Source organism: Eucyclogobius newberryi, unplaced genomic scaffold (genome assembly GCF_026437365.1).
Source record: "Eucyclogobius newberryi isolate DKJ021-1_F unplaced genomic scaffold, fEucNew1.0.hap1 SCAF_2, whole genome shotgun sequence".
Taxonomy (NCBI): domain Eukaryota; kingdom Metazoa; phylum Chordata; class Actinopteri; order Gobiiformes; family Gobiidae; genus Eucyclogobius; species Eucyclogobius newberryi.
The window spans coordinates 41057683-41172266 of record NW_027315834.1 but is presented as its reverse complement, the minus strand read 5'-3'; the positions used below and the strand labels follow the sequence as shown (position 1 = coordinate 41172266).

At 40.1% G+C, this 114584-nt stretch overlaps 11 protein-coding genes and 1 long non-coding RNA gene across 19 annotated transcripts; 7 read left to right on the top strand and 5 right to left on the bottom strand.

Annotated features, from left to right (window-relative positions):
- Nucleotides 1–3202: 3202 nt before the first annotated feature.
- Nucleotides 3203–7453, top strand: loxa (lysyl oxidase a). The gene is made up of 7 exons (XM_072455393.1): nt 3203–3975; nt 4200–4308; nt 4672–4809; nt 6226–6382; nt 6787–6882; nt 7005–7120; nt 7201–7453. Exons 1-7 carry the CDS (start codon nt 3372–3374, stop codon nt 7205–7207), a joined length of 1227 nt encoding a protein of 408 aa, XP_072311494.1. The 5' UTR covers nt 3203–3371; the 3' UTR covers nt 7208–7453.
- A 583-nt stretch (nt 7454–8036) lies between these two features.
- snx24 (sorting nexin 24) lies at nt 8037–11111 on the top strand. Of its 2 annotated transcripts, XM_072455391.1 has the most exons (8): nt 8037–8200; nt 9149–9232; nt 9690–9794; nt 9976–10070; nt 10139–10168; nt 10235–10299; nt 10379–10445; nt 11008–11111. In XM_072455391.1, exons 1-8 carry the CDS (start codon nt 8132–8134, stop codon nt 11090–11092), a joined length of 600 nt encoding a protein of 199 aa, XP_072311492.1. In that variant the 5' UTR covers nt 8037–8131; the 3' UTR covers nt 11093–11111. The 2 variants fall into 2 exon arrangements, with proteins under 2 accessions (XP_072311492.1, XP_072311493.1); XM_072455392.1 differs by lacking the exon at nt 11008–11111 and having other exon boundaries at nt 10379–10575.
- Nucleotides 11112–12108: 997 nt separating this feature from the next.
- Nucleotides 12109–16735, bottom strand: ggcx (gamma-glutamyl carboxylase). The gene is made up of 15 exons (XM_072455390.1): nt 16522–16735; nt 16078–16281; nt 15838–15996; nt 15137–15302; nt 14988–15066; nt 14805–14911; nt 14569–14732; nt 14207–14499; nt 13731–13862; nt 13464–13615; nt 13211–13380; nt 12943–13073; nt 12725–12872; nt 12454–12652; nt 12109–12356 (listed from the first exon to the last, which is right to left on the bottom strand). The coding sequence occupies exons 1-15, from the start codon at nt 16544–16546 to the stop codon at nt 12200–12202; spliced, it is 2286 nt and encodes a 761-aa protein (XP_072311491.1). The 5' UTR covers nt 16547–16735; the 3' UTR covers nt 12109–12199.
- A 482-nt stretch (nt 16736–17217) lies between these two features.
- On the top strand, nt 17218–22036 carry gmcl1 (germ cell-less, spermatogenesis associated). Of its 2 annotated transcripts, none has more exons than XM_072455388.1 (15): nt 17218–17468; nt 17794–17986; nt 18069–18192; nt 18824–18920; nt 19001–19098; nt 19173–19285; nt 19371–19436; nt 19591–19675; nt 19754–19844; nt 19922–20062; nt 20149–20218; nt 20300–20375; nt 20535–20680; nt 20831–20918; nt 20995–22036. In XM_072455388.1, exons 2-15 carry the CDS (start codon nt 17805–17807, stop codon nt 21133–21135), a joined length of 1518 nt encoding a protein of 505 aa, XP_072311489.1. In that variant the 5' UTR covers nt 17218–17468; nt 17794–17804; the 3' UTR covers nt 21136–22036. The 2 variants fall into 2 exon arrangements, with proteins under 2 accessions (XP_072311489.1, XP_072311488.1); XM_072455387.1 differs by having other exon boundaries at nt 17218–17550.
- A 50-nt stretch (nt 22037–22086) lies between these two features.
- On the bottom strand, nt 22087–23622 carry fam136a (family with sequence similarity 136 member A). Its single transcript, XM_072455389.1, has 3 exons — nt 23392–23622; nt 23178–23318; nt 22087–22647 (listed from the first exon to the last, which is right to left on the bottom strand). Exons 1-3 carry the CDS (start codon nt 23476–23478, stop codon nt 22459–22461), a joined length of 417 nt encoding a protein of 138 aa, XP_072311490.1. The 5' UTR covers nt 23479–23622; the 3' UTR covers nt 22087–22458.
- Nucleotides 23623–24546: 924 nt separating this feature from the next.
- pcyox1 (prenylcysteine oxidase 1) lies at nt 24547–28074 on the top strand. Its single transcript, XM_072455386.1, has 6 exons — nt 24547–24804; nt 25096–25302; nt 25387–25561; nt 26062–26273; nt 26348–26500; nt 26722–28074. The coding sequence occupies exons 1-6, from the start codon at nt 24693–24695 to the stop codon at nt 27390–27392; spliced, it is 1530 nt and encodes a 509-aa protein (XP_072311487.1). The 5' UTR covers nt 24547–24692; the 3' UTR covers nt 27393–28074.
- Nucleotides 28075–29407: 1333 nt separating this feature from the next.
- On the top strand, nt 29408–32976 carry LOC140368381 (uncharacterized). Its single transcript, XR_011928158.1, has 11 exons — nt 29408–29536; nt 29977–30030; nt 30264–30314; nt 30523–30558; nt 30634–30654; nt 30727–30762; nt 30837–30875; nt 30983–31015; nt 31541–31582; nt 31669–31704; nt 32892–32976. It is a non-coding gene; the product is annotated as an uncharacterized lncRNA (long non-coding RNA).
- Nucleotides 32977–33284: 308 nt separating this feature from the next.
- slc20a1b (solute carrier family 20 member 1b) lies at nt 33285–41107 on the bottom strand. 2 transcript variants are annotated; one of them, XR_011928157.1, is made up of 12 exons: nt 40962–41107; nt 39528–40168; nt 39277–39417; nt 39000–39085; nt 38825–38921; nt 37396–37515; nt 36515–36793; nt 35780–36389; nt 35518–35703; nt 35362–35446; nt 34545–35180; nt 33285–33918 (listed from the first exon to the last, which is right to left on the bottom strand). XR_011928157.1 is itself a non-coding variant. In XM_072455375.1 (11 exons), exons 2-11 carry the CDS (start codon nt 39880–39882, stop codon nt 35019–35021), a joined length of 2121 nt encoding a protein of 706 aa, XP_072311476.1. In that variant the 5' UTR covers nt 39883–40168; nt 40962–41107; the 3' UTR covers nt 34541–35018. The 2 variants fall into 2 exon arrangements, 1 of the variants encoding a protein (XP_072311476.1); XM_072455375.1 differs by lacking the exon at nt 33285–33918 and having other exon boundaries at nt 34541–35180.
- Nucleotides 41108–47029: 5922 nt separating this feature from the next.
- Nucleotides 47030–51009, top strand: stard7 (StAR related lipid transfer domain containing 7). Its single transcript, XM_072455374.1, has 9 exons — nt 47030–47130; nt 47386–47923; nt 48009–48169; nt 48518–48567; nt 48721–48831; nt 48926–49008; nt 49100–49199; nt 49289–49373; nt 49458–51009. Exons 2-9 carry the CDS (start codon nt 47472–47474, stop codon nt 49619–49621), a joined length of 1206 nt encoding a protein of 401 aa, XP_072311475.1. The 5' UTR covers nt 47030–47130; nt 47386–47471; the 3' UTR covers nt 49622–51009.
- Nucleotides 51010–54919: 3910 nt separating this feature from the next.
- drg1 (developmentally regulated GTP binding protein 1) lies at nt 54920–61012 on the bottom strand. Its single transcript, XM_072455372.1, has 9 exons — nt 60843–61012; nt 59204–59327; nt 58178–58353; nt 58028–58097; nt 57767–57936; nt 57322–57452; nt 56237–56404; nt 56027–56149; nt 54920–55234 (listed from the first exon to the last, which is right to left on the bottom strand). The coding sequence occupies exons 1-9, from the start codon at nt 60879–60881 to the stop codon at nt 55135–55137; spliced, it is 1101 nt and encodes a 366-aa protein (XP_072311473.1). The 5' UTR covers nt 60882–61012; the 3' UTR covers nt 54920–55134.
- A 637-nt stretch (nt 61013–61649) lies between these two features.
- Nucleotides 61650–89189, bottom strand: kcnn2 (potassium calcium-activated channel subfamily N member 2). 5 transcript variants are annotated; one of them, XM_072455379.1, is made up of 8 exons: nt 88140–89186; nt 87409–87501; nt 71558–71976; nt 70294–70435; nt 69346–69456; nt 69151–69278; nt 64754–64823; nt 61650–62646 (listed from the first exon to the last, which is right to left on the bottom strand). In XM_072455379.1, the coding sequence occupies exons 1-8, from the start codon at nt 89184–89186 to the stop codon at nt 62371–62373; spliced, it is 2286 nt and encodes a 761-aa protein (XP_072311480.1). In that variant the 3' UTR covers nt 61650–62370. The 5 variants fall into 5 exon arrangements, with proteins under 5 accessions (XP_072311480.1, XP_072311479.1, XP_072311481.1 ...); XM_072455378.1 differs by having other exon boundaries at nt 87409–87504; nt 88140–89182; XM_072455380.1 differs by lacking the exon at nt 87409–87501 and having other exon boundaries at nt 88140–89189.
- Nucleotides 89190–104108: 14919 nt separating this feature from the next.
- slc2a11l (solute carrier family 2 member 11, like) lies at nt 104109–113112 on the top strand. Its single transcript, XM_072453933.1, has 11 exons — nt 104109–104141; nt 104239–104399; nt 104489–104613; nt 104768–104897; nt 105766–105914; nt 106660–106847; nt 108161–108271; nt 108467–108568; nt 112439–112514; nt 112675–112802; nt 112871–113112. The coding sequence occupies exons 1-11, from the start codon at nt 104124–104126 to the stop codon at nt 113075–113077; spliced, it is 1395 nt and encodes a 464-aa protein (XP_072310034.1). The 5' UTR covers nt 104109–104123; the 3' UTR covers nt 113078–113112.
- The last annotated feature ends 1472 nt before the right edge of the window (nt 113113–114584 follow it).

Below are 114584 nucleotides of genomic sequence, written 5' to 3'. Positions count from 1 at the left end.
ACACACAAAACATTCACTCTCACATTCATTCTCTAGGGGCAATTTACTGTTGCCAATTGACCTAACACATGCTTGTGTTTTGATGGTGGGAGAAAGCCGGAGAACCCGGAGAGAACCCATGGTCAGACAAATGTGAAATGTCTGTAAAAAACAAAACAAAAAACTTTCTTTTTTTAAAATCAGGTCTATTCGTAGCAATTTTTACAATAAACAATATACTCAGTTTTAAATTTTGCATAACTTCAAAATAACATTTGCGATGTTCTCTACATTTCGATATATTGCCCGTCCCTCTTTCAAACCCATAACTCACCTGCTCCTTTTGAAGCCTTTGGAATGAGGGAATGATGAGTTCCCTTTGCCCGAACGGTTTTGATCTCAGTGTGTGGCCCTGGCTGTGGCGACGTCATCCTGCAGAGAGGAAGGCACAGTAATTATATGCAAATGCAGCAGAAGATGATTTATAGGGTGAAATCCGATCTGTTATACAACTGTGCACGTGCTACTTTTCCAATCAGACGCCACTAAAACGAGGACGGAATATCAATCACTTTTAAGAAATATACATAGTCGTCTGCTCTGCTCAGGCTGTTCTCTCTTTTGTGAACGCGATGCCGCCACCTCGTCTAGAGTTTAGTGGTAAACCAGATGTTGAGTCAGTGATGCTACTGATCTAGACTCACGGTCCATTTTGCCTCGTGCCTAAGCTTCTATGCTATGTTTAACTATGTCCCATTCAACTGCCAAAGTGTATGGAAAACAAGTGAAATCCAGCAACGTGGACCAAACAATTTGGCTAATTCCTTGCAGATGTATCTGTCAGTTCTGTGGGGGAGAACGTGCTGTCCTCAATGGCTCTGTGTATGAATTACGAGTAAAAAAAAACAACTGCAGTGGCCCAGTACAGCTGGTTCTGACTGTCCGTTTGGGGGAAGAAAACACGTGCACATACTTCTGGCTCTGGGAGGAACCGTCGGTATGCAGAACCACAAGGAACTTTCATTTGTCATCTTGAGTGTCCCGTGCCTACTACTCTTCAAAGGGAAATCTGAAGTAAACTCAAACATTATATGAATGAAACAAAACACAGGTATTCCAGATAGGTTTGCCGATAAAGGAACAACATTCTGATGAGAGGACAGTTTGCAAACTAACTCCTTTATCAATCAATCAATCAATCAATCATTAAACTGTCTTTTTATAGCACGGAAATTAGAAAGCGAGTAAGTAAAGTTAAAAAAGTAAGTAAAGTAATTTAAAAGATGGGCTTTGACTTGTGTGTAGAACCTGGCCTAATCTCGTCAGATCTTTGAGCAGGGACGAGCCTGGACAGTACTTGGATGGGAGATTGGAACATGATGTTGTGTCCTTGGGCAACACACTTCACCCACCTTGTCTCCAGTGTCTATGTATGCTGGTGTACGAATAAGTGTGAATGCGGATGCCAATGAGCCCAAACTGCTTTAACATGCACTGTTCCAACCAAATAAACTACTACTACTGATGATAATACTACTAATGATACTTAAACGTGACAGGTTAGACTACACATTTGACCAAGTTGTAGAGAACATGATTATGTTTCAGATTTTACGGGGTGCATGTTTTGATTTGATGGAGGAAACTCACTCGGACACGGGAGAAACTCTACACAGAAAGCAAGGCCCGGGAGTCAAACCTGCAACCTTCCTGCTGTGAGGCAAGAAAAAGTGCAAGCCACTCTGCCACTATCTGTTACCAAGCAACCAAATTGTTGCCTGGTGACGAAACTGGGCCAAACAATAAATTACACAATAGTTATGATTATTTTGTATAGTTGTTTAAACTGTATAAAATGTATCAGTCGTTTGTAATTTGTTCCAAAATAATTGATTGAATGTTGCTTATTGATGACAACACAGGAGTTTTGAACACAGCACAACTTCAGTCATTTTCCACTTTTATTTAAAAAAAAATCTTCACAAACTGCAACTACACTGATGTAAAACTATGATAAATAGTTACCAAAAGGGCTAGTCCACCAAACAAAGTTATAATTAGAAAAACATGAAAATCTGTCATGAATTTCCTACTTAACATTGTTTTTGTGCTATTGCGTTACACATGCACAAATTCACAGGGGTCATGTCATAAAGAACTTGGTTTCATAAATCACAATGTGAGTTTTTGGGAGTATTTGAGGTGAAGAGTTTGATGAGAGCAGTTGTTTAAGTTTTGTAATAGAATTATACTTAAGGCATAAGCAAAAGAAAAAGTTTAAAAGATGACGACAAAACAAATATAATAATTAAACTATGTAGAGTCAAAGCCTGGATGGCTGAAAGGCTTTGAGAGGAGCTGGAACAGCACCAAGCTGTAAATGTTAGATTATCTAAAGCCTGTATCTGCTACTTCACACAAACTATTGATGCAGAGCAGCTGTGCCCTGGTGATGCAGCTAGATGTGAATGTGCAATACCTCATTATCGTTTTTCCCGGATTAGAAACATTTATATGAAATGTTATGATTTTATTAACTGTAAGAACGTCCCGTGGCTGAATGGTGGTCATCATGTGGTCAGTGTGTGCAGGCTATAGGGCAAATCTCCTGCTTTCAAGAGAAAACTAAAAGGTTTCGATGGACTTTCCCAAGCAGTGCCATAAACTGACTCTTTTGAAACTTGACATCCGACGCAGGGAGCCACATGTCAACAGATGCACAATAGAGATCTAAGACCACAGGTCGACTAGAATAGACAAATTATGACCTACATAATGTCTCCACGTTGTCAGTCAAGCTTCATTTTTGAGGTGGAGATTGTAAAGTTTAGGTTTTCCAAACAAAATAAAATAAAAAGATATGGCAAAGGGTTTAGGGGTTTGGTTTGGAGTTCATCTTGCAGGCAGCAGTATATCATTTATCACAGCACACTATGAATAGCTAACAAAAAAGAAAAAAAGATTTGGTTTCATAAGATTAAATCAGAGCTTTCATAACATAACTTCTTCTGTATTTCATTAACACAAATTTCACAGATACTGAGGGCAAATAAAGAAAAACAAAAACGAAAAACGAAACAAAAATGAAAAAAGGATGTTAGCCCTGAAAATCATGTTTTTGAAAACAGTTAGCCCCCAAATGTGAAATTAGGCCACTAGGAGAGCATCACGTAACTGCAGTTATGAGACTCCTCCACGCGCACACTCCTCCTCCTCCTTCATCTTCATCACTTCAGTGAAGTTGTGGGGCACAGATTTGATTCACTTTGGTCATTGGACTCCATTTACATGGGATGTGGGACCTTTAGGCCAAGTACATACTATCTACATGTGTATTAGTTACTACTATTACTAATTACTAGGCCAATCAGTTGTGCCAACTTTTTCTCGTGATGGCATTGCGCATCTTTGGCGCTCCACTTTGTGCATATGCGTGCGTCTGTTTGTTTGTGTCCCTTCTGCACGGTGCTCAATCCCAAACAGACGCATCTGCTGCGCGACAAAGCGCACAGAGTGCGCCTCTGAGACAGACCCTGCAGTGGTCCCACAATGGAAAACTTTTTAGCATACTGAGCCAAGGATCTGAGTATCATCCCGGGAGGAGGAGAGGCGCAGCACAACGCCGAGTGGATTCACAAACTGTCACGATCCTCCGAGACGAGGCGAGTGAGCAGCCTCATCCCCCTCATCCCCCTCAGCAGCAGCAGCAGCGCTCCAGACCGGGCCCCGGGCTCCCGGTCCAGAGGCTCCTCAGAGGACACACGCGCCCAGCTGAGCGCGCAGACACGCGCAGGAACAGCACGAACAATGGCACAGATGACAAGCCCGCCGTGGCTCCCCGTTCACCGCCAAGAGATGACATGATGGTCGGCGATGACCCCAATGATCCACGAAAGTCCACCGACTACGACAACCCGTATTACAACCACTATGATGCTTATGAACAGCCCAGGAGGAGGTCCAGGCCCGGGTACGGCACCAGGTACCACCAGTACGGTAAGAGTCCGCTGTGTGTTTGGGAGGTTATTTACTAAAACTATAGGTAAGTCTAAGCATTAAGGTGTTTTATAGGCTATATATGAGAAACCCCTCATGTGTCTGAACTGAATGATTGGTTGATTGAGTGATTGATTGATTGATTGGTTGGTTGCTTGAAAAAGCTAAGACAAAATGCTCATTTACACTATGTGTATAACATACCACATACAATGTATCTGTAGGTCTCCCGGACCTGGTTCCTGACCCATATTACATGCAAGCTTCCGTCTATGTTCAGAGAGTGCCCATGTACAGCCTGCGGTGTGCAGCTGAGGAAAACTGTCTGTCCAGGTAAACTTCTTCTGTGCAAAACTATGACAGAGCCAGTATTCTGAGTCATGACCTCCACCTCCTGAAGCAGTGTCAGCTGAAGAACAAGTCGATTCAGTGAAATTAACCAAATCCTTCCATGAGAGGAGAGGGAGTGCAGTGGAGGATGTGTGTAAGGTTTAATCATAGTTTGCCCAAGCAGTGAAAGCCTTACTGGTAAACACATTATTGTGAGCTTACCCAAACAAGCAGAGCCTAAATTGCTTTTTCCACCCAGTATTTAAAAGCAGACAGCCTCAGTCAGACAGAGTTGGGGGGGCAGAGGAGGAAAACAATATGGAAAGTCACTCAATCCATCTCATGTGGTTCTCTTGTCGACCGCAGCTCAGCTTACAGGTCAGACGTTCGAGACTACGACACGCGGATGCTGCTGAGATTCCCACAGAGGGTCAAGAACCAGGGCACGGCCGATTTTCTTCCCAGCCGACCGCGCTACTCTTGGGAGTGGCACAGCTGTCACCAGTGAGTAACAAGTCATCTTTTTCTAGACCCAAAGTGACTTCATTTAATACAAACACATCAACACTGTTTATGAGCCCGACAGAGTCTCTTTATTTAAAAAAAAAACGTAGCCAAAAACAGGAAAAGAAAAGCCCCCATTTGTAACTTATTTGTTGTGATATTTAAAATTTTCATTATATACATCATTATATCCAGGCTACTTTTGTGGATGAAAAAACTAGTCAATATCTCTATGATCGGACCAACAAGACCACAACTGCACAGTACAGAAAAGTACTAATAAACCGTGTATTTTTATTTGTAAAAATGCAGATTAAACCCATGATTCACTTCCAAATCTTCAGCTAACACTAACACCTTTCCTCCTCTGTTGTTGTCCAATTTTAATCCTTATATTAGAAATAAAAGTGGACTAATGCAAATTTTGGTCGATTAAAATACCATCAAAGAATTAAAATGACAAAACAACTTCAGACATACAGTCCTGAACAGCTCATCCTCAAACTACTCAAATACACTTAAAGGCTTTTCAGAAGTGACTATGACACGTTTTGGAGGTCGGTTTTAGGAGATATTAGACCAGAACATTTGTATTAAATTAATACTCTTTTAATAGAAAATTCAAACCGTATTTTAAATTGGTCCCTAAAATAGATATGGCTCACTGTGGTGAGAATCCCTCCATCCCCAGAGTAAACAACTGTTACCTCATAAGATATTATCTTTGCTGTTTCACTTTTCCTCCCTCAACCTCAGGTTTAGCTCCCTCTGCTGAGCCTCAAGTAACTGTTGTGCCACATGTATCCTGTTAGTCATGCTGTAGAGACTAAACATATTGTTTTAGAGGGCTTTTCTACATAAATCTAACCAAGAATGTCTATAAATCAATCAGAAGTGATGAAAAAGAACTTGGCATAACCTCAGCTATGGAGTAATTGACAGAAATCAGACATTATGTGAACTTACTCTGTGGTGGGGCTCTGAGCCAAAGAAAACACGGCTGCTATTTGTCCCACATTGAGTCGAGGGTTAGGGGCATTTTTTTGTATTATTATTACCCACTGAATCTGTGGTCCTCTATCTCAGCCCAAAGTTATGTTGTGAAAGAAGTGGGCGCTTCTCTCCTCATGGGCACATCTGGTCAAAGGACAAAGAGATAGGACTGACGCAGTGTTTTGAAAGTAAACTTATTTTTTGTGAATCATAAAATAAATGTTGTACCTAAGATAAGATAAGATGTTTCAAAGTAGGACCTCATGTTCAACGGCCATAAAATGATGCTGTGAAGTTTTCTGTTAGGCATTTACAGAACATTGATAAATAGTCTTGGTTCACCAGGTTATTTCAACTGTAATCATGAACTTCTCACCCTCAAATGAAACTATTCAAACTGACCTCGACTGAATCTTTTGACAGACATTACCACAGCATGGATGAGTTTAGTCACTATGAGCTGATGGATGCCAGCACTCATCATTCAGTGGCAGAAGGTCATAAAGTCAGCTTCTGTCTGGAGGACACTTCCTGTGACTATGGATACTACAGACGCTACGCCTGCACCTCCAACAGGCAGGTCTGTGCAAACGTGATCTAAACAACAATAAACTAAATTAAAAAGTAAATTTCCCATACATTTTGTTCAGACTATAGTGGCACAAATATGTTTTGGGAAGAATTGGGAAGAATAAATGTCACTTACCTATATTTCATGCATAACAATATTTGTTTGAACAGTAGACTAGGCTATAGTTACTGTTTTATTGTTAGGACAGTAGAAAGACAAACAACTTACTTTTGTTTTGCCAATGTATGTATAGTTCTTTTTTCTTTTCTTTTTAGCCTATGGGAGGAATTTTAGACTATTGAGGGCCACCATAGTTTCCTCTACTAATGTGAAACACTGAATTTTACGTTACATCATTTTAGATCAAATTATAAATAAAGGTTGTATTGTCTTCGTCTCGTTTGTTGTTGTAGGGTCTGAGCCCTGGATGTTATGACACTTACAATGCAGACATTGACTGCCAGTGGATTGACATCACAGATGTGAAACCTGGAAACTACATCCTCAAGGTTCGTAGCCAGAGAACAAAAAGCCAGCTTTGATTTGCTTTGGAAAAAATTCTTTGGCAAAATTCGGGAACATTTTAATACTGTTTTTGAATATGTCTGGTAAACCTTGTTTTCTTCAACAGGTCAGTGTGAACCCTCAGTATTTAGTCCCAGAAATGGACTACAGCAACAACGTTGTGCGCTGTGATGTCCGCTACACTGGAAATCACGCCTCTGCATCAGGCTGTCACATGTCCACGTATGTATGCAGGTCATCAGACACTTTTCAGAGGCACGCACTGGGTTTAGTACTCACCTTTTTTATTGTATCTCTCTTAGGTATTAGGAGACAGTCCTGGAGAAGAACATGGTAACAAAATGCTTTATGTTTAAATAAATGAATTACAACAGACAAAGTTGCTGTTCTTGGAAGTTTGTTCTAATATGTAAAATCTATTGCCTTTTTGCATTCACTGCTTTATCAATACACTCATGTAAAAGAACTGTACATTGTGAAAAGCCTATATTTCCAGAGATTATTAAAACATAAATGGTTTAAACTGACTTGAATAAAACCTACTTGAACTTGTAATGTGTTTTGTTTGTTGTTTTGTAAAATTACTAATACCGGAGAAAAAAAAGCTCAAATAAAAGTATCAAAGTAACTAACATTTAAGAATAAAAAAAGTAAAAGTATTTTACCCAAATTTTGAGTTCTATTAAATTTATTATCCTTTCAATCCAGTTAAAAATTGTGTTCAGTAGAATGTATTTACTTACAGGCACAATACTTAACTGTTTAGCATCAAATAAAGTAAATAAAGACGTTCACAATAACTGAAAATGTAATACAAGTTACTGTGAGCAGACCCTCCTCCTGCATGTTTCCATGGAAATGTTGTTCCTTTAGCTATAATATTTCACAGTATGGAAGAAAATGTCCATCCATCTCAATGAATAATGTAGTAAAAGTAAATAAACAAATTAAAAGGAAAGCTAGAATGTCCTTTTTTTGTTACTTTCCCCCACTGATAAACAGAACTTCATCTTGCATTATCTTTAGGCGCTTACAGTGATGAACGTGATGAGTCCTCCGCGCCGCTGGGGGCGCTACTGCCCGGCACTGTCAGCGGGCGCAGCTCCCGTTAAACTGACTGATTGTGATCTCACCGCAGAAACCACAGGCAAACAAACGCGAGCACGCCTCTGTCATGAAAATAAAACACCAAGTCAAATAATAATCCGCTATTCCCTCCATTGTTCGACCAACATGCCTCCTGTGTTGGTGTCGATTCCGTCGTTCCGGGCAGAAAATAACTCATTGGAAAGAGGATTCACGGTGAGTAAGCCGCTGCTTTCAGTGAAAACAAACACGTTTGTACTGAAGCTACTCGCTTTAATTAGAATCTAATCTTTTGTAAGGATCGATGTATAGTGTTTTCCATTCTGTCTCGTTGTTCTGTAACATAATGAGATTTAAGGTCAGCACAAGATCAAATCACTGTCTCTATGAATCTTGTTGATTTTGGACTAGGGCTGCTACTCCTATGTCTAATCATAGATAAACTTACCTCATCAAATTCCTTTGTTACTCCTTTCTAATGAGTAATGTTGTATTAGGCCTACGGGGGCATCACATCTTTGTAATTGGGACTAGATTTGCCAATTCTGTTTTAATAGTTGCATTTTGTTCAAAGTGCACATTATTAAACCTGCTCAGGAGCTTTAACATGTGAGAAAGGAAGAATCCCATCCATTTCAGAACATGTTTGTAGAGGTCTATACTACAGAGTTAGCAACTTTTATGTAGAATATGACAGAATATGTTGCTTGCAAAATATATTAATAATTGCAATCTTCGCAAGTGGCCAATTGTGACTTTGAGTCTTGGAATTAGGATTTTTATTCAATTACGATATAACTTGAAGCCATAAGACATACCTTTCATTCAATGTTATTCATATTATCTTTAATAATAAGTAATATCCTGTTGTCAAAATGTGGATCAGTGCATCATGAGCTCTTGAACATCTGAGGTCTATAATTACATTTTATTTATTTTTTTTACTTTTCTGTATTTGTTTCATTTTTTGTGCTGCTATCATTTAAAAACATGTTTCCTCTTTTGCATAACCTGTTACATGACGTTAATGAATGTCACTTTGACTGAAAGAGAATAGATAAATGTAGGAAGTGAAAGCCTGTGCGCAAAAACTGGATGTTTCCTCTTAAGTTGCTGACAAAGCGACAGCTCAGCAGATTGTGAAAGGATGATTTTGTGTTTCAGGTCTTTAAAATAGAAGTATTAATAAATGGAAGACAGCACACAGTTGAGAAGCGCTACAGTGAATTCCACACTTTGCACAAGTTGGTGAGTGTTGCAGTGTTTCCACTTTTTTACTTGACTATTTGAGAGTGAAACATTTCATCTATTATAGGTCTACAAAGATTAATGGACTAATCGTAAGTCATGACTAGTCGACTGCAATTATCTTTTATATTATTTTGGAATCCTAATTATCCTGGACCGAATCCTGATATATACAAACTCTAAAACACATATCAAAAGACGTTTTTAATAACACAGAATGTGGCATTATTAAATCCAAATGTCAAAAAAGTAGTGTCTGATTTTTATCAATAATACACTTTTTTGATAGATATTCTCCATCTAGAAGCCTTCAATCACCATATGCAGCCTTTATTCTGTTGATAACATTTAAAAAAAAATGTGTACAATAGAAATAATGGCTTTACTAGCCAATTACTAAAATAATCATTAGTTGCATCACTGTTTTGAAGTTGACTAATGTTGTTCTCACCTACAGTTGAAGAAAACCATAAAACCCCCCGACATCCCATCTAAACACGTCAGAAACTGGGTTCCTAAAGTCCTGGAGCAGAGGAGGCACGGCTTGGAGCTCTACTTACAGGTATTGTTTTTATTTGTATTACTGTATTTGTATGATAATGTAGTAAATCCTTTCCTCTTTATGAGTATGTTGAAGTTAGATGTTTACATTGAAAAAAGGATCAGTCTCTTTGATCTCTTTGGGATCTGCCCTTATGCTCATATGGCCACTTGGTAATTTGCATTGTGTCTGTTTTCTACAGACCATAATTATAGAAAATGAGATTCTTCCAAAGATATTCTTGGATTTCCTAAATATCCGACATTTTCCCTCCGTTCCAAAAACGGAAAGTTGTGGGTAAGTTGAAACTACAAATTCAAAGTGAAAGAAAACAATTTGTTTTTACTGTCTTTATTTTCTTTTAGGTCGTTTGATACAGAATCTGAGGGATCGAGGTAAATATCTTTCTGTGTGTTCGAGTGTGTGTTTTATTCTCTTTTAAACTGGTCTTTTGTTCACAGTAAACTCTCACATCAGCCAGTCATGTTGTTTGTGAGGGACCCGTACCTGCTTCCTTCCACGCATGGTTTGTCTAAACCCTTATAATAGCTTCACAATTTGATCAGTTTATTGTACACATAATTACTAAATATTATTTTTTTCAGATATATATTCAAACGTTGTGATTGAAGGTGTGATACATGGCATCTTTTACCCAGATCTTCAGCCGAGGTAAAACGACAACCACAAGCACTGAAAGACAACACTTGTCTGCACCTATCACCCTTGAGTTCAAAATAACCAGACTCTTGGATGTAATGTTTTTGTTAACTGAAACTGTTAGAAAAATATAAACCTCAAAGTTCTTTAAAAGCAAGTACGGTATGTGTAGATATGAAGATTCAGACTCCTTCAGCTGTACAAGCTTCACCTCAGGCCTACACGGTCATTGAAATGACTAGGCTTCTAAAAATATATTTTAAGCATTATCATGATTGGATTAGTAAATGGACCAAGTCCAGGTCTACAGGTGTGTAAAAAGGGAAGTCTTTGGCCCTTCACTTGAGGCAGGTTAATTAATGACACTTAATGAATATTTGCCCTTTTGAAACTCAGATCTTCCCTCAGTCAGTTTGGTTTGGACCTGGGCCTGAAATGAACACAAATTACATTTTCAGATATTTACGTGTCATTCACACACACAATGTATAAATAGGCAACATATTATTTATTTTGAAAACAAAGCAATGCTTTGTTGGACATTTTTCTGATCTCTACAAACATTGCTTAGTAGAGGCTGGAGGAGACAGACGTTGTTTGTCCATTGCATAGGCAGAGCCGCTGGACTCTGTCCTGTAAACAGAGGCGTTTACCTTTGAAACACCAGCACTTCTGTTTGTTTCTGAGCAGCCAAACATTAAGGACTGAACCTGAAATGGACTAAACATATTGTGACGTAACTCTAAAAGCTACTGTTACTGAGAGGATAAAGCTGTTACTATTTCAATTATGCAATTTTTTTTTTAGAATTATCTTTGACATTTGATGAAGACATAAGTTTGTTAATGAAGTGTGATAGAATAGTGATAACGAAGTGAACAAATATCAGGCGACATGATGAAGACTTAAGGTGCTATATAGTGCTCTCCAATACAAAATGTATTTACTTTGTGTTTTGTCTTTTTTTTTCAATATAAAGCTGCCCTTGAATTTATTATTGTAATTCTGTAATTCTTTGATATATTTTGACTTGTCACTTTCACTGTGCATGAAAAGACTGAAAATGGAACATAACTTTAAGGCCTGTAACACTAAACTGAACAGAATTGTGCCACTTTTTATTTCACATAAACACTATGACCTTGTCTGATGGGTGAGGGATGTCACGGGGACACTATTGTTTATGGAAGTTAAAAGAACCATTTATACTGTGCAATAAATGAAAGTTCAAGTGCTAATTTCTTAAACGTACTAAAACTAGCTGATTCAGATCACAAACGATGATCTTGACCTGTGTTACTGAATCTTGTAGATCAGATTTTTGTGCAAGAATGACACAACTTGATTTAACACTATTACTCTTGTGCTAGAGGTAAAAGTGCCATAATGTCAACTCGTGTGTACTGGAAAAGTGCAAAATGGGTGACATACTAAAAATGTCATTAAATTGTATATTCAAAACTTATTGTGTCATTTATTGAATTTACTCATCTTTATTCACATTGTTTTAGTTCTATTGAACATACACCTTTAAAAAATACTGCAAATAATTAGATTCAAGCATTCAGCATGTTTAAATTGCAATAATCCACTAATTTAAAATGTTTTTGCAGCCGAAATGCTAAAACCTCAATGAAATTCTCAATATAAAAGTCAAGTAAAAAAAATACAAATGTCATACAAAAAATGTTCTTTTGAAGTCTCTGATCAGTAACAGTCCAGCAGTTGTAGAACTTGATATGTGAGGCAGCTCCTGTACAACAGTTTTAGAGTTCACTATGACCAACTTCATCTTTTAGAGCTTCATCCTGGTTGTCATTTTGGGGCCCCTTCATGTTGGCGTAGGCCACTTCTCTTGTGAGTTGTTCGACTGGAGGAAGACCCACCGCCAGGTTTCGCATTGCAATTGCAGTCATCAAAAACCTGAATTAAATAATTGTAATGGATTTACATTAGTTTGTTGTACTGTGCAGTACCCAGAGTATAAAAACTGTATTTAAAACAGACAAAAGGTACAAACCCTCTACGAATTGTGTAGTATTTTTTGGTCACAAATCTGTCAAATCGCTCTCGTACACCCGCCTCTCTTCGCTTCTTCACTTCATTCATTCGCCGCTGCCTCTTCAGAAACAATCGCACGACTGGATCTGTGGCATTTACCTCTGACCCTTCATCGAGCGCGAGGAGAGGCTGCAGCTCCGGGGGAAGTGGTTCAGTTTCTGTGGAGAGACATGTTTGTTTGTATCGTATGATATTGCAAAAATGAAGTCAGCAATAATGTTAATCTGAACCTTTCCCATTGCGAACTCGCTCCTGGATGTCCAGCAGCTTGGTGAAGTTCTCCTGCAGTGCAGCTTCTGTGGTGTTGACGTAAATGTACATATAACACGAGGGGCCGTCAGAAACTGTGTACACCTTATGGTAGGCTCCTGCGGGCACCTGTGCACAGAAACAATGTTAAATCTGCACAAAAGAGTACAACGCAGCCTCATGTAAAGAAGGGCAATACTTGTCTCTGCTCCCCAGTTTTTAGAGTGTAGTTCTTCTTCTCCTCGACAATCTCGACATTTACTTGACCCTGCAAGACCTGGATGCTGGTGTTTCCAAGATCTTCACTCACAAAGTTTTCTAAGTTAAGACCTACACACAAATCATGGAGTATTCACCAAATGATATGAGAACAATACCAAAACAACTGAGAAGAACAGTCAAATATAGAGATGTGAATAAAAGGTCTAAAATGCAATGGAACATATAAAAAGGTAAACATTTTAAACCTGGAAAATCAGCTATAAAGACAATCTCAGTTTGATTATCCAAAGTCCCCTCGATCTCCTGAAATTTGGTCCTCCAAGGTGAAAGGTCGACAAGAAGAGGCATTAGCCATGGGTTCGGACGGAAAGGCGACCAGTCTGCTTTCACTATATCCACGCGGGGGTCAAAGATCCTTCAATAACATATTGATTATTATTATTATTATGTATTCAAATGTACAACTTAAATACTACGTTTCAGTTTGAGGTGTATTACCTTTGTTGAAAGCGATCATTAATAGATACCCAGATGTCAAAATAAATTTCGGCATCAGTGATGTTATAGCGTGGAAGCAGTTGACTTAGGCAGGTAGAATACTGCTTTAACATGTCTCCATGATCTTTCCAACGCCGACTTTGAGTGAAAACCTACATGTCACACACGTGATCATTTATTACCGTACATTCATCATAAAGAAGACAACTTTTTGTTTATCTTTGTGCAATTTAATTATGTTTACTGCTCAGTTGTTCTTTGACTTACCCCCGGGTTCAAATATCCAATTTCTCCAGTTTTTCCATCTTTGTAGGTGATCTTTACATGTTGATGGGTCCGAGAATGAACCATCATGTCCCAGGAGTAGCCATACAAGCCATTTGTCCAGTTATTATAACCCTAAACACAGATCAGCAGTCATTAATATTGTATATACTACTGTGATTTCTTCAGTCTTTCATTTTGTCACTGAAGTAAAAGTCCAGTTGCTTTTCATTAAACATTTGTTGTCCATCGGCCAGTGACCATATTGACTTAGATTAAGCAACTAAATAATGCATTTGGTCTCAGCACTTCTAATTCACATTTAATTAACCAGGGAAAATCCCACTGAGATGTAGCGTCTCTTTTACAGGGGAGAAAAGTCTATTGTATATGTTTTTTTGGTAGGGGAAACCACAGCGCCGCCTCATAGTAAAACTACCAATAAAGTGTTACTATTTCAATGGTCTGTGGTGGTTTACCTGTGTTATGAAGTGAGAATATGGCATAAAAAGTTGCTCCATAATGTAAACAATGGTGAAAAAAGCCCCCAGCTTGTGTCTCAGTTTGAAGGGTTTTTTGACAGGTGAAGTCTCCTGACGCTCAGTGCCGCGCTGCTCTTCACCGTACACACAAGAAGCACTGGATTTAATGTCCAGTGAGGTGAGTGGCAGGACAGGCTTGAGAAACTCTGGGAAACATGTAAACAATCTCCTCGGCCAATCAGTGTAGCAGAAAAGAGGACTAGTGGCCAACATTGTGTAGGGAAACATTCCTGTAAGAATAATACCAACTTAGATGAATTGTCTACCGTTCAATAAATATGAATAATCCCCAAACCTACCAATACTGAAAAGCTGAGAGTTCATACAGTGGAAATATGAGACAAAGACAACCGCATAAGGTCTTGTAACATCAAAGAAAAGTAGGTAGCCAGCCGTCAAATCCAAAATAAGGCCGCCTCCATGCACCACAACCAGGTTCACCAACTCGACTGGAAGAATAAGTCTAAGGAACAGAAACAGCAGGATTAGACACACAAATGGCAAAAGTGACACAAAGTACAACAGTGATCCACACTTAAAAGGGTCAAAAAGCCAATGGTGAGCCAGATATGACATGGAGTATCCTTCCACCCAGTCAGCATCCAACTTCTTGATTCCAGCAATGAAATAGACGATGAAAATCTTTAACGGAAAACAAATTGCAGTTAGAATAGTTTTGTACAGAATACATGCTGAAAGTCGAGTACCAATAACTAACCTGGCTCCTGAGCACAGTGTAGTTCCACAGTGGCACGTGAGCATTTCTTATTTGAGGTTTCCTTAGTCCATCGATAGACCTGACACCATATCGTAGTGAGAATTAAACATTGGTACACATTTTTTTTAAATGAATTATCAGTACATTACCAGTAGCGATTGCCATCCATGAGAGTGAGCTGAAATCCAATCAGGCCATAAAGGTAGGAGTGATTGTTCCAAGTAGTTTTGTCCAGAAAGAAGATGTACCAGTACGTAGATAAAAACATAAGGCAGGACAGGCGGTAAAAACAACCAAGCATTATCCCCACTGCCCCTGTAACAAGCAAAATATATATTTAAAGAAAACAAGGAATAGGCATGATACTGATTTCGACATTTCCAGCACTAAATAAAAGTACTTTCTTTATGTTTCTATGTGGTCTTATACTAGTTATGATAAAGCTCAAGCTCATTCTAACACTGTTCAGGAAAGCTCACATTTGGTCTTGTTTTTGTTTAGATACTTGCTCAAATGAGTATCTAGTTTCTATACTGATCTTAGTAATTCCTACATTCCTGTTTACTTGTTCCTGTATACTTGATCAAGATTTTGTGGATCCAGATGCTCCTCAACTGCCCGGGGAAGATATATTCCTATAAACATTGTTTAATCAGTTTGCATTGTCGCCCTTCGAGGCGATGTGTTCGATTGTGCAATATAAACCTAAATATCTCAGCATCACCCTCAAAAGGGACAAATATTCAAAAAAATCTAAATAAAATACAATGTTGCACTATCGTTATGCAAAAGAAAAGCTGCATTTCAGAATTCAAGGGGAAAAATACATAATAACAATGTTTAAACCCACCAACAAACATGACCAAGTATGCAAAGTACATCCAGTCCAGAGGAAGCGGGTGCAGAAAATTAAAGAGTGGGAAGCGGCACACAGGAGCTCCATCCAGGTACTTCCAATCCAGGTGGCTGAGGCCGCGCTCTTGGGTGATGTCAATGGCCATGAGCAAACCTGACAAATATCAACTTAAAACAGTCACTTACAGTCCAGAGAAAGAACAGTTATGGGATGAACGTGAGAAGGAGCACTGACCAAACAAGAACCGGAAGATGCCCAGTGATGCAGGATCCATGGGGCGGTTCAGGAGGGTCACTAAACTCTGCCAGGAGCGCAAATCCTCTGTTGTGAAGCCAAAGATTTGCTTCATTCTGTTTTGGCACGGTGGTTTTTCATTCTCTGAAGCTCCACTGTCTAGTTTTGCAGCTGGTTTTCCTTCATTACTGCCAATAAGAGCACCTAGAGGAGGAGGGAGTCGGCACAGACACACAGTCACAAAACAATCAAAAGGTGTTATGATGTTACGATGCAGTGCTTCGTGATATAGGCTATTTTGTGCACACCTCCTTAAAATGTCGTAAAACCAGTGTGCAACAACTTATTTCTGAATGAATCTGTTTGGTTTGACTCTGCCCTGTAATTACACAGGCTTAACCACATCTAAAGCCGAACACATTGCTTACAACAAACCACGCTTACCCGCCACCGCCTCTTGCGTCTCCATGTTACAAATGATCAACAATTACTTGTTTTTTTGCGTGGCTACATGGGGTTTGTGAACTCCGTCCTCTTTTTGCAGGGTTCAGGGAGACGAGTTCGGCCTGTCACAGCAGTGAAAAGGACAGAGTTACGTGTCACAGTCCACGCACAGCAGCAGAGCAGCGCAGCAGAGGCGGAGGAGCCTGGAATGTTGTGAAAGTGGCTCATTGGCTGGATTTGCGAGAGGATACGCCCCCAATCTTGAACGTCACTTCCGGTAAGGTGATTCTATAAAATAAATAAAATAAATAAAATAAATAAAATAAATAAAATAAATAAAATAAATAAAATAAATAAAATAAATAAAATAAATAAAATAAATAATATAAATAAAATAAATACAACACAACACAAAGTTTAAATAATGGAAAAAGTCTAAAGAATAAAGTCTGGTGGTATGTAACACTTGGATACCAACCGCCATAAAACATCGAAGAAGAAGAAGAAGAAGAAGAAGAAGAAGAAGAAGAAGAAGAAGAAGAAGAAGAAGAAGAAGAAGAAGAAGAAGAAGAAGAAACTCACTTGTGTAGTTCCTCTGACTTAAAGGGACTGGGCCATGATATGCCTTTTATTTAGTTGATTAATGACTGCATTTTTAAATATGTATGTAATAATTCCCATGGATGTTTCCCTTGTATGGCGACAGGGGGCAGTAGTGGTCAGATGAACTACACTTACTAACCAGGCAAAGGAGAACAGACCTATCCCTGTTTGACATCAGCCTGATATTTGTGATATTATTGATATTTGTGACACATTTATCCCCCGCATCTGCTGCAAACTGCGCCCGTAACTGCTCAACATGTAATCTGGACCAAAACAACCTGGGACACGTTTCACTTTACGGAGATCTGAAGCTGTTCTGCCCGGTTTTGTTGATAAGCGAGGTTAGCTTTATGTTTAGCTCCTCTTGAACACGTCAAAGCTGAAATTTTCTTTTCGACACCTGTTTTTTAACTCAAATCAGAGGTAGGTTTGTTAAACATTGGACTAAATGTGATTTTGTGCAATAAACTGCCCGTGTTTTACAGTGGGAGACAGGATGAGCTTTTACATCCATTTATCAATTCATTTTTATACATGAAGTTTTAATGAAGTAGGGCATACAAACATAACTTGTATCATCTCATTTCAGCCAGAGCGTTTAAAGGTTGTGTAAAAGCTATTGATCCTCTGGTTGTTCATTAATGCAGACTGTCCTTTGTTGTTTAGGACGAGCAAAGATGGGGAGTTTGGGGAGCAAGTTCCAGTCTCCTTCTTCTCCAGGAGCAGAAGAGGTTCTGGAGGGCATCAGCAGCAGCATCCACAAACACAGCTGTGACTGCAAGAAGAGGAAACGCAATGCTCAGTGCGACTGTGAAAGTGAGCAAGATGATGAGGATGCTGTGTTAGATACACCTCGCAGGTCTGTCCTCAAAAGATGTAGCATTTACTTAAATTTGGCTTTTATTCCTAGTGTATAATTTACCTTGTGCTTTTTGTTACAGAAAGAAACTGAAAAGCACGTCCCGATACATTTATCAAACTCTATTTCTAAATGGGGAAAACAGCGACATTCGTATCTGTGCTTTAGGACAAGAGTGGAACCTTCACAAAGTCTACCTTTGTCAGGTAAGGCCAAATACTGTAACCATTATGTGGCTGGCACGCTGCTGTAAATAGAGATATATCGGTCGATATTTGCTCTTTAAAGCATATTAGCTATCAACCTTAAATCTTCAGCATAAGCTGATATTTGATAAATACTACTCCCTCATGTAAATGTAAGCTTATTTTTATCCTATAGCAGATTTAAATAGTCTTTCTTTTTGACTTTATACAAGGTTTTAATCATTGTTCATTGTTTTGTGTTGCATCAAATCATCAAAGCAAGTTTCTATGTTTGTGAATTATGTTCATTGGAAACGGCAATAAACCTATTCTGATTGTGATTCTGATTCATCCGGTGGTAGTAAAATAGGGTTGTGGATGTCTAAAAAACAATGTATTGTGCAGAGCAGGGAAAAGTAAAGACAGTACAGGCTTTCAAATGTTCAAAGTGCCGACTTTGCTGCAGATTTTTGCCTTTGGGAATATTTAACATATTTTGCTTCTCTTTTTACCCAAATAGCTGTTTTATCTTGTAAAGAAGCACCAATTTCTCCAGCTGTTTTGGACTAAATTTGAAATAGATATTCTGCAGCGGCCCCATCTCTCGTTGTAAATGACATTTCGGTGCTTTACTGAGTCTCTCTTGTTACAGTCGGGATATTTTTCCAGCATGTTCAGTGGCTCTTGGAAGGAATCAAACATGATGGAGATCAACCTTGAAATTCCAGACCAAAACATTGACACTGAGGGTAAAACAAACAAACTTGCACAGTCTGCCTTTCTGTTGAGTATCCTTGATAGTAAATACATTTGTACTTTTTGTTTAAAGCTCTTCAGGTAGTGTTCGGATCACTCTATCGAGATGATGTTCTGATTAAACCCAGCAGAGTCGTCAGTATATTAGCCGCTGCTTGTATGCTTCAACTGGTGAGCGAATCTCACATGTGGGTTTGTGATGCAGTAATATTGTCTCGTCTAACTGGGCCGTGATTGGTCGGCAGGACGGCTTGATCCAGCAGTGTGGGGAAACCATGAAGGAAAACATCAGCGCAAAGACCGTGTGTGGCTTCTATGCTTGCGCCAGTATGTACGGCCTGGATTCTGTTATGAAAAAGTAAGACCGTTTCTCGGCTCATTTGAATTACAAAGACAAACCGTGTCGTCAAAAGGTATTCTTTGTCTTTTGTTTGATTTGACAGATGTCTCGAATGGCTTCTCAACAATCTAATGACCCACCAGAATGTCGAGTTGATGAAGGAGCTTGGGTATATGCTCACGTCTTAGGGATAAGATAAGATATTCCTTTATTGTCCCACATGGGGAAATTTCATTGGTGCAACGCAGGAAGATGTGCACAAGCTGGTTATACTGCTGTAACCATGATTATTTTTTATGTAAATGATATGTTTTGTTTTACAGGACAGAGATAATGGAACTGCTCATTCAGTCATCAGACCTGTTTGTCATGCAAGTTGAGATGGATGTATACACTGCGCTTAAAAAGGTAATTAAAACGATTTTATTTGCATGCATAAGAAATTAAATTAAAGGGCCAGTTTTGTATTACATTTTTCTTTTGTAGTGGATGTTTCTGCAGCTTAATCAATCATGGGATGGGCCAATCAAACAACTGCTCGCTGACGCCGACGGATGGCTTTGTAAAAGGCGAGCAGGTAAGCCCGAGGTTACTAACATACACTGTTACAAACACTGTGTATTAAGGTGTTTTTTGTGTGTGTGCTTTTAACAGACCTGGGTGAACAAGAACCCTTTTTGAACACAGAGGATGGCAAACCTTTTAGTTCTGTGTTTAAACATGTGCATCTTCAATACATCATCAATGATCTTGCCTCTGCCCGCATCCTGGAGAGAGACAATATTCTACCCCCAGGTACAGCCTTGATTTGCTCCAGAGGAAATTTAATATATGTTGATGTATATTCTGTCCTGACTTTTAACGTCTCTTTTCTGGTGCAGACTGGCTTACAACTATTTACAAAAATCAGTGGTTTGCCATGCTCAGGACCGAATTTGACAATGACAATGGGTACGGGGGTAAAAAAAGAAAAGAACATTAAGGTCTTTTTTCAAGTGTACATTTCTGACCGAGTTGCTTTTATGTGTTCAGCCCTCAGGAGGCAAACAAGGAGGAATTTGAATTGAGAAGTATGCGGTGTGGCAGAAAGTTGACTAAAGAAGGAGATGTGAGCCCAAAAGTTTTTTTATTCTGCTTGTTGTCTAGTAGTAGTTTTGATAACTTTAATGTTCTGCTTGTTGTTCTAGAAGTAGTTTTGATAACTTTAATGTTCTGCTTGTTGTTCTAGAAGTAGTTTTGATAACTTTAATGCTCTGCTTCGTTTCAGTACTGCTGGCGTTGGACCGGGTTTAACTTTGGCTTTGATTTGCTTGTAACCTACACGAATCGCTTTATTGTCTTTAAAAGAAACACTCTAAGTCAGCCATGTGGGGGCGCTGTCAGTCTCCAGCCCAGAAGGCATCTGGCCTACAGGTGAGGAATTATGCATTATTACTGTCATTTTGTTTTTATTTTGATTGATGTATGATAATGAACACCTGAAGTTTTACACTTAACTATGGACTGATTGTAAAATTTAAAATGAACATAAGTGGCAGTCTACTAATTCCTCTCTTGCTCCAGGTTACGCCTTGCCTCATTTGATAGCCGTGGAAAGCTGGTGTGCAGCCGCTCAACGGGTTACCAACTTCTTACATTAGAAAAAGATCAGGTAGGTCCAGTTTGGAGTTGTCCAAACACAAGATTGAGGTATATTTTAACACCACAATCTGTTTGGATCTCCTCAGGAATACGTGGTGATGAACCTGGACAGTCGTTTGTTGTCATTCCCACTTTATGTTTGCTGTAATTTCCTGTATACGTCGTCTCACTCGGACCAGAGGCCCGATGGTCCTGAAGAAGAGAGCAGCACTCGCAGTGTGTCATGATCAAATACAACACTAGACACTATCCTCCGGTGGAGCTGAAGAACTGACATGAACTTGTAAATACCACCAAATTTTATACTCATGTCATCTGCATGCTCTCTTCATACTGTGTATGTGATGTTGTTTCGGTGGATTGAGTTCATGTTTTAGCAAAAAGCCTTTGCCTTCAGTGTGTACTGTTTACACTGATGTTTGGACCATTAAAATGTATGATCAATTCTAGTAAACAATTATACAAATACAAATCTCTTAAGTGGAACACAGGAATTGTTCGCAGGAGTTAGCTAGATAATAACAAACTAAGAAAAGCAGGGCATATATGTGGTCAAAATCAAGCCAGTATTGAATTCCAGCATTTGTATGTTTTTTTTGACCAATGCAGTAATGTGTATTGCACTTAAACTAAGTAAAAGTTTTGTCACCATTGTTCTCAGATATCTTGTAGATTTTACATAGAATGTATTTAATCAGCTCAAGCTGAGGTTATACAGTAAGGACATGTTACATACTGTAGTTATGGACAGTTTGTAACGTCACATTTACTTAGATAAATTACACCAGCCTTAAACCTTACCAGCTTGTGTTTATTCATTTTGCAGTGTTAAACATTAATTTGGTTATTGCCTGCGTTTTTCAATACATCAAGAATATTTATGCTTTTCTTGAACATTTATATATGACCTTTTTGTGTTGGAGATCTGCTGTTACCTCATGATGTAAATAAGTTGTAAATTAAACATACTGCCATTATGCCCTATCATGCATGTTGACAACCCATAAAAAGCTCCACTTGTATTTCAATATTAGCCTATTCATTTTTAAGTTATTTTGGAAGATTTTTAAAGAAATACAAAGTTATGACTTCAAATAAACTGCCCATTTACTTGGGCTGTGTTACTTTGACCCGTCTCTTCATTGAAGCTGTAAGTGTGATCAATGAGGTTTGGGTTATTTTGTTTTATTTATTAATTGTAGCTGACAAAACTGTTTACAATATATAAACCACATCGCACCATAATCAGCGTAAGACTTCAAAACATCACTTTAATTTTGGTGGGTTCACATAGGCAACATGTATTTGAGTGATCAGATTTCTCTCTGGGCTAAACGAGAATCCTGCAACGATTCCTGGCCCTGACAAACCACAGTTGCAGAAGTCAAACACATGCTTTTAGTCCACCTTCAACAGATTATGAAAACTGTCACAAGATGACATTGGAACATTCACAGCCTAAATAACAACTGACTTTACCGAGTTGACACTGACTAACATGGTTATAACCAGTCACTTTAGTTTCTCCACGGAGCGGCCCACGGCCATCCTCATTGATCAATGGAGTCCAGATTCTCCTTCAGTCTCCGGGTCATGCTGGGAATGAGGTTAATGTGGTCGTCGACACAGGAGCCAACACAGTGCTCCATCATGGACCGTACAGCGTGTTCTTTAGCACCCGAGTCAAAAAGATCCTTTGCTTTGTCGTTGCAGTGCATTGTACACCTGGCTAATCGGTCCTGCAAAAATAATACATCATTATAATAAATGCTTAACTGTCTAGTTGTTATTATTAAACAAGACCAGTGACTCCACCTGGATTAGTAAAATGGATAATTAGTTTTCCTCATTTAATTGTCCCGTCTGTGAATAACTTCTCCTTACATAAGACAGTTACCATATGTTTATAATGATTTCACAGTGGAGAAAATGCAATTGCCTTTTGTGAGATATGTAAAATTAGAATGTAAAGTTTATCATCCACAACTAAATTTTTATTTATTTATTTGTCTATGGGAGTTTTTATTTATCTATAGGAGATCTTCTAGTGAAAGTGTTTTTCAGACTTCCTATAAGTGATCTGTTCTTCTGTATCTACCTCTGTATCTACCTGCGTTGCACCAATGAAATTTCCCCATGTGGGACAATAAAGGAATATCTTATCTTATCTTATCTTATCTTAAAACAATTTTAAAAAAAATCCTCAAAATGAGAAATGTTTAGTGTCATCAGCTCACTTTTTTCATAACAAAAGATAAAGTTTCCTTACCTGAAACTTCTCCATCTCTGAGGTGACCAGTGCTTGTGCGTGGGCCAGTGGAGTATGACACCTGTCTATGCACTGATGCACCTGGGCCATGGAGTCAGTGGGGCGATCACAACACTCAGCACTGCACTTGAACATACGACTCTGCAACGAACCAGACCGTTCACAGTCACATCTGATCTGAAAGGCTTCTAATGTTAAACACACGTGAACTTACTTGCATTTTACGAATATGATCCCTCTCCAGACTCTGGACCATTTCTTCCACTGAAGCCTGGACACGTCCCTGATGAGCTTCTGCCATGTTTGAGTTATTTCAGTGTTTAAGTTTAAATAGGTCTGGAATAGACTACAGAGCAATTGAACGTGCTATTTCAATATGTGTAGGTCACCTCCATTCAGGCATGGTTTAAGATGAGCCGAAACAATCAGCTTCCGGTTTGTTTCCGCAAGATTGAAAAACGTCATAATCAAATTTCCGGTGTTCAGGAAAATACTGTACACTTTGAATACACTTTTTAGACATCGGGAATTTGCATGATAAGACAGTGAACGTAAAGGACTTTACGCACATATTCTTTAATGTCAGTTGTTAATAGCATTATCATAAAGATTTCTTGAGTGTTTAAATGTATTTTATTTCTCGCAGAGTGAAGCTTTGCCGCAATTAATCGGGGATTGAAATTTGCAATTATTATTATGCTTTCCGAATCAATAGTCTTTATCTTTGATGGTAAAACTTTGAAATGACTGACACGTTTACAATAGTTTTATTAGTTTAATTGTTTTCATTTTCAGGATTTCTGATACTATGTACTTTAAAGGGGTAGAATCATTACATTATCCAGCACACGGTGTTTATGAGTATATTTAGTGTTATGTATTACATGCATACATAACTATAACCTGTAGAGTCCACAGTGTGGTGCTGGCATCTGAAACATAGTCTCAAAACAGTCATGAAGAAGTCAGAATAACGGAAGTGAACCCCACGAGCGCCTGCCAAACACTAGAGAAAGTTTTATTTACTTTTATATAATCGACACTTTCTGCCACTTCGCTGCGGCGGCAAGAAGTCGTTATAACTCCGAGTAAGTGGTCAAAGTGTTTTACCGTGCGTACTTTGTGATTGCTTTAATGGTGTTTTGTCGCTAAACTCTACAAATCAACGGCTTTTGGAAACCATATTGTAAATTTACTGTCAATCAATCATGCAACTGACGTGACCGTTGTCTCGTGTAGTCCGGGCTGTCCTGCATCTGTATATGTTTATTTGTGCGTTTTAAATCTGACATTGTTATTGTCCAGTATGACCTTTGTTCGAGATAAGAGTTGAGTCAATACTGCGTGATAATGATATGTGTTGTTGTTTACTCCTCTGCAGATGTGTACACTCCTCAGGGCGCCTTACACAGGACTAATCCTCAGAACTAAACCTGAAATAGACCAGGACCAAACTCTACATTGAGACTCAAACTTTACCAAACCAGTGTGTGAATGCCCCCTTAGAAGCCCATAATGCATCTGCACACTCTTTCCCTGAGAACTCTCTTGTTTCTGGGCCTGTGGCACTCTGGGAGAAGGAGTTTGGCTTCAGCCCCTCAACTTGGAGATCAGCCCAAAAAGATTGGTATGTCTGGTGTTAATTGTTATGTCTAAGAATACTTCAAATAGATACATGTCGTGATCACATGCAATGGTATTTATGTATTTATTTATTTGTCTATGGGAGTTTTTGTTTATAGGAGATCTTCTACTGAAAGTGTTTTTCAGACTTCCTATAAGTGATCTGTTCTTTTCTTCTGTATCTGCCTCTGTATCTTCCTGCGTTGCACCAATGAAATTTCCCCATGTGGGACAATAAAGGAATATCTTATCTTATCTTATCTTAAATGTATGTGTGTTCTCTTCTTTTTGAAAGCTGTTGTTGGAGCAGGAATTGGTGGCACAGCTACAGCGTATTATCTGAGGCAGGAGTTTGGCCCCGGAGTCAAGATTGATGTTTTTGAATCTGGCGCTGTAGGCGGGCGTCTAGAAACTGTTCAGATCGGTGATTATGAATATGAGGTGGGCGGAGCCATCATACATCCTCTGAACCTCCATATGAAACACTTTGTGGACAGATTAGGTAAAGCTCATTCATTCTCAGTCTTTCTGTGCATGTGTTGTGTTGATAAGGAGCCACTTTGAAACCTATTTAAACTTATTCCAGGTATTTCTCCAAGGAAAGATGTTGCATCCAAAATGGCTATTTTTAATGGAAAGGAGCTTGTCTTTGAAGAGAGCGACTGGTTCATTATTAATTTTTTGCGCTTCCTTTGGAGATATGGGTTCAACCTTATACGAATGCGGATGTGGGTGGAGAGTGTTTTGGATAAGTTTATGAGGTGAGTTTATTGTCATGAAGTGATGTCGCAATCAGGAATTTCACAATATCCAAATCTCACAGTTGGATCTTTCCCATCAATATTAGTCATCGCTACAAGTATGAACAGAACTGTTGAGCACATTAGCCATGGAGGTGGAAGATATACCCTTAATTCGATTATATAATCACTCACTTTATGAACCATATTGCAACATCATTTGCAGGCACATTTTAGCACATAGAATGCATAAAGGAGGAGGCATGGAGTGAATCATTAGTTTATTCATTTTTACTTACATACATGGTTTACGAATACGTCTCTGTATACATAGTTGTTATTGTGTGAACTCCCATGGGTTTGTGGTCTTTTGCAGAGGCAATCGTTTTGAGAGTTTATACCTGTGCCACACCCCCTTTTTAGTCAATTAATAATTACTGCCCAATTGATTATAATTGTCAGGATACCGGCCACAGTTCACTTTTGTAATATTTTCTCCGTTTATATATTTTCTCTTACAGGATCTACCAGTTCCAGCAGTACGGGTACTCCTTCTCGAGTGTGAAGAAACTCTTGCATGCCATGGGCGGTGATGGATTTCTGACTCTTGTGAACCAAACACTGGAGGAAACTATGATCAGTGAAGGATTTTCTCAAGTTTTCATCAATGACCTTGTTGAACCCATCACTCGGGTAAACTATGGTCAAAGTGTCCGCATCAATGGGTTTGTTGGTATGTTTAACGTGATCATAAATGAGCTTTAATGTTTCATTCTATAGCCCTTGATCTTTTTGTCTTGTGAATAGGTGCAGTGTCTTTAGCCGGAGCAGAGCCAGGCCTTTGGGCTGTAGATGGAGGCAATAAAAGAGTCTGCTCTGGGTTGTTGTACAACAGCAAAAGTGATCTGATCCCAGCCAAAGTTACATCAATTGCAGTAAAAGTTCGACCATCAAAGTCAGGTACCAATGACATAGTAGCCTGTAAAAATAGTGACTCTGCTTTAGAGTTAATGTTTAAATGTTTACTCTAAATATCACACTTTTATTTTTGAGGAAAATGCTTATATAATACAATTTAATGTTTGGATGTCTTTTAAGTACATTCCTTTTATTTTTCTGATTTAAAAATGAATATAAATGTCCTCGCTTAAAGCGTCTTCAGGCTTGTTTCTGTGTTAAAGGTGCTGCGTCCAGCTTCTACGAGGTCAGCTATGTGGGGGAAGGTGGCGCTGCACACTCTTTATATGACATTGTAATAATTGCTACTCCACTTCACTCGGGTAAATCGGACATCACCTTTTCTGGCTTCTCCCCACCCATACCCTCGCATTACCCTGGGCGCTTCCATCAGACCGTGGCCACACTGGTCCATGGCCTGCTGAATGTGTCCTTCCTGGGCACTACAACGGCCGCCTCAGACTTTATGGTCTCTCAGGTCCTCACCACAGCTTCAGAGGGCTCCAACATCAACAGTTTGAGCTCACTGGACCCTGTACACATTCCTCCTGGGTACAAGCCAACCCCTGCAAGCCTCAAAAAAGTCTGGAAGATCTTCTCCCCAGAGCCGCTGACACAGGAGCAGCTGATGAACATGTTTATTTCCTGGGATTCTGTGTCCGAAACTCGCTGGTTGGCCTATCCAACTTACTCTCCACCACAACGCAGAACCCCACCATTCATTCTGCACAACCGCCTGTACTATCTAAACGCCCTGGAGTGGGCTGCTAGTGCTATGGAGATGAGTGCCATTTCAGCACGGAACTTGGCTTTATTGGCTCACCATCGCTGGCATGAACAGGACAGCAAAATTGACCAGGAAGATTTACACACTCGGCTGCGAACAGAACTCTGAGAAAGCAAGAGTCTGAAGTCCAAAATACTGCACTGAAACGGTCAGGGTTGGCACTTAAAATCTTTAGGAAGTGCCTTGGCTTCAAACAGCAAATTCTGTGTGATGATCATTTAAATTATGTATATTTTACATACACTTTAGGTAGAGCAAAGGGCTAAATCTTGTTCATAGACTTTTTGGTAGTCTGTATGGTGGTCATTTTATAGTGACACTCGGGTCACTCATTCATTCACTTGTACTTAAGCATATTTACATTATACTATGCAAGTACATCTAATTGTAATGACTGTAAAGCAACAAGTACAACACTGTGGGAACTAAATATGACTTAATTTGTGTAGAAGTGTTTGATTTTTAAATGTCTGAAGTGTTCTAGAGTTTTTTTGCTTTTATTAAAATCCATCCCTGCCTAGATTTGTTTGTAAAGTTGCAAGATAACCTTCAATTATAGTTAATCATTTTCTCCTGACGATGCCAATTTTGTATTGTGTAGTAATTTGCAAACTGCTGAAACATTTGTTCAACTTGTGTCTTAACATTAGGCCTTTTACAATTCTTATGAATCATCAATAATATTAATAATATTTGCACTTTAATCAATGGACCTGTCACAAAACATTCATTCAAATTAAGGAGCAGGTTCATTTAAACCCAACTGTTTACAATAAATGTTATATTGATACGTTTGGTCCATTGTTTCTTTAGTAACATTGAAGTCCTTTCTCTTTTTCCCCCCCCAAAGAGACACGGAATCGTCCTAAATGAAGGCCCGTGTGACCGAGCGTCCAAACAATGGGTGTTATTTTGCGGCTGAATAAGGACGTGTCTGTGCCGTGCCGCTCGCAGGTCGGAGGGATCGGGGGGACACTGGTACCACAGCCGTCTGTCAACACCAGACATGTGATGCAGCTGAAAATATAAGGGGCTGCCCCGCTCACCAAAACAAACTCCTCCGCATTGACACAAACTGCATTTATTTCCCAGTATTCGAGCCCAAGAGACGAGATGAGACGCCTGGCAGCTGCTGTGGTCCTCTCCGTGGCAGCGTTTCACTGTGGTAAGATGACTTGATTGTTTATTTTATAGCTGTTGGGACCAGAGCAGGGATGCTGAGAGAGAAACTGATCATGCCTGGATTGTTTCTGTGTTTTAGCCCTGTCTGTGTCTCTGGAGGGGTCAGAGAAAGTGGAGAAAGTCGCTCCGTATGGTAAGAATAATCAGTGTTATAATCAGTCCGCACACAACTAATTGGCAAAGTGATTGAGCTCTGCTATTTAAACCTTGTACACAGTGGTGGAAACTGTTGCACTGAAGTAAGAGTCAAAGTAAGAGTACTGTTACTTCAGAATAATATTAAAGGTGAAGGTCAAAGTCTCTGCCCTTTTTGATGTACGCACAAAACATGAAATATACTGAAATAAATCACAAAGATCAGGAATACTAAATCATATCTGAAGGAGAGGTGCAAGAAATATGCAAATAATTAAACAGTTTACATATTATTATACAGATTTTATCACACAGACTTGCTCAAGATGGGAAAATTAGCATAACTTTTACAAATACTCACATTACTGTAATTGAGTCGATTTGATTTTGAGTAATTGTCCTTTTTGAGTTGATTTTCAAACATGTACGTGTGACTGTAATTGTGCATAGTTTTAGCCACGTGATTGTAATTATAAGTTGAATTGTCCCTGTACAGCTGTCTCACCTCTGTCTAAAGCAACTAAATTCTGCTTCAAATTGTTTGTTTAAAGTATTTTTTTTAAGTAAGAGTAGTAACTAGTTCTCTGAGTATTTTTTTCTTGTGTCCTTTTTTTTAGTTTTACTTAAGTACAGATTTGGCTGCAGTACTTGTCATTGAGTACATTTTCAGTCATGTAACTGCACTTTTACTTCAGTACAAATATTCAGTACTCTTGCCACCAAGTAATGTTACACTGTAAAATATTTTAGTACTAAACCTAAACGTAGAGTGTCTGAAAACTACTTTGAGCAAAATGCTGAATCTTAAAAAGTTACTTGTGTATATGTAACTGATTACTTCCTTCGTCTGCCTGTATACAGAGCACAAAAATGTACTATTGTTATTATTGTTTTGGTTCTTTTTGCAGACAGCCTCACGGAGCTCCTGAAAATAGGTAAGTCTCTGTGCATTACTCGAGTTGAACACTAGAGAGTGATGTTCATTGCCTTTCCCCTTAAAGTGCAATTTGCTTTTAACCAGGATATTGAGCACATTTAACAGAGATTCATAAATAATCTGTACGGGAATTATAAAAACCGGGATCATCCAAGACAGTATAGACTATTAAATAAGTCACCCGAGCTTCTATGAAAGGATTTGTGATGTAAATGAGTAAATGAAGGCTTAAACTCTGACTATTATTGATTATTATTCTACTGATTATTATGAATGTTATTTTGTGACAGCTTGGTTATAGATCGCTGTAAAAGTCTTGAGAGATGTTGTTTGATAACGTGACATTATTATTATTATTATTATTATTATTATTATTATTATTATTAAAACCATATACCGGTAATAAAAACTCACAATTGTTGTACTTTGTGCGTTTAGATCAGGAAGAGTTCGAAGCTGCTCAAAAGGAAGACTCAGATGATCAAAAGAACAGTACGTATCTTGTGGTGTTGAAACGGCTCAAATTATTCTCCTGTAACTATGATTAATGACCATGAACCTACACCGCTGCCTCTGAATGTCTCTCATTCTAATTAGCCAAATTTAATATTGATTTTTCGTAACTGCCTTTTAGTTCAATGAGTCGTCCAACCTGTCATAGGCCCTTTACATCATTATGATTGTTTATGTCATTTGTCTTTAATGTTTCTGTCCGTTTGTCTTAGAGCCGGTGCAGTTTGAAGCGGCTCAAAAAGAAGATGTAATTATTGTCAATGGTGCGTTTGGATAAGTTTTATCTTTACTAAATCAATCTCATCTCTATTATTTTTGCATGCGTGTTTCTGTTCTTAGTTATTCTCCTTTGTTTTGTGTTGCAAGTTCCTACATTAGAATCAGTTTTTTGTCAGTGAACAAAATCCACAAACAAACAAACAACAAATCAAAATGCTGTAACTTACAATATCAACATGTTTTCTTTTGAAGTGACGGTGGACGACGGTGAAGATGATCGCTACCTGGGTAAACTCTTTTAAGATTGACCTAATCCTACATCATCGGGTGAGTTCTGAAGACATTTCTCATGGTCTTTTTCAGAGGCCGTTAAAGATGGATGTGGTAAGTTTCCAGTGACCTGTTGGCTGGTGTTTTATGCGGTGTTAACTGTCATGTTTGTGTAAAATGTAACAGTAGAGGGGCCCCAGGGGCCGGCGGGTGTCAACACAGGTGTGTAACATGCAGCATGTGATCGGCTTAAGCTCAGGCTGTTGCATAACTTTGAAATCCTCCTCCCGCTGCAGGAGGAGATGGGAACTCCGAGGCTGCGGCGACCCGGGACGGTAAGACAAGCCGTGCTTCTGTCTAACGGGACAGACGGGTGGTGGCAGTCGTGTACTGTTAGTGTATTGAATGTGGTGATTGATTTTCTTTTCTTTTTTTTCCATAGAAACTCAATCCAGGTCATCAGAGGAGGCCGAAGGTTAGAGCGTGTTGACCCCAAAACTGGTCATTCTTCGACGATCTGTCGAATGACACGAGGTGCCGCGCTAAAATCAGAAAGTTAAACATTAAATGAAGCCCTGGACAATCTGACCTTGGCTCTAAAAAGTGCATTACACAAGTATTTGGAGGTTTCCATGGAGAAACTGGCTTACACACATCAAAGTGGCTGAATACTCTGGTGGAAGCCAGTCATTCAAGTAAAAATTTGTAAATTTTGTCATCTTATCAGACAGACAGACAGAGCTGGGTAATTTCCTAGTGTGATGTCATCAATTACAAACAGGAAATTTAATTATAAACCTTGTAAATAGCTATTGTGGGATGACATTTTTTATAATTTTAGCAACATTTAAAATATATAAATCTTAACTGCATTTCAGTTCAGTGAGTCATCCAACCTGTCAGGGGCACTTTAACTTTTTGGGTGGATTAGGGTTATATTTTGTATTCAGATGTATGTCTATACAATCTAAAACAATATAAATGACAATTGTTTTCCTAGCACACAGCGAGGCAGTGACAGAGTCTGCAAAAAGTAGTTCAGGTACTGTAGGATCCACAAAACAGAGTCAAATATCCATGTTTTTCTTTTGCAGTCATTTAATGTGGATGTTTTTGTGTTTTTTGCAGAAGAGGCGGCGGCTCAAGACTCATCAAAAGAGCGAGGTAACATCTTGGACTGTTTTACCCGGGTCAGAATTGAGTTGTGTACGAGCTGATGAGGCAGACGGCAGACGTGTGGGCCGGGGACGGTCATTAACATTTTTGTGGCCCGGTCAGACGCGGTATACCTGCCCAGGCGAGATGTGGTGGGGAACTGTTTTGAGAGGTGCAGCGAAAGTCAAATTGCTGGTTTTGCAATGTCCCTGGATTGAGACAAACAAAAGCAGTCACAGCCAGTCTGTGGTAGTTAAGCTTTAACGGGCAGGAGTAGCTTTTACAGCCACACGTTCTCAACTGAGGCGTGTATTTCAGTCCAGCCTCAGATTTATCTTCCTGTGTTGTTGTTCACAGATGCAGCCATAACAGTTGCAGGGCAAATTGGAATGAAAGCAGTTATTAAATCCAGAGTTTGACCTAAAAAAACACGGTACACTTGTTTATTTGAGTCCCATTCTCTGGTGTGCGGACGGATCTGGGACAGAAATCCAGGCCATTCTCTATTCCCCGGGTGCTTTTGCGCTTGATTAATACTGTATCATCTGCTATTGGTTATTTCCTGAGAAAAAGGATGCGCTGCCCTGTCCCAAGGCAAGCTCTGATCAATTCATTGTGTGGGATATAGAATTACAAAATGTCATGGAGCAAGAATATCCAGTGTACTGGCTGGACAATGATTCTTTTCCAAGGTTTAGAGTTTAGAGGTGGAAAGTAAAAGTCAGTGTTTAGGTATCTGTGCTTTACTTTAGTACATTTTACTTTTTATTTGTTTCTCAAATCTTAATTGAACCACTTTTAACGCTTTAACAATTCTCAAAATCTGCCTGAAATGTTTTACTCATTAGTACTTCAATACTTAAATTGATTTTTGTATATGCCTTTATATATTTAATTGCATTTTTGCTTCTGTCATCTGCCCTGTTACTAAACATTCTTTTTCCACCACTGCTCGTAAAAGGGGCCGCTTCCGTTGTAAAAGTGAGTCTGTTGATGAGCACACTCGCCCTGTTTAACACAAAGGCGTCTGTCTTTCATCATTACCTGCACTCTCGTGACTCACCCGAGTGGGCTATAAACCGCAGACGCAATTCATACATTATAGTCCTCCTGAAAGGCCTGGAAAAATACTAGACCGGACTGTCTGTGGCACAAAGCTGGCATAAAGGAATCCTCTGTCTGTTCTTGCGTCATAGATGAACAGGAGTGAAAAAACAACGCACGCCCACCACACCGGGTCTTACTGAGATCATCGTCAATAAAGAGGAACTATTCCACTTATTTTGTATCATGTGATCTCTTTTGTTTATGTCTGGTTTGACAAAGCCTACGTTACATCAACCGCTCCCACTGGAAAAAACAAGGATGGCTCAACCCATGTTTTGACTGAGCAGGAACAAACATGAGTCTGTTGGAATCTATGAATGTTATATTTAGTTGATGCAAAAGTAGGAGTTAGTGTTGCCACGTTTAAGTTTGGCCATGAATTATAATGTTGAAAGGGTCTGACCATTTCTAATCCTGATTAATGAATACAATACAGACAAACGGATAGATTTTACAATGTTTTATTTTTTTTCCTCACATCATTTACTTTTATTTTATGTGCATTAAAAAAAAACTTCTTTGGTACCTAAAGGGAAATTAAAACAATTAAGGCCTCTACAGCATCTATAGGTTAAAATGCATTTAGCACTACTGCCAAAGTAGCACACGTTTCTTAAATACAAATTTGTTCAATCCATCCACTTAGATCCCAACAAATGTTACAAGCAGTGGTTTTCAAAAGGTCTAAGCAAGAGCAAACCAAACTTCTAGGCAGATGCATTTCCTAGAAAACTGCACTGAACATTCAGTCCAAGCAGAAATGAACAAGACATGGGCAGGTCCAAAGCATTTAACCATCAATGATGCGATCAAGTTTTAGCAGGTAATGCAAGGTCTTATTGAAAACAAGACATTCTGCTTTTACATTTCTTACGTCTCAGTAACTGAAGTCATTTACAGCGTTTGTACATCTGAAACAATGAGATGGAGGTGAATATTACATACTGACAGGTAATGTTGTAGCATTTGTTTTTATGATTAAATTCTTCCAACAAAGATACATCTGCTGCTGATATCCGTTAACCCTGCGACGAGCGTACAGGGTGTACGATGTCACCAGTATAGGCTTCAGTCACCCGCGACCCCAAGAAACGGTAACAGTTAACGGGATTCATTCTGGACACACACACACACACACACACACACACACACACACACACACACACACACACACACACACACACACACACACACACACACACACACACACACACACACACACACACACACACACACACACACACACACACACACACACACACACACACACACACACACACACACACACACACACACACACACACACACACACACACACACACACACACACACACACACACACACACACACACACACACACACACACACACACACACACACACACACACACACACACACACACACACACACACACACACACACACACACACACACACACACACACACACACACACACACACACACACACACACACACACACACACACACACACACACACACACACACACACACACACACACACACACACACACACACACACACACACACACACACACACACACACACACACACACACACACACACACACACACACACACACACACACACACACACACACACACACACACACACACACACACACACACACACACACACACACACACACACACACACACACACACACACACACACACACACACACACACACACACACACACACACACACACACACACACACACACACACACACACACACACACACACACACTAACTGAAGCTACTGCTCAACATTTACAGAACAGTATGTTAACAAGAGTGACTTAAACCAGCAAACATTGAATGTTTTGAAAGTTGAAAACACATTTTAAACAAAGCATAGCTAAATGTACACAATTGCAAAATTAAATAAAATAAAAGAGATCAAAATTCTGAAATATGAAATGTTAAAAAAAACTCAATCCTCCCTGGGAGGTGAATGTCCACATGAAAGCAGCAACTTCTAGGTCAAAGATGGTGTAGCCAAGAACCACAGGCCAATACGGGACTTGTTGACTTGTTATTCATAGTTATTGGCTCAAGGTAAGTGGTACATTATGGCCTCCTGATTCACCCTCACTGGACCTCATCGGAGAAATCATCTCTACTGCTTGGGGTTTGTTGTAGTTCCGATATGCATATGTGGAATTGGCAATCTGTACCGGATAATTGACTGCAAACTATGAGAGAATGGGGCTGTAGATGAAGATTGCCATGATGGCAGCACTGATGAGGCCAGAAATGGGCACCGTGACAAACCAAGCTAAGAAGATGTTCCTAAACAAGCGCCAATCAACAGCTTTCTGTGAGCGGAGCCATCCAACAGCAACCACAGAGCCCACCTGAAACGGCAGTTTTCTCATTAGGATTAGGAAACAAAAGGCAATGGTTTAAGTTAGTCCAGTATCTCAATCATCACTTATGTTTTATCATTTTTTATCTGGATCATCCTAAATTGAGCTTTTGCTCGTATTAAAACATCAGTTAACATGTACTCTGTGGCTTCTAATCCAGTGAAGTTACCTTGCAGTGTGTTGTGGAAACTGGCAAACCAATATTCGATGCAACAACAACAGTCAGAGCCGAAGCCAATTCAATGCTGAAACCACTGCAAAGAAAATAACTTCAGCATAAAGACGTTTACTTTAATAAGTTGAAGCTTTCTAAACAGGGCTCTACCTTGAGGGAGTGATGGGGGTCAGGTCCTTGCCCATAGTCTGTATGACTCTGCGACCCCAAACCCAAAGACCAGCGCAGATTCCCACTCCTCCATACAACAGCAGCCAGATGGGGGTGGGGTTAGTTGAACTCACACTGCTTGTTGTGTAGACAAGCCACAAAGCCACCAAGGGGCCAATGGCATTACTGCAAAATATGGCATTTATTGAGAACAGCGCATTTGAGGCCAATCCGCTCTATCAAAAGGGATGACTTTTCTTACCTTACATCATTACCACCATGAGCAAAGGAACCAAAGCAGGCCGTGAGGATTTGAAGAAACTGAAAAAGTACAGAGACTTCTGGTTTGTCTGCCTCGGGCCCATCGTCGCCCAGAGAGCTCAGAGTGCTGACGGCGTCCTCCTTTCCCACATCCAGCACCACATCTCCCTCTCCAAGGCTTTCTGTGGGTGTGTGCTCAGCCACAGCATTGCAGTAACTGGTGTAACTATCCATACGAATGCGTTTCCTTCCTTCTTGACCACCAGACCCTGCGCCTTTATCTCCAGACTCACTAGCACGGAAGTCCCCCTCCCTGTGCTTGAAGTCGCCATGCAGCCCGATGATGGCCATGGTGTACGAAGTGTAGCTGTTGTTGCGTCTGATTGGCCTTTCGCCTCCTTCACCCATGCAGTCTCCAACTTTGGCCAAATGAAGCTTGTGCAGCAGGTCTTTGTAGAGGCCGGAGTCTTTGTGGACTGTGTGGTACTGGGAGTAGCCATTGCTAGGGATCTGCGCTGGCCTGTTATTGAACTGCGCGTGGTTGGAAACATTTGTGGAACCATTGCTGAGCGAGTCGTTAATCTGGTTGTTTGACTGAACTTCTTTGGGAACTGGCGAAAGAGTCAAATTGGCATGTTTTCAACTTTTTAACCTACTCAAAGTAGTTTAAAACACATGCTAAGCCTAATAAACTATCATCGCACCCAACTGAAAGTGTTATAATAACTTTACTTACCACTACATTCATTGCTGTCCTCAGGGTCATCGGCCTCTCCAATGTTAAATGCCACTCTGCGTTCCTTATTACTGTCTGCATCACCAGATGCTCCCATATCAAATGCCACCCTGTGCTCCTCCGGGGCGGCGGGGGCCTGATCTGCGGGATCCTGATTTGCAGGAGAGGCAGGAGGTGTTGACAGTTCCTTGGACTGCTTCAGTATTGGACAGTGGCCTTCTCCGAGCTCCCTTTTCTCCATCAGGGGACTCTCAGAGGGGCTAGAGGACTTGATATCTCCTGGTAGGGAAGGGACGGAGGTGAGAACAGCTACGATCATGTCAAAAAACAGTCACATTTCTGTTGATAACCAGAACCAGAGTAGATGAGGCATTGCATGATCATACTTGAAATGTTAACTATTCCAGATTAAAACAAATCAGTTCAAATTTGGTGTTTTCACAAAATCTGGTAAATTATGAGATTGTGTGTTTTAGACACAAGATAACTTAACAGAACAACTTCAGACTTGCATGGGGTTACAATGAATATTTACAGTCAAGAAAATCAGACTGTTATTGTTACTAGCAATTATATAAAAGCTCCCTACAATAGCACTACACTTAACTTGAAGAGTTCTCAAGCCAACATCGGTTTACAGAATCTCAATGTAATCTGACGGATAGGAAGACCTTTGTCATTACATGCATTTTAAGCATTCACTGTATAAGTGTGTCTTCACAATATTCTGACAGTTATGTGGTTCACCCTGCATTATGACATCAGTTTAAAAGTTAATTTGTGTCAGATTACTCGAGGCCACTTTACAGATCAATTTGAATGAACAGTGTCTCTTGGCATATGTTGAGTCATTGCGTCAGCTACCAAAGCATGGGACTTACTTTCAATCTTCTTCTTGAGGCAAGGGCAAACAACAAACCACACGATAAGGGCAACTAGCAATGAACAGCCCAAACAGATGAGGAGAGTGCCCCACCAAGGAACTTCGTTAAATCCAAGCACTGTGACAGCAAGACAGGGAATATATCATTTAGGGGGGGGAACGTGCTACCCCTTAGACAGAATGTACATGAATGAAAATTATAAAATAAAAACTGACGGAAAGGTGAGATGAAGATTTTAAACTGGACAGTCTTCACTATGAAAATGATGCAGAAAGCGTTTCATAATCAAAGAAGAGGAAAAAGGGAGTCTTAGCAGAGGTAGACTGCAGCGGCTAAAGGGTCTAGCGTGTGCCAAGACTGCAGTAAGGCTGGTGCAGTAGATAGATGTAATGCAGCATGCTTCAAAATATTTGCATTTCCCAGGGGAGGCAGCCATCTTTGTCACAGAGGTTGTGAGTCAGCAGTGTGATCACAACACAAAAAGCCCAGCTACAATCTCCTACAACTCTCCTAATGTGGTGACCTTCAATAAAAACAACAATAAGATAAAGACGAGGTTGAAAGATAAGCCTCTTGATGGAGGTCCTTTTTGCTTCAGGGCAGAGTCCATGCTGTGCTCTCCAGAGTCACGCTGCAACATGAGACTACGGAGTGACAAACTTGTGTTTGTTTTGTGACGCAACGGAAGATCATTCCCTTTCGCACAGGCAATGGGAAGGTGTTTCAAACAGCTAGTCCTATCACCAAACCAACATGTAAAAAGGAGCACAGAAAGGCCCCATTACCAAGCAATAAACAGTCAGTTTAAGAAGGTAACACCCAAACTGTATTACGCTGATCTGTGACTGAGTTGTAGGGCCACAGCTTTCCACGATATTAGTAGAGGACAACTATGTTGCCGATTACGCAGGACTATGGCGAAATGACATCTTCACTCTGATTGTGATGACACAAGCGTGCACATACACATCAGTGGTCATACTCTGGCCTGTAGCCACCATTTATAGGCCCAGGCCAGTTAAGATCTTGGAACTGTTAGGCCCTGTAGAGAGAAGAAAACAAAAGGAGCAAAGTTGCTTGTTTAATATATGGATTACGTAAAAAGCCACAAGGTTACTTTTACTGTGCAGAAATGTATGACCAACACCCTCTATACTCGTCTTTTCCTTCTGCAAGCTCAGTGTGGCAAAGAAAAAAAGTGAAATCATATTTCCATCTGCCCATTGTGCCCCGTGCTAAACTCTTATTCCAGTTATGACCCACATACAACCACAAGCCAGTCCTAAAAACATGTTCAAAACCCTGAAAACAGTAAACATCGTCTGGTGCAGTCTGTGGGTAAATCCAGCTGTCTGAGGGAGCGGTTCATTCAGACCGGTGGCTGTGGGCAGGCATGCAGCGCTAAAAGACTGACAATGATACTCACCCGGCGCTCCAGTGTACATGATGGAGAACAGGTTAATGCCAATCGTTATGGCATAGAAAACAGGCAAAGCCTTTAAACCATTTGGAACAGGGTTTTTCTACAAAAGAAAAACAAAGCTATTAATGCATTTGGATTGTAAAATAAAATTACAATTGAGTCTTCAAAAACAACTTACCTTCTTAAGTATGAACATGCGTATCAAGTAAAAAACAATTCCAGAAGCAATACCAGAAAGAAGAGGGCTCAGGAACCAAGAAGCCACTGCAAAAACAATGTAAATAGATATAGTCCTTGTTTTCAGCAATAAACAACACTTCTGGAAAAGTTAATGTATTGCTATACTGGTCACACTGCATTACATGATACTCGTTTGATAGGGAATTGAAAACCTAAAATAATAATTAAAAAAAAATAAAAAAAAAAATAAAAAAATCAATTCTGCTATTACTTACCAATTCGTAGAAGTTCAAACCATTTGACACCATGGTGACCTCTGGCGACTAATGAGAAGCCAATAGTAGCACCAACAATGCAGTGCGTTCCAGATATTGGAAGCTTAAGGAAGGAAGCGGCCAGCTGCCAGACAGCAGAACCTGAACAAAGTTATGATTCAATTAAAAGACTGGTACTTACCATATGTTAAATCTGACAATGAGTTTTACTTTGACACTGTTTTGATCAGATTCATAAAGAAAATACTCACCAACCATGGCACTGACGGATCCAGCCATCAACACTTGTTCAGAGCCATTGTACATGCCCACATCGATAATACCTTTGCGTATCGTTTCACTAACTTTGGCCCCGAGAAGGACTGAGCCCAAAGTTTCAAACACTGTAGCCAAAATACATGCCTGCCGCAATGTAACCACTCCAGAGCCTACTGCTGTGCCAAAGGAGTTCGCTACATCATTGGCCCCAACAGAGAATGCTAAGATAAAGGCGATGATAAAGCCAACGATCAGCAGCCACTTGTACTCTATCAGTGGTGTGTCCGTCATTACTCCAGCAGTGGCTGCTAGGATCAAAACAGTCGCAGTTACAGTTGTGGAATCCATAATTATATACTTATAACTTTCTTCACAACGTAATGGAGGGTCAAATCACAAGGAGGTAAAGTGAATAATAAATAATTCTAGTGCTGTATACCCACTTTTAGTTACAGTGCAAATGTATTACAATTCTAGACTTAACTAGGAATGTGTATTGTATTGCACTAATATAGAGTAAATGTTATCCTGTAATTCTAATTATTCTGTTTCCATTTGTTTGGAGCTTGGTAATCAAGCTGAGAGAGGAGACAGCCATGGTGCAACTATCACTGCAGACACGCAGGAGAGCATCCTGGAACAGAGAAAACAAATAAAACATTCCATTAGAACATGAAGGAAGACCACAGTAAAGGAGTCTGAAGCGTTGTGAATGGGCTTACGTCACAACTCACAACACACGTAAGCTAAACCGGAAGCAAGACGTAGTTCCTACAAAATTTGTCAGGAAGCCATTTTTTGCTCGTTGTCACACGCAGACAGTTAAAAAATAAACAAACCGTCGCCTTTTTTCTTTTGTGTTCACGAAACATTATTTGTTAATGTGTTTATATCGTAAACTATGACAATACCGTGATATTTAGTTTCGAAGAAAACGGAATCTGCGCACACTGCACATGTCCTCATTCATACACAGCACGCGGTTGTCAATGACGCACCTACGTGTTAGTATCAAATCTGTAATGCGTTTTATAAAAACTGAAAAAGATCGAATGTGTTTCACAGCTATTTATATAAAAAGAACATTGAATCTTTTGCGGACTAGGATTTGTAAAGAGGTCGCCCGCTCGACGGGACTCAGTTTTGGGAATCACACGGAATAAAGGGCTGATGTTTTGAGGACAAGTCGATATAAGTCCAGCCAAAATAAGTAGTGTGAGAGCTGCCAACACCAACTGTAAATGTGCCAAACCAATCTGCTAAAGTCGGACAAACCCGTCTACAATATGCTAAATCAAACTAGGTCAGCAAACTGATATACATATGTTCCCACATCGTTCGCACTTTAAGGTGGAAATTGTAGAAGTACATTCAGCGATTCAGGTAAGGAACACATAACGTTAACCCACGTTAAACACTTCACTTACCACTCGTAGCCGTTGTCTCTGAATATGATGAGCTAAGCTAATTAGCGCGGGCACCGATGCAGAGGGCGGGCGCGGGATAAACACGATCTAGAGATTCAAAAGTTCCTCCGATCACGAGCTGTTATCGTCGTTATAAATATGAACCGATCTATAAAAAGAATTGTCTTCATAGTCGACTCGTGACTGGCTGGATGAATTTTCTTCTCTGATATTCCTGGGATGAAATTGAATGATTACAGTCTTTCGACTGCAAGAAGGAAGTGCTGAAAACCCGGCGCAGACCGGCTCAAAGGACACTGGTTTTATTGGATACGCCCCCGAAGAAACTCCGCCTCTGCCCCGCCTCTGCCCCGCCCCCGAGCCCAGCCCAGCTATCTTTATTTATCTTTTCTTTTTTCTCCTATAACCGCGCACACACTGTCCTAACACTGTCACGAGGCCACTGCACCGAAACATGGAGTGTTGGAGTAGATCGGTATCTGTACTACAATTTCTATAGCGATACTTTTTACTTTCACAGAGAACAGGTTCAGGTATCTGTACTTTTTATATTGCATACTTTTTTAACAGTATTGAAAAGTACAAATTAGGCTATATTTATATTTTGAGGCGTTATTTTGAGCACTTTCATAGTGATATGCGCTATATTAAGATTTCAAAGCGTTGGCTTTGAACAAAAAAGAATCAGAACCAGAATCAGAAAGTTCAACTACTAAGCTTACAAAAATATGTTGACCAAAGATCAGCACACATCTTTATCAAAACCTCTATATTTAACACTTTAACATCTTTGTGAAATACTTTCAACGCTTAAAGGAAACTAGTAGTTCAAAACAAAAAGTAGTTATACTTATACTCATACTTTCACTACCACAACTTGTATTTATTTGGTATCATATTTTTACTTCTGTATTCCCAGTCTGATTTTTTAACTAACAAAACTAAGTAATTCCTCTACCAAAACACATTTGATCATATCCAAATGTGAAAGCCGAAGACAATTATAACAATTACTGAAGCCTTTCACAATCTGTACATATAAGAACATTATAGCCAATGTTTGCACAAAATTAGAGCATTAAAGAGATCTCATGTTAATTATTCGAGAAGTGAGAGGGTGTGAAAATGTATGGGTAAACCAGATCCTTGGGGAAAACTTCACAGATTAAAACTAAATTCCAAACCAAAATACAACAAGCTCACACACAGTTCCTGTACGCACAACTCCTGTAACCTATGTTAATAGCCTTCTATACTGCCACCTACTTAGAACTTCAAATCATTTTATTTTCTTTATTTTTTTCAGATTGTATACATTTTTTTATTTATTTTTTATTTTTACTATAAACAGAACAAAACAAAACAAATGACACAGAGGGAGAAAATATGACACAGAGAGGGAGAACATGACACAGAGAGGGAGAACATGACACAGAGAGGGAGAACATGGCACAGAGAGGGAGAATATGACACAGAGAGGGAGAATATGATACAGAGAGGGAGAACATGACACAGAGAGGGAGAACATGACACAGAGAGGGAGAACATGACATAGAGAGGGAGAACATATGACACAGAGAGGGAGAATATGACATAGAGAGGGAGAACATATGACACAGAGAGGGAGAACATGACACAGAGAGGGAGAACATGACACAGAGAGGGAGAACATGGCACGGAGAGGGAGAATATGACACAGAGAGGGAGAATATGATACAGAGAGGGAGAACATGACACAGAGAGGGAGAACATGGCACAGAGAGGGAGAATATGACACAGAGAGAGAGAACATGACACAGAGATGGAGAACATGAGAACATGACACAGAGAGGGAGAACATGACACAGAGAGGGAGAACATGAAACCAGAGAGGGAGAACATGGCACAGAGAGGGAGAACATGGCACAGAGAGGGAGAACATGACACAGAGAGGGAGAGCATGGCACAGAGAGGGAGAATATGACACAGAGAGGGAGAATATGAAACAGAGAGGGAGAACATGACACAGAGAGGGAGAACATGGCACAGAGAGGGAGAATATGACACAGAGAGGGAGAACATGACACAGAGATGGAGAACATGAGAACATGGCACAGAGAGGGAGAACATGACACAGAGAGGGAGAACATGACACAGAGAGGGAGAACATGACACACAGAGAGAGAACATGACACAGAGATGGAGAACATGACACAGAGAGAGAGAACATGACACAGAGATGGAGAACATGAGAACATGACACAGAGAGGAAGAACATATGACACAGAGCGGGAGAACATGACACAGAGAGGGAGAACATATGACACAGAGAGGGAGAGCATATGACACAGAGAGGGAGAACATGGCACAGAGAGGGAGAACATGACACATAGAGGGAGAACATGACACAGAGAGGGAGAACATGATACAGAGGGAGAACATGACACAGAGGGAGAACATGACACAGAGAGGGAGAACATGACATAGAGAGGGAGAACATGACACAGAGAGGGAGAACATGACACAGAGAGGGAGAACATGAGAACATGACACAGAGAGGGAGAACATGACACAGAGAGGGAGAACATGACACAGAGAGGGAGAACATGAGAACATGGCACAGAGAGGGAGGACATGACACAGAGAGGGAGAATATGACACAGAGAGGGAGAATATGAAACAGAGAGGGAGAACATGACACAGAGAGGGAGAACATGGCACAGAGAGGGAGAACATGACACAGAGAGGGAGAACATGACACACAGAGAGAGAACATGACACAGAGATGGAGAACATGAGAACATGGCACAGAGAGGGAGAACATGACACAGAGAGGGAGAACATGACACAGAGAGGGAGAACATGACACAGAGAGGGAGAACATGACACACAGAGAGAGAACATGACACAGTGATGGAGAACATGACACACAGAGAGAGAATGTGACACAGAGATGGAGAACATGAGAACATGACACAGAGAGGAAGAACATATGACACAGAGAGGGAGAACATGACACAGAGAGGGAGAACATGACACAGAGAGGGAGAACATGGCACAGAGAGGGAGAACATGACACAGAGAGGGAGAACATGATACAGAGGGAGAACATGACACAGAGGGAGAACATGACGCAGAGAGGGAGACCATGACATAGAGAGGGAGGACATGACACAGAGAGGGAGAACATGACACAGAGGGAGAACATGACACAGGGAGAACATGACACAGAGAGGGAGAACATGACACAGAGGGAGAACATGACACGGGGAGAACGTGACACAGAGAGGGATAACATGGCATAGAGAAGGAGAACATGACATAGAGAGGGAGAACATGACACAGAGAGGGAGAACATGAGAACATGACACAGAGAGGGAGAAAATGACACAGAGAGGGAGAACATGACACAGAGAGGGAGAACATGACACAGAGAGGGAGAACATGAGAACATGACACAGAGAGGGAGAACATGACACAGAGAGGGAGAACATGACACAGAGAGGGAGAACATGACAGAGGGAGAACATGAGAACATGACACAGAGAGGGAGCACATGACACAGAGAGGGAGAACATGGCATAGAGAGGGAGAACATGGCACAGAGAGGGAGGACATGACACAGAGAGGGAGGACATGACACAGAGAGGGAGAACATGACACAGAGAGGGAGAATATGGCACAGAGAGGGAGAACATGACACAGAGAGGGAGAACATGACACAGAGAGGGAGGACATGACACAGAGAGGGAGGACATGACACAGAGAAGTAGCATACAATTTACATAAACACATCCAAATAGTCAGACGTTTAGTCCATCATATCTGTCCCAATTAGTCCAAAGTCTTTCAAATTTGCCCATTTTAAAATGGAGTTTGAATGTAATTTTCAAAAGAAGGATTTCACAGAGTGGGAGAGTAGCCTTCTCCGAATGGATGTCATTATTGTATTTAATTACCTCTATAGGCATTCGAGGTCTCACTGTTTAGTCTAAACAGTGAGAGTCTAACCTTTACACTCTCAATATCTCACTGGATTCCATTTGGAATTCCAGGAATAAACATAAATGTGTTCATTGGACATCATGACTTCTAAACTGCCCATCCCCAGCAGGTTTATTTTTAATATCTCTATCTGTAATTACTCGGTCAATCTGATGGCAAATAATATCTAAAGTGAAATTATTTACCTCTATCTTTATGTTAAAAATAGGCGTCTTTTTAATTTCACAAAGCCATATTTCATGAAAGGACTTCATAAATTCAATTTGGTAAATTGGTTCCCACAATCCCTGACAAATAATCTCAAGGTTCAACATTTTCTGTTATCTGTTTTAAAAAAAACCTTACCTTTCATATCATATTAATACCTCATCTTTTTTTGTTTTTGTTTATTCACTTGACAATTTTGTGCCACTTTCTGTTGCTCTTTCACAAAAAATGCCAATACAATTTACTTAAGTTTGTGATTGTCACGTGGCAAAATATGGAAAGGTTTTAGTGGTATGAACACTTTACCAAGGCCCTATACACACACTTTATAAATGGTCTAGGAGAGATGGAAGTCTGCAGCTGATCACCTTCTCAGCAGAGCGCATAATACGCTGTAGTCTCTCTTTGTCCCTGGCCGTGGCTCCAGCGTACCACACAGTGATGGAGGAGGTGAGGATGGACTCAATGATGGCCGTGCAGAACTGCAACATCATCTCCGCTGTCAGATTGGCTTTCCTCAGCTGCAGAAGGAAGTTCATCCTCTGCTGGGCCTTCTTGATGAGGGAGCTGATGGTGGGCCCCCACTTGAAGTCCTGGGTGATGGTGTTGCCGAGGAAGTAGGAGTCCACAATGGTGATGGGGGAGTTTGTCAGAACCAGGGAGTTTCTTGAAGTCAACAATCATCTCCACTGTCTTCTGGGTGTTGAGCTTCAGCTCAAGGTTGTTGCCCTGCACCAGGACACCAGCTGCCACTCATCACCGTCAAACTTCATCCGTTTTATGGGTTGGACCAGGGGTGGGCAATTATTTTTCCTCTCAGGGCCATATTCGAATCGAGTTAAGTGGTGGAGGGCCAGAGTGCATAAATTGGTGTTACAAATTCTTATTCTTAGGTATATATATAAAATATAGGCTATTGAATCGATTTTTTAATTAATTTCATGTAATTTATATTAAGGACACAAGTGCAGACACATGTTACATAGCTAAGACAGTTATAGAATAGAAATCTTGAGGAGGGCCAAATTAAAACAGGCCGAGGGCCACATCTGGCCCCTGGGGCAACAAATGCCCAGGTCTGGGTTAGGGTTAGATGTACCGCCGTGAAGTAGCAAAAAGAAGAGTCTAGCGGTAATGTAACACTTGGATACCAACCGCCATAAAACACCAAAGAAGATTTACATTTTACAGTCAGTAGCCTAATGGTGCCATCTAGTGGCCACATATCCATGGGTTTCAGAATAGGGAGTGTCTACAGAGCCGCGGCGCGCGGCCGAAAGCGCCGCGGCTCTGCAGCCACGGCCTTCAGAATAATGAGAAATTAGGACTATTATCGCAACGATTAATAATTGAAAACTAACTATCTTTTAAATGGGGAAAAAGTCCTCAAAATTGTTAAATGTTTTGCTGAAAGTATGACTAGGCCCTACTACACCGTTACAACATCCGTTTGATGTGTCAGTACCGTACCGGTAGTTATTATTGAAGTATGCTAATGCCGAACATTTGTTACCCGATAACTTTTAAAGTATTCATAATAATTTAAGATTGGACCAACAGCAGTTCACATTTCACAGCACTGCATTATTACACAGTACTTAGTGTTCATTTGTGGAGCACGTGGATAGGTCGTGCTGACTACTCAACACTGGCGTTTCTACTACTGCGTTTCTACTACTGATGATTCACTGAACAAGCTTATCGAATGAATATATTAAAACATTGGCCCGAAACAACACTGAAGAGAAGAACTAATGCGCAAAAGAAATACAAGTTTACTATATTACTTGTGACAGACGTGTATTTTGGCCCAATAACATTCGCCGCAGCCTACGCAAAACCAATCAGCGCTTGAGTTGTGATGTGAGAAGGCGGGACTTCCGGGTGGGCGTGCGTAAGCTTGTCGGAAGTGTGGAGGTCAAACGCATTTAGCGAAATGCTTCACAAACGTGAGGCAATCTGAGCGATCTATGCACAGGTACGCCTTTGTCCTACACAATTGGTCTGTGCATGTTTTAACGACCCGATACGTGCATTGAAAAATCGAAACTGTGTATTGTATATGATGGGAATTGTCTTTGAAAAGCAGTTGCTAGTCGTGTGTCAACCTGCTGCTAGTTCATTAGCTAACAGACACATTGAAAGCTAAAGCAGCATCTACACGTACTTGCATTGCCATTGTTATCAACCGTTAACACTAATGCAGTGTCCATGGTACATAATGTGTTCACAGAGTCGTGGCGTTCACCAAAGTTCCGTAGCTGTCGCTGTTGACATTTCTGCCTTTGGGGAGCTAGAGTCACGGTCATCATAGTCGTCATGTTTCAGTCTGTGCCCCGTCGTCCCCTCTGCGACCTGGGTGTGAGCACGGTGAGATCCCAAAGCGCCAGGGGCTTTAGGCAATCTGTGCAGTGCACGACAGCCAAGCTAAAGAATGTGCCGTGGCTGGACAAGAGCATGGGCCTGTTCCTGTCCTGGCTTCAGAGAGCAGGTGCAAACGATGCCTCCAGGTCCAGCCAGAGCAAAAGGAAAGGCTTGCTCTCCATCTTCGCGGACCATTGTGGCTTTGTGACTGGCCAGCGGCTGCGGCGAGCGTGTCGGATCGGAGAGCTCTACTCCAACATTTATTCCGAACGGACAACGTGGACCCTGGTCGGAAACATATGGCGCAGGTTTCAAAGCAAGCACGCCCCATGTGGAAGGCTCATCGCCGCTCTGGCCGGTGTCTTCATGTGGGATAGTGAGAAGATTCAGGACGAGGAGATGCACAGGTATGACGGTCCATCAAATCCTTGCACCATCATTGCATTGTCGTGATTACGTTGACTCAATGTTGTCATTTACACAACTGTTCAGATGTGGAATCGAGCTGCAGACCCTGGACACTGTAACCAATCTCCAATCTTCTGGGACAGTGGGTGGTCATTCAGAGCCAGGATGGGAAGTCGTCATGGACAAGAAGGACTTTAAAGTGTGGAGGCGGCCAATCCTCAACAGTCACTTGTATGAATACAGAGGTGAACACATTTCCCCTCAATTTAACTCTACAATTTTATTTTGATCATTATAATCATTATCTGGACTGTTAAGACTTTAGAACATGTGCAAAAAGTCTTGGTTATAACAAAGAGCGTGATGATATCAATCCAAAATGTCACAGTAGTATAACCAATTTCTGATTTTCATCAATAGTGCACTTTTATTTGTAAATATTCTCTATATAGAACTCTTCTGTCACCATATTTAAACATTATTTTGGTTGATAATGTGTTAACTAATCGTTTGAATAGTTCTCTACTAAAATAAGTGTTGCAGTCCTAATCTTTGTATCAAGTAATATGTTTTTCTCTTTATTTTGTCTACAGTGTTGGGATCCTATAAGGACATTACCCCAAGGCAGTTCTTCAATGTTCAGGTACAGAGTTGTTTGAACAAGTTTTAATATAAGTGCTGTTTGTATTGCTGTCTGCTCTTGCACAACTTGGTGGCACATGTCTAGCACAAAAGGGTGACTCTTGTTCTATTTTTGGCCCCTCGCCCTTCACATAAACCTTTCTCTTTCCCCCAGTTGGACACAGAGTACAGGAAGACGTGGGACGCACTAGTTATCAAACTGGAAGTTGTGGACAGAGATGTCAACACGGGGTCAGAAGTGGTACACTGGGCAACACATTTTCCTGTGAGTTTATTTTTTATTTATTTATTATGGATATTTATGTGCTGCTTATTTAAGGCTACAGTCAATAGATTTAACACTTTCTTCATTGCTACAGTATCCTATGTACTCAAGAGATTACGTTTATGTGCGTCGCTATGATGTGGATTTTGAAAACAACCTGATGATGCTAGTGTCCAGGTAAAGATGATTTACTTAACATTATTATTATTTAACATTGTACAGTACAGAAACTTCTGTTTTAAACTGTTTGTACTGGTTTGTTTTTCAGGGCTGTTGAACATCCTAGAATTCCAGAGTCGCAGGAGTTTGTGAGGGTGCACTCGTACCAATCAAAGATGGTCATTCGTCCACACAATTCATTTGATGAGGTTTGTAAACAAGGCTTTGTTTTACAGTTTGAGATAGTATTATTTTTACTATTATTGTTGTTATTGATGTTTTTGTTTCTGCCTTACAGAATGGATTTGATTACCTGCTAACATATAGTGATGACCCACAAACTGCCTTTCCTCGTTATTGTGTGAGTTGGATGGTATCAAGCGGTGAGTATTTTTTGTAAATGTTTAATTGTATAACTCCTACGAGAAGAGAAACATTCTGACATGCATACTGTGCTATATATTTAGGCATGCCTGCTTTTCTGGACAAGTTACATTCAGCTGCTCTAAGAGCCAAGAACCTGGAAGTGGGGATCTATGACTATGCCAGCGACTCAAACCGACAGCCTTCCCAAGAGCGCCTTACTGAAGATAACACACACACAGGGAGCTCTGGGCAAATCTATGCTTAAAATGGGCCTTTTCTATCTCAAGAGCAGTGTTTATACAGGCTCAAACTCTTCAGTCTTCAATACTGGGTTGGTCCTTTGCTTGAACACAAGATTATTTCTTCAATTTTGAAGATACATTTGTTTCCATTCAGGGAGTTAAGTTGGTAGATTAGATGAAGGTCCACTCAGTCCATTATGTTGCCATGGAAAATCTTGTTAAGACGTTTGGTCCTGGCATTGTTGTTAACTTGGCCACTTACAGCCAACAGTGCCAACAAGTATTAGTGTTATTTTGGCTTAGGAGATGATTCTTGCACTGCAACATTTTGGAAAATTGTGCAGAAATTCGTTCTTGTAGAATAACTAATGCCAAAGCACTGTGTCCAAGCATTCTTGTCTTTTGTTGTTTGACAGGGTGTGACTAAAGGCAAGCAGCTAACCTCAGTGTATCTAATGTGATTTCAGCCATAGCAGCGGTTACTGTGTTGAATTAACCATAAAGCACTAAATATCGCACTGTAGATTATTGGTGAGTAAGATTGGACAGTTTCTTGAATGGGAAGTCCGAGCAAGATGAAAATACTTTTCTCAAATGATGATTTAACAAAGTTTGCTACTCAAAAGTAAAATAAAATCTAATAAGGAAATAAACGTGCAAAATGGACATGACATAACTCAAAATATATCCCATTCATACTTTAAATGAATGCATGAATATATCTTTACATTTCAGTCCTTTATCACTGGCTGTGTCGAGCTGCATCACTGATCTTGGCACTATCTGACTTGTGGCTGCCATTTTTTTTTTTACATTTATACACCAAGCTTGGATTCAGAAACAAATGCTTACGGTAATTGTGGCCCAAATACTTTTTAGAATTCACGGGTGTGTTGAGAATGTACAAAATGCACCATGTTGTCAAAGTAGATGTTGCCTAATGAAAGAACAATGTTTACAGCTAGGCACCATTATTAATAGTGGTCAAAGGTGTAATATCAACTTTATTTTATTTTTTAAACCAAGAAGCATTTTCTGATGAACACACTGTACTATGAACACTTGAGTGATTTTAAAATACCTGTTCTATTTGCGTTAATGTCCTTCAACACAAGCGATGACAGTTTATAGTTGCTTGAGAACCAGAGCGCTTCGACTGAAAACGATTTCAATATTTGGAGTCATGCAGTGGTTTTGAATGTAGTCAGATTCTGTCTAACAAAACATCAGAAACCCTTCCAGAAGTAGGTACTACTTTGTTTTTGTTGAGTTTTTTTTGTTTGTTGTGACGTGTGTCTTTTGATTACTTTTAGAAGAAAGTGTGAATAATGTAATTAAACGGATGATGAAATGGAGAACGTGAGTGGAAAACTCAGAAATGGCAATTGAATAAATCCTATGAGAGCAATTGGCTTCCTGTGTCATTGTCGCTAGCTGGCGCTTGTGGAGGCGGCAGTGTAGTTTAGCCTAATAGGATGATCTGTAAACCCTGTGTTGGCCGTCTGGTGCGTAAGGTCACAGGCGCTGCAGCAAACACAAGTGGCATTTGCCCATTTAAGAGGCATGAAGTCACACATCGCTTTCTATGGTCTGCAGTAAAGCTCGTTTGAGTGATTGCTATTACGACTATTAAAATGCCTCTTCAATTAGGGGGAAAATGTACCCTTCTGTTTCAGTAAATAAAAGGTGGCACAAATTTGGCAAGAGATGAGTTATTCTGAGATGAAATATAGATTTGGTTAGTTTTGTGACCTTGAACGTTAGTTTCAGTGGACAAAGTGTTTCTTTAAAGTGCCGGACTAAAGCACTAAAGACTTTGTTTACAGATGACCATACACAGACACATTGTTCGACCTCTTTTACTTAATGTAATGGCAGCAGTTACTCTGATTGGATTCTGAATATCCTGGAGAGTTATTAACAAGGACAGTTCACAAGAGACTATAGACTTCAGAAAGGAACAGTCAGTTTTATTTTTTACAATGGACTGCCACGATAAGTTGTGAAACCTTAGAAACCGCAGGCATACAATATAACTTTATAATTTCATCATGAAGATGGAGCCTGGCTTTGTGTCTAAGACCTTGCGCAATGCCTTACAGTTTGATTTATCGATCTGTGATGTATCTGCAGTCCTTACACGGAGAACATTGTTTTAAATTATGGCCCACTGACGGAGATTATTAGCCCTAGTTAAAAGCCATTGGGCACTTACTGTAATTGATCGTTTGTGCAGATATGACACATTGAAACAGAGCAGCTTGTAGATCATTACAAACTGCTTCAAATGTGTTACACTATGGAGTATTATTTTTAACCAGACAGTGCTGTCTTTATTTGACTTTATGAATAAGTGTTTTAATAATGTGATGAAAAAGACACTGTAAAACAAGTTTTCTTAATATTTATTTTTGGATAAAAGTACTGAGTTCTCATCAGCAAAAACACAGGAAAACAAAGTGCTTTATTTTGTCAAGAAGAAATGCATTTCTACATAAGACGTGTTTATTTGTTCCCGTTTCTGCATTTTCAAAGGCAGATGGTGCTCACAAGGCTCCAAGGTGCTTGGCACAACCATGGACAGAAGATTCACTGCATGGTTAGATCAAGCACAATGAGGACTTGGGTGAAGTCTGAAACACTGAAAATCCGCTGAGTTCCTTGGCTCCGGTTCTGGATCATCAAGAACAAGATAATATGTACAATGACTAATATGTACTCCATAAGGCTTTGCCCTACAATGTGGTTGAAAATGACCTGAAAACACTGAAGGTTATTTCCATCCTTTGTGTTAAAGGCCGGCATACAACTTCAACAAGTCTGATTTTAAGTTACTCAGATTGGTTAAGTGTCATCATTACATCTAGTAATGATTCCAAAATGGTGATGCAGTCAGGTAAAACATCTGCAGAATCAAACAAAATCGTCTCAGGTCACGCGCACTGCGGAAAACGGGACTACACCCTCTCTGCGTACAAACTGCGACAAACCCCGCCCTCTCAACGTTGGCGCCCTTCTCGCTGGACAAAATGCACGAGAACATTTTAAACATTTTTTGTTTGACGTTTGACTTCAAATTTCAACAAAAGACTATTTACTAATGGGACACAAGTTGATTTTTGTACACTTCCATCAAAAGTGAACTGCGACAAATATTAACATGGGATACGGAGTTGATGCGGTATTTCCACCTGTAAAGTCCCAGGACGAGAGCATTAACCGCAAAACCCAAGAAATTACACTTGCTTTATCCTGGTTTGCTAATGGAGGTCTAACCGTAAACCAGAATTTACATTTTTCAGCTAACTATGTTAACGGTCACGGAGAGTAATGTCAAAAGTCACGATACCATCAGGCAAAGAGTCCCGCTTCTCCCAAAAGAATTGACAATCTTGTTACCTTCTCCACTGTCTCGTTGAGTCTCTCCAGGGACGACTTATAAAACGAGAGCTTGGTGCCATAATCAACTTAGACTTTTGGTAACTGAACCACTTTGTGTGATGAAATTACACAAGCTGATGGACAAAACTGAGTGTTTGCAATGGCCAGACCAAAATGAACAAATGCATGAATGAAAATGGAAGTTTTGGGTTTTTTTTTTCAAGAGAAGATTGAGATGGTGAAGCAATGTTTTGTGGAATTATACCAAAAAAGAAACGATGGTAGGGGAATAATGGTCATGGTATATGATGGTTTGATGAAACATGTCTTTTTCTTACCTTTTTCATGGGTTTTGTTCAAGAAATGACTTGATACAACACCAGCAGAGGTTAAAAAAAGATACGCTAAAATTTTTCTTACAGTTGTCAGTGGTTGTCCCTGACATGAAGTAAAAAAAAAAAAAAGAGAAAAATGAAACAAATGTTGAAGAAATATTTACCAGTTGCTGTCTACACACCTGAGGGACCTGCCTTTTCATCCTCTGGCCCCATAGTTGTCGTTGAGGGCTCTTAGTGGCGGGTTTTGGTGGGACGAAGGCGGCGGGATGCTCTGGAGCGGAGTCTTGGGGTCTTCCAGCCTGCTCAACTGGAGACAGACTGTCCTGACTGCGTCCTCAGCACCCTTCAAGTCCCCATCTCCTGCCCCTCCTTCCAGCTAGGAGGGGTTGGTGATGTTCTCTTGGGATAGGTGCACTGGCAAGGAGGACTTGGTCAGCCCGGGATTGGACATGGGTAAGAGTTTGGGGGGGCCTGGTTCCGCATTTCATAAATATTAATACAGAGTCCTCCCTCTCCAAATGGGTAGATTCTTTAATTTTGTTAGAGGGGGAAGTGCTTTATTCACTTAATGGCTTTTATTAGTGCCCGGTCTTCAACTCTTTCATTAGCTAAAGTGCTGCTATAATTTACAGGGAGAAAGGGGGGGGGGGGGGGGGCTGATCCTGCTGTTGCTTCTGCAGGCCAGAGTCAGTCAGGCCCTGCTCACCACCCAACTGCAGCTTTTCCTCAAGTCTTTTCTTTAAGACACCATTCAAATACTACTTCATTCTGCTTCCAAACTGCCCACTACATGTCAATTTTTATACCTACAACTCCCTCCCCTTTTTGTTCTTTAGAATCATAGGTATTTTGAGAAATGTGGTTTGAACTCTTCTATACTGTAGACTACACTATATATTTCCCACTCTACACAGTTAGAGTTAAATGACTTGCCTGGCCAGTCAAGATTATACACTCCCGAATTTACAGGGAGAATCAGTGGGTCCCAGGCAGGAATTTTACATTTGTTTAGTTAATATTAAATTTAATCCGAGTAAGTAGTCACATCGGTGACTTCCCTCTAAGGTTAATCTTTTCTGCTTTACTTTTTGCATAAATGCTTTTAGTGTTCTGTATTCATCATGTCTGGTGCCAGTCGCTGCGATGGTCAAGCACAAAATGGCCACATGGACTGCAGAGATTGCAACATACACACTACATAATGCAGTTGTGTTGCACTGATGAAATGTTCTTTATCTCACTCTGTCGAGGCTTGTTAGTTGTGAACAGCTGGCATATTTTGTCTTCTGAGTGAATGAACTGATTAACCTGAGTGGCCGTCCCCACAAGAGGGAGGGGCCTTTATAAGTGCCGTCATCATCAATGCCACATAAATCAAGTAGCTGGACAAGGCTTTCAAACGAGAATCCATCTGAGCCAAACCCTCGTGCCGCTGCCATCACAAATGTTGGATCTGTAGCTCTTTATGAGGAACACTGAGCCTGATACAGTGAAGCAACATGTGTGTGCTTCTGTGATCAATGTAAGTTTGTATGATGTACAGACATTTGCTGAGTTCAGTCAGATCTCAGTCATGAGTCAGAGACAATAAATGGTACAGAATTCATTTAAAGACTTTTTATTGAACAGTTTTGTGCAAGACTTAACCAATATTCAATATGAACGATTCATGGTGTTAAATATGTTGGGCTTATAACACTTAAAGCCATGTCTTCCCTCGTTTTCAAATGAGATCAAAAACGGTGACACAAATGCTTCAGTGCCCATGCCTGGTATATTTACTGGGGTAAAGATGTACATGCAGAAATAGTTTCCAGTTACTTCTTCACAAGCTGGATAACATCTTCATCATCCAGGACGTGGTCCTTTCCAACCTTTTGTGGGTTGTGTTTTACTGATGAGCCCCACACAAGTGCACTGGAAAAGAGAGGTTTAGGTTATTGGTCATATTTTCAAGGCTGATGAATGCACTACAACGATATCACGTAACAAGAGTACAACACAACATTTTTAACATTTACTGTAGGACTATTTTTAAATCGGATTGGTTTACTCGGTCCCCAGAGGCCCGGTGTTGCTCAGTAGCACTTACATGTTGATGTTGATGGATGATTTTGTCTTGTGGGAGACATTAGAGAGGGGCCCAATCAAGGTTCAAAATGTATCTTTTTATGGTGCACTTTACCAATACAAAGCGACAGCTGTGATTAAAGTGCTTGTGTTGCCTTAAACCATTTAATCAGCATGTGTCATTTTGCCTAATATTAGTATTATATTAGAAATAACACGGCCATTTTTCATAATTATCTTTTGGATTATAGATGATATTGAGGTGAAAAACAAAATAAAGCTGCAACGTTCTTCTCGTAAAGGAGTACATGTATTTCCTCCCTCCTGTACTGTATATACATAAAAGCAGCACTTTGTGAAATAAATCCGACCGTGATTTGCTGTCTGCCTTTGATAATGGATGCATTATATATTTTGAAAACCTGGACGTAAAGACACACGTAAGCAGCTCTGAGCGACTGAGCTTTGGCAGTTCACTCCAGTTTCACCTCGCGGTCTAAAAAAAAGACACACACGCCCCTGAAAATTCATGCGCACGAATATTACTGTAACTTCATCTTTTTGCAGTTTGAAAATCAAGTAAGCTTCAAGTCATTTACACAAAATAATACATTGTAATTTAAGAGGAATAGTACTCACTATTTCAGTTCTTTGACGAGGTTTTTGTGAATTTTCAAGCAGAAATCCTCCACTGAAGTGTGTTCTTCTGGAAGCACGACAGGGGACGTGTAATCGGGCAGCTGGCCTTTGGGTTTGGTGTAGCTGTGAAGACAAACAACGCTTCACACTAGAGAAACCATTCAAAAAATAAAACGTTCAGTTGTAAAAAGCATTTGAACTGTTTCTTACATCCGAACAAGCTGCAAGTAGTCCCACAGTTTTTCCAGTAAGTCATCGAAGTTCCAGCGGTGGTGGGCAGAGATCGGGACGCAGTGAGGAACTTTGTAGATAATATCAAGCTCCTCAATCGAGATCTGGTCAATTTTGTTGAGTACGTAAATGCACGGGATGTAAACCCTGTGGAGATTTGCAAGAGTCATTAATTACCACCTCGATACATTACGGGATTTATCGCGCCAGTAAAGCTTGCAAATCACATTTTGAAACCAATCATTTTAAAACAAGTAAAAACAAACCATTTTTTCAAATGGCCCTAAACAAGTACTGGTGTAATATTTATGGGTTTCAGGTTCTTGTTTATTAGTGATAGTTTTTAGACATTTGCCCATTCAAAAGAAAAAGATAAAATATGTTGCTATATTGTCAATTACTTTGATGTTGCCAGCCCAGACCACAGATACAAAGACGTCCAATTTCAAATGAGCGTGATTGACAGACGTCGTAACCAATCAGAGAAAAGCACAGGCCATTCATATCTAAACAAACGTGGCGGCTCACGAGGAAAAAAGGAAATTTAAATTTAAAAAAAAATAGGACTGGGGCACAGCGTGGATTTCTTCAGAATTAACAAGGGAAGAAGTTATACCTTCTGTTCTGAGTGTTTTTAGAGACGTCTTTCCACATTTAAGACACGCGACACAAGCGGCTGTAGTTGGACCGTCCCAAGTTAGGAGAGCTTTTTAATGGCCCAAATGGTCCCATTCCAGATCACTGAAGTGGCCAGAAGCTTGTCATTTTGAGTTAAATTGTAGAATATGAACTCTGTCTTATTATTACATGGCTTACTGTATTGTCATAACTGTATATAGATTATATATATATATATATATATATATATATAACTGTAGTAGTATAATGCATTGTAAAGTGAAAAATGTTTCAGCTGTAGGTGATATCTGAGGATTTTATTTTGAAGACTCACATAACTCTGAAACCCATGGATAGATATAAAACGCATTATTAATGTTATTTTAGATGAAATCATGACTTCTAAATGAAGTTCAGGAGTCCTGTGTGATCTTCCGGCCGCTCACCGGTTTCCTTCCACTACGTCGATGAGATCGTCGGCCGTGACATCACTGCGCAGTGTTATGTCGGCGTTGTGGATCTTGTACTCGGCCAGGATGGTCTTCACCGTTTCCACGTCTAACTCAGTTTGTGCACACTAAACAAAAGAACAAAACGATGTGGTTTAGGCAGGAACAAACATGTCTTAAGTTATCAGCTACTGTAATCCTACTGGCTAAAGTACATATTAAAACTTCTAGTGTTGTATGAAATGATATCAAACTACCATATAACATATACATAAAATCAATTTATACTGTCATCATTATCCACAGGAGAGCACCAATACTTAGTTGTTGGTCTTCAGATTACGATAATTGGTATTTTGTCTATAAGTGTTGTCTAAACCACCAAAAGCCTTTCCTACAGTAGCATAATTTACAAACAGAGTGTAATTGAAGGACTTCGTACTGTTGCAGTAAAGTTTATGCCTCCTTTGTCTTTCTTCTTGTAGCCAATGTTGGGTGGGTGCTTGTTCAGTCGAATACCAAAACCTTCCAACTCGTGTTCAATGAGCTTTTTATGACCCAGTGGCTTGAGCACATCCAACACGATCAGGATTAAGTTACATGTGCGAGCCACTAAAACACAAAGCAAAAAAAAAAAATTTAACAAACATTTTGGTGACAGATTGAGAAATGTTATGAGTTTACAATGATTTTATGGTTTTACCTGCAATGACTTGTCTGCCTCGACCTTTACCGTCCTTGGCCCCTTCAATGATTCCAGGAAGGTCCAAAAGCTGAAACAGAAAGATGTTATCAGGACAACTGTCAGAAGCAACCACACCAGCACAAAGAGTTACAGTTTTTATTACGTTACCTGGATTTTGGCACCTTTGTAACGAATGACACCCGGTACAGTGGTGAGAGTGGTGAACTCATAGGCTGCCACTTCAGAATAAACTCCAGCGAGGTTGCTCAGCAGTGTAGATTTCCCCACAGAAGGAAACCCAACAAAACCTATTCGAGCATCTCCGGTTTTTGCTACATCAAAACCTGAAAAGCACAGAAACGGAGCTTCTTACATTGGGCACATTTACACGGCCAGAAAAAAAAAATCGGAAACTAGAACAATCACATGCCAGTTAATCAATGTTTTTTTTATTTTTATTAGAGTAATTGTTGTATACTAAAGACAACAGACATTGCATCTTAAATCTTTCAATCTTTAAAATTGTCTTTCATTTTTGTCTTTGCCACGTTCATTTTTGCATTATTTTCATTGTCAAAACCTGCTCAGGAGCGAACAAGCAGAAGTAAACCAGATTACGCACATCAGATGCTTTACATGACGATAATGATCAGATTTGTGAGTGTATGTAAATATATCCTCTCTAAAAGTGCATTTTGATATCTTTCATTAGACTGAAGATAAATGTAGATAACGTGTAGATAAATGTAGATAACGTGTAGATAAATGTAGATAACGTGTAGATAAATGTAAATAACGTGTAGATAAATGTAAATAACGTGTAGATAACGTGTAGATAACGTGTAGATAAATGTAAATAACGTGTAGATAACGTGTAGATAACGTGTAGATAACGTGTAGATAACGTGTAGATAAACGTGTAGATAACGTGTAGATAAATGTAAATAACGTGTAGATAAATGTAGATAACGTGTAGATAACGTGTAGATAAACGTGTAGATAACGTGTAGATAACGTGTAGATAACATGTAGATAACGTGTAGATAACGTGTAGATAACGTGTAGATAAATGTAAATAACGTGTAGATAAATGTAGATAACGTGTAGATAACGTGTAGATAACATGTAGATAACGTGTAGATAAATGTAGATAACGTGTAGATAACGTGTAGATAACATGTAGTAGCGGCTCACCCTCTCCGGGCCCTCCACCGGTGCCTCCTTTGGGTGTAATAAGTTCTCTCCTCAGTTTGGCCAGGCGAGCTTTGAGTAGACCCAAGTGGTGAGCAGTGGCCTTGTTCTTCTGGGTCCTGTTCATCTGTGTGATCAAGTTCTGGGTTAGTGCATAGAATTTCACAGTATTTCAACTTGTAGTCGCACCATTAATATACTGATAAAATGACAACAAAGCAAAATGTATGCGGCAATGCTGTAGATCTGGCTTAAGAAAGTGCATACGATTTTCTAACGTTGACTTTATTTGGTGAATTTATACCTGTTGTACATATAAATTATAGTTTTACACCAATCTAGTAGGTATTTGTGAAGAAAACACTGAAAAAGTTATAGAAAATGACAGGAATTGACATTACACATTCCAGTTTATGCATAATTTACACAAACAACTTTTCTGACACTCTAAACATTAATTCAACAAAATAAAAGGTGCTCTCATACAATTTTATTTGTCAAATTTAAAAACAGTGACATTCGAGGAGTTTTTCCCCAGCGTTTGCTGGTTAGTGTGATTAGAGTGAAATTATAAACCTAATAAATGTGCTATTTTGTGATGGCAATTTTATAATAAAAATAAAAAAGTATCTTAACTGCATTTTAGTGCTATGAGTAGTCCAACCCGTCATAGGCACAAGGTTAAAGCAAGCGTTTTGTAATTAAACCTTTTTTCAAACCAGACTGCCCGTTTAAGCGTGTTTTAACAGACGGACATTCATGTATAAACTGCTGACTTGGCCACAGTGTCCCTTTAGTCTGCTGAAGTTCTTTCACGGTTAAAACAGACAATGGATTAAATGTGAAGGTGGGTTTGGGCAATATAATGTGCAATATATAGTGTGAACGCGGTTTTGAAAATATGTATATAATCAGATATATAATGTATAATGTAAGAATCTCAAAATGCTGCAAAGAGTATAATGTGATATGTTTGTCTTTTTGTGGATAACTTTAGTCTTTTCACATTTATTTAGTAATAAAATCTTGCCAAACACCTTTTGAAGAAACGTTTTGGCACATTTCATAATCAAAAGCCAAAATATCTTTATAGTTATTGTAATCTCCACCCCCTAAACATTTAGATTTTACCTTTGTTAATATTGCCCAGCTCATAGTTTTGTGGCTGTTGTGAAAGGTAAAATATTGAGGTCATTATATATATATGAACTAAAGAACCTTTGTTGAGATTTTTTAATTTCTTAACTATGGAATTATCCAAGTCGGGATGTTTAGCACATTGAGTAACTAACACACTAACACACGTGGTTGTTATTATTCTATAGAAGTTTGCCGCGTGTCGCCCATGAATCTTATTATATTTCAACGTGTCGCCAAATGAGGCAATACTTTTACTCTGGAGTCGAGCTGTGCTATGTGTCAGTTAGCATGAACCCAGTCATGTAATTCTACTAAACACACGTAGCGTTTGTCTGAATAGTACTTACATGTTAAATAAACATTTATAGCTATTGGAGCCAGCTGTATGACTAAGTAATAATGTATATACCCGTGGTCATTAGATAGCATTTTAGCGGCTAACTAACAGTTAGCTAAAACGTGACATTTTCATTGGTTTGCCAGATGTTGAATCTTTACCTACCTCACTCTCGATCTCAGCTATTTTAGCGAGTATACTCATGATGGCGATTTGTTACGTTGACCAATCCAGGGGGAAAATATTGAAAATTAACTAACACTCAAGTTAGTCATGAAATGTAAGCGTGCATTTGCTAAGCCACGCAGCAGCAGCCGAATGCGCGCAGGTCTCGCGAGAGGAATGAGGCAGCAAACCTGAGGTAACCCCAGGCAACCGATGCCGCGCGGCAACTGTGGCGGCCATCTTTCAACTGTAAAGAGACCAGACTGACTGACACCGTTACACGGACAAGTGGCCACACAACATAGTTACATTTATGTCAATCTCTGGTTGATGTGTGTGTTTAGATTCAGACCTACCTGCTACACTATATGTTTAACTGTAGGCTGCATTATCACATTATTTAGGCCTACGCCTCCATGACATGACATTTTTGGGGGTTATGCATTGCACTATTAAAATGTAACAGACTATTAACTTTGGTTTCGGTTTGTAGCTTGTCCTATTCCTTTGTGGTTTTCATATGCTACTCATAAACTCGTAATAAATAAATTGGCCCCAAGAGGGCGTTTGAGACAGTAGCCAAATGAACAACAATGGACCGACATTTCATATGAAGTAAAGACTTTTTAAAGGCTAAAGCGCCAACTGAAGCTTGTGCAGTATAATTTTTGTAGGCAATATGAAACAAAGGCGAGGTCTAAAATGGGGAGTATAAATCGAAGACCTTTTACAGTAACTCTTGTTATAAAAACACAAGAAAGAAGCCATCAATACTATGACAATGACAGTAGTGAACTCATACCCAAACATTTTCAAATCTGCTTTTAATGAGCAACACATTTATATCAGTCAGCATTGAAGTGCATTGATTAAAAAGTAAGTGCAAGTACAGATTTTGATGCATTCATTTTGACTAAAGGATTAATTTATTTGCAGTATTGCCCCAAAAATTCTACAGGGCAATCTGTAACAGAGAAAACTCCTTTATTTGACGCTGTTCCTAATCTAGAAGATATATGCTTTTCCTCAGTTTATTGTAAGTGACAGTGAGAAAAACTGCCTTAAACTGCCTGTCAATTCAGTCCAACATCTGACCTCAAAATCTGTCATGCCTGACCCCAATCTTTAGGTTTTTCTTTTTAGGAACACTGCAACTGAATCAAGCCAGTGGAAGCACAAATGTCTGTGAGAAGCACTAGTTTAGTGCAGTAGTTTCACATGTGGTAACCTTGCCACTTAAAACTGGTTACTGCTGCATAGAAGTGGGTAGAGTTCTTCTCACAGCCCCATCGATAGGAGTTAACGGAAGGAAGCGCTATTGTGGTCATGTCACCAGAGCAAGGATATCAAGAATTTTGAGGTAATACAAACAAATAACAGCATGGAGTTATCTGTTGAAACATATTGTAGTAATATCTTGGATTCTGTCATCAGAATTTGGATAATACTTATTGAAACCATAAGGCTTTACAATAAATGCAACTTGGCCATATGATGGCAAAAGTCTTGAGCGGAAGACCTTTGGACTCTAGCTGCTCTCGGAGGATGTGGGTGGTGCTGTGGAGGAGGAACGCCGCCGGGACACGGACTGTGAACGCTCAGGGCTGTGTTTGTCGTACGGCTGCAGCTGCACCTCCAGAAAGTCTCTGTGCTGCTGGCTGATCACCTGGCTGATGAGTCCGGGTAGAGCCTGCAGGTTACTCAAAAGAGTCTCCAGCTTTGTCTCCAACAGCCCAATCCTCTTGTCCATGTCCTCTCCTCGCTCATTCAAGTCCGAAATCATGTCATACATGATGTTCTGAGTCTGCAACAGGGCACAGGCACAACATTATTCAGAGATACAAAGTATTGCATTGCAACACAATTCACACGTTCAGTATTATTGTAACATGTTTATTACAGACAGAAAAACGCAAGAAGGTTTTTATTCAGAAATAAAACAAGAAAGCAATTACAACAAGCGTTTTTGCTTTAATAGTTTTCTAGGACACAGGCGACTAGGGCTCAGCTTTAGTATTTATCATTGAGAAGACGAACCAGTGAGCAAAACAAATTAAAAAAGCACTCAAAAAAACAGTGACAACCTTGAACTAGTACATTGACTAACTTCACATAAACCGTTTAAGAGATTCTCTTACTATGTGTGTCAGGACAGATAAGCCCACAGGTTTGTCACTTTTTCATGTTCTCCTTGTCCCCCAAAACTACTGTAGCTGCTGATTTGTAATTTCACAGATTCAGTCTTGAAACACAGTCACATACTCTAGCCCATGTCACATTGAGACGAAAGGGTGCGAGTGATGCTGCCGGGGGGAGCTTCAGCTCAGGACTAATAATCCCTGGCAGCCGGGAGGTACAGCCATCCATCACTTACCTTGTCCTGCTCTGAAGTGAGATGGGGAGATGAGAAAGGCTGTTTATATGAATCAGCCTGGGCTAAAGAGGCACAACACCCAGCTGCTACACTCCCTGCATCTGTCCCCATTTTATGCACTAATAGAGCAACTGCTTTGAACAGGGAACCCATGGAACATGTAAACATACAAATATAAAATACACTTGAAAACTATAAGCAGCATCAAGGTTTGTCAAAGTTTCATAGTTTATATCAGAAAAAAAGTAAATGTATCCACTTGTTAAATAAATAAACATCTTCACAAACAGACAAACACTTTTTTGTTTTGTGTGTATGTGTGTTTATGGAATGCTCAATGTCAATCATAGCTTTACACATTAAAATATACAACTTGTAATGCGAGGGACATTTATTGTCCCCGGGATGAACATCCATGTTATGGATCTATTGTGTTGTGAATAACTTAATTGTGTACAAGTTCAGTTTAGGCTATACGTGCATTTGGAATGATAAAAAGGTAAAATGCATTTCCGTTAAATAAAAGAAAAGTCATTGGATACTAAGAAATAGCACTTTTCCTTCCACGGTGAACTGAAAATGATTTAGAGTGGAGGACGGAGAAAAGAAGTGAAAGGAGAACAGCTTAAAGGTGCAATTTTGCAATTTGGAGATGAATAATTTAACCAGGACTGCAGTCACGGAGAAGCCCTGTGGGAGAAATGCTACTGTTGTCAGCACCTTTTGTGTCAAACGCCTGTGTTAATGTTACTAGTCATGAGGACACAGTGATCTGAGCAAATTCACAAAGCACTGCAGCAGTAATACAGTTGCCAACATGCAGGCAGCTCTATTTAGGGTCATTATCTGCGGCAAGTAATCAGAGGTAAAACAACACTGCCCTCTTCTGGCCACAAGCGCACATAACTGCAATACAGTCGTTAGCCTCACTTCATTATGTCATCACACTATCCAATGTCTCATCCTAGATCCACTGTTGTTGTTTAGCTCCAGAGGACTGAGCAATATTAACTAATACCTTTCATGACAAGCTGAGTCCCATTCAAGAAGAGCAGCTGAGTGTTGAAGCGCACTGCCCTCTCTCTCTCTCTCCACTGCTGCGTGCCTCTGGCTGAATCATCAGATCACTGTGTCTCCCTTCCCAGGTTACTCTTTCTGCTGTGTCAGGCTGGCACTACGCCTGGTCTTTTCCTAAGCTTTGTCAACCTCTGTTTAGAGCATCTGGAGACACACATCTGAGAATACAGAAGAGTGAAAATTACTATTTGATTTGTGCATGTATACAACTGCTTACTTTTGGCTCATTCAATAATTTGGAGTTGAAAATGTCCTGGACAAAGACAATGCTGTGACAAGCTGCAGTATCACAAGGTGTTTGTGTCATTAGCACATACAAAGCCTGTCTGTTTATTTGACACCTGTAGTCTTTTGATTGTTTTCGACAGAGAACACAGGGAAGCAGCATGCAAGCAGTTGAGTCACACAGAGGAAAGTCCCCCATGGCACAGTGAAGCAGTGAGCTGTTAGTCCAGCTTACCTTTGCAAGGTCCACTAGTGAGTTTGCTTGGTCATTCAGCTTGCGTTGCTCCATTTTAACACTTCTTAATCTGAACACAAGACCATTCAGAACCCATTGAATTATCGCTATCAGTTGTTGATTAAAGTTGTGCACACAAGAGGCGGACACGCAGAGCACTCCTGGGACATGCATAGGATGTGTTGTTAATGCAGAGCTCGCAAGGGTCAGTCTGTTCGGTTGAGCTGCATGCAAGTGACAGGAGATCACAGAGGAGAGCTACTAACAAGAGTGAACTGCTCCAGGAGCTACCCATGTAATGCATCACAGAATATACAAAGAGGCTTGAGATAAATGAAATAATTAAAAAGTCAAACTGTAAAGAATGTACAACAAAGATGGTGGTTGTTTACTATTCCCTGGGCTGTCCTTCTGTATACTCCAGGTTATTGTTAACAGCTCATCATTTATTAAGTTGCAGTTCAAGCCACAGATGTTACTTCTAGCTTTCTGCACGCAAGGAACACAAGGTTTAACATGTTGGTCATAAAGCCTTAACAGTTCGCGGCTGTAGCTTTACCACAATATGTTTGCCTAGAGCTGTGCTGTGTAAAAGCAAATACTTCAGTGTTTTGAGGAAGCAATTCAATAGCAATGATTAAAATGAATCATTGTTAACCCTGCGACGAGCTGGCCCCTGTCCAGAGTGTACCCCACCTAAGGCCCAAAGTCACTGGGATAGGCTCCAGTCACCCGCGACCCTGAACGGGAACAAGCGGTAGAAGATGAATGAATGAATGATTAAAAATATGTATTGTTTATGTTCAGGAACTTAATAATTAAAGTCTAAAGTCATTATCAGTATGAGGGAAAGTGTGATTATTTTGAAATTTTGTTCACATCACTTAAATATATGTGGAAGAGTAAAGAAACAGTTTTAATATTTCACATTTAATTGGGTTTCAAAGCCGGTTCTCTGTTCCTTCGGGGCTTTGATAAAACAGTGGTGCAGTATTGTAGAGTGTGGACCACATGTGGTCCACAATATTATGTAGGAGTGTTATATTTCCAGAAGTTACCCACGTGGGCTAAATTACTTTGAGCACAATAAGATAAGATAAGATAATCCTTTAATGTCCATACAAGGGGAAATTTCGTTGCAGGGCTGGCTTGTGGTTTCAAGTCAGTAAGCGTAGCAGATTCAGAGCAAACATCCCCTGTTAGAACAAGGGTGCTTTGTGTATTAAAAACAAAAACTAACAAAGGTCGACAGAGGATTTTAAGGGCTCTTTAGGGAAATCAGCTCATTAGCTCATTTTTATGCAATGCAGCGTTGTTTTTCCGTTTCCTGAAGATGGGAAGATGTGGAATAAAGATGACATCTTACATAAACGTCACAGGAATAACTAAAGAAAACCAATTCAGTAGATACACGAGATTTAAAGCCAAGTGCAGCCATCAATTTAACAAAAAAGCAAACTAGAGGCACCTTAAAGAATGAAATAATCAATGTTGACAGTAGTAGATCGAGTAATGTATTTCACAGTTGGATGACCAGTAGCTGTCAGGGCCAACATGAGGTCACCGTGCCCTGAATATTCAATGCATCTTATTTAAAGTCAGTCAATCACTCATCACAGGCACCTCTCCTTTCCAACGGGGCACTCTCTTTCTGCTTGTTATTCATCAAGGGAAACGACTAAGCTTTTCATTAGACCCCACTAAATCTGTTGAGGCAATCTCGGTTAGTGCAGTCTCGTTTTGTTGTGTTCCTGACTTCCTCTGTTTGCGGTGAACTCTGTTGACCTGGGGAGAAGCGCCGGTGCTTCGGAGCCGCCTGCAGCCATCGTTCCTGCCACAGCCGAGGAGCCGGACTGTGCACAGAGGATTCATATTGACCTTGCATCGCTCGGTCACTGGAACAGCTACTTACACGTCTCTGAGCTAACAAGGATTCACTGCCCCCCCCCCCCGTGGTGCGCACTCCATCCTTGTTCATGGAGGAAACAGCAATACCCACGGTGACAAACTGAATGTCAACCTTCAGCAGCGAAAACACAGCTTCAGTTAAAGTCTTTTGTAGATTTGGGAGCCTCTGTGTGTTTTGTTTAGGGTATTAATGTACATTTTGTTGTTTTGATGTTTGTTTAGTACAGGATCAGTTCTCCCTTCCAAGAGCTGCTTGTAAGAATGTCATGTCATGGATTGATTTGGAATAGTTCCCCCCAGATTATTTTTGCTTTAGGGGTACAGCAAAATGTTACATCGTATGTGATGGCGAAATACATTTGTTGTTAAAATGTCACACCTACTTTTAATACCCCTGACTGAACATAATCCTCCTAAATACGAAAACCCCCACACAGACAACCTTTTGGGGCATTTCAACTTATAGCTTTATCTGCTAATTCCTCTTAACGCACAGAAGCATGACAGCGGGGCATTATGCTGTTAATGCCAGCCATGATAACACCAAGTCATTGCTACGGAGTCATCCAAGGGGGAAATGAAGGAAATGTGGCTGCAAATGTAGTACCAGGCGTAACAATGGTTCCACATGCCGAAGAGATGACCCTGAGCCTGATTAGCGCAAAAGCGTGACTGCTAAGTGCTACAACATGGCTTGGGGGGCGATCGAGTGGATGAGACAGTTTGCTGCTCGAGTTGTCATCTTTCGGTACGTGAAAGCATAGTCGGCTAAAGTTTAATCAGTGTCTTCCTGATTAAAGTTGATATTCTCATCACATCCATGCAGAAATGGGAAGACCAGATCCCTCAGTCAATGATAATTGAAATTCACTTGAAGTGAGTGTAACGTGTTTACATAGATGCAGTCACTACGACAAAATAAAACAATGTGTGGTGACATTTAAAGTGTGAAGAGGGGCATAAACCAGCAATTGTCAGATTAAACTGCACGTAATTCAAATTACATGCTTTCCAGATAGAAATAAATCTATTAAAAGCTTCTTGGCTAAATTAAATAAAACAATGTAAGGTTGTGGTTCTATTGTTATATTCTTGGTGGTATGAATTTCACTTATCAAATGAGGGAGTGTAAAGTTTAGTCACATTATTGGGCTCAAGCTCTCATTTAGGCATGCACACAACAAGTCTGGAGCTACATATGAGGGTAGACTTACTTCCGCGCTCTATCGCATTGTGTTGACACAAACAGGAAAAAAGGAAACATGAAGTAGACAAATGAGATATTGCAACATTATAAAACATACTGGTGAATGTAGTGCTCATCCTTTCGATGGCTCTAGCTGTAACGTTATCTCAGGGCTCCTGGTCTTTTCTGCTTCCTCCTTCTGCCAGATCTGGTCATCATAAATGCACTAGTCTTCTTAACGACAGCCTCCATGATTCCTTGAACACAACAACTGCTACCAGCTCATGGCTCGTTCTCTAAATATCTCTGCTGTTCTTTTTAATCTACAGTTGTTTCCCGGCTTGAGAAAAGACCAAAGCTGTATTTAATTTGTGTTTTCTCCCACCTCACCAAGGACAACTTTAGCCTTAATATAAGCAGTTTGGATGTCATGGCCTGCATAGAGATAGCGACTGGCCACACTTAAGCTCTCTGCGATAAAGTACACAATCACACCACCCACAAACAGAAGCTGAGTTTGAAGATTAGGACGCAACAGAAGGAGGATACACCGTGCTGAGTAAACGTCCTTGCACACTGAGCCAGAAATGACTTTGACTACAAGAACATATATATTTATAAAGCTTCAGCTCAGAGGCGTTTTCATTATTAGACTGTTCCACCAAGAGAAGGACATGAGGAAAAAACATCTATTCTAGTCAATGAGCATAATTTGTACTGTATGTGTTGCAATATCAAGACATAACTGAGCTCCCTATACTTCCTACAAGAGAGCACAGAGGGCCCAACACATACACAAACTTCAGCGCAAACAAACGTACAAACAGAGAACACTTAAAAGATCAAACACTATGAATTGAACATTCATTAAACATCGTTCTTAAATAATTCTCTGCCTTGTTTTAATGGACTGCGGGTTGATTCGAAAACAACATGGTTTGTGGGCATGCAGGCACTGTAGGGTGTAAAAGAAAAACAAAAAAAAAACAGGAGGGAGGTGAAGCTACAATCAATATTGTTCAGCCGTTAGATAGCACTTTGAGTTTCCTTTGGGAGCCACTAAAAGACTAGCTGTCCAAAAGCCACGAGCAGAGGACAAAGCCACGCGTGTCAGCTTTAGGGCCAGTTAAAGGTGCACAGTGAAGCGCAGCTCATCAAAGCAGGATTAGATTAGAAACCAAAATTAAAAATGTCACCACAGTTGCATACTGCTGCTACAGGTGTCAAACAATTCAGATTTCAGCCACAGTTTGGTTAGGTCATTGCACCGCTGACAGAGCCGAGTGGTGGTGGTGGTACCTACTGGTGAATGGCTTGGAGAAACTTCCTCTGGTGCTTCCTGACTTTGGCGTGGTCCATCTTTCTCACTAGTTTGGTGTTTTTGTAGATGAGCCACGTCTCCCTGAGAACATTCGCAGCTGTGTTTTTCACCTAAAGCAAACGTATACAAGATTACCAAATATCATGGGACTTAATTACCAAATATGAAGGGACTTACTCTTTTTGTTAGCTGGGTGTCCATCATAAAATTGTGGACATGTTTTTCAGCTTTGGTTAGTTCCAGTTTTTTTGCCACAACAGCCACCACAAGAGCAGTGCAGCCGGCGCCCTGAAAAAGACAAACGCATTCTTTTATAACACGAATCAGAGACGAAACTAATACAGGTTGTCTATTTAATGGTTGTGTTCGGTTGAGATGAGTTCAGAAACATAACTTCTTGTTATCTTGCTTCAGGGCAGTTGTTTAATGCAGTCTCGTTCACTTGAGGAAAACACGGTGATTATATGTACAGTATGTGTCCTCTCGAGTCCGCAGGGGATTGACGCTCCCGTTCTACACTTGAATTGCTAATTTGCTTATACGGCCTCTGAATTTATAAGAAATAATTCCATACTATAAGCAATATGTGTACATCTCCCCAGGGCTAGGCAATATTACCACAAATCAGTGTCGCAATACTTTTTTGGAGCATTCCGATAATGATATTCAGACAATATTATGATATTTTTGTAGTTCTGTTTTTTTTCTCTGTTTTAGTCCTCGGTTAAGGCATGATTTAGTCTAGTTGTAGTCCTGGTTTTGTCCCTGGTTTAGTCCTGTTTTAGTCCTTGATTAGGACTTGATTTTGTCTTGCGTCAGTCATGTTTTTTTCCCCTAGTTTAGTTCCTGGTTTAGTCTGGCTTTAGTCCTGCTTTTGTCCCTGGCTCAGTGCTGTTTTAGTCTTATTGTAAATTCAACAGAAATGTGTTTGAACGCATTTTGAATGGAACATCTACCAAATGAACAATATTCAAATTTTCCATAGTTTCAAAACAACATTCACAATATAGTTAATTTTTCGATATATTTCCCACCTCTAGCACTCACCATAAAGTATAAAAATAAAGCAAAGTATGTACTGTATATGACAATTTAACTATTGTAAACAAATATGACAGCGCTCACCATAATGCCCGTTATGAGACAGACTCCTTTCCCACAGTAAGTGTTTGGGACCATGTCTCCGTATCCAATGGTAAGAAATGTGATTGAGATCAACCACATGGCTCCTAGAAAGTTGCTGGTTATGTCCTGGTTGTCATGGTACCTGAAATAAATAATACATTAATACCTACTCCAGCTTCGTGCATGAACGCATCTTCTACTTCCTAGTGCAGCAAAGTCTTCTGTCATTTTAATGGAGAATAAGAAACATTTCAACAGTTGTGAGAAGAAGCTAAGGCCATAATAGAGGGAAATCAATTAAATGTACATATTTGAGGGAATTCTGCATAATTTTAAGATGTTGTCTGTTATATTTATCAGGGCTGCAACTAATCATTATTTTAGTAGTCGACCGTCAGCAAATATTTTTTTGATTAGTCGACTAGTCAAACGACTATTGATTGACTAAAGGCACGCTCTGTTTATCCATTAGTCGACTAAAAGGGCGCTGACAACTGCTCTTTAATGCATTAAGTATCTCTATTTGATACAGAAAACCAATACTAACAGAATATTTATCTGTAAAAGGCAGATTAAACTCACAGTTCATGCCAAAATCTAAAGATGACTCACTCAACGCTTTCTCCTTTCTGCTGTTGTCAAAATAAATAATTGAATATCTCCCAAAAAATAATTATAGTAGTTGACTAATAAAAATTTTGGACGACCAAGAATCATTGACTAATCGACTAAAGATCTATAGTGAATTGGGACTTTTAAATACACTTTTAACTAAATAAAGGTTGAAAAATGACAGCTGAAGTCTTCAAGATAGAGAACATTTACGACTAAGTGTAATATTGATGAAAATCTCAAATTGTTTATTGTTTTTTGACATTTTGATTGAAGAATTCTACTGTCTTTTCATATATGTGTCATAGTATGTGTAGTACAGATAATGATTACCGTTTTTTATGGTCGACTAGGTACGATCACTCAATTAATCGTTGCAGGTCTATATTGTATTATTCGTTTTAATTATATATGAATACACGCTAAATCACTTTCCCATCATCACTTATACACACTTTTATGCGTTTGTTCAATGCCTCATTTAGATTTTCTCTTTACACAAGGTATTTCCAGTTACTGTTCAGTATTCTCTCCCTGTTGTGCGTGTTCTGCATAATCAGATGTGACGGCATGACGTTTTCGCCTGGCACAAGTGACGTTCATGACTATTTCATGCGTCATCCATGTTTCATTCCACAGCGTGAGAAAGCACCTCTCGCAGGCTCTGACGGTCCACGCGGCGATGATCCACAGCGAGATGGTGAAGACGAGCAGCACCGTCCCGGGACAGATGGTCATGAGCGTCTTCATCACAAAGCGCGTGTTGAAGTTGATCTTGTTGAGGGCGCCGATGCTCCGGGATGAGGCGTCCGTGAAGAGCTTACTGTGCAGCAGCATGACGCGGGCGATGAGGTACAGGCGGAGGAACATGGGGATGGATAAGATAATGTCCACGTCAGCGTCAGTCTTGGATGGCACGTAGGAGTAGGCCAGGCGCGCTGTCCAGGTGAAGGTGTAGTTCCCTGGGATGGGGTGGATGGCGCACACCAGGATCTCAAGGCAGATGAAGAAGATGCGCTCGTAGGTCATGGCTATCCTCCAGTCGTCTGCTGCGTTGTCCACCATGAATAACTGCAAAACAAAGCACACCTTTAAAACACTGGCGGCGGAAAACAACCAATTACAACTATGCACATTACTGTAATTGAGTAAATTCTAGGGGATAATTGTACTTTTTTGAGTAGATTTGTAAACACATATTGTACTTGGTGATGGTGAGTGAACGTTTAGCCTGCAATTGTACTTGGTTACATTTAAAGATCATATAAGTCACTCACTGAGTACAGCGCGATGTACGACTGCTGTCTCACGACTGCACCTGCTACTCTCTACACTTACAAACACTCAAAATGACACTTGACCCAGTTAAACTATTTTGGTGAAGTGTATTACTTTATTAAACTGTTACCTTGCAACCATGCTGTAAACAAGAGCAAAAATGAACATAAATGACAAAATAGTTATGATTGGACAAATAATATTACCAGATGGATTGTCGCGTATTGATGACATCACAGAGGAGTTTTCTGTTTTAAAACTCAGCTCTGCTTCTTGTCATTTTCTACTTGTATTTTTCCATTTTCTTCACAAACAGGAATTTGACTGATGCCACAGGTCAAATTCCACCAAACAAAGTAATAATTCAAAAACATGAGGACCTATCAAATGCACTTTTAGTACAATTTTGGTGGCAAGAGTTGCTTGTAATTGAGTACACATTTGCAGTACTCTTTCCAACATTGCTTAAGACTAACAGGGAGCTGGCTGGCATTTCCATCAAGGCTGCAAAAAAACCTACACAAAACCATTAAACCCTTTTATAAAAGGCCCCAGGTTATGTTTCTCTGGCCTAGAATTGTTCAAAAACCAGGTACTATTACCTTTTTGATAAATACACAAACTGTAAAAATGTAATGATTTCCTTTGAGTAATGCAAAATAAAAGGACTGTAGCAGCAGACTATATAACAAATAGAGTGGACTTTTTCAGGTATTCCTTTTTACTGTAATAATGAAAATGAATAATGTATAGGCACTTTAGATAGTCAGGGCTCATAATTTCTCATCAATTTAAAGGATTGCAGAAAATAACTACTTTGCTCTTGAAGTGTCCTAGTTGTCCTTCATCTTCCTTTGCAAAAAAGAACCTCATTATTTTCCTGTTCGTCCTTGTTAAAATCCAGCTCTGAAATAAATGCAGGCAATGTTTCTAATGCCAGTAGATGTAGTAACTGAGCCTAACGCAAACATATTACGAAAAAACAGGACACACATAAGTCACATACACTACCCTCCAGCCAATACTGCTACACCATTGTTCTAAATACTGTTACTTGTGACTTGTTTTGAAGTATTGTTCAGAGCAGTGAGCACACTGGACAGGAGCTGAGGAGAACAGCTGTGCCTCCATATTAGCGTGGCTTCTGTTGGCCTGGTGCTCTGTCCAGAAGGTGTTTGTTTCACAGGGGAGCTCAGTGTGGGCGGGTCAGTGTGCCCCTCATCAGTCACACGTCTCCACTGTCACACAGGGGCCCCTCTTCATCACATCAATCCTCTACGCACTTATCTCCAGTCAGGATTCACTGACACCGCGACCACGCCTCCCGCCAGAGACCCCACACATCCTGCCCACTCGTACACTATCTCCATCTCAGTGCAGGGTGTTATTGGTGTGTGCTGCAGATTAAACCCCATCAAACTGTATTAGAATCTGCAGCATTTGTCAAAGCTCTGCTCTTGCTGACATGCCTTGCTGCTCTTCCTCTTCCTCCACAGCAGCTCTTTCCACTCACCTCAAGGTCCTGCACTGTGCACGCACCATCACAAGTGCCAGTAGATATTTCACAAAGTGTTGCTGTCAGCAAATACAGCTGAGGTTTCCTATCGGCTTGTTTTTTTTACTCTGAGAGCAGGAGCCTTCTGAGCAGTGAACGAAAAACGCATATGATTACATTCTGCAAAGGCAGCCTTAATGTGCTTGAATTACAGCAGTTGGTCTAAATAACTTCACACTCATACGTTTGTGCTTAGCATTTTTTGCAAGGAGTTTTCACAGGTCAGGCTTAGCTTATCTTTGAGCATGAGGATTTTGCTGAGTGCATCTCTATTGAGCGTGTCTGTGTTTATCCATGAATAACAGGCTTAAAAGCTCTTTATGGTTTTAGCTGTGCAAGTGTGAAATCCTTGGTGTTCATTTATGGGTCAAAACAGCAGTTTTCAGATAAAGGTTAAATAGTCTCTCGGTGTAAGTAGTACCAGTAACATTATAACTTGGCTGCTTGCCAACTAGTTTCCATTCAGTTTAATTTGATAATTCAATGAACAGAAATAAAAAAAATGTGTGCTGTTCTGGGAGGGCTAATGGGATCAGTGACCTAGACTGTAAATTTAGCAGATATGTTACATAAAAATTGAACTGCTGAAATAGTAATAATTCTCCCGTTGAAAGAGGCCCCAGTCAACATGTTCAATTCAAGGACAAAAGGAGCATGGATCGATAGTGGACATACTCGAGTGCTCCACACAGTTCAGCCTGACAGCTCCAACTCCACAATAGCAGCATTCCCACACAGACTCATTATACTGCTACTGTTTGCGAGCCAGAACAAGAAAAATCAACTGTCAACACGCCGCCACATTACAGCGAACAACCGACACTGCCAACACATGTCCCCTGACAAACACTGTTCTTTCAGATGTATTTAAAAGCCATAATCAAAGCCCATAGAGCACACAGAGAAAATAAAGGGATTAAATTTTCAGAGGCAGTTGTTCATATCAGATGAGCGACACTGAGCTCTTTTAACAAACAGACATCTGTCAATTTAAGTGTGTAACTCTAACCAGGCACGTCCTGAGTGTAATGTAGACACGGAAACACAAGCTGTGACTCCTGTCTGCAACGCTTACTAATTTACACCACACAACCATGAAAAATACCTATATCTATTGTTTCCACATGACACCCACGCCACAGTTTTCGTTAACAGCCTGCCCAAGCCATACCGTTAAATGCGTTTACAAAGTTTGTTACCTCAAAACATTGTGATTAAACATTTAAAGGCAGCTGCATAAGGAAAGCCTACTTGTGGCTAAAAGCAATTATGGTAATGGATGACCTGAAACACAATACACAAGGGCCCTTTAACTCCCAGCATCACATATTCCACACGGGCAGCACAACAAACGGACGTGACACATATAATGTCTACTGTGGAGACCCTTTGACACGTAATGTCAAAGATTTTCAAACAGGAAACCCCTAAAATACCCCTAAAATGTGGCCAATATTCCTCCTAAATCGTTTGTTTTATCTATTGTTTTATTTATTTCTAATTACCATATGCACAACACTAAGTGTGGGCTTACCAGAAGACTTAATGTGTAAGCTATTACACTTTTTCTGGCTAAAGCAAAAAAAATGATCAGTGATATAATCAGTGGGAGGAATATTCAAATGTGTTTAAAATAGTACAAGGCCCATTCTGAATACTTCCTCCGTTTATAATGCAGGAAAATTGCACTCACCATAAGAGCATTTCTTAATTTTTTTTTTAACTCATACCGTGAAGTTTGAAGCCTAAATTGCGTGATGAATGTAATCCTTTGATTTGAGGAAAGAAACCGAAATACAGTAACTCAAAATGAGTATTCTGCATGTATATGTATTTTTGGTACATATATGGTATATATGGTGGTTCCAAACACTGAATATAATGTAATAATGTACATAATATGCAGCTCTGGCATAAAAGTGTTAGTAAGATGATTATACGGGTTATTTGCACTCATGGGAGACAAGAAGTGGAAGTGGTACATCATGGCTTTGTACCCCACTGCAGGACGAGGCGAAGGGCACGGTTTAACGCATTCTCCAGACGCACACAGTACAGGCAAACTCACATGTATCCTGAAGCACCTGCAAATGTTTTTCTAACATTTATTTTGCAGCTCACGACTTGCTCACGATCCTCCAAAATGGCACATTATTAAATCACTGTATGAATGAGTTAAGGGACATAAGAATGAAAATAAATGATGGCAGATATGGAAATCCGGCCGTTGAAATGAAGGTGAAAGAGAGGGTCAGTCAGAGTCAGAATCTGAAACCTTTTGCGATCCATCGACCTGGTTTATTGGTCTTATAATGTGCATTGTTTTTCCTCCCTAGACTTGGTATTTTCTTTAGTTTACAACATGTGGGTCAAATAACTCAAAATATCCATACAAAAAGCAGCAGAGGACATTAGGTGACATCTGCTGGTGCAAAAACAAGAAAACAATGACTGCTATCGTCAAAAAGGTGCAGTGGAGGCCATTTGAGCAGTGACATGATCAGAGCGAGCCTGGTGAAGGCTTAGGGAGGAAAACTCAAAGGAGATTTATGGATAAAGGAGCTGCACCACGACGGCGAGGCTTTTGAGTCTGGAGGATGATGGAAATATGCGTGAGTGAAACAAAAATTGAAAAATACATTTTGCTCCGTCTCCAGGACTCCTCAGGCTTGTTTCTTCTAACAAAACATAAGCACTTCATTATGGTGCAACTCTCTAGCACAAATTGCATTGCACAGGTGAGTGCACTGACTGTGAGTAGAGTTTATCAGCATACCTTTGCTATTTTTGCATTAGAAAACACAAAAATAATGTGAGATAATGACATTAATTATGAATAATAGATTATAAAAAATATTTAACATCTATGTTTCTTATAATATAGTAGCTATATTTTATCTGGACAAGACTCTTCTTACCAACACAGTGTAAAGATTTATATTTTGTGGTATGAAGCAGAAAGAGAGACTGTTCAGCGATATGACACTTTTCCTCGTATTTGTGAGATGATGAATGAACTGATTGTGTGCAGTCTTTTGATGAAAACCCTTCCTTATCTGTATTCTAAATCAGGAAGTCTTAGCACTATAGCTACACTATAAGCGTTGTGTGGTTCAATTTATCTATACAAATCTTTTTACAGGCCTTTTGTGATGTAATTACCAACTGATTTAAAAACAGATAGTCTACAGATTAATCAATTAGCAAAAACAATGTTAGTTGTAGCCATTGTGCAATAATTCATCGTCGTCATTCTTCCTCTTCCACATTTAGAGGTTGAAGGTGGCAGAAGTTTATCCCAGACACTTTGGGCTGAAGATGAAGCCTACACAACTATTAGACATAAATAACAGACATAAATGACATAAAAGATCCACTTAGAGATTAAACAACCCAAAGATCACACCACAACGTTCTTTGCAACATAAAATATATTCATTCATTCATTTTCTACCGCTTGTTCCCTTTCGGGGTCGTAGGTGACTGGAGCCTATCCCAGTGACTTTGGGCCTTAGGCGGGGTACACCCTGGACAGTGGCCAACAAACATAAAATATAGCCTATTCTAAAAGCTGCTCAAAAATCACAAACGTAGGTGTGCTTTGGCTGCAGGTTTAGGGACACGGTTTATCGAGAGTTTTCTCTGGGTCATGTGGGTCAGCAGATCTAAAAGAACAAATCCATGTGTCTTTTAAGTGTCCCGAGGGCGTCACCTTGAAGGACGCAGTGGGAATGTGGCATGTTTATGTAAAACCCAAGCGCATGCAAAATAACAGAAACACCCTAAAGATATTCACCCAAAACAATTCCCCACAATAAAGAAACTCCTTTGTAAAAGCAGACTGTAAGCCTAAGAACATCTCAAAGCAACATGATCCAATAAAATCATCACTCTCGTAGCACTGAGTGTAGCAGTTTAATCCCACTTTAAGCCTGACGTTTTAGTGTGGGAGGAGGGAGCAGTGGCCGGTTGTAAGCAGAGCCACTCTAGCACTCTCTGACACGCTGCCTTTTGTTTTGTGACAAAATAGAGTGTAATCACCGAGAGAGTGTGCCCTTCGCTCTCTGTGAGAAAGTTCACTTCGCATTAGGGCCAGGGGCCAGTTAGCCGCACATAACAGTGGTTAATTTTATGAAGACGTGTCACTGTCTGCACATGACACTGCGCTCACCTGTGACTCAGGCTGCGTTGGTTACTAGTTTCACTACGGTCAATACAACTAATGGAGTCCAGCTCAATATTTAATCTGTGTAAGGCAGAGATGGGAACATATATCTTGTCACTGAGGATGAAATCGCTCAATCTCATTAGTGAAGTAGGTTGAGAGGTTCAGCACAATTAGACTTTAATGTAATGCTTTATTTATTATATCAAAGTGAGCCACTAACAGGCCACTTTGCTGACTGAATCCAAAGCTGCAGACCATTCCGTTTGCTTTTGTCTAAGAAAAGTCTTTCGTTTGCATATTTTATATTCACGCTTCTGTTTGAGCAAAGTCAAGGCTAAGAGAGCCAAAGTAAAAGCCTGTGTAAATCTGTCTTTCTTAAAAGGTTTGCTGTCACTGCCAACCTGTCCACATTCATAAATCCGAAGTGGTCTGAAAGTGGAAATTGAGCTGATAAAACATCAATGAATATGTCAATGAAATATTGTATCTGCAAAAACATGCGTGAGGACCAAACCTGAGTATTGGTCACAAAGGTCAGATAGTCTCAGTGCAGACAGAGACACACAGAAGGGGGATTTAGGAGCATCAGCCCTTGTAGACTGTACGCCCAGTGAAAACCGTGAGCTCACCGCCCTGTGCTGTTATCTGACTCCAGTCTGGAGTCTCAGGTACGGGCCGATTTCACTGCGTCGTATCTTTGACCTAACACACCACCTGCCAAGTCTGCCCCATGCACTGGCACTGCACCACACAGAGACTCCCCATTTTATCTGTCCTGTGAATTGTAGGATTTAATTTTGTGCAACTGTGAAACATCAGCACTCTCTTTTATCACCACAAGTACAGATCAAAGACAAAACAGGCCCAAAACTGTGGCATTTTAAAGAACTCAGCAGATCTGTCATTACAAGATACAGCAATGGCAGCATCAGAAACCTCTCGGCTAATGAAATTTAGTCATTTTCAGCCCTTAATACAACATCAACTATTCTAAAAGAAGGAATTCAAAGTGTTTCCAATTTAAAAGGAAATATCACACTTTGACACATCAATGTCAGTAAGATGACTGATCAAGAGACTGTCTCCATTGTTGTGGGACTAGAGCATATCCCTGTAAGCTTCTCGTTATAAAATCCTAATACTCCTAATATGTGTCATAATACCACATGTCTAGTATAGTAAAGAATCCCGTGTACAATAGAAATACATGTAAAAAGGCACAATATTTCAGTTGGCCCGGTGGTTAAGTGGTTATGGCACAGCACACATGTCAGCCCCCAAGTACAGCCGGGCGCAGTGACGTGAAGTTTGAATCCCGACTCTAACAGTTTACTGCGTGTCCTCCCCTCTGTCTCCCCCATTTCACGCTGTCTTTCCTGTCTAATAAAGCCTACCAGACAAAAAACAAAAAAAAAGTTAAAGCAGCATTAGATTTCAATAGTAAAATCAGTTGCTTCACGTTTGAGAAACATCAAAACAGGTCTGTCCCCCCAAAAAAAAAATATGCAATTGAGAGATAGTGACAGTCCAAATACTAGGTTAGGATAAATAATAAATTGTTCAATATATGACTGAAAGAACAATATTTCTTCAGACTGATATTGTCGTGTACATTTAGACTAATAGGGATTTTTGTTGTTTTGTTGTTATTTTTGTATTAGGCCTATATGATAGCATTTGGACTGTAGTTTGTTTATGACAATTTAGAGATCGTAGAGTTTACTGCTAAAGTGTTTAATTGTGCCATTAATTAATTCCAGACCACATTTTTTACAACACGGTAAACTTGGCAAAAAATGTATCCTGCCTTTATTGTGTTAGTGGTGGAAAGTAGTTTCAATATTATCCTTTAAAGTGATAGCATTCTGTAGCAATATATCATACTTCAAAGTTTGCTTTTGTGACAGGCCAACCAAATACAAGGTGAGTTCATCGACTATTTTCCTAAGTGAGAGCGCAAACCGTCTCCCACTTTGTGCAGTTCATATCACACTCTGACAATGACGCCTCAAAGTCAGAAGCGCGGCCGACTTGAACCTCTCTTTTTATACTTACACTGAAGTGCAAGTTGATGTCTGCCAACGCAGCAAACCCGACTAAAAACGAAACCCTTTTGGGATGTTGGCCAACTGTCAACAACAAAAGACATCGCCGGGACTGAATGAGGATAGTAACGTTTCAAGGAGAAAGAGACAAGGCGTCAGCAGCCAAGGCTAAGTGTGTACAAAGGGGATGGGAGCATTTATCCTATAGTAGTTGGAACGAATCTAAGGGCATACTAACTTACATGCATACTCCTTATTAATCTGCTTTGCTCTGCAGGTCACGACGCGATGATTCCCCAAACAATTGGATTTGACCGCAGGGTTCCACTTTTTCTGCTGCGTGACCCGACCTTTTAAATGCTCATTTGCTCAACGGAGAAAAATACCTCCCCCCTTATAAATGCCCTAGAAAGAAACAAGAGGGCACAATTTTTAGCGACTTGGCCTGGTAAATCGCTTTTAAAGGACTGAAGTGAGTTCAGCTACTGCATCTGACAGGCATCTGTGAGTACACATGGAAGCGCATGCATAATCTATTACCCCTCAGGAGCCGCAATCCCACTTGGAAAACTGCAGTTTGAGGAGAAAGCTGTTAAGAGGCTTCTGGAGGGAGAAAAGAGAACCTGCAGTATATTGTGCTACGGTTAATTTGAGCGAAAAATCGACAAAGAACATTGTCGACTATAATAAAGATTGTCCTCACCATCTGCACTGCTTTAGAATTGTTGACTGAACAATGTCAGGCAAAAAATATATATATACACACCGGTATATATTTTGTTTTGTTGAAAAGACGAACCCGTTGTGCTATAGTTGGGCGATATGGCAATACAAATCAAATTGTAATCTGATCTCTGTGACAATTTTTTTGTTTATTGCAGCTCTATGCAAAAAAACAGACTCTTTTCCTTATACACTTTACAGGGAATTACATGTGTACAGTACTGCCCGAAGAAAGAAAACACAAGAAACACATTTTAGTCACATCTTTAAGGCAATATCAGCATAGTTGGTGTACAGGAACCGAGTTCAAATTGAAAATGCGATCTGGCAGCGAGACAATTGTGATTTTGGCATATCGCCCACTCTTACGTCCATCCACCTCTTATAAACAGTCCGGTTATAATCAAGTATTGTCTTTTGATACCAATTTTACATTATTTTAGACTTTCGGTCGGCACATGGAGCTTACAAACTATGTTTGTTGACAGTCTGTGGACTCATGGTTTGAACAAGGAGTGGAATAAATGGGTGCTAAAATGGATATTGTGTTCATTTATCAGTATTTGTCCAATTATATAAAAATACCAGAGATTTTCCAGTTCGTTCTCAGTGCATCAGATGTGTCTTTTTAAACAGACAAGAGGGTTACAATAGAAATAGAAGAGCAGCTAAAGAGTAGGGTATATCCAGTATCATAACTACCGGTATACTGATCTGAGCAAGTAGTATAGATACAAAAGAAATCACATTAAAATAACAAAATTTGACCTTTCCTGGACAGTTTCAGAATGAGCTTGAGCTTCATCTGATTTAGTATAAGATCACATGGTAACATAATACAAATACTGTTCAACAAATATGAAAATGTCAGTCTATTCCTTAGTAAACAACACTAACACAATCATCATAAAAGCATCAAACAAATAAAAAAAAATCTTGTGAACTTTCCCTCAGCTTTACTTCCCATTTCAGACCTTATATTAATCTCAATAAAAGCCACAACAGCAAGACAATTATCAGAATGATCAGACATTTGTCTGAAAATACCACATCAGACAATCCCCAGTTCACAACAACATCCTCCTGAACAAAGTGGGGTTGAACGCAACTATTTCTATACCACCAGTGTACACAAATAAATAAGCACATCCAAGCAGAGCAGCCGAAGAACACTCAGAGGCACTGGAGTAACTCGCGTTAAAGATTAATGCTTTAAAATAAGCTTGTATTCAAATATATATATTCACAGCCACAGAAAGCTGTTATTGTGTAGAACGATCACATATTTATTTCATGTTGTATGAAAGTTCAATCTAAATATAAACACCCAAATACACTGGCAAAGACACATTTACACATTATGGCAGAGAAACTGAGGGTGCCAGATTGACTTTTAACGCAGAGGAACAATGTTTTTATGATTGGATAACAACAAACCATACTGATGTACCTGTGACTTTTCAAACATTTAAAGCATTCGTGAGGTTTGGAGTCGTCGTTCGGGTTTGGGAAGCGTGTATTTCCATTTCCCACACAAACACCTCGACGTAGCGCCAACACCTTCAGGTTAATTAGACGGCCTGCTATCTAAACACTGCTTTCAGGACACAAACGAGGGCGGGGGATGTTTTACTTGACTCTGTTTGACCGTCACATTCTTATCTTTGCATTTGGCTCTGAGTGTCTTGCTACGGCTTTAAACCGCACGCTGTCGGTCTCACACGCGCCCCGAGCTTCTTCCAGTGTCATTAACGAGACGGACTCATATTTAAGTTGTCTGTGAGAGCGCACCCAGGAGCATACTCACATGTGATGGAAGCTAATGATGGAAGAGCTATAGCAGACAGCCACACCAGCTACTCTCAAGAAGCTGTTGGACAAATAAAAGTCACTGCTGACACTTCTAATCAGCGCTGCACAATATATTTCAAAAGCACCGATATCGCAATATTGGCTGACGCAACAAATATTGCAACAAACTAAATGTATCACAATAAAACCAAGGTCCTCCATCTGCCAAAAATGCAGTTTTTATAGTAAAAACGTTGGAAAAAGCAGATTTTTATTCATGATTTTCAATATTAAGGCTAAATAAGACTTGATTTAATCTCAGGTTTGTCTCTGTTTATTTTGACTGAGAACATATTCGTTTTAATATAACAAAAACATGATGAGCAATATATATATATATATATATATGTATATATATCGTATATATTTATTCAGCATGATTAAGGCTTAGTAAATACTTATAAAGGTTAGGGTCGGGAATTGTGGTTGGAGTTTAAGTTAAGTAGTTACTAAGCGTTTTCTTAATAAACAATTTGTTCACTATGAATAATGTCTTTGTTCATGTTTTATTATTATTTAGGTAGCAATACGTGTAGTTTTAAGTGTTACAGAAATGACAAGTTGACATTGCAGTAGTTAACCTTATTGATAATTACAATTACTACTATTAATAAGCTGTACTAGGAAAGACAGTGAACAAGTAAACAGTGTATGCAAAAAAGAAAGAAAGACAATAGCAGTAAATGGTAAATGATTTAGATATTGTTTGGGCTTTCACATCTCTTCAGCCCAAGGAATCCCTCACACATGTTGAATTTCCATGCTTTTTAGGGACATTTCATTGACTTGATGGATTTATACCAAATGCAAGTCGAGTTCTGGAGAATTCTCTAAGTATTCTAAAGTCAGTAAAATCAATGCATGCTGTTACATTGACCAGAGCAGTGTGGGTCTGTAGAAAGAATCCACAAGGACACGTGGAGTGGTTTGTATGTAACTACACCAGTACTTTACTGTGATATCTCATGAATCTACTTGAATGTCGCATTACATCTTAGTTGGTGTGACATGACACTTACCCCAACGTTAACCTAAAGACTATCCTTAAACTATTTTGACCCATATCTTGACTTAACTTAAATTTACTTCACAAGGACCGGATTGTCCCATTAGAACATATTCATTCACTAGTGTACACAGACACTGTGGTCAAGGCATGTGTTCTGCTCAAGGACACAACAGTAAACACCTGTGGGAGCTGGGATCAAACCACAGACTTGTTGGTCAGTGAATCCGACCGCTCAACCGACTGAACTCGTGTCAGGAGCAGGTTTTATAACCATCAGTGGACGAACACTTTACCAGCTGAACCTCAAGTCATTCTGCCAGTAAAGGTATAACTGCTGCACAGTGGAAACTATGTTGCTATTGACAACATATTAATACCAATCAAAAATATGAATGCATTAGTCTAGTGCTTTTCCAGCCTTTACAATCTTGTGCTCTCTCACACACAGAAGTGCCTTGCCTAAGGACACAAGGGCAGTTTTCATTAGAGCCACTGTTGTCCAAGCGCAGCACCTAGAACACCAACCTTTAAAATGAGAGTTTATTTGTAATTTCTTTGCAAGATGACTTCATAAATTTGGTGAAACACCACAGTCTATGAGTGTGAAGTGAAGTGGCTATATTTGAGATTCATGTCTGCATTCACTTTGGCTTGTGCAGTATAAATCCCATCAGAAGGAGGCTACGTGGTGAAAAGTGCATTACCTTAATCAACTCTGAGGCAACTGGCAGCTTTAATAAAGTTTTCTAGGTCAGCAAAAGGAGAGGAAACGTCTTGGCAGTGAAGACAAAAGTAGCGGACTTGAAAAATGTTGAGCGTTATTGATGTGACTGTCACTGGATCAAACAGCAGCCTTCCTGAGGGCTGAATGTGCAGCTACTCACAATTAAAACACAAATGGAGAATAGCTTACATTTCAGCTCAAATTACCACACCACTTTCTGATAGAGGAAAGAGGCAGAAGCTTTTGGCTTTGATAGCTGTTTTGTAAAACTATGGAAACATAAATAAAAATGATTGGTGCCACTGTGTGCACTGATACTAACCAAAAGTACAGCAGATTAGTTTTAGAGTGAGTTCAGTCAAGTTACTACAGTCACACAATGGACTGAGACCTAAAAGATCTCCACCAGTGGCTCTCTTTACCCCTACACACCCCCAGAAGCTTTATGAGCACCACCAAATCTAAAGTGAATGACTATATAAACATGCAATAACAAGGGCTTTGATCATTCATTTGAGTAATTCTTCTGGATTGTGTCTTTATTTCCACTTCACACAAAAAAGAAAACCTCAGAGTCTCAAAGTGGGACAGCAAGTGCGCATATACGGAAAGAAACTCCAAAAAAGACTTTGAAGTTTTATGTAATACTAAGCAACTAGCAACTAGGAAGCAGTACTTGAAAAATATGAAACTATATATCGATCAAACAAGGCCTTCCCAACAGTTCGACAACAGGACAAATCTAGGGTCCTACTTCAAACAAATAGCACTAATACTTAATCAACATAAAAGAAGACTAAATAATTAGCAGCGTGATTGGGATATGGTTGTGATAAAAGAGAATAAATATGATTCCGTGCAAAGTTTGAGCTGTAATTAATCTGATCTGTTGGAAGTGTTTGTGAGAGAGTGAATTGGCTCCTGTTGTGTGTTGAAATATGGTAATGAGGCGGGTATTTCTATCATCAGTCATAAAGAAAGGTTTATAATGAGCAGATGTTACTACAGTTGGACTGTTTAAATGACTGATCTTCTCTTGGGACGGGGTGCACAGATTAATCAGTGTTCATGAATAAGGTAAATGTAGAGCTGGAATCAAGTGTATTGTGTTTAATTTAAAGGAGACGTGTTGTGCAAAGTTGACTAATAAGAGCTTATAATTATTGTGTCTGTCTTCTTAAACATAAGAACTGGACTGACATGATAAGTAAAACAATTCAATCCAAGGCTGGTCCTTTATATAAAAAAAAACGAAAAGAATAAACCAAGACAAAGACACAATTAAAAAGTCTTCATCAGAACGATCCAATATTTGCTAAAGGAGCACTCACCAATGGTTCACTATCAACACTGTAAACATTTAATTGAGGCACAGCTTATCATAGACGTGGTGCTCAATTTGGTGCTATCCAACACTGTTTCATTGACATGGTTCAACCTCCGCGTGAGACAAGGGACAAATGGGCAGGAATAACTCTCTGAAACACCTTCTTCACCGATACAAATGTGTCACGGGCCTTTTAAACTAGTGAACGGGATTAAACAAAGATGTTTCATAAAGTGTTGACTTTAAAGGCTGTTAAAAAACATTTTCAGAGGTTTCGTGCACAAAGGCATGCCTGCTGACTAAACAGCCGCCTCAGCATTTTTTGGTTCAATATAAAGACATTTAGAATACACTACTTCTGGGAACCATTAGCAGGATTAAACATGGTATCTGAGAGTGGCTGGAAATAGGTGGAAAAGGTACATGAAACCATTCTTGCAGCCTTTGCCAATACAAGACAATGTTCATTTATTAGTGCATAATAAAGGAGAGACATGAGCACAGGAACTGTAAATAGTGCAACAATGCTTTAGGTCCAGGTTGTAAAGTTGTCTGAGTGTATGGACACATTTCACAAGAAGTGGACAATCTATATTCAGCCCAAGGGAAGACACTAAATCTTATCAAAATAACACAATGAGCCGTTACAGGCTGTGAAAAGACAATGGCGTGACATCTGCAGCTGTCAATCTACGTAGTTCTGCATACAATAAATCTGCATTATATACGAGATGTCTGTGAGCCAAAAGGAGCTCAGAGAGTCAGAATGAAATCGTCATTTTGCCATCTAGATACAGAAACTGTTTTCCACCAAGAGGACAGATGGGATAATTAGCGACCTGCTGTTCCCTCTGTTCGAGCATGTTACAGTTTCTGGGACTGCTTTACAGGGCCATTTCAGACCCAAAACATGCTAAATCTCAACCCAAAAACTACAATTGTACTATTCGATATGTTGCCCTTTTTACCACTAGATGGAGTAGTGAGGTATTGCATTACAGTACTGTATATAGCCTGGCATATTAGCAAGTTGATCATTTTCAATTGGTCAGTTTGAAAGAGGAGCACACTAAACACCATCATATTGTACACTTAGTAAAATCTAAACTCATAAAATTAAGAAACTGGTCAAATATAACATGACTCTCAGTGTGAAACCAAGCAGTCTCTGAAAGACACTTGAAATATAACTGTATTAAATGTTTAGCAGCTGTAAACTCTTGTATTTGACAAAATCCCACAATGTTATCACAACTAAAACGAAACACGTAGGAATCGGAAATCATGAAAGAGCACTCTTTTTATTATTTATTATGAAATTGTGTTATGTAACTGTTTTGTAAATCACAATCTTACATTGTAAATCTAAATATTGATGTAAAACAGCTTACTAATATGAACATTTACTTCCTGTTTAAAACTGCAGAACTGAGTGGTATTTAACTGTAGCAAGCAGCAACGTGGATGACCCGGAGTCAAAGTACAGGGAGGTGGGTGGAGATAGGGGGTAGGTGAATGCAGGACAATACAGGAGAACGGAAACATGAATTAATCGATTGAAATACAACATTGAGTAAGTTAAAGATTAGAAAACACTGACATGGATAAAAGGTCATAAGAGTCAATTTGTCTATATGTTCCATTAAGTATCTATTAAAGTCTGAACATTACTGGGTCAACATCGGCCCGTTGGGCACAATATGTGATACCAGTATTGGTGCATTCCTATCATAAAACTATTAGATGTCAGTGTGGTTGGACAATCCAATCATGTGTACAACTCCCAGGGATGAATGTGAGATGAACAGAGTGTGGAGCATTACCTGTATCTCCCTGGCGTGGTATATGATAATCAGCCCCAGGAGAATGATTGTAGAAAGGCTTATCAGGCATTTTAGAGCTAATGAATACAGGGACTCCTGGAAAAGAACAACAACACTAAAGCAAGCACACAGCAACAAAACACAATGTACTGTTGACAGAACCTGACATTGGAACAGTAATTTAACAAAGACATGGCCTATCAATAAAGTTAGAATAACTCGAGATTTAAATGTTGTGAAACTACGAGGTGGCTAAAACCATTTGGTTAGCAAAATATATATAAATATGCTTGTTTTCAGATCTAAAAGTCTGGGTAAAGTTGAGGGAATCTGTGGGTTTATAATGCAGTATAATGTCAATTAAGTGATGTAGTAGTGCTGCCCTGGTCCTGGTCCTGGTCCTGGTCCTGGTCCTGGTCCTGGTCCTGGTCCTGGTCCTGGTCCTGGTCTGGTCCAGGTCCAGGTCCAGGTCCAGGTCCTGGTCCTGGTCCTGGTCCTTGTCCAGGTCCAGGTCCAGGTCCAGGTCCAGGTCCTGGGAGCCTCCACGCCTGGCACAGGCCTCTCTGGGGTCTGTGTGGGTCTGTGTGGGTCTGTGTGGAGCTGTGGGACACACAGCTGCACTGTCTGACTCATTGTTCCTGACACTCGCGCATGAAGTTTTTCATATCGCGATCTCCCTGAGACAAGTCCCCACATTCACTCTGCCACTGGAGTTTAGAGTCGATACGCACCTTTCCATAGGCTCCCCACGAGAGTTCTGTCTCTATAACCATAACTACGATCCCAAACATCCCAAAGATTAAAGCATAATCGCTGAGCCGTTTTCTTTTCTCAAACAAGGCCCTCCTGTGTCCGAGCTTTTCCCCAATGTTTTGGTTCTTCTTTTTGCCCGATTTGCCGCTGCTGTGGCCGCAGCCTCCGCCTCCGTCCCCCGCTCCGTACGGCATCAGCGTGCTCGAATTGTTTTCAGGCTTGGATCCCAGAGTGTCCGACGCATCTGCAGCTGAGATGGGCTGCAGCGGCTGCGACTCGGAATCAAACTCGTGTATGTTTCTGCGGGACGAGCTCAAGTTGCTCAGCGGCCGCATCACGCCGCCGTTATATCTGCAGCTGCTCATAGCGATGTCATTGTAGGAGTTGGTGTCTTTGTGGCTACTGCCCAGGCTGCCCCGGTGCTGCTGCTGCGGCTGCTGCGGCTGCTGCTGCTGGAGGAGGTGCTGCTGGTGCTGGGGATGGTGCTGCTGGTGCTGCTGGTGGTGGTGGTGTCTGAATGAACTACCATGACTGGAAGGGGTGAACTCACACGCGCTGTACTGGCCGCCGTGTCTCGAGGACGTCTCTGAAGGCGTCCTCAGTAAAGTTCCAACAGTGGTCGGCGATGTCCCGCGAAAAACGAGGCTTTTCCTGGCGTCACAGGTGCAGCTATTGCAGGTGCAGTGCTCGTGCGGCGTGCCGTAGTGCTGCTGGTACTTACAGTGCTGCTGGAAGTGGCGCTCTGCTGGAAACAAGTCGTTCTGCAGCTGCAATGGGGTTTCCATGTCAGGGATGCCTTTTGCAGCAGCAGTCGGGCAGCGCACAGCACCCGGCCAAGGGCGTCCTGCTTCTCTCCGCAGGAGGACACGCCGGCGGCATGAACAGAGCCATGTCGGCTCCGATAGAATGACAGCGAGCCTCCTCCGATTGGGCAGCCGGAACCACAACAACTGGGCGTGCGTCATGTGAGGGTGCAACAACGGGACAAGCTCGGCCCTGCCAGCAGCAGCACCCTCTGAGGCCATCAAAGGACACTTTATTTCAGCTTAACTTCAAGACAGTGTTTTAGGACAAGCTGCTATTTAGCCTGATTTAGTCTATTTTACCACTGTATGACTAACAGTTGGAGTCACAAATCACAAGCCTATATTCAAATATTATGTTCTTCACGGTCCTATAAAGTATAGAAGCTTTAGTCCATTTCTCTTAACACCGCTGCGGAGGCCTGTAAATCGGACTACATTAGATGGGGGTTGGTCTGCCCCATTACACGCATGTAATTACATTCATTGCACCAACATGCATCACTGATGGTCACAGCCTGCACTTTATGGAGCTGCATATTGTTGTCACACACTTACTTTATTTCGAGAAATGTGCTGACCACCATTAAATATATATGTATGTATATATATATATATATATATATATATATATATATATATATATATATATATATATATATATATATATATATATATATATTCTCTCTTTCTCACCCTCTGAGGGCGGTCTCTATTTATCCCCCTTCAAGACCCTTGACCCTCGGGCCTGGGAGTTTGAGGGTCGCGGGTGACGGGAGCCTATCCCAGTGACTTCGGGCCTTAGGCGGTACACCCTAGACAGTGGCCAACTTGTCGCAGGGTCAAAATATTATATATATATATATATATATATATATATATATATATATATATATATATATATATATATATATATCATATATATATATATAATATTATATATGTATATATCATATATATATACTATGTCATATATATATATATATATATATATATATATATATATATATATATATATATATATATATATATATGATATATATATATGTATGTGTGTGAGACCAAGAGTCGCCCTGATATTCACAGGTCATTCACAGGTCATTCTAAAATAAAATATGAACAATCAAAAAAGAATGAATGTTTTATATGGCATGCTCAGCAAAAAACTAGTTCGGCCATCATTCAAAAATAATACATTTCCATGTATGGACTTCACTGGAAACATGCATATTTTTCTGTCATGGCTTTATTTACTGAGTCTGATGGCCTCTGTGCAGCTGTTGCCTGCACCTTTATTGAGGGTTTTTTCCTGTCTGCTGCCTGCCACCGAATGAACTGCTGCTGGTGGCTGTCTCATTAATGCTCCTGAAGAGTTATGGCATTCTGAGGAGATTGTACAGCTGAAGACTGAGTCTGTGCATGGAAAGACATAAAGCACATTCCCAGGACCAATCATTCCACTTTTCCTGCACATGTGCCGTCTTTACGCTGTATATGTTCTGGATATAACTCTGCCTCAGTTGCTGTGGTTTTGGAGACTGTCTTGACCCTCAGGACCTGGACTCTTTTGGGCATGTGAGAGGTTTGTTTACAGTAATGTGGATGTGAGGTCCATGTGTGGAGCATGGATCTCTTATATTATCTGGATAGGGTATTGCTAGCCTAAACATTGTTTCCATTGGTACTGCTGCAAAAGAAATTGTGTGATCCACTCATTGTGTTGTTGCTCAACAGAGTGAATAGAACCAAAAAGCAGGAAAAAGCCACAAAAGGGAAAAACTTGTCGGAAAAACTGCAAATAATGTTTAGGCAACACTAAATTCCTGTCTATTTTAAACCAGGCAACACTGGTTCACCCTAAGGACTTGTATTCTATCCAATGCAGTGAAGAAAGTTGTAAAGAGCGGTACATAGGAGAGACTAGTCACTTCACAAAAGACATGCTAATTCAGGACCACAGAGCGCCGTGCATCTTCATCTTAAAGCCACTAACAACTTTTTAAGACAGTGAGGTGAAGATTCTAAGCAGGGATAAAAGATGGTTTGAAAGAGGAGTTAAGGGGGTCAATATTTGTAAAAAATAAAAATAAAAAAAGAGAATCCTTCTTTAAACCGATATGGAGGTTTATGATTCAACCTTCCCGTTGTATATAATAGTGTTTTGAAACCCTGGAACGGGAGACACCTTCTGGTGCTAATCTGGTGCTTAGTGAGGAGGAAAGTAAGGTTACAATAGGATGTAGATGGCCCATTACAGGGTTATTTGAAAACAAAGAAGAGCAGTCTCAAGTGAAACCAAAAACTCCCTTAATCAGGAGGTCCCGCCCGGTGGGCAGGGCTTACACAGAGTAGGATACAAGACCAGACTCAATTCACAAATTGAGAAAGATTACACCGACTTGTTCAATGTTATAACAACATGTAATTGCAAGTTTAGCACTATGTCTACAATATAATAGTTCAACTGACATATTAAAACAAAATTAATAATCAAATGTTCTGATGTATTGTGTTTGTAAAAGTAAAGAAGCGGCACAAAAGCTCTAGGCCAGACCACAATATTTTGATAGATCCATGGGTGAACCGGCTCGATTTTATGATTAGGCAATGACAACTGGCTCACTCCTCACTCCGTGTGCACCATGGAGCTACTAAAATAACGCCTTTTCAAAACCTTTCAGTTTTCTTAAAACCATTAAAAAAATATTTAGCTTTAGCTCACACTGCCCTCGCTGTGCAGCTCCAGTACCTCTCGCTTTGATTGGTCACCGCGATCACATGGTACGCGAGACTACGTAACTTTCGGGCCACAGTGCACCAGAGCTAAAGGCTAACTGGCGACATGTGCTAATGAGCAACTGCCATTGACTTGAATGGACCGCCAAATTTGGCCCTGGGGGCTTCTGTGTGGAGTCACATGAATGAGCCGACTGCATCATTTTAGAGACAGACATGGTGTTGAGCCCAGGTGGATGTGTTGAGCTTCAGCTACAACCGCAGTACACACATTTAAATAGGCCAATCATTTTGGAACAATGTGTGCAAAGTTTAGATCCTTGATAGCCTGCAAAATGACAAGACCATTTTTGAAAATTAGCCTTCATTTGAGCAGGACTGACAGAATTTAACAATGTGATTACATTTTACAAACGGTTTAAGTATCCTTTTTGTTATAAAATGCTTACATAATCTGTAGAGAGACTCAGGTGAGTCACATGCCATTATGTTAATGAGGTTAATGGAGTCTTATTCCTGACGGTCATCTGTCCCATTAAGATGGATTTATTACAAGTACGTGAACAGCAGAGGGTGTACCACAAGGATACACAAATGTATGACGGTCACATGATTTCATAATGTACTGTCCATAACAGCACTGCTCCCATCCAAGGTTAGCAGGGAATTTGTTTTGTACTCTTGGGATGGTTGTAGATGTGTTCACCCACAACCCCAAATATGGATGTGGTGTGTGAGTGACTGTCGGTTTTCTGAGTGGACTAAGAAGTGGACTAAGGATTTAGAGCAATTCACAAATTGACACTAGAATACCCCTAAATAGGCAACATCAATACTCATGCAACATATGTTTTTAGTTCTCCATCCATCCATCCATCCATTTTCTACCGCTTGTTCCCTTTCGGGGTCGCGGGTGACTGGAGCCTATCCCAGTGACTTCGGGCCTTAGGCGGGGTACACCCTGGACAGTGGCCAACTTGTCGCAGGGCCAACACAGAGACATAGACATTACAGGCAGTTCACGCTCACATTCAATCACTAGAGTCACCAATTTTACCTAACACATGCATGTCTTTGGACAGTGGGATAACACGGACGCAGACTCCACCCAGAGAGATCATGTGATGTTGGTCTGGTCCGGGAATCGAACCCATGATCTCCTTCTTGGGAGGCAAGAGCGCCACCGTGCACCCGTTTTTAGTTCTCATCAATTTAATTCATTTAGACTAGTTTTCTAAATAAGCGTTCCTTGAGTGTTGAGATTGTGATGTGAACAAAAGGAGACATATGGCTGCCTCACAGGCGTTCTGAGTCAGCAGCACTCCTCTCCACCTGTGTGTAGTTTGTATTTTGATCACAGTGACTTAGGTGCGAGATGTGGGAAAGGCATTCAGAGTAGACAGAAAGACAGTAGACTGTTTAACCCCAGGGCATGTCAACTGTTTCACAGACTTTGGGGGGATTCCTCCATTTTGCCATTGTAGCTGTGTTGTTGTACTCGGGCTATGGGTGTGGTGATTAGTCTTGAAGCTATAGTCAGTCTTAAACTGTAGAACCATAGAATTTCTGTCTATGGCCAACCCACGTCTTAGGCCAGGGGTGTCTAAACTTTTTTCACAGAGGTCCGCATTTTGAAACAGAGCCGAGGGCTACGACAATGAAGTCATTCATTCAAAGTTGCATTTGATGTTGTTTTGATGAACTACAACACCTTTTATAAGGCTTGAAACATTCATTTTCGGTCAGTATAACATCAAAATGTTTGTTAATTAGTTTATGATAGTCCAATTTGACCTCTTTTGGTTATTTGAGCCAATTTAGCAAGAAGGGCCAACTAAAATTGGTCTGATACACCCCTTAGTAATAATAATAATAATAATAATAATAACTTTTATTTATATAGCGCTTTTCAGTGACCCAAAGACGCTGAACATAATAAAAAAGGGGAGGGTATTTACAGACAGGGGGGGACAACACGTACAATACACATTAATATACAGATAAAATGAAGACAGACGAAGTAGAGAGAAAAAGATGGGGATGTAACAGGGGGTAGAAGAGTAGGCAATGGGGTAGAGGAGGCTAGGGGTGGGGGAGGTCATAGGCTTGGGTGAAGAGGTATGTTTTTAGGCGGGATTTGAATGTTGTGAGTGAGGGAGAGTGGCGGACAGGTTGGGGGAGGGAGTTCCAGAGTCGGGGTGCTGTTCGGGAGAATGCTCTGTCGCCAAAAGTTTTGAGTCGGGATGTTGGTGCAGTCAGGGTGAGAGAGGAGGAGGATCGGAGAGCTCGGGTGGGGCGGTGGGGGATGAGGATGTAAGGCAGTGCAATCAGTTTTGTTTATTTGAAGTGACACAGACAAGCTTCTTAATCAATTCTTAATTATTTTTTATAACAAAAACTGTTAGTACTGAACACTCGCAATACTGACCTAACCTAGTGCTGATGTGCGGTTCTGTCATGTGTGCAATTGCTGTTGGAATTCATGTGCAATTACTGTGAAATTCATGTGCAATCTATGTGCTGTCGTGACACATATTCATGTGCAATTACTGTCGTGATCACATGCAATGGTATTTATTTATTTATTTGTTTATTTGTCTATGGGAGTTTTTGTTTATTTATAGGAGATCTTCTGCTGAGGGTGTTTTTCATACTTCCTGTAGGTGATCTGTTCTTCTGTATCTACCTTTGTATCTACCTGCATTGCACCAATGAAATTTCCCCATGTGGGACAATAAAGGAATATCTTATCTTATCTTATCTTAATTGATCGAAGTCTATGAATGTCATCTGCATTTCCTTTTCCCCCTCAAGATATTTCTGTGGACGTTTCTGTGGTGGCAACACTTCAATTCAATTCAATTTATTTTGTAAAGCCCAAAATCACAACAGGACTTGCCTCGAAGGGCAACAGCGAGACACAGATTAAACAATGTTCATATGGAACTGACAATGTCCCAGGATAACATGCCCTTAGACCCTCTTTCTCAGAAAGGAAAAACTACTAAACCTCTTCGGGGAAAAGTAGAAACCTCGAGCAGTTCCAGAGGGAAGGAGAGATCTGACTCCCTCGGACAAACAGGCTGACGTGCTTCAATTTGCAGATTGACTGTGGAGCTTGAGCCACTCAGGAGGAGAACCAGTGCTTCAAGGCAGATGAGGAACCGTTCATCTAGAGTAGAGTCTGTTTTTCCAGGCATTTGAGGAGCACTTAACTTGTAATGTACAATAACATTGTGGGTTTAATGTTATTGAATAGCGATAATTACCTAATTACTCTGTGTTTATGTGTCGCTTTGCTTGGGCATTACTTTAACTTCAGGTTGGTTTATCCGTTCATGTAAATGAAATTGAATTGATAAACTGCACATTAAGACTTAGATTTTTAATTCAAAATAAATTATTGAATCATTTTCTTCAGACTTGTTGTGGGGCTACTGCAGTGAGGTTCTTCGCTTTGACATTCTCTGGACAACGGTCAGTCACAGGAAGATTGAGGCTACTCACTACTAACTACTCACCTTAAAGGCGGTATGGACGATTTTTCGGCGATTTGAGAACGCAGGTGGAAGTGCGCATGCGCACTCCCCGTGCGGACTGACACAACACACACGTGCGTTTGTTTATTAGCGCAACGGAGCGCATCGCATCGCTCGTCTCCCGTAGATTTCTGTCCACTTCTGCGTCAGCTCGAACTGTCTTTCTCCGTCTTCATTTTGCCCCGTACACTGAGGGAACTATATTATTACAGATCCATGCGCTTAGACACGCGGACACGTGGGGACGAACTGCACGCGGCTGCAGGTGAGCGGTAGGTGCGTTTTATGATTGATACGTGGCAGGACTAATGATTTATCCATGCCACGAGGAAATATGATAAAAAAATTGTTGAAAAAAATCGTCCATCCCACCTTTAACCTTTTAAAAGTTTCCATTCAAACTTCAAAGTTTTAAGTTGCCAGTTCACTAAACAAATACATCATTTGAATTGTGGTTAAAAAAGAAGAACCAAGAGAGAAGGTTTTGTTCTACTGAGGAACAGAAAGAGAAACAAAAACAACAACAAAATTGCCCCAAAACAAACATTTATTTAAATTATTTTCACTCATGCCCGAGGTGAAGTGGACTGTGCTTTTAGAAATGTGCTGTGGTTTTAAGAAAATGTCAAACTGTGAACCTATTACAAAGAAACTTGATGTTGATTAAGCTACTTTTTAAAATAATCCCCAAATATGTTATGTACAGAACATTTGTTTGGGTGTGGGATTGTTTCATTCAGACCATCTCTGATTCAGACCATTATCGTTACCATAACGAATAAAAGGGTGAGATACAGATTGATGCGTTTACTTTTTTTTAATAGGAGAAGAATATCCATACAAGCACATGTTAGCATCTCCTCTGTTTGCAGGAGTTCCATAGTATGTGGTTGAGTTAAAAATATCTCCTTCTCTCTTTAGTGTTTTATCCTGAACCGTGTAACGTCAAATAGAGCAAGATATATTTAGCTTGAATTTTTGTGTGTTATGTGCCATTTATAGGAACAGCAAGACATTGGCTGTTCAGGCTGGTTCACGTAGCACTGGGATGTTTTATAGGTTTTTAGATATTTATTATTTTTGTAATATACATTAACAAGAAAAAACACAACCAGCGAGCAAGACAAACATAATAAATATAGCCCCAAGCGGCAATGATCGGCCCGTAACCCACGCCACGCCGCTTCCCCTCTAACACGCCTCAATCTTCCCATTTTATTACACTGCCGAATACGTTGAGCTATCGCGCCTTCTCCTCTCCTTTTCTTAACAAATATAGGCATTATTGTGCGCTGACATTTTCAATATGTTAGGAAAAGTATGTGGCTCTGAAGACCATGAAATATTTGAATATATTTTGATGCCCCACTCCTCAAGATGAGTCTCACCAAATTTGAAGTTAATTGGGCAAACGCCCAAGGAGGAGTTCATAAAAGTATAAAGTGTAAACATTTGGCAATTTTGCCAATGGAATAATATGGGAGGTGTCTGTCATTGCTACGGCTATGCTGTAAGAAATATGACATGGGTCTGATTGACCTTTTTAATTGGGATGCCAAAATGGAATTTTGTGGCAAATTTCACAAAATCTTTAAAAAACTAAATTTTTGGCTCCCCATATAAAATGTAATTTCCCTCAGGGCGCTATAGCACCAAACTGAATTGTTTCACTTAAGTAGGTTTGAGATAGGGGGTTTAATAAATGATTCAAAAATGTACGCAATTTGGACTTTGTATGTGCAAATGGCAGCAAATTTAAAATTTGGGAAATCTCTGAAAATATAGCTACATTTTGCAGCTTTGAAGAATCAGAATAAGGTTTATTGCCATTTGTCAATGAACAGGATTCACGAACATAGGAACTTGATTTTGGGTCAGTTTAAATAAACTGGTTGACTTGTCAATATGTTATGTCTATTCAAAGTGACACAATGCTGTTAGATCTAGTGAAACTATATTAAACTTGTTGAGACTGGACTGTGATCTCTTATAGAGCTACTGTGATCTCTTATAGAGCTACTGTGATCTCTTATAGAGCTACTGTGATCTCTTATAGAGCTACTGTGATCTCTTATAGAGCTACTGTGATCTCTTATAGAGCTACTGTGATCTCTTATAGAGCTACTGTGATCTCTTATAGAGCTACTGTGATCTCTTATAGAGCTTCTCTCTCAACTTTGGAAAAATAAAAATTCTGCCTGAAGATTCTTTTTAAATTCAGTGGCATGTTTTTTGTTTAAACATTCATGATTTTGGTTATTTATTAACTTGTCAAACCTTGGAAACCTTTAAGAAAATATTTACACAATGTACTTACAGCATGAATTATTAAAACACACAAAAGTACAGGCGTTGTTGAATGCTGACCCTTGACTTTGCTTAAATCTTTAAGTTATAACCCGTTTAAATAACTCATTCTTAATTCAAATCAAACCAAGTATTAAATACATATTACAGCTTAGTTTTTAAATGAGTATTGGAGCAATGTTTGTAATAGTGGTGACAGCAGCAGGTGGCTTTGAGGAACCAAGCAGCAGAAAGCTGTTTCCTATTCACCTCTGTATTACAATTATGTGAACTTGTTCTAAATGACAAAACTAAAAACATAATACAGAAAATTACCATAAAATGTTGGTTTACAGACACAATAAATGCAAAACTGCTGTGGTTATAGACAATTTCACGAGGGACAAAAAAAATAAAAAGTATTTTGCATAAATATTCATATGTGCTGGTTATGGCTGTAGAGCTTTTAAAGTGGGTCATTTATATCTATCTTTATAAATTGGTGTAATCCCTCATTCGTCAATGAAAAAGCATCAGTTGTTGTTATCTTGACACGGTTTTAGAAAAAAAACGTTATTTCAAGTCTCAACCAAAGGTCATTCTCAATCTGTGGATCTAGTCTGAGAACTCAGATATTTATCCTACTCTGAGTAAGCCCCGCCCACTGGGCGGAACCTCTTGATAACAACCTGTCCTGTTTTTGTTTACACTGTGGGTTTGACCTGAAGCCAATCTTCTTTATTCCCCTCACAGCCCTGTAATGGGCCATAGAAATCCTATTGTTACCTGGCTGCAGCTCCCTCATCACGAATGACTTGATTAGCATCAGAATGACCAGGGCTGATGCCGCTCCATGGCCTCTAAATGCTGCTGTACACTGATGGCAGATTGAACCTTAAACCTCCACTTCTGTTTGAAGAAGGATTCTCTTTTTTAACAAAGATTGCCTCCTTAATTCTTTCAAACCATCTTTTCTCCTGCTTAGAATCTTCACCTTCGATAGACTGGTTTGTGGCTTTAAGATGAAGATGCACAGCGCTCTGTGGTCCGAATTAGCATGTCTTCTGTGTTGATACAGCCTCTTGTGCAGTGACTGTTTATTCTCTCCTCTGTAACGCTCTTAACAACTTTCTTCACTGCATTGGATGGAATACACTACATTGCTCTGTTTCTGTGGAGGCAACTTGCCCTTTGACTGAACCAGTTTTTGTCTTACTCAGAGTAGGACAAGTATCCAGACTAGATCCGTTGACTTTCCAGAGGACTACAACTGAAACCTTTTGTACTATATATATATATATATATATATATATATATATATAAAATATATGGATGTATATATATATATATATATATATATATATATATATATATATATACACCCATATATTTTTTTTAACTTTCCAATCAAATATGTTGTTGTGATAACAGGGAAACAAGCATGATTAATTCATCTGTGTCTCTTGTGGACACTGGATACCTGACTCTGCCTGTTTTCCTGTCCATTGCTGCTCTAATGAATGACACTTGAATAGCCACATCTGATGACAAACTCAGCCCAACATTTACTGGCATCAATCTGGCACAAGTGCCATGCTCAAGGGCACAATGTCTCTGTGCCTCTAAATGTTGCCTCTGGGTTTCAAGAAGAGTTCCGAGGCTGCGCTGAATTACTGCAGCAACGATGTTTCATTTGTGAATTTGTCTTCTGTAATGGGCTGAATTGGCAGTAATCTTGAACACATGGCCAGAGTAATAGCTTTGTCTGTCTAACAAAGTGGAGATGATTCTTTTACTTTGACACTTTGAGACATTTGTCAAAGGCCTAGAGCTTTTTTACTTGTTTTTATTATAACTCTTAAGGCTTTGTGTTAAACCCTAGCTTTACCAGTACCACTGCCAGTTTCAAGTGGATGCTGCTGTAATCCTTATACTACAAAGAACTAGTTTTATTTGTTGATTCTGTCTACATACATATTATTTTACATTATATTGCACACTATTTTACTTTAATATGCTGCTTTCTACCCACTACAATGCCACGACATATCAGTAAAAGTCCATTGTTTGGTTGCAGTCACATGATGTGAATAGGACCTATGTGTCTTATGTGTGCGTGGCTGAAAGGCTCCTTGTAAAGTGAACCTGTGATCCATGTATAATTGATGACAATCGAGCGTTGCCATGACTGTACTTCGACTTGGGAGGACCTCAGTGCTTTGGCACAATTCCTCCAGTGTGTGCAATACCTTGGAGCCTCTCCTTCACCATCCGTCCAGAGCTCTGGCCCTCGGCACCTGCACTGCAAAAAGAGCACAAAAAACAGCACAATTAATATGTCAATAAAATGTCATATTTGAGTTTACACAATAAGTGTGTTATATTTTTGACCAATCAGAGCCCAGCTGGCGTCAGTTTGATCAGAATAACTGTTGTGTGACACATGTTGTGTTGAGCAGTGTAAGAGGTTCAGCTCTGTGAGGCTGAACACAGCAGCTCTTACTTACTTAAACTTAGTTCTCTGACCAAGCTAAATTTGGATTTGGCCCCCTAGACCTTTTAATCCGGCCCGAACACCCCTTATGCTTAATCCCTTCCACGCGTGGGAATGTTGAACTTTTTCTTTCTTTATTCAATTCTGTCCACTATTTTAAAAAAGGGAATCTTCAAGCTGCTTAATATGTCAAATCAATTATTCTGCATCAGGGTCAGTTTGTACTCCAAACCCACAAGTAAATAATTACCCTAAAATAAAATGAAAAAAGAATAAGACTTCTATGTGGATTTTGCCTAGATATTTTGCTTTATTACAAGTCCCAAAAAAATCATTTTTACTGAATTTACATTCAGCTACTAAAAGAGAATTGTCAAAACCCAAGTGATAATTCCATGTTCTTGTTCCTGCTGCTGATGCATGAACATGGACTCAGTCTTTCACAGTGTCAACATATAATTATTACTAGGCATAACTATTATTAGGCTGTATAAAGCTTTATTTCTTTAAGTTTTTATTGTTTTGTTTCTTATATTATGTTTGGCCTGCGATCCGGCCTGAGCGTCAAAATTCAGCCCACGGCCCAAAAATGAGTTCGACACCCCTGATTTGGGTTCTAAAAGCAGTAAGTAGCCCACCGACTGTTTCAAAAATTGTAATTTTCAACCTATTATTTTTTTCTTACATCAGCTTAGATGATGAAGAAGAGTGTTTGTGGTCAGTCCTCATGTTGGGGTCACAATCTCCTTTTAGTGCCATTAAACACTGTATCGTGATGGATCTGATTCCTCTGTTGTCCTGTCGTCAGAGGATTAGAAGGTCTGAGGTTTAGTGGAGGGATAAATGTTATTTACATAATTACAATGCATTTGTTATTCTAAAGCATGCATTAGGATAAGTTATTAATGTGAGGATGAAAAAATATATATTTATTTGTTTCCCAAAGGACGATAAAAGGTACTCAACTTTTGTACACTAAAGCCCACTTCACCCATAATTCCCAGTTAATTTCCATGTGCAGATTTCCAGAACACTCAGCTCTGACCCACATTCACACAGGCTTCAGTCCCAGAACATTGCCAGTTTTGCTCTGTTCACACTTAACCTGGCATTTGTCTCTCTGCTTCTGTCCCTGCATCAATGTGCCGCAGCATTTACACTGAAGGAGAATGGAACTTAACTGCCTAGTGTAACCATTACCTCATCAAAAATGCAGGGAATTGTCACTGTTCCGGCAAAATGCAGGTAAATTCCCAGGTAAGACTGCAGATGTGAATGGAGCTTTAATAATCACTCATTCCTAATTAGATATGTTCCATCCTGTAGTGTCTTTCGTGGCATTTACTGAATTCTGGACTTGGCTATTGTGAATGAACATATTGATAATGCAAAGTCCACTGGGGTAGGTTCTTTTTCAAGCTACATCTTTGTGTTTGATGGATTGTTTCATGTATTCAACTTCATTAAAGGTGCAATGGGAATCATTATTCTGAATCAAAATCTAGCATAAGTCACTGAAGGAAATGGAGAGGTTCCTTGCAGTGGATGATTGAGGTATTGGCCTTTCTTTTAGTTTGCATCATATTAGAAGACATGTCATATGTGCAGAATCTGATAATCTGAAAGAAAGTTACAGACGACTTTGAAGACTGGACACCATTCTCGTTTTGAAAACCCGTAAACAGAGAAACGGACTCCAATCTGCTCTGAACACACAGAGCTGAGCAGCTTCTGTCACACATTGTTTTGGCACGGGTCAGATTTTGACTGCGTCCAAATGTGGTCTGTTTGAAAAGACACAGTTTCAAGAACAAAAATACAAAAATCCCACTATACTGTCAGCACAAGACGAATGCAGCTATTGAACAAGTGCAGGACAGAGTGGTTGAGTTGACTCGCTGCACCTGGAACAACTTAGAACAGGACTAGTTCACTTCTGCCACTTCAGCTGGACACCTCTAGTCTTTCGGGCGGAGGGAAAGACTTAAAGGGAAGCTTGTTTGATGTGCGAGGCTGCCGTTGCTCTTTTGTGATCCAATTTCAGGCTTTTCCATTTGCTCTCTTTGCTCTAAGTGGATTTATAAAACCAGCCATCCCTCTCCTGTGCCTTTGTCAGGTGTAGCCGTTTCCAAGTCCCATTTATAATCAGTGCAGTCCTCACTTTCCCCCATCCACAAATACACTCATGCACATCTCTATATTTCTCTCTCTGCCCCCTCTGCCATTTTTCATCTTTTGTTCCTCCGGTATTATTTCTGTCTTAGGGTCTATGACATTGCTTTCTAACTATAACCAAATGTGCCTCACTGTGCCCGGATTTGTAAACCTGAGGAGAGACAAAATACACTCACAGAGAAACGCTTTGTCAACCTGATTCTTATTTGTTTTATTTAGTTGAGATCACATCATGGGTTAATTTCCATCCTTTGTATTGCATTCTATTTGACAAACACACTCTCATTCATACAGCACATGGACACTAGAGGCAAGGTGGGAGAAGTGTCTTGCCCATGTGCGGTTGTCTGTGCCAGACAGCGCTCGTCTCTAAGGACAATACGTTCAAATTGGGTTATATGTAAAATGTGAATGGTGCAGTTTATGCTGCTTTAAGTTCTCAGATAGATGGAAACACACAAAAAAATCAAATAACCCATGGTCTGAAATAGCATATTATTTATTATTTATGCCTATTATTACTTAATTTAGTTGGAAGTACATGTGGCAAATCATAGTGACGTGGAAGTTTGTGAGAAAAGTTAACAATTACAGAAAGTAGAACTGATTTCTAAAAAGGGCTCCTTATGTCACCAACAGTGTTATGTGTAACTTAGTAACCAGTACTTTAATATATTACAATGGTGTTTACTGTGAAGGCATTACTGTGAAAATATATAATTACAGTAATAACAAAATACTAAAACAAAATGCTTGGGAGAAGAACCATTTCAGCCCATTTAAAAACACATTTCATTAAATATCTTTAATAAAACATAAAAGTACATGTTTGATTCATTTATACAAAATCCAAGACTGAAGTAACTATAATTATGTTAACTAATTAGGCTCCTTTTTTCAAAGTAACTTTCCCAATTCTGATCAACACTCACAATTCTATCCAAGACGATTCAGAAGAAACTTGCCAGAAATAGCCTATGATATATTTAGGGCTGAGTAGGCTGAGTTTAAATGATCACACACAGACCTGCAGGAATCACAGAGAAATAACACACAAAATATTCAAACCAAGATTTAAAAAAGAGAAAAGCGTATTAAACATGTACCAGTCCAGAACTGAACCGGGACTAACCAAGGACCGAAACAGGACTAAACCAAGACTAAACCAGGAAGAGGATTTTTATTTTTTATTTGAAAAAGGTTGAGCCACAAAAAGTAAATTTAAGTGGTAATATATCATTTGAGTTCTAGAACATGTTCAAGCCTAAACAGTAAAATAAAGCAGTCTCAGAAAAGCCTTAATGTATTGTATTAATTATATTTGTGTGCGCAACATGTAATTAATCATAATACAAATATTTGAATTGTGACTCCTTGTCAACAGCCTCACGACAGTGACGCACATGTCTGTATAAAGCTCCTCATTTGATTTTGCTTTGTCATTGGTCTTGAGAAGTTAATCATTTGACTTTGTGCAAACCTTTAACGTGGACAATGTAAACTAGGATGAGTGAGGAGATGACACAGAGACGACTTCAGAATGTCCCAGAAGGAGCGGAATTTGGTAAGTTTTTCTTTTAAAAATGTAAAAACACATTATGTGTGTTTTACAGTTAAGTGTGTGAATGTCTCTGATGCAGCCCAAGACCATCTCCTCTGTACAATATACTTTAGTTTACCTTAGCTTTTTCCCATTTATTTCTATCAATGCATTTTAACAGCACATTAGGACATGATAATCACAACACACACAATTCAAAACTAAAATTAAATTGATATTTTTTTCTTCTCAAGGAAATACGTTTAAAGCCATGCATTTTAGAATACTTTCTAAAGCTTATGCTGTGTGTTTAGTGTCCTTTGGTCATCGCTGTCATTTTCATCTCTGGCATTGGAGGCACTTTTCAATATGGATTCAGTCTTTCCTCGATGACTTCTCCCTCTGCAGTGAGTTCAAACTCTGGATCAGTTTGAATATGCACAACTCTACCAAACCATACACAATTTGAAATAGTGAGCTGATTGTGTAACACCTTTGTTGCAGTTCATTCAGGAGCTGGTGAACGTTACTTGTGTGGAGAGATATGGTGTTAACTTGGAGCAGTGGCAGATTTCTCTGATCTGGTCTTTTATTGTGTCCATTTTCCCCATCGGAGGGCTGTTTGCTGCACTGTTGGCCAACTCTATCATGTCAAAAGTTGGCAGGTCAATAAACACAAAAATGTACAATATTTGGTACACTTTTTGGCTGCTATGTTAGTGGACCTTTCAAATCTCTTTTCCTTGTCTGGCAGGAAACAATGCCTTTTACTGAGCAGTATTCCAGCTCTAATCGGAGCTCTGTTGATGCTTTTGAGTAAAACAGCCATGTCTTTTGAGATGATAATGGCGGCGCGATTTTTCCATGGAATGAATGCTGGTAAAACATATTTTGTTTGTTCTAATAAGTCTGCTAAAAAAGATTTTGATTGATGAATGAATTCACTATTAAATATTTCTGAATTGATAGATCATTGATCAGAGTACTTCTATTGATCTGTATTGATTATTTATAATTCACATTGTTGTTTTAGGACTCGGAGTCATTGCTCAAACCATGTACATTATGGAATGTGCCCCTAAAAGTCTGCGTGGGGCAGTGGGGGTCACCGTGGCCTCCTTCATCGCTTTGGGGAAATTAAGTGGTCAGTTACTAGGCATCAGGTGAGCGCAACTGACACTGAAAAATCTTTCTCAATTGGTGACTTTAGAGCTACTGGGGACACAAATAAATGGGGAAAAAATCTGTCTTTAAATCTCAGAATGTTTAGGAATATTTAGATTAATCTCGGCTGAATCAAAATCACAATTTGAACGGATGCCAATAGCAAATCTTAATTTTGTAATGTTTTTTAATTGTATTCTGTGAAACCTGCCTAGGGACAACCTATGGAAATTAGTATTAGCATGTTATAATGTGGCATATTTACACTGTAATTTACATGTGTTCATTATACATAAAATATCTGATCTGGACAAGCATGTTCTGAAATACTTTTTGTCAGTTCATATTTCAGTCTTTTTGTCACTTCTTCTGAAATCATTTCAAATACAATTATTAAAAGACAAATCTCAAATCTAATCGCAATTCCCAAATCCTTCAGATCTATTTTCATTCATTCTCAGATTTAGACATAAAAATCATTGATCAATGACCTAAGGACTTGGACACAGTAGTTCCAAAAGTACAATGCTTAGTTCGTAAGCAACTAAAACTCTAAATTACCGGTACCTTGGTAATAATTGACTTAGTCTGTTCTTGTAATTCTGTTTGTGCATAACTGTTTTATATGCATGGTTCACAGTGCTTGATAAAAGTAGAAATAAATTTAAACACTGTAGAGGTTCCACACTATACAGATGCTTAAAGCCAGTTGGACCCACTTTCTGCCACTGTGTCACGGTGTGAAAATGTCAAACTCAAACCATTATGTCCAAATGAACTCATGGAACTATGTTACTGTGTCGTCACCTGGAGGACAGCGGGATCACACAGACGTAGTCACAGTGTCTCCTGTTGTATCTCCTGCAGAGAGTTGCTTGGCACCAGAGAGAGGTGGCCCTGGCTGCTTGCTTTCAGTGGTGTGACGTCTCTCCTTCACCTGGCCACGCTGCCGCTGCTGCCAGAGTCTCCCAGCTTCCTGCTGCTGGCCAAAGGAGACTGGCAGGCCTGTGAGCAAGGTGGGCACGTTACGGACATTACTCTCACAGGAAACATAGCAAAGACGTGAAATAAGATGGTTGAAGTGTCTAAAATGTACATTGTCTCTGATAGTCTATAAGTTTATTCATTTGACAGGGACATCACACAATAAATAGGCTTATACTGTGCAACAGCTTCAGTTGTTGTGGAATGGACTGTTTGTTGGCAAAAGCAAACAATTCGGATACTTGTCAATAGTAAAACTTGTATAGTATATAGTATAGTATTGATGCTAAAATATATCACAACAGGACAAATGTGACTGTTATGAGCAGTTTTAGACAGATCTTTATCAGAATTATAATAAGACCACATGGTAACTATGCTATTATCTTTATCATATTAGACATTGTAGACAGCCTTAACATTTTAAAGCTTGATTTTAAATGAATAATTACAGATCTTCCTCATTTTCTATACCACCAAAGAGTCTGCCACTACCAGCCTCTAGAGATGACCATGAACCAAAATAACTCAATAATACCCCACTGGAAATAGGGTTAGAGGTTTGTTTTGCGTATATTTTAAAGTATAGATTGTCTTTGGAACAGGCGTAAAATATCTCTAATTTACCTAAAATAAGAAAAAGTCAAGCCGTTTTTAACAACAACTTGAAATGACACCAAAACCGTCTTGCTGTACTGCCAAATCGTATCATTATCTAAACGTATGATCTTATTTAAGACTGTAAACGTTCTGTGTGTGCTTGTCCCTTGTCGTTAGCGCTAAAGAGGCTGTGGGGAGACGGCGACTACAGGCTGGAGATGGAGGAAATGTTGAAGGAGAAGGCAATGCAGCAGAACGCAGGGACTTGCACAGTGCTGCAGCTGTTTAGAAACCGGGACGTCCGCTGGCAGCTCATCTCTGTCCTGGTCACATTCTCCTCCCTGCAGCTCTGTGGCATCAACGCCGTGAGTCACAATGTCTTCTTCAAACATGGCATTTGCAAAGCACACACACCTTTAAATGGCTCCCACGGTCACACGCTCAGCATCCAACACGGAACAGGTTGTGTTTGTGTTATCAATCAATGCAAGGGTCTTTAAACAGCGGGTGAAAGGAGCAGTACCTGATTTCACTGAGGGAAAACATACAGCCCTTAGTCCAAATTCTAATTCCTCATTTTCCGAACATCCTAATTATTCACATGCGATGAGTTTATAAGCGCTTTTCACGACTTTCAGAGTTTTCCCATCACAGTAAAGCTAACAACATCTAGCATGCTCACAGCACACTTCCTTTTATAATTAAATGGTTTATAAATAAATGTTGCAGCTCATTTTGACCCTAAGTGCTGCTTTTACAACATATCTGTACAAGGGCAAAACTAATTTTGCTCCACTACGTGAAAAAAAAGTAAAAAACAAACTATTCGACAGCTACTTAGGTTGCAATGTTTTATTAATTCTAATTTTAGTAGTCGACTAGTCAGTGATTATTTCTACTGTAGAAAATGTGTTAATGTGTTTTAGAGTTTGTGTAGTTATAACTATTACAAATTATTAAAAGATTAACAATTCCATTAAAAAATAACCCATTTCCAACTAATAGAGGCTTGTGTTTATAAAATACACCAATGCAGAAGAAATTGCATAGATCGCAGTGAATCTAAAAAAAAAGCATTTTAAGCACTTATCATTATGGGGGGGAAAATAATGATTTAAGGAAATAACATAACCTAATTACTGAAAGCAGGGACATGACTGTAATTACTGATTGCTTGATATTGATGGCTCCAGGCCTGGGACGAGTCTGGCAGCTATTCTACATCTGCAAGATTAAAATGGCATTGTCTGGCAGTGTATTATATAAACGTATACAAATTAATTAACTAATTGTGACCAGTCGACAATAAAAAATAATAATATTGTAGCTGTATTTTAATGATTCTAATCATTATCTGGACTATTCAGTCTCTAAATCGCAAACAATTTTACATTTGTATGACTAAGACTGCGACAATATTGAATCAAAATGTAATAAAACCAAAAAAACTGTTGGGATTTTTCAGCACTAATACATTTTCTTTGTAAATATTCTCCATGTAAATGCCTTCAGTCACCACATGTCAACCTTTTTTGATCATTTATCTAAACATCTCAATGGACAGTTGTTTGACTAGTCGACTAATTGGACAAAATCATCTCTGCCTAGTCGACTACTAATTGGTTCATAAGCCCACTCAGAACCCTCCACACTGTGTCCACTCTCTATCCTGCTGCAGGTTTACTTTTATTCCTATGAAGTCTTCCGTCACGTGGGAATCCATGAAGAGGACCTCCGTTACGCTGCCCTGGGAACCAGCCTGTGCGAGCTGTCCGCCTCTTCATCCCTGGTGAGTCGTGCACCGCCACGCCTCAGTGCCTCTCGGTATGTAACTCAACGACTGTGACCTTTCAGAGTCATTACATGTGCTCTTAGGATGCTGGATGTGTCCCCCCGCCTCTGTGCCGTGTCACTGCAGCGCCCCCTCGTGTCGCATCAGTAAACCTGGGTGTTTAATGGGCTTCTCATCTTTGTTCTGTTGCAGTTTTTCATGGTCCAGGTTTCAAGCAAAAGGATGCTGCTGCTCAGAGGCTACGCGGTGATGTGTGTGACGCTGGTTCTCCTCACGGTCACCATGTATCTGCAGGTGACCTCCAGAATCACAGTCTGAATAGGACGCTTAGGCAATAACAGTGCAATTGCGAGCATGTTAACTATTTGAAATATCAAAATACAGTTCAAAAATATTGGGTAGCGCTTTGAAATAAGGCATGAATAAGCGCTAGTTATTTGTTTATGCCTGGAGTGTCCAAACTATGGCCCGGGGGCTAAATGTGGCCCTAAGATCATTTTTCGTCTGCCTTCGGGATAACCATAAGTGGTCGATTTTAGTATACGTTTGACATTTTTATACCATCATAACCTTTAAATATTTTTTCTCGTCCCAAATATATTTGACATGAAGCTTTGAATCCAGAACAAAGACGTGTTGGCTCGATCCAACCTGTGAAATGCACTCCATCTGAATAACCATAAACCACCAGTCTATATGGCCCTCAATGTAGTTATTTATTTAGTTATTTTAATATATATGAAATAAATATCTGTAACAAATATGCCAGATTATAACAAAGATGCTCTCCATCTGTTGTCTATAGGCAGGCAACACTGAAGACTATTACGAAATATTACAAAAAGATAAAAGTGGCCAGAGATAAAAGTGGCACTTCATCTATTTCAACATGTGGCTCCTCGTGAACATTTTTTGTACATCCCTAGTTTATTATGTCGGTGTAATCCCTAGTTTATTACTTATAATAACAATATAAATGTAAATATAAATGTAAATAAGCCATAAACCAAAAATATATGTGTGTGTGTTAATAAACCAAAATGTTATAAGAACTGCTTATTAATGTCTTTTCAATAACCAAGTGATATTTCTTTATAAATAAATTATAAACCGCACGCATAAACAAATATTAGGTGCATATTATCACTTAATACATACTAAGGCCCATTATTTTTAAGCCATACCAAATATTGTCATTCCAAATGTTAACGCAATATTTCCATTTCCATTTTGGTTTGGAATGATGACAACGTTGCTACATTTTCATCACTCTGAAACTCTGATTGATCGTCCTTTCATGACAATGTTTTAAAATTTGTTTTATGGAATCGCTTTTAACGTTTTCTTTTCTTTGTTGGTTCAATTTGTTGAACCTGAAAAATTGTAGCCGTCTTCATAGTGAAAGATCTTTAGAACTCAGTGCAATGATATCTTGGACCTGCTTAAAACAAGGTCGGTGACTAAAGCCAGAAAGATTCTGTTAGACTCACCCACTGCTCTCTCAGGCCCTGCCCTCTCAGGCCCTGCCCTGCTCTCTCAGGCCCTGCCCTCACAGGCCCTGCCCTGCTCTCTCAGGCCCTGCCCTCTCAAGCCCTGCCCTCACAGGCCCTGCCCTGCCCTCTCAGGCCCTGCCCTCTCAGGCCCTGCCCTCACAGGCCCTGCCCTGCCCTCTCAGGCCCTGCCCGCTCCTCACAGGCCCTGCCCTCACAGGCCCTGCCCTGCCCTCACAGGCCCTGCCCTCTCAGGCCCTGCCCTGCCTTCACAGGCCCTGCCCTCTCAGGCCCTGCCCTCACAGGCCCTGCCCTCTCCTCACAGGCCCTGCCCTCTCCTCACAGGCCCTGCCCTCTCAGGCCCTGCCCTCACAGGCCCTGCCCTCTCAGGCCCTGCCCTCTCAGGCCCTGCCCTGCCTTCACAGGCCCTGCCCTCTCAGGCCCTGCCCTCACAGGCCCTGCCCTCTCCTCACAGGCCCTGCCCTCTCCTCACAGGCCCTGCCCTCTCAGGCCCTGCCCTCACAGGCCCTGCCCTCTCAGGCCCTGCCCTCTCAGGCCCTGCACTGCCTTCACAGGCCCTGCCCTCTCAGGCCCTGCCCTCTCAGGCCCTGCCCTCACAGGCCCTGCCCTCTCCTCACAGGCCCTGCCCTCTCAGGCCCTGCCCTCTCCTCACAGGCCCTGCCCTCTCAGGCCCTGCCCTCACAGGCCCTGCCCTCTCCTCACAGGCCCTGACACGGGCAAAAGCCTCAGTCTTAATTCTGTTAGATCTGAGTGCTGCTTTTGACACTGTCGATCATGGGATCCTCTTACAGAGACTAGAGGACTGGGTGGGCATCACTGGCACTGCCCTAAACTGGTTAAGGTCCTATCTGGAAGACAGGAAGTACTTTGTTGAAATTGGTAGCTGTGTCTCAGACCACATGACCCTGACCTGTGGAGTGCCCCAAGGGTCAGTCCTGGGTCCCCTTCTGTTCAACCTCTACATGCTGCCGTTGGGTCAGTTGATACGCAGTGAAAATGTGTCCTATCACAATTATGCAGACGACACTCAGATCTATGTTTCACTATCGGCAGGTGAATATGGACCAGTAGATTCACTCTGTCACTGCATCCAACAGATCAGTGTGTGGATGCAAAACAACTTTCTCCAGCTGAACTCAGACAAGACTGAAATAATCGTTTTTGGCCCACAGAAACAAAGAGAAAGTATTAGCGGTCACCTCCAGAGTCTCGCTCTAAAACCTACAAACCAAATTAGAAATCTGGGGGTAATAATGGACTCAGACTTGAACTTTAATTGCCACGTCAAATCAATAACATCAGCAGCTTTTTACCATCTAAAAAACATTGCCAAAATCAAAAATATAGTGTCAAAACCAGATTTAGAGAGACTTATCCACGCGTTTGTCTCCAGTAGATTAGACTACTGTAACGGCCTGCTCACTGGTCTCTCCAAACGAGCTGTAAAACAGCTGCAGTACATCCAGAACGCTGCTGCTCGGGTCCTGACCAGAACCAGGAAGTATGATCACATTAGTCCTGTTCTCAGGTCTCTGCACTGGCTCCCTGTGGCTCAGAGAATAGACTTTAAAGCAGCTCTGCTTGTGTACAAGTCTCTCCATGGCCTAGCACCAAAGTACATCTTGGATATGTTAGTGCCATATGAACCATCTCGGACTCTGAGGACCTCAGGGACCGGCCTCCTGCTGGTGCCCAGAGTCAGGACAAAACATGGGGAATCTGCGTTTCAGTTTTATGCAGCTAAAATCTGGAACAGTCTTCCTGAAGATGTGAGACAGGCTTCTACTCTGACAATGTTCAAATCTAAGCTAAAAGCTGTTTTGTTTAGCTGCGCATATGACTAAAAGGATTTTTTCTTTGCACTCTTCTCTTTTGTTTGTGATTTTATTAGTTTAGAAAATCAGTTGGATTGATAATTTTTAATTTAGTTAATTTTATTGTATTTCTGTAATTTCTTTGTGATTTGAATGCATTTTTCCTGCTGTGAAGCACTTTGAATTGCCTTGTGTATGAAATGTGCTCTACAAATAAACTTGCCTTGCCTTGCCCTGCCCTCACAGGCCCTGCCCTCACAGGCCCTGCCCTCTCCTCACAGGCCCTGCCCTCTCAGGCCCTGCCCTCTCAGGCCCTGCACTGCCTTCACAGGCCCTGCCCTCTCAGGCCCTGCCCTCACAGGCCCTGCCCTCTCCTCACAGGCCCTGCCCTCTCAGGCCCTGCCCTCTCCTCACAGGCCCTGCCCTCTCAGGCCCTGCCCTCACAGGCCCTGCCCTCACAGGCCCTGCCCTCTCCTCACAGGCCCTGCCCTCACAGGCCCTGCCCTCACAGGCCCTGCCCTCTCCTCACAGGCCCTGCCCTCACAGGCCCTGCCCTCACAGGCCCTGCCCTCTCAGGCCCTGCACTGCCTTCACAGGCCCTGCCCTCTCAGGCCCTGCCCTCACAAGCCCTGCCCTCTCCTCACAGGCCCTGCCCTCTCAGGCCCTGCCCTCACAGGCCCTGCCCTAGGTTTAAATACTGTGATGCTTTGTATGTGAACGTTTTTAAACTGCTGGCTGCACTAGAACTGTCCTTTGGGGAGTGAATAATCTACCTCAGCTTTTAACACAACTCCTGAAGTAATGTATTCACATGTATTCTTCTTTTATTTTGCCTTTAGGCTAATCTTTCATGGCTGCCTTACTGCAGTATGATGTTGGTTTTTATTTTTATATTCTCCTTTGGAAGTGGACCAGGTAAGTCACTTTGTCATTCAACAGTGAAAGTATAATACATTTAAATATAATAAATCTCTAAATTGAGTTACATTAGTCTTTTCAGTGATTAAAAAGTCTTACTAATCTCACCAATGGGAGTTACTAAAGTGAACTGTTTTGAACCATGGTTGTTTGGCAGGTGGCGCCACGACTGCTCTTCCAGTGGAGCTCTTCACACAAACATACAAATCTGCAGCTTTCACTGTTGGGACGTTCCTCAACTGGTCTGGCTTGTTCTGTGTGGGAATGCTCTTCCCCATCTTAGTCGTAAGCGCCATTATATTTGACTCACACAATTTGACATTGAAATTCTGACTTTTTTTTTTCTTTTACAGCAAAAAATTAATTACTTTTGTTTCTTAATATTTCTGTTTTTTTGTGCGTTCACTTGCTTGTATGTGGGGTTTTACTTTCCCGAGACCAAGAACCTGAGTCCTCTGGAGGTCGCTGAAGAGTTTAAAAAAATACGCTGCAAATCTAAAATGGCACATTCCAATGAGCACACCAGTCACAATGGCACTGTATGTGAAACAAACCTCTGATGTATTTGTTTAATATGTATGTCTGTTATGGATTGTAAACAATAAAGTTCTACACTAAAGCCTACTTAAAGTATGTCATAGTTATTTGTGTATATCATACTTCAATGCCTTATCCCCCCCTGGGATGGTAAATAAGTTGGGAAGTATGCGCTAATGCTGATGCTAACGCTAATGCTAAGACCACGACACGAGAAGAAATGTCCCATCAAAATAAAAGCGGAAGAGGAAGTGAAGGCATTAATTGCACCCCTACTGGCCAATTGTGAAAAAACACAATATCTGCAATGCACTTTTTTGCATGGATCTCGAGGAGGATATAATCCATGAGTTTCAAACGAATCAGACAATGTTGAGTTTTTCCGACAATGGGTAGGGGGCGCTATAGTCAATTTGTTACATAAAAACGCATTAGTGAGTGAAATATGAGCTCCGTAGATCAATTCCAATAGGCGTGACTTGTCCTTGAAAAAACAGGAAATTAAGTATTTTTTGAGGGCGTGTTACGCAGAGACCGTAAAGAATATCAACATTCTTTTGAATAATTATTCAATTTCAATGTCTTTAGATGCAAAAAGTGTTGTTTTGAGCTCGATCGGACAAAAAACCAAGGACAATTAAGATTTTGAAAAAAAAAAGTCAAACGTGGCGGTGCCACTTTGATTCGACATGGCTGACTTCCTGTTTATCATAGAGCGATGCTGCCAGGTGCGTTTTACTCCTCAAAGGTCAGAGGTCAAAGGTAGCTCCATCACTGTCCCAAGTCTCATGTGCCTAGGCCAAAGATTAAGAGTTTCATGTTTTTTCTTTTTTGAACTAGTCGGCACTGTTGCGACGGGCGTTCTCGCAACCTCCATTTTATTGGAGTTCGAGCCGAGCCGATCGCGTCTATGTCCCCATGTGACCTATGACCCCATGTGGGACATTCATCAACGTTCAAAGGCCCGAGTTGTGGCAAAATGACCATGAATAATAATAATAATAATAATAATAATAATAAGAAACCTGGCAAGAACAAAGACTCGTCGCATTCCATTCCATGGAATGGCTCGAGCCAATTAAAAGCTTTGGTATGTAAAAAGAATCCTCTGACTTAGAGAAACATGAAATTAAACAAAGCGACGCTGACCAATATAACTGAATTGAAATTGTTATCAAGGCATATGAATCAGAACTTTCAAGGGGAATAACATCTAAACTGTATATTGTAATTGCATTAATAGTCTGGACAGCCATTCTATAAATATATAAAAATATAAACGGTTAAGCTAAGGTAAGATAAAGTAGATTGTTTTTACAGGTGAAGAATGGGAAAGTGCACATCTCAATGGAGGTCCACAAAATGAAAAGAGTTGGTGTTGTCCCTCATTCGTCCAGGAGTGTTCCATTGTAGCAAAAGGTTCAGTTGTATCATCTGGACTTTTGAAAAGAGTTCTGTTGACAGTTTTTATTACATAATTTAATGGGTGCGCGTTACCCCCAAGTCTGGTAAATGGAAAAACGTTCCATA

Bases quoted from the DNA above. Each gene is read 5' to 3' on its own strand.
- loxa (XM_072455393.1), top strand. From the start codon at position 3,372: ATGGCATTGCGCATCTTTGGCGCTCCACTTTGTGCATATGCGTGCGTC. The intron at 4,309-4,671 runs GTAAACTTCTTC...TGTCGACCGCAG, and splicing joins GAGGAAAACTGTCTGTCCAG to CTCAGCTTACAGGTCAGACG. The intron at 6,883-7,004 runs GTTCGTAGCCAG...TTTCTTCAACAG, and splicing joins CTGGAAACTACATCCTCAAG to GTCAGTGTGAACCCTCAGTA.
- snx24 (XM_072455391.1), top strand. From the start codon at position 8,132: ATGCCTCCTGTGTTGGTGTCGATTCCGTCGTTCCGGGCAGAAAATAAC. The intron at 9,795-9,975 runs GTATTGTTTTTA...TGTTTTCTACAG, and splicing joins GCTTGGAGCTCTACTTACAG to ACCATAATTATAGAAAATGA. The intron at 10,071-10,138 runs GTAAGTTGAAAC...ATTTTCTTTTAG, and splicing joins CCAAAAACGGAAAGTTGTGG to GTCGTTTGATACAGAATCTG.
- ggcx (XM_072455390.1), bottom strand. From the start codon at position 16,546: ATGGAGACGCAAGAGGCGGTGGCGG. The intron at 13,863-14,206 runs GTAAACCACCAC...ATCTGTGTTTAG, and splicing joins ATTCTCACTTCATAACACAG to GGTTATAATAACTGGACAAA. The intron at 12,653-12,724 runs GTTCAGATTAAC...GTCTCTCCACAG, and splicing joins GCGAGTTCGCAATGGGAAAG to AAACTGAACCACTTCCCCCG.
- gmcl1 (XM_072455388.1), top strand. From the start codon at position 17,805: ATGGGGAGTTTGGGGAGCAAGTTCCAGTCTCCTTCTTCTCCAGGAGCA. The intron at 19,099-19,172 runs GTGAGCGAATCT...ATTGGTCGGCAG, and splicing joins CTGCTTGTATGCTTCAACTG to GACGGCTTGATCCAGCAGTG. The intron at 20,681-20,830 runs GTGAGGAATTAT...CTCTTGCTCCAG, and splicing joins AGAAGGCATCTGGCCTACAG to GTTACGCCTTGCCTCATTTG.
- fam136a (XM_072455389.1), bottom strand. From the start codon at position 23,478: ATGGCAGAAGCTCATCAGGGACGTGTCCAGGCTTCAGTGGAAGAAATG. The intron at 23,319-23,391 runs GTAAGTTCACGT...GGTTCGTTGCAG, and splicing joins ATCATATTCGTAAAATGCAA to AGTCGTATGTTCAAGTGCAG. The intron at 22,648-23,177 runs GTAAGGAAACTT...TTATTTTTGCAG, and splicing joins CAGAGATGGAGAAGTTTCAG to GACCGATTAGCCAGGTGTAC.
- pcyox1 (XM_072455386.1), top strand. From the start codon at position 24,693: ATGCATCTGCACACTCTTTCCCTGAGAACTCTCTTGTTTCTGGGCCTG. The intron at 24,805-25,095 runs GTATGTCTGGTG...TCTTTTTGAAAG, and splicing joins AGATCAGCCCAAAAAGATTG to CTGTTGTTGGAGCAGGAATT. The intron at 26,501-26,721 runs GTACCAATGACA...TCTGTGTTAAAG, and splicing joins AGTTCGACCATCAAAGTCAG to GTGCTGCGTCCAGCTTCTAC.
- slc20a1b (XM_072455375.1), bottom strand. From the start codon at position 39,882: ATGGATTCCACAACTGTAACTGCGACTGTTTTGATCCTAGCAGCCACT. The intron at 39,086-39,276 runs GTAAGTAATAGC...TTGTTTTTGCAG, and splicing joins GTTTGAACTTCTACGAATTG to TGGCTTCTTGGTTCCTGAGC. The intron at 37,516-38,824 runs GTGAGTATCATT...TTGCTGTCACAG, and splicing joins CATGTACACTGGAGCGCCGG to TGCTTGGATTTAACGAAGTT.
- stard7 (XM_072455374.1), top strand. From the start codon at position 47,472: ATGTTTCAGTCTGTGCCCCGTCGTCCCCTCTGCGACCTGGGTGTGAGC. The intron at 47,924-48,008 runs GTATGACGGTCC...ACAACTGTTCAG, and splicing joins CAGGACGAGGAGATGCACAG to ATGTGGAATCGAGCTGCAGA. The intron at 48,170-48,517 runs GTGAACACATTT...TTTTGTCTACAG, and splicing joins TCACTTGTATGAATACAGAG to TGTTGGGATCCTATAAGGAC.
- drg1 (XM_072455372.1), bottom strand. From the start codon at position 60,881: ATGAGTATACTCGCTAAAATAGCTGAGATCGAGAGTGAG. The intron at 59,328-60,842 runs GTAGGTAAAGAT...TTGATCACACAG, and splicing joins TAGCTGAGATCGAGAGTGAG to ATGAACAGGACCCAGAAGAA. The intron at 56,405-57,321 runs GTGAGCGGCCGG...AAATCTCCACAG, and splicing joins GACGTAGTGGAAGGAAACCG to GGTTTACATCCCGTGCATTT.
- kcnn2 (XM_072455379.1), bottom strand. From the start codon at position 89,186: ATGGCCTCAGAGGGTGCTGCTGCTGGCAGGGCCGAGCTTGTCCCGTTG. The intron at 70,436-71,557 runs GTGCTTTCTCAC...TATTTATTTCAG, and splicing joins ACCGTCAGAGCCTGCGAGAG to GTACCATGACAACCAGGACA. The intron at 69,279-69,345 runs GTAAGTCCCTTC...CGTTTGCTTTAG, and splicing joins ACACCCAGCTAACAAAAAGA to GTGAAAAACACAGCTGCGAA.
- slc2a11l (XM_072453933.1), top strand. The intron at 104,614-104,767 runs GTAAAACATATT...TTGTTGTTTTAG, and splicing joins TTTCCATGGAATGAATGCTG to GACTCGGAGTCATTGCTCAA. The intron at 112,515-112,674 runs GTAAGTCACTTT...GTTGTTTGGCAG, and splicing joins CTCCTTTGGAAGTGGACCAG to GTGGCGCCACGACTGCTCTT.